Source organism: Amphiura filiformis, chromosome 11, assembly GCF_039555335.1.
Source record: "Amphiura filiformis chromosome 11, Afil_fr2py, whole genome shotgun sequence".
Taxonomy (NCBI): domain Eukaryota; kingdom Metazoa; phylum Echinodermata; class Ophiuroidea; order Amphilepidida; family Amphiuridae; genus Amphiura; species Amphiura filiformis.
The window spans coordinates 4,788,897-4,910,792 of record NC_092638.1 but is presented as its reverse complement, the minus strand read 5'-3'; the positions used below and the strand labels follow the sequence as shown (position 1 = coordinate 4,910,792).

Sequence of the window (121,896 nt, the reverse complement as noted above, 5' to 3'; positions counted from 1 at the left end):
GGGAATGCACTCCAGTTGGTACTCTTGCTCCCCCAGTTGCCCCTGTAAAAAAGCTTAACAACTCAAAATTACGAAAATTTCCACCAGTTTTGCAGCAATTTTGCGCAAAATTTGGTGATTTTGCTCCCCTTGAAATTCACTCCCCCACGAAATTAATTCCTGACGCCGCCACTGCCTCCATCGGTTATCATCCTCTTTATCAACAAAATGGGCCTATTATACATAGGCCTATGTAGGTCAACTGCATTCAGAACATCAAATAACATCGAAAATTATTGGAATATGTGATTACATTTATGAAGGAAACTGTTGAAGGGTAATTAGCCATGGCAGGTAGCTTTACCGTGTCCGTGACTACTCGTCCACAATACCAGCTACCTATTCAATGCCCGGGATTCAATGCTCCAATTATTTCATTTGAATTATGGCAATGACATTGTCGGCTGTAAATAGGTACTGTAAAATTCAACCTTATTTTCAACTCGACCGTGTGATGTACAACAACTAAATCGCATGATGACAAATGTTAGCGCGTGGAAGCGCGTGCCGATTCACGACCTTGTCAAATACCATTAGACTGATCAGGATTTGATTCCGAAACTGAATATCTTGGCGTGTGTTTGGAATCTTCCCAGGAATCTTAAAAAACCGGGAGAACATTAATAGTGATTATTAAGGCAGACTGGAGGACAGGTGAGGAATATTTAATTTTCAGTAGTTTGAATAACTTTTTATGCATTTTGCAGGCCCCCAGCAAACACAAAACGTTTTCGACATCATTCGCAAAAGGTTATAAAAGGTTGTCAGAGAACGTTTAAATGTACTGAAAAATGTCATAAAAATACAGGGTATATTAAGAGTATAAAACGTTTTCATAACCTTAAAAAACATTTTTTGATAATCTACTGCTCAGCAAACAAAAATGTTTTACAGAAAACGTTTAAATGTCGGGTTTATATAAAGTATAAAAACGTTTTAATAACATTCCAAAAACATTCTTGAAAACTTGATACAAAACATTCTAAACAGAATGTTATTTTGGGGAGTTGAAAAAATATTTTGCGAAAAATGTTTGCCCAAAATATTTTCAATAACGTTTTAAAAACGTTTTCATGACCTTTATATAACCCGACATTTAAATGTTATTAAAAGGTTTTGAAAAAAAAGCATTTTAAGAACATTCCTGCGCTTGCTGGGTTCAAATATTTTAAAATAATGTTATTTAAGTATTGACACAATATTTGGCAAAATGTTTGCAAAAATAGTTTACAATAACATTTTTGAAAACATTTAAAAATATTGTTGTAGTGTGTTTTCATACAAAACGTTTTAAAACGTTATCATAACCTTTATATAACCCGACATTTTAATGTTATTAAAACGTTTTTACCTAAACCAAAAGCCACAATATAACTTATTTAAAACGTTTTTAAAACGTTTTTGTGTTTGCTGGGCCGGTATTAGATGTTTGTTTTTCAAATAACGGTGCGACTTCGTTGTAGTGACGACGGGTCTCACCTGGGTCTCAGTGTCATGATTTTGAGATCGTTTCACAATATAAAGCATTACGAAAAGCCTTATAGTATAAGATATCTTCAATAGTTCATATGTTAAAGGGGCATTTCGTGATCCACAGGCTCATCCCCCCACTTTTCCCAAAAAAAGTTGAGATTTTTACACTATACCTCTGGCTACATAATGTTTATGTACCAAATATTTCTTGCAGATTAATTCGTTTAGCAAAAATATCGTTAAATTTGAATTTCGTTCTGGTGCACCAGAACGAAATTCAACGCATTGTCTATATGGAGCAGTGTAATACACATAATCATGCATAACTCGCAAACGCAAAATCGGAATCAACTGAAATTTTGGGAATAGGCTTTTTCGTGGATATACTGAAAAATGTCGGAGTAACTACAGAATACCCCTCTCGGGGGTATAGTTGTATAAAGTTGTAACATGTTTGTATGTATTGGAATAGGCAGTGTTGTAGTCGAGTCCTCGTCATCCGAGTCCGAGTCCGAATCCGAGTCCTTGGTGTCCGAGTCCAAGTCCGAGTCCGAGTCCCTGCCAATTTCTGATGTCCGAGTCCGAGTCCGAGTCCGAGTCCTCAATGTTCGAGTCCGAGTCCGAGTCCTTATGTATCAAATTCAAGCCCCGGGGGTTTCACCAATACTATATCTACGTAAGCCTATACTTAACCAGAATTTTAGTTCTATATTATTTTCTTGTAAATACATAATTTGCTAGTCCCACCTAGCATGCCTAGTATTGTTTTGGGGCTGTGCAAAATTATGCTGAGCCCGGAGTGGGGTGAAATTGTCAAAAATAGAGAGCTTGCGAAATGACGTTACTTTAACTTTAACGTCTAGAGGATTATAGAGGATTTTGTATTCAAAAGCACCTTGGTTTTTAATACATAATCCTCTATAATCCTCTAGACGTTAAAGTTAAAGTAACTTCATTTCGCAAGCTCTCTAATGCTTATCCCTTCTCGGCCTGCCAAAATCGCCCCCCCTCCCGACCTGCCAAAAATCTTTGCACCCCTTTGCACATGCCATTTTTGGAGAATCCCAATTTACTAACCTTAAAAGGTTTAGATAATTATGTTTCGAGCGCAGCGAGCAGGGAAATCTGTATTATGTAAGCGTTTCCGTACTGTTTTCTAAGCCTTTTTAGAGCATTTTACCCTTAGGTAGCATACCTTGGAAACAGAGTATAATCACAGACTCACAGTAACTTATTAGGCTTGTGTTTTAGAGAGGCAAAAGATGCAGTCATTGTCCTTTTTCAGGCTCCCGGCAGTCATTTGCATCATGCTCCAGTTCATTGAGCCTAACACTCTGAAAAGTGTAGGTCTTGAGCTCAAATTTGGAAATATTTTGAATTTGTTAGCTCCAAAGCCTATAATTTGGCCCAACTTTAGTTCACAGACCTCCACAAAAATGTTGAAATTTCCGTTCATCAAGCCCCTATTTTGCCCCCAAATCAGTTCTTATAGTTCCCAAAGTTCGGCGCCCCACACCCCTACCAAAATTTAACTTGAGTGCCCCAGAGTATTATTATTATTCATACATTCTAGACTTGCGTCTAACAAAGCAGTCATGTCAAAACAAACGAATATGATTAAAACCCATTTAACCAATTAAAGATATAACTGAAAGCAATCTTGCTTTTTGATTGTCTACTTTTATTTACTGAATTTATCTACTGAATTTATTTGCATATAAAGCTACTTAAATTAATCATGTGATGTGATCATTGATCAAGCATAAGAAGTTTACAATGAACAAAAATAAAAGACCTAAAAAGACCCTATTTTGCCGGACTCGAGGAGGACTCGAAGCCGAGTCCCCGAGTCCTTGGGGTCCGAGTCCGAGTCCGAGTCCAAGTCCTTAGCTTCCGAGTCCAAGTCCGAGTCCGAGTCCTTGAAAAAAGGACTCGAGTCCGGACTCGAGTCCGAGTCCGAGTCCCGAGTCCTCCAACACTGGGAATAGGGTGTTTTGTGCTTGAGTGGGGTATTCTGTTTTAATGATTTGTGTATGGTAATGTTGTGAGTGTGTTATTCTGGAGACTAAGTATAGGTCTTGGTTTTTTTGTGGGCGCAGTTGGCGCAGACGTAGTCGAAAAACCGACAGAGTTGGCGTTTGACGTGGACGCAGTTTAAATTGGCGGGTTGATCAATGCAGCGTAGATGCATTATTTAAGTTGCAGTTGAAACAAAGGAAGTATGTTTGCTGGTACTACTCGGGAGTAGGCCTATAGGCCCTATAGGTGTCGGTTTTTAACAAGGCGCAGACGTAGTTGAAAATTGACAGGTTTTTATATATGGGGCGTGGACGTAGTATTGCGGGGGATTTGTCCCGTTATACCGTTGAAGGAGTTCAAGATGTGGTATTTTTGTGTGTGATTGTATTTGAATTAGTTGTTGGTACATGTATAGGCCTACTAGGACAAATTCTATGTCTAGTTTTTATGTCGGCGCAGACGTAGCTGAAAATTAACAGGTTTGGGCTTTGGGCTTGGACGTGGATAAAATTGGTGATTTTATGAATGGGACATAGTGTTTGGGGGATTTGTGCCCATGATGTTGAATTAGTATAATATGTTAAATTGTGTGTGAATGTGGTGGCAGTACATGAACAGTATGTTGGACATAGGTCTTGGTTTTTAAGTAGGCGCAGTCGGCGCAGCCGTAGTTGAAAATGGCAGATTTTGCGTTTGGGCGTGGACGTAGTTAAAAGTGGTGATTTTAAAAATGGAGCGTGGACGCAGTATTGCGGGGGATTTGTCCCCAATGGCGTTGAAGGAGTAGGCCTACAAGATGTTGTTTTGTGTTTGATAGTGTTTGAATTTGTTGTTGGTACATGTAAATTGGACAAAGTATAGGTCCTGGTTTAATGTCGGCGCAGACGTAGTCGAAATTTAGCATGTTTGGGCTTTGGGTGTGGTCGTAATTAAAATGGGTGATTTTATAAATGGGACATGGACGCAGTGTTGGAGGGGGATTTGTCCCCGTTGAAGTTGAATTGGGATGGTATGTTGTTTTTTGTTTGATACCAGAAGTGTTTGAGTGTTTTGCTGCTACATGTAGTGTTTGGACCGTAGGTCTTGGTTTTTATGTCGGCGCAGTCGGCGCAGACGTAGGCCTAGTTCAAAAATAGCAGGTTTTGCGTTTAGGCGTGGACGTAGTTAAATTATGTTAACTGTATCAAATAAATACCCTTATCTGGAATGAACTTTTGTTTTGGTTTTTAATACTGGAACATTTACGACAATATTGGAGGCTATTCTTTATTTTTTGCTTCCGGACTAATGTTGCTAAAGTTTTTACAGCCCCCCCCCCCCCTCTAAGTGCACAAAAACTTTTTAACCCCCCTGTTCATACACCCAAAACTTTTGAATCCCCTATATTCAGAACTCCAAAATTTTGTAACCCCCCCTACATATTTTTCAGCCCCTCCCCTAATAATTGAAGATTCAGTATGTTTTGAAAGTGATATTAGTTCTTTAAGGATGACTTTGGCTACAGGGGTGGGCTTTGGCACGATTTTATGGCACATGATTATTTTGTTCATTGCAATTTTTTCGCGCGCATTTGTCCTGGTAATTAATGTTTTTTAGTTGAACGATGCGATGTGGAAATTTTGGCCCCTGGCTCCGGTATCCCCCTTCGCATTTTAGCATGCATTGATAGCAAATTTTCGTGTGCTTTTCACGGGAAAAGAGATTTTTTGGGACAGCTTGGAAAAGTTAGGTTACAGATCTGAAGTGCCAAAGCTGAATCATGTTGCCTTGCACAGGGCACCCCCCCGAGAAAATGGTATTTGGCAGGAGTGATGATGAGTTTACTGACCTTTACAAGTTCAACCATGGTTCAACAAAAGTCAATACGATTACGTAATTGTTCATGTGATGACACACACAGAGGAAAGTCAATATTTACATTTCTTGGTCATAAACCTCACCTCCATGCAGTAGCCCTTTTAATAATATGTTACGCATTATAGCTGATCTGGGTAATCAGAAACAAATCTACCCATCGTGGCTTAGGGTTTTAATAACATGCTTAATTTCCGGGATTGATTGAATTTAAATAATGGATACACATTTTAAGTTTAGCATCAGTTTTTGTTACAACATATAATTAGCTGTATCTTAGCTTCTAAAGCAGATATGATGATGATTTTAGTGTCTTTGAATAGGTTTAAGAGGTCAGAGAATTCAAATTTGTGCAAATCTAACACACTGATGTCTTCAATCACACTGAAATCCAAGATGGCCGCCAAAATGGCCGCCACAACATATAATGAGCTGTATCTTAGCTTCTAAAGCAGATATGATGATTTTAGTGTCTTTGAATATGTTTAAGAGGTCAGAGAATTCAATTTGTACAAATCTAACACACTGTCTTCAATTACACTGAAATCCAAGATGGCCGCCAAAATGGCCACCACCACATATGATTAGATATATCTCCGCTTCTGAAGCAGATATGATGATGATTTTAGTGTCCTTGAATATATTTCAAAGGTCAAAGAATTCAAATCTGTACGTATCTAAAACACTGAAGTCTTCATTCACACTGGAATCCAAGATGGCCGCCAAAATGGCCGCCACCACCATGTGTTATGTTTAGGTATATTTTGGCTTATGAAGCAGATATGATAATGATTTTAGTACAATGTAGCTTTTAGTGTCTTTGAATAGGTTTTAGGAGTCAATTTTGTATTTATCTTCATAAGTATATGTCTTTACTGACACTGCAATCCAACATGGCCCTCAATATTGCTAAAATCAAACATGATTAGCTAAATATCTCAGCTTCTGAAGCCAATATAATGGTGATTTTAATCTTTGAATAGGTTTTTAAGAGAATGTAGGTTTTAAGGGTCAGAGAATTGGTGCAATTACTTAAAACCCGGGCTTATAACACTGAAGTGCAAGTCGCAATAGAATCCCAAATACCTGCCACCACATGTAAATATATATCTCAGCTTCTGAAGCAAAAGTAGCTGTCTTCGTTCTCATCTACAGGTATAATCGCCTCAGCGTTTTGGAAATGTTCTCCTGTGTAATATTCACAAGCTGTGACACATTTAAGTCCATTTTTGCGACATGATCATCCGTTATTTACACAAGAATTCCTGGAGGAAAGTTTAAGCTAGTTTACAATTGTATCGTACAAGCTTAAGCAAGCTATGTGGTGCTGCATCTAAATTCGTAAGGACCAGTGCTAGAACGATGTCAGAGTGTTTTCAGCCCCAATGCTTTAAATTGGATTCAAGTCATTGTTTGTTAGCTTTCTCCAAAGTATGACCTGTAAAAGAACCCGCAGACTGAAAATATGCTGCTCTTTCAGTAGGTGAAAGCTTTTGTAGATAGCTGTGGATCAAATGATGCATTCGGCCAAAACATTCGCAAAAAGTGTTGTAAAACCAAAGGCTTTTATCGCAATCATGGTATATGGTAGACCTAATAGGCCTACTAATGGAAATGTAGTTAAAATGGGTTATGAAAAAAGCACGAATTTGCGTTTTCGATTATATTTCTCGTTTGAAATTATTATTTAGCATTAAAACATTCATGAAAATGCTTTCATAAACGCGTGCTCGCTATGCCGATTTCAAATATCGACATTTTTGACTTAGAGTTGTAGGCCTATGCCTATAGATGGTCGATATGATGTATTGAATTGTCAACGGTCAATCGGGAGTAGAGAACGTTTGAAAACGAATCTTAAATCCGTGTTTTAATAACACTTTGAAACATTATTCAGGGCCTTAGGTATCTAATATTATTTTTTTTAATTATAGGCCTACCGGTAGAGTAACTGCTTGCCTATTTTTTATGGACTTCAAAATGAAGACGAGACTGAACGACCGCAGAGGCTCCCGAACCAAGGCTGGGACTGCATTAAATATAAGCTAATATAATAGGCCTATATTCTTGTCCAACTACACCAACTAATTGGTAAATCAAATAATAACAATGAAATGAATGAATGAATGGTCGAATGAATGAATGAATGAATGGTCGAATGAATGAATGAATGAATGAATGAATGAATGAAATAACAAAACAAATTTTTAAACATAAAATAATAAGCCTAATGATGTACTATACGGGCTAAGTCTAGCCTACTAGCAAAATATTTAGGGCCTACGTTTTCTATCGTATCTAGGCCTACCAGATTGGGTAATCATTACAGGGCTTCTTACGGGTAACTACTTCTTACAGATAAATTTCATCTTTTCACTTTTCAAAACAAAAACAAACAAAAAATTCACTATTATGTTCATATAAAAAAAAACCCTAAAATTTATACCACTATATCAGCACTTTTTTGGCGAAATTTATCGAGTAGGCCTACTGATTCTGGGACGGGGACGGTGGTGGTCTGTCGGCCCGCAGTTTCACAATGCAATGGTGCAAGCTTTACCTACCTTGGAAGAGATCAATACGATAAAATACGGTAGTGATCGCGATTGGCGACTCCAGCGCCTCAATCAGTAATCACCTCGCCCATCCAGTTTACCATGTGTGCGTGTCTTTGCTAGCTGTACGCCGCAGTACGCGTTACGAGAACGCGATCTATTGCGGGAAAACAATGATTTATTTGCTTTTACATTTTGACGAATTTTTAATGAAAAAGGGTCTTTAAAATAGCTTTTCTTATGGTTCAAATTTTAAGATTTCTTTAAAATCTATTAATGACAAGATAAAATACGGTTTGAAGATGACATTAGTGATGAAAACTCAATTTTGGCCATGTAACACTTCAGTGATCCTGTGTGCATCCTTAAGCGAACCGTAGACCGTTTAAAGAATCTTCTTCTCTGCCACCATATAAGACAACAAATAATATGATGCCAGCTGTACCAATCTGTTCTAATGTCGCCTCATGATCGCTCATCTAGGATGATATCTGCTGCAATTCTTTTATCTTCTTCAACAAACTTGTCTTTCCATGTCCAAATTTTTGCACATATAACTCTTTTAACATGTATTGATTATTGACAGCTCTCCATTTTCTAGAACTGATATATATATATAATTTATAGAAGGGGGAACAATATTATATTGTGACTCTTATCTTTGAAGATCTTGTGCATATTTGAAGATCTCTGAAAGCCTTTCTCTCGATTACCTATGGCATCTGTGATAAACACATTTGGAACTTACAGGCTGGTTAATTTAAAATAACATTCTGAAAATTTGTACCATTTTGCTTGTACTCCTGATCTATTGAGACTTTCTGCTTATCCAATATTTGTCTATATTGCCATAACGTAATTTATATAACATAACGATAATGTCCTCACTACTTTACTTGCAGCTATTTCTGTAAAGGATTCCCTCTTCGCATGTGCTGATTTAAGCCCCGGTTTAAGCCCTTAAATCACCTACGGACAATTATAAATAACCATGCTAATGCAACATAATTGACCTATCATAATACATTTCCTTTGTTTTTGTTTGTTATTGAGTTGTTAACTTCTCTCTATTCCCTTTACTTAATGAGTGAATTATCACTCTTAATAACATTGCATGTGTTCACTAATATATATTTTTCATTGCCCATGATACCCTTATTGGGAGTGGTGGGTGGGGAAATTTCTTCCCGATGTTAACTTGATGGAACGACATTCATAAATGACCAACAAACGCAATCACACATTACATGTAGATGTTTACAAAATCGATGTCACCTATTGATCCCCATGCCAACATCACAACACGCACAGCAGGGAGCTAGCATGACCGTACCCGGACCGACAAACAATTGGGATCGTCCATTTCTCGCCATGGGTAAATTGGTTTTCCTTTCGCTTTGCCCGTAAAACATTAGTTTCACGTCTTCTTTGTTTCCTTTGTTGAGGTTTCTTCAATTAAATTTGTATTTTGTGAAAGTCAGTTATTTTAACAAAACAAATATTCTTCCTATAGCCTTGCTAATAAACTAGAAACACTTTAGGAATGTTTTGAGATAAATAAGGGGTCCTATATGTCAGTATAACAAATAAAAAGATTTCTCCTCTTTTGTGCAGACATAGTGTATGCTAGAATAACTATAATTATGGGTATTCACGATTCTGCTCTAAAAAATAAAATGCCCTTTCCTCCACCTTGTTTTGAATAAGTCGGATGTAAAACAGGTTGTTTATTATTGAACTTGGCCTTCACTATATTATTATAATACATTAAAACATATTAGAAACACTTTGACCAAGTTTCAGGGCAAATTTATGCAAAATAAAAGTACCCCGAACAATTATGCATGGATTTTTAGCAAAATATTGGCAAAAATTATATGTTAATGAGCTTCTCCAGTCATTTTAGCTTATTGACTTGATTGATTATTGATAAAGACAATACGGTACAAAGAAAATATAAATTGATGTATTTTGAAAACCGTAGGCCTATGTCCGATTGATTCCAAAGAAAAGGCATATTGATCAGTGTACTTTGGTCTACTCAATTAATCTGTTTAGAGCACTTTTATAATGCCTGCATAATCACCTTAAACAGCTCAAGACACAAAATGTTAGGCAGCAGTCCAGTTTAAATATTATTTTCTTCATGTATTAATTTGTAAGTATTTAGTGGTGGAGGGTTTTATGTAATGTTATTCTTCTATTTTGTACAGAGCGCAGTAAACATACGAACACATTGTTCACCCAATTGTAATTAGGTAATGTAAAACAAAGCTTTAACATAGAACTTATTATGTGTTACAATCAACAATATCATTCGGAATCCGGCAATCGTACTTTCAACATTGAATTCTTTCATTTCGGATGTAATTTTATCCAGTTTTTTTTTAAACTTCAAAGAAATTCACTTTGTTTGGCAATTATGATTTTGAATTTCCAAATCGTACACATACGCACAAACATCTCCAGTACATTTTACTAGTAATGTTTAAACGCCCAAAACGCATTGCGCATATACGCACACTATTCAAAATGCGATACGTGTGCGAACACAGTACGCGTATATGACAAACAAGTGTGCTTACGCACAAACATGCGTAGTACATAATTAGCCTCTCGTTATAAAAGGTCAGCAGACCTTGCTCGTCCTTCAACATGTTTGAGGGGAGTATGCCGATTTAATTTGGTTACGTAAGGTATCCTTTCAAAGCAAACACTATGGACCACAAGAGCCTCGTCCAATGGCACAGTCCAATAACCTCAATTACATAATCATAGTGTAAAATTTGACCTCAAGTTGCAGAGTATGAGTTTTTGTACCCAAATCTTCAAAGGTCATTCAATGAATGTACATATGTTTAGGGGTATAAGAACTTCCCCTGATAGATGAGAATGTTGTGGATCTTAATGAAATGAACTGGGAATTGTTTCATTGTAAAAGTTCTAATGTTGTCCTCGAGAGAGACAGTTATATATGCTTCGCTATGCATCTGTGTGTTAAAACAGGCTACCATTGCAAAATATTATGAAGCGAGAAAAACGTGCGTCTGGTTGTACATAACACCCGGGCAAGACAGGCAAAACAATAATGTAACATTAATTTTTCACATTCCTTCCCCCTCCATATCAATGTTTAAGCAAACACTTGACTAAACGTCATTTAATTTGAAGGTTACTACTTGTTTATAAAGAATGCAAATGAAGTGCTCAAACCTAAACATTTTCCTAACACCCCATCCCTCCCCCTCCCCCTTCCCCACCAATCAACGTTGGGTTCTATTAGGCTCCCGTGACCAAACAAATTAGGATTCAAAATTGCAGAGTCCGAACACGGAGGCTATTCATAAGACCCAAATCAACATTGTTACGGGGGAGGAGGGGGTCGAATATGGTGCGTGGTCCTCAAGTGTCCCAAGACTAGTTTCCGTACTTTGCGTTTTGTTTACAATTTCCTTTCCGATGGTAATGACATTTTAAAAATAAATAAAAAAATTGACAGTGATTCGTCGTCATCATTAACATTATCACCATCATCATCATCATTATCATCACCATCATCACCATAATCATCATCATCACTACCATTGTCAAAGGAATACATTTCTTAAATCACGTTTTTAAACTTCGAGCCTAGTTTGCCACCAAAAAATATCAACTACCAGATAAGGATAAAAAAATAAATAAAGTGAACTATTTACAGTCCATTTAAAAACAAATTTGTTTTAGATCATGATTTGGAAATTCAAAATCATATTTCCAACACAAAGTGAATTTCTTTGAAGTTTTAAAAAAAAAGTGGATTTAATTACATCCGAAATGAAAGAATTCGGTGTTTTTCGTTTAATATAAGAACATCAAGAATGTAGCAATGGAAACAGGCCTTCCTGTTGAAGTCAAATGTTTATTGCTTCGGAATGACAATGGGCTGAGATTGAACGTACCAGCCCAGAGGATGATTTAAGGAAGGCCCATCATGCACTGTAAAAGTGTTATCACTAGAGTTTCAACTGCCACTATATTTTTCAAATCCCATTGAACTCTGTGCAAAAGATGTTGTTTAAGAATTGTCCGTGTGTCATTATTACTTGGTCGATTTCAGATGTAAAGTGATGTATGCATGAAGGATAAATCACACCTTCTGTAGATAAGATAACATAAAATGTGAAATCGACCAACTTTTTTGAAGGTGTTTTTATTGTAAATATATCTGTCCAAATTCAAATTGAACCATGCACGTGTACGTGTGTATGCAGTGGGCGGGCAGTGGTGTCATGTTCACCCCCACAGCTATGCTAACCGCAAGACTTGCTGGGAAGTGCTTAATTCATCCTCTGGTACCAGCCGTGGGACGTGCAATACATCCTCCCCGTTTTGGGCCCGTGCTCCATAGCCAAAATTATCAAAAAGTATCATTATCACCTTCAAAACATGCGGAATCTTCAATTACATGCTTATGAAGCTTGCATATTTTCAAAAGAAAACACAGTTAACATGAATGACACATAGCCATGATTACCATTATCAACTCTATTGTACACCTTTCTGTATTTCTTAACAAGGCAAACAAACGTACATTCTAATCTTGATATAACTGTATGACTACAATCATCTCACTTATATTTGCATCCAATTTTGTAAGTATATTTTGTTATTACTATCAATAAACCATCAAGAATTAAACAATAATTGTGTATATCTCTGTCTTTGAGTCACATTTGTATACCATATCCAACTTGGACCTCGGGGACAGGGGGGCACTCAACTTTGGAAGTGACGGGTATGTGCCTACCGGAGTCGCGAAGTAGGGGCCTATCGGGTACAAAGCGTTATTTTTAAAACTAAGGGGTCATTGGGTACAAACAAAATAAAAAAGGGGTCATCGAGTATAAGATTGAAAGAAAGGGTCATCGGGTAGAAAATTGTGAAAAAATGTAGCAAAATTTTGAAACTTTCGGCATAATTTGGAAAAAATGAAGCAAAATTGGACAGTTTCGGTATTTTTTAGTTGCATTTTGATGATGCTATTATAGAAAAAAGGGGGTTATGGGTAGCCGCAACCAAAGAAAGGGGTTCATTGGGTAGCCGCAACTAAAAAAAAAAAAAGGGGGGTCATCGGTATGGATTGTAAAGTCCATTTTTCACGTTAAAATTGGGACAATTCTCCCGCGAATTTATGGCTTTGGAATAAACTGAATTCTAAAAAATAATAGAATCCAAATTATATGACTTTGGTCTTGTTGCGATGCATTGCACTATTACACATGTTCTTATACCAACAAACAGCAAAATAGATAAAAATTAATGAGACTGATTGAGACTCTTTTTATGGTTCTTACAACTCAAGTAAAAATTTGATACGATTGATTCTAAATATATTACAAAAAATAAGGTCTCTCGTCCCAACGCGCAGTCGGGCTTTCTTGTTAGAACGAGGCATTCCCTCATACATTATGTTTAGTCGTGCATTGTGTTTAAGTAAGGAACACTGCGAGTTCTCAACTATGAGGTCTATACCTACACGCAAGTGTGTCCATTAATTACGGAACACTGCGAATTCTCAACTATGTCCACGCCGACTGCGGCGAGGTCAAAATCTACACGCAAGTGTGTCTATGTCCTGTTAAGAAGCATGCTGTTTTCAAAGCCCCATATCGAATTCAGAACTACGTCTACGCCGACTGCGCCAACATAAAACCAAGACCTATAAGCCCTCTATCGAATTCAGAACTACGTCTGCGCCGACTGTGCCAACATAAAACCAAGAATTGCGTGCATATCCTATTTGGACATGGACGCACTTGGTTAATGGCCCATGGTGCGGAACCTTGGACGTACTCAAATAATGAGTTTTCAACTGCGTCTACGCCGAATAATACCTTATGGCTTAATCGCCCTCTCTGTGTACAAGTGTGTTCGGTTATTTGTCCAATTACCAGAATCCAAGACATTAAGACGTGACTGTAGGGGGATTATTTGTCCAACTACTAGATAGATGGCGCTTCGTTGAAGACACTGCGTCTACGCCCAGATGATGGTGGATGCGATATCGCGATTTTGACGTCGCCATTGGATTAACACATAATCATGAAATCTTCACAAACAATTCTAAATTTGTTATGTGGTGTCAAAGCAAAATTATCTTACTCTAAAACCGTTGGGGTTCTGCAAAGTACCCCACTGCAAGTATGTTAATTGTCCATTTATAATCGCTAACCGTGTATTGTGAATGGGGCTGTCAGCCCTGTATCTTCGCCAGCCTCGTACGTCCGTGTTGCGTGTCCTATGCCGCCTGTCTACGCCGACCAAGTCGGACCAACACCGTCGGGCTGTTTTCAATCAACACGCCCTCTCTGTCTGAAATTATTTGTCCAAATACCAGAATCCAAAAAGCCATGTCGTGACTGTAGTGGGATTATTTGTCCAACTACTAGATAGATGGCGCTTCGTTGAAGACATTTGTCCAAGAACCAAAATGTAAAAGAAATTATGATGTGACTATAGGGGATTATTTGTCAAAATACAAGAAAATATCAAATTGAGGGGCTATTCCTTCGAAGCAGCTCGGGGCTGTGCCCATGGTGTGGTGGGTATTGTGTAGTTATGCCAAAATGTCATAAAAAGAGGATGCTAGGATCACGAAATCCTCCTTTAATTTCGTATTGGTGCAGAGCTACTACGGTATGGGTTCCTCGTACTAAACTTCATTGTAGTGACGACGGGTCTCACCTGGGTCTCAGTGTCATGATTTTGAGATCGTTTCAAAATATAAAGCATTACGAAAAGCCTTATGGTATAATATCTTCAATAGTTCATAGTCAAAAGAAGAACAAAAACTAGTTTTGGCAGTTTTTGTCGTACTGAACCATGCAGCAGTTCATGGGTCAAAAGTAGAACAAAAACTACTTTTGACACTTTGTGTCGGAATGAACCGTGCAGGTGTTCTGCAGTTCATGTGTCAAAAAAACAACAACTATGATGAGCTTTGGCAGTTTTGTCGTACTAAACCATGTTCAGCAGTTTTTGCGTTAAAAGAAGAACCAAAACTAGTTTAGGCAGTTTTTTGGGCTGAACCATGGTAACTGAAGACCTGCAGAACTGCGACGACTACTTGAATGTTTCTCGTATAATTGTAGGGCGAATTGGGGGGGAAATCGGACCCCAATTGTAAGATCATAAGGCTATCCATCATGTCTACTCACAAATGAATAGAATCTATTCATATTTGACAACTACTAAGTATGACTGGTATGACTATTCCGAGGGAGATATAACTTTTCAAAATGGCAAGGCTATCTATTCAAATATTCAAAATGAATCGGACAACATGGAAAAAAAAAGTGATCCCGCCAGGGAATCGAACCCATCACCATGTTCATGTTTATTAGATCTGTGCCGGAACCACTCAGTAATGGGAGCTTCATAATTAGGCTGGCTGAAATTCGAACCCATAAGCGGTCACTTAAATTTATCGGCCAACCTGGTGAAAAATTCTGTTTAATATATCCGAGGGGCACTCACTTCTTCTTTCGTATGCTACTACTGAACGAGGGAGATTCAGATCTCAAGTTGGCTGTTGAGCAACCAGTCTCGTGTGGAACATCAACTTCAGAGAGTCCCTTGGCTCCATTGGGGGTCGATGAAGGTGACAAGCTTTGATGGTGTGGTCTGCCCCCGGGGGTCTGCCGTCTGCTCTAAAATGGGTGACAGGGATGTGCGTCTACATTGACCTCCATTTTGCAACTCCTTCTCACCCAATGACCCCCTTTTTTGTTTGACTGAACTTCCTCTCACCGAATGATCCTCTTCTTGTTTTTCTGTCACCAAAAGACCCCTCTACTAAGAATTTTAGACAAATTTCTCACTGAATGACTCCGTTTTTTCATTATTTTTCTTCAAATTTTCAGTTCAAAAACTTTCCAATTTTGAAAAATATTGGAAAATTTTGTATCAACTTTTATATTTTGACCCAAAAATGTTCCCAGTCTCACGGAAAGACCTCCTTTTTGGTACGACCTTCCCCATCTCACCAAAAGACCCCCCATTTTTGGGGACCCTCTCACCGAAAGACCCAGGCAAGCGGGGCGCCCCACTTTTTTGCAAAGAAAAGAAGAGAAGAGAAGGGAAGAGAAAAAGAAAGGGAAAAGGGAAAAGGGAGGAAAAAAAGAGAAGAGCAAAGGGAGAAAAGGAGGAGAGAAAAAAGATAAATTGCATGCACGTATAGTCATGATAGTAGGCACATGCCTAAAAAACGTGCAGCCAATTCGATCGGAAGTAGGTCTTATAGGCCTGCAATTATTTTAGGCATTGCTTAAAGGCGGGTCCCGGTTCCACACTGCAAAAACAAGTGTTTATATTTAAACACCATATTGTGTTTATTAGAGCAACACTTAATAAACACATAATTCATGTTAATGGTCTAACGCTAATGTTCATAAATTAACACTTGGTGTTATATTACAAACATTAGTGTTTGTAATATAACACCAAGTGTTAATTTATGAACATTAGTGTTAGAACCATTAACATTAGTGTTAGACCATTAACATGAATTATGTGTTTATTAAGTGTTGCTCTAATAAACACAATATGGTGTTTAAATATAAACACTTGTTTTTGCAGTGCAGCACTCCGTGTATATCGCGGGTCATTGATTCATGCTCGTCGGCGAACTTTGAAAACACCCCCTTTTGAATCTCATTTCGCGAACTTTTCAGGATAAAAACACCCCTATTTTTAGCAATTTCGCGAATTTTTTGCCCTTCTACATTGCCACTCTTTTCGCGAATAATAATAATAAAACGCGAATACACTGCAAAAACAAGTGTTTATATTTAAACACCATATTGTGTTTATCAGAGCAACACTTAATAAACACATAATTCATGTTAATGGTCTAACACTAATGTTAATGGTAACAACACTAATGTTCATAATTAACACTTGGTGTTATATTACAAACATTCGTGTTTGTAATATAACACGAAGTGTTAATTTAACATGGTGTTATATTACAAACATTAGTGTTTGTAATATAACACCAAGTGTTAATTTATGAACATTAGTGTTAGACCATTAACATGAATTATGTGTTTATTAAGTGTTGCTCTGATAAACACAATATGGTGTTTAAATATAAACATTTGTTTTTGCAGTGTATTTCTTACCCCTTTTTGATGGAAACACATTAATTAATGTACGGCACCCGCGGTTGTATGCATCGTATAATTTAAGGGTAGACATGGTATTGTTGGTCGAAGCAGCCAAAAAAATCGATTTTTATTGTCTAAATCAATATATTAGTGAAAAATAACACTTTGATGTTTTGCAAACGTTCATTCTACAAATCATATACTTTGAAAACTTGCTTAATTTATTGTTGTTAATGAGTTATGTACATTTTACAAAAGTGTTGTTGTTTTAGCCCTCTTTACAACATAACTCAAGAACCACAGGACCTATAAAAGCATTTCTGTGATATTTGAATTCTTCTACACGCTCGCAAGGAAATAAGCAATGCAATTTTTGCCGAAACTCACTACCATTCGCAAGATGTTGTGAACTACCAAATCGCAACACTTTAAAATTGTGTATTACCTTAAACGGAAGAATGAAACTGAAATTCGTAAATGAATTGAATAATGAAACGACGATGATTTATACATGTGATTGGTAGATAAAAAGCACCTTTTTTTAAATTTCGTGAACAAGTGTATGAAAAATGACCCCTTTTTTTTAATTGTATTTCGCGAATCGTGCTTCTTTATCTGCAACCGGCGCGGATACACGGAGTGCCAGAACTGGGAGGCGAGTCCTCATCATAAAAGCATGTGAAAAGTACTGCCGGCCCGCCGATATGCAGGGCCCGTCACATTTTGTCAAAAAAGTCTAGTATTATAAGACGGACTCCATAGGCGTAGATCCCGGGGGGATGGGGGGGGGATTTATCCCCCCCCCCCCATATTTTGCCAGGGGGGGATGATCCATCCAATCATCCCCCCCAATGTTGACGCCTGTATATGGGTTTCCAATCAAATTAACCCCATATTTGGCCAATATCAACCTAAAAAGTGCTAAATTTTTCACGCTCCGCGCGAATTTATTCAACTTTTGTACAATATTTCACCAGTTTAGCTTTAATATTGCAAAATTTTTCGCGCGCTTCGCGCGCATTTGTACCATAACCTTATTTTGTCACCAAAAGGTGCTGACTTCAAGAAATTTTTTCTAACCCCATCCCCCCCAATGGCGAAAAGAAATCTACGCCACTGACGGACTCCATGCTGACTTGCTTCAACATCGATCCATGCATGCTTTAATTGCGAGTCTCAACTTAAATAGTGTAAAAATGATGCATCAAATTGGCTTCAATTGGCCTTCATTTTGCAAAATTTCCCAAGATCTGAGGCCGGAACATCCCCCCTCAAACATCCCCTGCATAGTGGGTAAACAAGTGCCCATTTTCGCCTCTGCTTTCAACATTTGCCAGTGAGTTTAGGCACTATGTTTAACAGAATTTATAGGCCTACAAATTATAATACTAGAGAAAACTACTTCAAGTACTTGCCCACGAAAGGCTTCACGGACCGTCATTTCACAAATTTTGAAGAATCTGGAAATTTTGCCCCCTGGCTTGGTAACATCCCCTTTGAATTTTAGCTGTGAAATGTAAAATTTGACAGCGTGCACTTTTTTCGTGTGCTTTTACCGGTAAAGAAATTCCGAGGACAGCTTGGAAGGAAAAAAAAAAACTTGGGTTACAGTTCTGGTCCAGCGATGGCGCCTGATGACACTGTTTTTCACTGTTATATTTCCTCTTCAGGGAGGATGGCAATTTATTTCTCGTGTTTACTGCCCTAGCTACTATGAGCTATTTGCGGGGACGAGATAAGGTTCGAATTTCAGCCAGCTTAATCATGAAGCTTCACGTGGTCTTGTAAACCTGAGGTGGGTTCGATTCCCGGGCGGAGCACTTTTCCTACTTGCCTGAAAAAATTATCTCTATTTTATGAATCTGTTATTCTCATCTAAATGACAAGAAACTCATCAAATTTGATAAGACTGCCTTTTGATTAAATTAAAAAATGAATAGATTATCAAAAATGATCCAAAAAAAAATCAAATTTGAACTTGATAGTTTGTCATGTCCGAGGGGGATATAACAGAATCTTCTCAAAATGAATTCAGTAATCTGGTCAAATAATGAGTTTGAGATTTCATCAATTTGAATAGGCACTTCGAAAAATAAAACGGAAATTATAAGGTTGCCGGTTCAAAGTGATAATATTCCTAATCAAAATGAACAGTATCTCATCTGAACGAATATTTGCGGGATCAAAAAAATGAGCAGGGGTTCTATTAAAAAATAATGAAAAATAATAGTACGAAAATACAGTGTATCCTCGAGGTGAAAACTCTTTCCATTTCCTGGGAAATAGTAATCTGTGGCTAAAGGCCCGTTCATTTGCTCATCCGCAGGGCCGGATTTACCATAGGGCCAGATCAGTGGGGCCCCCAAAATTGCCCTGTGTAGTGTGCATCTTCCATTTTAGCCAAAAAACACCATGTTTTGGGCCAAAATAGCCTACAAAAATTGCAAATTTTGCGCGCTTCGAGCGCACTGGCCTATATTATATAGCAAAATCAGCTTCAATTCGGGCTTAAATAGTCTAAAATTGAAATTTTTTCGCGTGCTTCGCGCGCAAATGTCCTAGTCAAATCTAAAAACTGGGCCACTTGAGTGCACATGCCTTCCTCACGGTGCGTTTGGGGCCTCCAAATTTTGGCCTGGCCCAGGGCCCCCAAAACGGTAAATCCGGCCCTGCTCATCCGGACGATCGTAAAAAAAGTATCAAAATGGATTTTGGTACCTTTGTCATTGTCATACATGTCATATGACATAGCCTGTGGTTCAGCCGAAAGCCGTGTATAAGACAACATATAAATTAGCTAGTATATGAATGGGGCGTATATTGAAGAGGGCTTTGAGGTCGTGAGCCCCCGGGTAAAAGCAGGGGCGGCAAAATGGAAAGGGCGGCAGAAGAAGAAGGGGCGGCCAAAAAAGAATTATAAAAGAAAAATCTTCAGCTCTGTATAAACTGTTAAACATTCCATCTTGACAGTATAATTTTCTAAATTTTGCAATCGATCGACGGGGCACGTACCCCTCGTGCCCCTATGACGCCATGCCACTGGTAAGTGCCCAAATGCGGCACCACTGCATAGGCAAACTTGATACATGAACAAACTTGATTTGGCGTGACAGACGACTCATTTTGTTTCATTGTTTCACGCGTCCATTTGATAATGGTTTAGTCACATAAAGTGAACCATTTTAACATTTCTATGCTAATTTTGTTATCATAGTTTAGGGAAGGGGTATGAACGTTTGGACAGTATTTATTGTGGGTCACAGACATATCGCATTGCATTCTGAATACGAAGAATGTCCTTCTGATATCAAATAATTTTGATTTTTTGAAATTCGCAATGTAATACACATTTTATGGCAAATCATTAAAAATTGATATTTTTGATATTTAACAGTACTCGAAGTAAACTTTATAAATCTGATGATTTATACTTAACGTGTATGTAGGTGGGATGAAAAGCTGATGATCAATTGAAAATGTTGACCTTTCTTATTGAAGATATGGATTTTTTTTCCCAAAACACCAAAAAAAATTAGGTCTTTTTGGAAAAAAAAAGTCCCAATTTTTTCACGGTCGTTTGAAAAAGTGAAGAGCAAAAAAAAAAAGGAAAAAAAAAATTCTAGCACCCTAAAAGCAGCACATTTTGATGTATAGTACCATTAAAAAAAAAAAATATGCTTTATCAAATTTTGCCGCCCCCTTCATTTTTGCCGCCCCTGTTTTTGCCGCCCCTTCTTCTTCCGCCACCCCTTCATTTTAGCCGCCCCTGCTTTTACCCCGGGGGCTGGCAAAGCCTCCCCAAAAAAAAAAAATACGCGCATGTGTGCCTACCGGAGTCGCGAAGTAGGGCCCTATCGGGTACAAAACGTTATTCAAAAAAGGGGGGTAATTGGGTACAAACAAAATAAAAAGGGGGTCATTGGGTATTATATTTTGAAAAAAGGGGGTCATTGGGTATAAGATTTCAAAAAGGGGTCATTGGATAGAAAATTTAGAAAAAATGGAGCAAAATTCTATTTTCTTGTTTCAATTCCAGTACAAATTTGTTGAAATAAGAGAATTTGAAAGTTTCGGCATTATTTTGTGCCATTTTGATGATGCTATTCTAGAAAAAAGGGGTCATTGGTTTAGCCGCAAGCAAAAAACGGGGTCATTAGGGTAGCCGCAACTAAAAAAGGGGGGTCATCAGGTATGACTTTTAAAAAAAGGGGGTCATCGGGTATATCGACTTCAAAAGAGGGGGCCTATTAACAGGCACATACCGTCACTTCCAAAGTTGAGTGCCCCCCCTCCCCCGGATTTGAAGCTAAATAAATTATAACTCAAGGACGGTATGATGCAGATAGGTCAAACTATACTTTCCTGAATTTTGAAGAATTTCGAAATTTAACCCCTATGTTTGATTGATCCCTATACGTGCTTAGGACCACGTCCTGGGGTATATGCAAAGACGGCGGTGAAGCTCCCAGGCTAAACTGCTTATGTTCTCCTCTGTGGCACCAGCGAAGCAATCAAGGCACATTTAGCCCCCGGCATAAGCCTCATCAGGAATCTAGAGGAAGGGATAAGCATCCTAGTCTGCTGCCCTCATTCGAAATATGTATCCTAGGTCTAGACAATAGGCGGATTAGCGGCCATTTTGTCTTCGACATGATTCACGTGTCCTTATACTTTAGTACACAAATATATAAGTTAACAGGTTTACAATATTAAAATTATATTTTGAATATGCAATATATTCTGTAGTAAATCGATCAAATGACGGTGATTGTTCAGGTATTAGGCCCTATATGCTTGATAAAATTAAACTGTCTGACCAGCTAGTATTCTCCTCCGCCGTCAGTGTGATTCCAGACACTCCACGTACCGTGTTGCGAAGGTGGAGGAGACTAAAGCTGTATTGACGAACACGCATGCGTTAAAAAATATGTAGCCTAGGTCGAACAATAGCGTGACGTAGTTTCCGGCATTGTTCCTATGCACTTTCACCTTCCTGGCCTCATTTTCTGGCCACACCACTCCACGCCATACATAAATTCTCCCAGTCACATTTCCCCAATATGAAATTTAAAAAAGTAAAATTTAAATTCTGCTTCTTTTAAAATTTGGCAGAGGCGGGGTTCGAACTCACGGCGCCGCTTATAATACTCTATGAGCCTAGCGCCTTAGACCACTCGACCACTTGTCTTCATGGAATTCATGTGAAACTTATTTGAAGATATAATCGCAACTTCAATATAGGCATACCACGTGACAAGCAAAAGCAGAAAACGTACCATATTTTGGAATTTTATTTGCCTAAATACATTAATGTGTATTAATAGCGCTCAATTGTTGTTAATCCGACCATAAACATGATAAATGCGCGTCTATATGGACAATACATGATATCGATTTTGACACGTGCTCTCACGGTGTCAGTACATTTCCATGGTCAGTAAAATACTATAGAGGAACCTACCATTTTTCTTGTATACACGTTCGATGTTTTTATCAATTACATACAAATTCCATTTTAGACCCCAAATGTTTTTTCAGGAAATAAAAGATTAGATTACCATAAAAACGAAACAGTAATCTTATGCCGGGTCTAATGTAATATTCACATAGGATTTTCAACGTTTTTTCTATCCTTATTCTTGCTCAATTAAAAAAAAAATTGGCGTATATAAAATTGAAATAAAATTCTCTGCCTCTTAAACGGCATCAAATGCGCCATAATTGGGTATCACGAATCGTTATATATGATGTGCAGTTAATATTCATATTTTCTTTTATACAGAGGATGCTTCAGTTTTGACAGGAAAAATATTTTCTTGAAAACCCTCTCACTCGGTTATTTTAAAAAGGTAACCACGCTTCCCTAGAATGTGCAATAAATTAGCATTAAAATTTTTCTTATTCTAACAGCAAGCGTTTCTAGAATGTATTTTGGCGAAATGTGGTGTGTTTTCTGGCTATATTGACAAGCTGCTATATACATTATTAGCTTAAGGGTAGACGAGGTATTGTTGGTCGAAGCAACCTAAAATCGATTTTCATTATCTAGATCAATATATTATTGAAAATAATACCTTGATGTTGTGCAAAAGTTCATTCTGCAAATCATATACTTTGCAAACTTGCTTAATTTATTGTTGTTAATGAGTTATGTACGTTTTACAAAAGTGTTGTTGTTTCAGCCCTCTTTACAACGTAACTCAAGAACCGCAGCACCTATAAAAGTATATCTGTGATATTTTAATTCTTCTACACACTCGCTATGAATTGAGCAATACAGTTTTAGCCAAAGCTCACTACCATTCGTAAGATGCTGTGAACTACCAAATCACAACAGTTTAAAATAATTAATAACCTTAAATGAAAAGCTTTTATGACAATTAAAATCAATAAATCATTTTTAATACAGCTAGGCTCTTTTCATTTTTTTTTTTATATACAAGCTAGCATATGGCATTCTAAAGTACAGAGTATCACTTTGTGACCCACAATTTTTTTTATAAATAAAAACACCGAACATACCGGCAAACCTAATTATTTTTGAGGTACAAATTAGATTTTTTTAGAGTCATTAGATATTTCAAAATATCTGAAGAACCCTTGACAAATTATACTGTTGAAAAAATGCCATATTGCTAGCAGTTTGGTTGCTAGCAATATGGCAGGCTTTTGACAAAATGACAATGTTGCTGTTATTTTTACACCGTCTTTTCTGTCTTTTTTACAGTATTTTGCAGTGTATGCGTTGAAATTGAATTGAATTGAAATTAATTTTTGGCGATTTTCATTTCAATGTCTTGACTTACTAATTTATCTGCTCAGGCCGGTGTGGCCCTTTGCACTCTGCCGAGTAAGCCTCCTCCACTCAGTTATGTCTGTTGCTTGTGTCTTTGCTTCATGTGGGGTCATTCCCAAGTCCCTCTGAATTTGGTCCTTCCATCTGGTTGGTGGACGACCTGGTGGTTCAATGTATTTGAATTAAATTGGGATCAAAATGTGACGTGTCATGTCAAAAGGAGACACTTTTGGGCAGGTTATCAATTTTGAGGCTTTTACATATCTTAAATATGAGATATTTTGCTCCACAATGCCGTTTTCCCCAATGAAATTGGACATTCCTAAGCGAAGATATTGAGTTCGTAAGTTATGGTATTATAAAATTGGAAATTGAGATATCGGCCTTTAAAATATTATTGACAATGTTGAGAGCAGGAATTACCTTGAAAACTGTCTCTAAAAATACAAGATGCCAGTTATATTCCGGTCTGAAACTCTCGGACAATATTGTAAATATTAATAACATCACAAATTCGCAACAAACCAAAATTGTGAAAAAAATCACCCGGGCAGATTTTTGGCTATTTCTCCATTTACGATCCTGCCCAAAAGTGTCTCCTTTTGACATGACACGTCACAAATGATCTGACTTGGGCATGAATTGGATTGGGATTAAAATAAGCATGAGCAATGAAGAATTGGATTGGAATTGAAATAATTTTGAGTGTGAAAAATGAAGTGGAATTGAAATGAAATTCAACTTTGATTTCAAGTCTGTGATTCCAGATCATTCCACTTTTACAAAGTGCCTCCCCCCCTTTCTGGTACACTTTCAGGTCTAAGTGTATTCTAATACACACATTTTAGCATCGATAGATGGCACCATGTAAAATTTATGACCATCTGCTCTATGGAACAACATATATTTTCATGGAGCGCAATTCAAATAGAACACAAAGTTCTGATACGTTTGAACTGAACAAACGAACTGTTTCCCCTAAATAAAAAAGACAGTGCTCACGATTTATAAACTGGTCCTAAAAAGTGTTACAAAGCAAGAGATAGGCCTACACCTCTTTTATTCAACAGTGTAGCTCAGTGTGGAGTGGATCGATCCCATAGACCTTTGTAGGCCTGCACAAAGAATTTCACCCATAGGCCTATTGCTAATTTCATATTGCAACCTAAGTATATAGTTCCGAAAAGCTTTCATTACAAATATTTCACAGCATAAAATTTTGAAGAAAACTAAAACATTTCTCAAACATGCAGGTATAGTAAAACCTTTTGAGAGTATTTAGGTGTTCTTCTTATAACTTTAGAAGAATATCTATACCTTGGCTTCTCACTTGTTATGTCGAAACTGGAAAGACTATGTTGATCCATTTATAAGAATATCTTCCGGGTGTGTTACCACGCTAATCATTTTCTTTGACGGTTTGGTTTCGCAATTTCTTCAAAGTACAAAGAATTTAGGTGTAAAATTTTAGGAGGAGCATGAGAAAAGTAGGGGTTATCTATTAGTACCAAATATCTAAATCTATTAGTACCAAAATCTTGATTCTCGACATCTTCGAGGTAAGTGTCGAGGTCCCATTATCCATCTTAACACAAGTTTAGAAAATATGCTTGGTTGACAAGATGTTAAGAAAAATATTAGTAAATCACAAAAAGGTCCAATGTTTCATAAACTAGGACCCATAGGTCAAGGATCATTTGCATTGCTTGAATATGAAAAGTTCCTAGAAAAGTTAGCAAATATAACAATAACATCTCTTCTGTTGAAATGCTTTAGTGATCAGTATTATACAGGGTGTCCCAAAAAAAAAAGAGGCCCCTCACTGCGCCCCCTTTTTCTCCTATTTCTGAAAAGTTTATTAAATATATTTTGGTATGTAAAAAAAACCTTAAATCGTTAGCTTTAATAAACCAAAACAATTATTTCAATCGGCTCACAACTTTTGAAGATATGCCCTTTTGAATAAAAGTACCCGTTTTGCACTCTGTCCACGGATAGCAAACAGAGAAGTTGGGATGGCTCATGCTGTGGAGTGGCCTGCACGATCACCAGACCTCACACTACTTGATATTTTTTCCTTTGTGGCAAAATCCAAGATCTTCGCAACATATCCCAGCAAACACAAAAACGTTTTAAAAACGTTTTAAATAAGTTATATTTTGGCTTTTGGTTTAGGTAAAAACGTTTTAATAACGTTAAAATGTCGGGTTATTTAAAGGTCATGATAACGTTTTAAAACGTTTTGTATGAAAACACACTACAACAATATTTTTAAATGTTTTCAAAAAATGTTATCATAAACTATTTTTACAAACATTTTGCCAAATATTGTGTCAATACTTAAATAACATTATGTTAAAATGTTTGAACCCAGCAAACACAGAAATGTTCTTAAAATGTTTTTTTCAAAACCTTTTAATAACATTTAAATGTCGGGTTATATAAAGGTCATGAAAATGTTTTTAAAACGTTGTTGAAAATATTTTGGGCAAACGTTTTTCTCAAAATATTTTTTCAACCCCAAAATAACATTCTGTTTAGAATGTTTTGAATCAAGTTTTCAAGAATGTTTTTGGAATGTTATTTAAACGTTTTTATACCCTTTATATAACCCGACATTTAAACGTTTTCTGTAAAACATTTTTGTTTGCTGAGCAGTAGATTATCAAAAATGTTTTTTAAGGTTATGAAAACGTTTTATACTCTTAGTATACCCTTTATATAACCCGACATTTAAACGTTTTCTGACAACCTTTTATAACCTTTTGCGAATGATGTCGAAAACGTTTTGTGTTTGCTGGGATATTACTGAATGCATTCGCAAGTATCCGGCGCACAAGGATGGTACGCAATGCAATTGATTATGAGGACCAGGGCTGAAACCTGTATTCGCCAAGGAGGCAGAGCAGCACATTAAACTCACTTCAGAAGAACCAAAGACAAACCAAACAGCCTTTTAGGGCTACCTTTTATCCTAAAAAGAGAAATGACTTATGTTGTAAATAAAAAAAAGAAAGCAAGAAACAACAAAGTAAGAAAGTAAGAAACATAATAAAACAAAAAGGCCAAGAAAAAATAAGTAATTGTAAGTAAAGCAAAAGAAGTCACATTCGGCATACATTTTACCCACAAATTAATGACACTATTAACAAAATCCATTGCCCATAAATCCACCGATAAAGCCCATTCCATAGATAAAGTTATTTTTATAAAGTTATCATTGAGGCATGTTTGATGCATGGTATGTGTACTCCTTTTCAATCTTTCTCCGTGGACAGAGTGAAAAACGGATACATTTCTTTAAAAGAGCATATCTTCAAAAGTTTTGGGCCGATTGATATAATTGTTTTGGTTTATTAACGCTAACGACTCAAGGTTTCTTTACATACCAAAATAAATTTAATCAACTGTTCAGAAATAGGAGAAAAAGAGGGTGCAATGAGGGGCCTTTTTTTTTTTTGGGACACCCTGTAGTATACCTGATTTTGAATTTGTGCTGCTGACTCATGTGTTACAAAATTGGTACATTTAGTAAAATTTAAAATTGGAATTGGAATTGAATTGGAATTGAAATGAATACTCAGAATTCAATTAAAATTGATTAGTTGTTAATTTCACTGCATTGAATTGAAATGAAATGGTTTTGAAATTGTAAAATTTATTGAATTGGAATTGGATAGGAAGGCCGATCAAGGCTCCAGGTGTAAAATGAATTCAACTGATTTGAATAGAATTGAAATCAATTTTCTGAAGTGAATAACAGAACTTAGGGTCTAACCGTTTTTTTATTTACAGAACAATTTCTTGTTTTAAAAAACAGGTTTTTGGTTTCTTTTTAGCATCCATAAAAAATGAAAAATTTCTGGCAAGTATGCTGCCATCAATATTTTTCACAGACATCTTCCTAGCATTAATTACTAAACATGTTAAAAACTACAAATTTATGCATCTTTGGTAAATTACAGTCAATACCAAGAGACATAATTATTTTAAAACAGGAAATTCCTTTAAAAATATCCATAACTGCTGTTAAGTAAAATAAAATAAAAAACATCGTAAGCTGCAAATATCCGCATTTTTACTGCAATACTTTCAAAAGTATAAATAATACAAAAACAAATTGGCTTCATTTTACAACTTATTTCCTTATCGTCATGTCTTTAAAAATCTAAAGTCTTATTGAAGTTCCAGGATATGGCGTACAAGGAAATAAAATGCAAGGAACGACAATACTTAACACAAAATCTTAGTTCAAAAATATTTAAAGTTTCAGCACACAACGTTAAAAATATACATACATGTTTGAACAGAAGGGATTTTAAATCAGTTTGTGAGGAATCGAGGTGTGGTGTAAGGTTTAGCTTACTGAATGTAGTCCGGGGCATAATGTTTGAGTGAAAGAACTGCTCAGTTTTAATCACATTGGACCATTTTAAGTAGAATTAATTGTCAAAAACTAAAATGACTTTTTCTTAGTATTTTGTGGCAAGGCAATGAGTCTCAAAAATAAATCCCCTCGGGCAAAATAACTTTAATTGTGGCATGGCTCACTACACATTCACTTAATTTGATAAACACATTAATATTTGTCATTTCTATTGTTATTTACAACAGAGCGTCAACATGAACACACGCCTGAAATTTGCAATGGATCTCCACCTGTTATGTATCATATGTGTTGTACTTCTGTTCTGCAAAGTTGTCAGTGGTGTCAATGTCAATGGTAAGTGTTGTAAAATGGATCCATATACCAACATAGCAAATTGCATGATAAAATGGATCCATTTATGAACCAACAAAGAAACCTTATAAGATGATGCGAAAGAACAGACTTTTGTCTCAGAAACATTTTGTGCAATGCAGTTTTTAGTTTGTTTGTTTTTAATTTGGGAAAAAACTATAGCTACTCAAGATTTTTTTTATTGCATTTCGGCCCATTTGTTGCCAATTCATGGGCAAATTGTTGATTTTTTAGGAAGCCTGACCATTGACTAGCCACGGCCCACGCTTCAAAAAATCTGACCTCTCAGTCACTGTGGTCTTCTTATGGCAGTGTCTATGGTAACCTGACTAAGTTTATCAAATTAAATACATGATTCAATTCATGCCACTAACTGAAGGTTCTTAGCTTATTTGTCCAAATATGAAACACATAATGATTTCTTAATTTTTAAAATATAGACAATGTTAAGGGGGTACTACACCCCTGCCCAATTTTGTGCCTATTTTTGCATTTTTCTCAAAAATTATAGCGCATTGGTGACAAGTAAGATATATATAGGCCTATTATAGGGGCAAGGACTACAACTACTGAACTGGAAATTTTATTTCAGTACAGACAACAGTTGTGGAGTTACAGTCAAAAATGAGGGAAACCAATATTTGATCAATAAATCAATAACTACTTGCCTTGAGTTGCTGAATTTTCGTTGCAGTATTTGTAGTCCTTGCCCCTATAATATACATATCTTACTTGTCACCTATGCGCTATATTTTTGAGAAAAATGCAAAAATAGGCAAAAATTGGCCAGGGGTGTAGTACCTATTAAATTCTTGAGGTTCCTTATTTTCATTTGCTTGTTGCTGAAAAAAATGAGATAAAAAAGAACATTTGAACACTTCTTGTTTTATATTTCAAACTAAACTTTAATCAAAAATTATGATTTTGAACGATCACTGCACAATTAATAATCATCAAAGACTGATTGAAATATGTATAACAATTTCATTAATTTCAGTGTCGGCATCTCCACTATTTCACACCACCCTAATTGGAGAGCGAGTAATCTTTAACTGCACTGCTGACCACTCAATAGGCAATGATGACATCAGGTGGTTCAACGGCTCCATTCCCTTTCCTGAGGACCATCACCGTGGTTACCAAGTCCTGGAAGATGGCACATCTCAGCTTGTTTTGTCTGATGTCCAAGCTAGCGATAGTGGACGGTATTCATGCTGTGTCATTCAGGCTGAGGAGCAGTGTGGTGATTCAAGCAGAGTAGATGTACGACTAGATGTTGGATGTAAGTGAATAAATGCCTTTTATTTTGACTGTAGCAATCCCAAAGAACTGTTAAACCCGTGACAACTGCTAAACCTAGTGACCACTCCCCCCCAACACAAAACCTTTTTGCTTGGGTGGAGCGATCACTGGGTTTGAGCAGTTCTCAGAGTAGGCCTATAGCATGTTTCAAAAGGCCCTATGGTAGAGTCAGTGGTCTGGTGACGTAGCAAGGATTCTTTCACACAGGTGGAGGCATCTTTCAGTGGAGCAAAATTGGACAAAAATGGCCTAAAATATCTAAAATATCATGATGGCCAGCATCCCACAGAAATCTACGGAGAAGGTAGGAAGCAATATGTGATGGGGGAAGCTTCCCCCTCCGGTCCCCACTGGCAGTGGTCTGGGGCCTGGTCAGGGGACTCCCCGAAACTGATATCTCCTTAGTTTGATCAATAAAACATTTAAAATGCCTAAGTGCAATTTTTCTTTGCTCCCCATGAGCCGACACCGATGATAAGAATAAAATCAATCTTTTTGCCTTAATTTTACTCTTTCTCCGATGTTCTCTCTGTCTGTATAGTACCACCTGGCAATGTACTGGGCCTCACATGCTATAGTCGAAGTGTACTCAATGGGTATTGTATCTGGAATAATTCAAAGATAGACAGCCATCTAGCTTCTATTCATACCTTGCAACGATGCGTCGATACTTCTTATGGACTTAGTCAAGAATGGCAAGTTTTGTTCCTTTTGTATCCTACAAAATGCATGCTACTTCATCAGCCATCTACTGCTGATAGCAATCAGCTATCTACTGCTGATTGCAACCAGCTATCTACTGCTGTTAGCAACCAGCTATCTACTGCTGATAGCACACTACTGTATCAATTTCCAACTAATAGTACACTACTTCATCAGCCATCTACTGCTGATAGCAAACAGCTATCTACTGCTGATAGCAAACAGCCATCTACTGCTGATAGCAATGAGCTATCTACTGCTGATAGCACACTTCTTTATCAATTTCCTACTAATAGTATACTATTTCATCAGCTATCTACTGCTGATAGCAAACAGCCATCTACTGCTGATAGCAACAAGCTATCTACTGCTGATAGCACACTTCTTTATCAATTTCCTACTAATAGTATACTATTTCATCAGCTATCTACTGCTGATAGCAAACAGCCATCTACTGCTGATAGCAACAAGCTATCTACTGCTGATAGCACACTTCTTTATCAATTTCCTACTAATAGTATACTACCTCATCAGCTATCTACTGCTGATAGCAATCAGCTACCCGGCAAACACAAAACGTTTTCGACATCATTAGCAAAAGGCTATAAAAGGTTATCAGAAAACGTTTAAATGTCGGGTTATATAAAGGGTATATTAAGAGTATAAAACGTTTTCATAACATTAAAAAACATTTTTGATAATCTACTGCCCAGCAAACAAAATGTTTTACAGAAAACGTTTAAATGCCGGGTTATATAAAGGGTATAAAAATGTATTAATAACATTCCAAAAATATTTTTGAAAACTTGATACAAAACATTCTAAACAGAATGTTATTTTGGGGCTGAAAAAATATTTTGCGAAAAATGTTTGTCCAAAATATTTGCAATAACGTTTTAAAAACGTTTTCATTACCTTTATATAACCCGACATTTAAATGCTATTAAATCGTTTTGAAAACAACATTTTAAGAACGTTTCTGTGTTTGCTGGGTGCAAATGTTTTAACATAATGTTATTTAAGTGTTGACAAAATATTTGGCAAAAATATTTGCAAAAATAGTTTACAGTTAGCATTTTGAAAACATTTTGAAAATATTGTTGTAGTATGTTTTCATACAAAACATTTTAAAACGTTTTCATGACCTTTATATAACCCGACATTTTAATGTTATTAAAACGTTTTTACCTCAACCAAAAGCCAAAATATAACGTGGTTAAAACGTTTTTGTGTTTGCTGGGTATCTACTGCTGATAGCACACTACTTTATCATTTTCCTACTAATAGTATACTACCTCATCAGCTATCTACTGCTGATAGCAACCAGCTATCTACTGCTGATAGCAAACAGGAATCTACAGCTGATAGCAACGAGCTATCTACTGCTGATAGCACACTTCTTTATCAACTTCCTACTAATAGTATACTACTTCATCAGCTATCTACTGCTGATAGCAAACAGCTATCTACTGCTGATAGCAAACAGGAATCTACAGCTGATAGCAACGAGCTATCTACTGCTGATAGCACACTTCTTTATCAACTTCCTACTAATAGTATACTTCCTCATCAGCTATCTAGTGATAGCAACAAGCTATCTACTGCTGATAGCAAAAAGGAATCTACAGCTGATAGCAACAAGCTATCTACTGCTGATAGCACACCTCTTTATCAACTTCTTACTAATAGTATACTACTTCGTCAGCTATTTACTGCTGATAGCAAACAGCTATCTACTGCTGATAGCAACAAGCTATCTACTGCTGATAGCAAACAGGAATCTACAGCTGATAGCAACGAGCTATCTACTGCTGATAGCACACTTCTTTATCAACTTCTTACTAATAGTATACTACTTCGTCAGCTATTTACTGCTGATAGCAAACAGCTATCTACTGCTGATAGCAACAAGCTATCTACTGCTGATAGCAAAAAGGAATCTACAGCTGATAGCAACGAGCTATCTACTGCTGATAGCACACTTCTTTATCAACTTCCTACTAATAGTATACTACTTCGTCAGCTATTTACTGCTGATAGCAAACAGCTATCTACTGCTGATAGCAAACAGCTATCTACTGCTGATAGCAAAAAGCTATCTACTGCTGATCAAACAGCTACTACTGCTGATAGCAAACAGCTATCTACTGCTGATAGCAAACAGCTATCTACTGCTGATAGCAACAAGCTATCTACTGCTGATAGCAAACAGCTATCTACTGCTGATAGCAAACAGCTATCTACTGCTGATAGCAACAAGCTATCTACTGCTGATAGCAACCAGCTATCTACTGCTGATAGCAAACAGGAATCTGCAGCTGATAGCAACAAGCTATCTACTGCTGATAGCAAACAGCTATCTACTGCTGATAGCAAACAGCTATCTACTGCTGATAGCAAAAAGCTATCTACTGCTGATAGCAAACAGCTATCTACTGCTGATAGCAAACAGCTATCTACTGCCGATAGCAACAAGCTATCTACTGCTGATAGCAAACAGCTATCTACTGCTGATAGCAAACAGCTATCTACTGCTGATAGCAACGAGCTATCTACTGCTGATAGCACACTTCTTTATCAACTTCCTACTAATAGTATACTACTTCGTCAGCTATTTACTGCTGATAGCAAACAGCTATCTACTGCTGATAGCAAACAGCTATCTACTGCTGATAGCAACGAGCTATCTACTGCTGATAGCAAACAGCTTTCTACTGCTGATAGCACACTTCTTTATCAACTTCCTACTAATAGTATACTACTTCGTCAGCTATTTACTGCTGATAGCAAACAGCTATCTACTGCTGATAGCAAACAGCTATCTACTGCTGATAGCAAACAGCTATCTACTGCTGATAGCAAACAGCTATCTACTGCTGATAGCAAACAGCTATCTACTGCTGATAGCAAACAGCTATCTACTGCTGATAGCAAACAGCTATCTACTGCTGATAGCAAACAGCTATCTACTGCTGATAGCAAACAGCTATCTACTGCTGATAGCAAACAGCTATCTACTGCTGATAGCACACTACTTTATAACTGGCTTTTTTTAACACAACTCCTCACAAAAATTGTTTGTGCAATTTTAGTATTTTTCTTGTGTACTTTGTCAATTGACTCATTTTCTCACAAACATTACTTGTATTTACCTATAGTACTTTTTCTAAATTCCTTTCTTTACAGTCATAAAACTTGGGATAATGCACTTTGCAAAGAAGATCCTGAAAGAATATCAATAAATGCTGAAAATGTGTGCTATCTGGAACTTCGGAATGAGGCGCATTACCTCTACCGAGTGGAATCTGTCAACAAACTTGGCACAGTGTATACTCAAATGATTCATCCGAGGAGATTCAGTATTTTTAAGGATGGTAAGTGTTAGATGTGTGGATGGGTGGCAGGGGCATAGGCAGGGGGATGGGGTGGCGGTTACCCCAATCACCAAAGGCCAGAAAGGTAAAAAACAGACTTTTTGGTTTAAAAAAACAGGTCAAAATTTGTCCACCATTTTCAAGTGGTTGAAAAGGGGTGCTTGAAAACTTTTCTGTAAGGGTGCTTATTAGGGGAGAGGTGCTAATTAGGACAATGGATTTTCAGTGTTGACCAATTAACTGACCCAGTTTCTAAATGTTTTGTTCTGTTTGAATTCCAGCTGTCCCATTACCACCTGTAAACATCTCATTGGAGGCGGAGACAACGGCTATCAATGTCAGATGGAAAACGCCCCCAGGGTTTGATATTCAAATTGGTAAATTCTTACAAATCTGCAGAATCGTGGGATACAGGATTCGATATAAGTACAGCACAGATGTAGAAATGTGGAAAAAATCAATAGAATTGAATGAGCTCACCAAAGATGTAAGATTATTCTTTTAAGAATTCATGACAACATTTACATAAAAAAAATAGGCAGAAATGTTAGGCTTTTACTACTATGCCAAAAAGTAGACCCATGTTAAGAGTGCTATAAGTTGACCTGTCTGGTCTGTATTTTGCGTGTTAAAGAAAATACACAAAGTATAAGAATTGAATTAATAATTCGTCACAAGAACATTCTAATATAAAATATTTTGATATTAATCCGCGATGTTATAAGGCCTGTCGATTACGAGCTGATCAAAGTATAGTTTTCAATGTCAGATATGACCCCCTTTTAATTTTGAGTAAAAACAAAAGAAAATTACTATTTAATACAATATGGAGGTAGACATGAAAGTTCAGTATGAACATCACATACTCGTTTGTATTATACTATGGATTTCAAAAAATCAAAATTATTTGATCTCAGAAGGACATTCCTCATATTCAAAATGCAATTTGATATGTCTGAAGTGCTCTCATGTCCCACAAAAATACTGTGCAAATGTTGATACCAGAGCCCTTAATCACTGAAATTGCAAATTTGTGCATGCTTCATGGTAAAGTCATTTGAGGAACTTGAAGCAAAAATACTTTAACTTAGTTTAAAGTGCAGGGGAGGGGGAGGGGTGGAGGGGGTAACACTGATCCAAAGAGCCAAGGGGACCAATCATGTTGCTGAGTCCAGGGGCCAGCAAAAGGTAAATCTGGCTCTGTTTTTTGACCCTCTTCTTATAGTAATATCTATTATTTTGTCCACTTTCAGTTTAACCGTTGCAGTCCATCATACCGCATTGATAAGCTTCATCCCCCTGATTCTGAAGTTTGTCTTCAAATATCGAGTGAAAGTCGTGTGCAAAATAGTGGCAAATCAGATGAGGAGAAGATATGGAGTGTAGTAAATAATGGATTACCAGACGACAAGAAGATATGGAGCGAGTGGTCACAGGTGCTGTGTACCAGACTCTTGAAAGAAGGTAATTATATTCATGTTGGTTTAAAGCCATATTCTAACATTTCCATACAAAATAAACTGAGCTCAAAAAGAAACTTATAATTTTTTACAACTTGTGAATCACAAGGTCATATCTTAAAACACTGTCAATCAAAATGAACCAAAATTACACACAGGATTACCTTAATACTCTACTCAAAACACATGTCAGTAACCAAGCAGTTGTCTAACTGACACAACAGCAAAATGCACTGTCATGGGACAGCTTCCTGGACTTCCTCTACTTTCACAGCCCAACATTTGGCACCCAGCACAAAAAATCTGTGAGAATGCACACAAGATCCTTGCACAGATGATAAAACGGTGCTGCTTTCTGCTTTTCATACACTTTTTTCATGAAACAGGGCTGGGCTGTGAATGTGTTCCAGGAAGCTGTTCCATGTCAGTGCATTTTGCTGTTGTGTCAGTTGGATAACTGCGTGGTTACTGACATGTGTTAAGAGTAGAGTATTGAAGTAAACCTGTGTGTAATTTTGGTAGAATTTGATAGACAGGATTTCAAGATATGACCTTGTAAAAAATTCAGTAAAGTTTCTTTTTTGAGCTCACCCAGGTCGAAATTCCAGTTGAAACCAGTTGAAATAGGCAACTGGTTTCAACTGGACTTAACTAGGTTGAACTATGTGCAACTGGGTGAACTAGGTTGTCAACTAGGTCTAACTAGGTTGACAACTAGGTCCAACTGCTTTCTCACAGCGAAAGGCCAATCCCAATTCCCAATTGAAAACACAGTTAATGTCGGTTTCATTTTAACTGTGTTATCAACTGGGCTTATATCCCAGTTACATCCAGTTGATAACACAGTTAAAATAGAACACACATTAACTGGGAATTGAAAACACAGTTAATGTCTGTTCTATTTTAACTGTGTTATCAACTGGGCTTGTATCCCAGTTACATCCAGTTGATAACACAGTTAAAATAAAACATACATTAACTGGGAATTGAAAACACAGTTAATGCATGTTCTATTTTAACTGTGTTATCAACTGGGCTTGTATCCCAGTTACATCCAGTTGATAACACAGTTAAAATAGAACATACATTAACTGGGAATTGAAAGCACAGTTAATGTCTGTTCTATTTTAACTGTGTTATCAACTGGGCTTGTATCCCAGTAACATCCAATTGGACTTTCTAAACCTAGTTGAAAAAGCATGTCTAGACCAGTTATATACTATTTACAACCCCAGTTAAACACAATTGAACTTTCAAATGCATTTGTTTTCCACTTGAGACTTTTAAACCTAGTTTGAAGGTCAAAATTCCAGTTGAAAGTTCCAACTGGGATGTACTAGGTTCACCTTGGTGAACTGGGATGCCATTTATGTTTAACTGTGTTTCATATATTCCCAGTTACGATTTAAATTGGACAGGGGGAGGGGTTGATCCTTTACAATTTCAACTACTGCAATATTATATATAAATAAAGAGAAATAATACATACTCTACATACTTGTAAATCAAATACATTAATTTCAAACATTTAGAAAACATCACAGAAATATTATATCAGATTTATCAAATGTGACACCATAGAATTTATATAGTCGAAAAAAGAAGCATATATATATATGACTGCTAAGCTCTGAATAATGTGGAAGCTAAGTTGTCCAGTTGAACCATCCATGAATAAATCCAGTTCCAAACAGTATGAAAACCCATTAAAAAAGCTCAGTTAAATTCCAGCTGGCTAACTAAATATGACTTTAAAAAAACCTAGTAAGGAATTCCAATTGATCCCAGTTGAACTGGTTCCATCTCAAATCCCAGTTGAACTGGTATGTACACAATTAATCCCAGTTGAGTCAAATGAAACCAGTTCAACTGGTATGAAATGAAACCAGTTCAACTGGGATGTTCTCAAAACGGTTGAACCAAGTTACCAGTTTACCCCAGTTCAACTAGAGCATTTCATTTTCCAACTGGTTCAACTGGGATCAGCTGGTGTTCTCAAAACAGTTGAACCCAGTTACAAGTTGAACTGGAGTCAACTGGAACGCTCCAATTTCCGTGGCGGAATTTCATCGCCCAGTTGTAAACACAGTTGAACTGGTATCAAATGAAACCAGTTGATACCAGTTCAACTGGGATCAACTGGAATTTTGACCTGGGTAGATTAGTATTTCTTTGCCATAAAATGTTAGCTTTCATTATCAGATATTTCCACTTTTAATTTTGATCCGAACAACTGAGGTAAAGCAAATAAAATTGGAATTTACTACCACCACCGATGCACCAATGCGTGTCACTCCACCGGTTGTGCTATGGTACGATCCATTGATGTGTGTATGATCGTCCCACACGCCATGAACGTATTGTGTTATGAACTATGCGTACACATACGACTACTATTTTCATCATAATAATTAAACAACGATTCCTGCATTTTATTCAAAATCTCAGATTTTGACAAAACTACAGCTCCTAGAGTATTGATTTTTGCTGCGTATGTTAGTTAAAGTACAATATAATCATGTAAAAAACAGAATTTTGAAACATATTGAGGTCGTCCTCCTCAGCAAATGTTACAGTATTGATTTAACTAAGATATTAATGCATTTGAATGCTATATTCATTTTAGTTTCAACCACTGTATTTGAGCATAACATTGACACAGCAGCTTTCACCAGTGCTAGTAACCATGGTAACCACCCACCAGAAGGTTTAACATCAATTCAAATAATATATCCAGAGAAAGGTAAGTGAAAGAATACACTGTTAAATACAAGACCAAATTGAACAAAAGGTGCATCTCTTTTGGCCCAGTTTACATTAAAATTGCACATTAATGCAATCATTTTAGTAGCAGGTCTGCTGGTACATGTTGACCCCATTTGTTGGTGGCCCTGGTACTGATGAGGTCACAGTTAGACCACTCTAAATGAACCGTAGGACTTATTTGAACCAATGGAACAAAAATCTGCCCCTTGGCCCCCCAGCTGGACAGACAAACATCCCACTGAATATGAAACTCTATTCTCCAGTGGTGTAGCGGGGTAGGTGGGGCACATGCCCTGGTGCCACAATTATTTTAAAAATCTGGGGGCGTCATTATGTATCCTTAGCCCTGGGCGCCACAAACCCTAGCTACGCCATTGCTATTCTCCGATCAGCAGCACCCCCTTTCCTCATAAAAACAGAGATTTTGTCATTGTTCGCTTTTGCTTCTCGTATCAAAACTGCTGGAGCAATATACTGTAAAACACTTAAATTTCGCAGGTACTTTATTTTGTGAATTGAGAAAAAGCAGGATTTTTTGAGGGTTTTAAATTCGCGAATCCAGAAGGATCCAGGGATTTAATTTTGCGAATTTCAGGTCCTCGCGAAATTAAATACCTCGCGAAATTTAAGTGTTTTACAGTAACTCAAAATTTTGAAACAGATTGGTATGCCTCAATGTAAGATAGAAAAGACAATATGAACAAATCTGACCAACCACTTTTTAGATTGAATATCTATGGGCCCTAATTGTCAACTTTAAAAAGCATACCTTTTCAAGGGTCAATCGAACCCCTTATGTAAGAAATTGTGCGGCCCTCGATCATCAATTGTTATGCCCATTTGCCCAGAGGACAAATATTATTTCTAACAATGAATAATTTATTTCATTTAACTTCTATATCTTCAGATAATAGTTTGAATGCTGTCACTGTATTAGCTGTTGTACTACCAGTTGCTGTAGCTGTAATATGCTTTGTCAGCTGCTGTTGCTGGAAGAAGGTATCTGAACAGCCAGAGTATGAAGTGAAATTGCCTAGCATTGTATATGTAAGTATGAAAGTTAAGAAATTCTGAAGTTTAGATTAGTGATCCAAGTTAATTGGGGGTGGGGTTGGGGTATACAAGTTTGATTTGGGTAGGGGTGTACTGCTGAAAATTTGAAAGTGGACTACCAATATACAAATTTTGTCAGAAATTTGGTCCAAACGATATACGGTACCAAATGTCACAATTTTCGACCAAATTTACACAAATTGTTTTTACAACTTTTTCTCCAAATTATGGGGCAATTTCAATAATTTTGGCTAAAGTGAAGTAAAATTGGGCTATTTTCCCTGTATGGTCATTTGTGCTGAATATAAAGCTTTGAAGAAAAAACAAGTTGTTTCCTGTAGGCCACACACATTTTGTTTTTGAAGTGATTGTACCGCATTTTGTTTGGTTTTTAATGCGAAATATCCAGTAAATCGTTATTTTCATGAAGGAAAAAAAAGCATGAGGAAAAACATTTTAAAACTACAAAATCAATACATCCCTGAATGTTAATACTTATACTTTTGGCATTAAAGCCACAATGTACGATTTTCGGCAAATTTTGATTTTGTTACTTTTTACCCAAAAGATTAATCAAAAATTAGTAATAACTATCAGGTCGGGTTTCTGTTCATTTCAAGCCAAAATAACAAGGTAAAGTGAAAAAAACCCACACTGGTTATTTTGGCTGTTTAAGGTTGGTCTGAACCCTGGAATTATGGAAACTTTCGGGCCTCATAACTTCTAAATTGTTTGTCTAAAGTATATAAAAGTATACATATTTAGAATGGCAAAGACTGGATAAGTTCATCTGTGAGGTCAAATTTGGGCCAAAATGGCACTTTTGGCCCAAAATCCCCAAAATAACGGTTTTGGCCCACTTCTTTTTTGTGCACCATAACAAAAAAATTCTTGGGCCAAAATTTAATTTTATTAATTAATTTTAAAAACTAGATCAAAATATCTAGGACCCGTTTTTTCATTTTTTTGTTTTTTTACCATTTTCACCAAAAATATTTGAAATTTGTGCCAAAATCGGGCTTTTTTATGATTTTTTTGAAAATTGTGCATTTTTTTGACCATTTTTGGGGAAAATTTCTCAAAGTTAGTCGAAATTCAAAAAAATGAAAAACGGGTCCTAGATATTTTGATCTAGTTTTTAAAATTAATAAAAAAATTTTGGCCCAAGAATTTTTTGTTATGGTGCACAAAAAGAAGTGGGCCAAAACCGTTATTTTTGAGATTTTGGGCCAAAAGTGCCATTTTGGCCCAAATTTGACCTCTCAGCTGAACTTATCAAGTCTTTGCCATTCTAAATATGTATACTTTTATATACTTTAGACCAACAATTTAGAAGTTATGAGGCCCGAAGTTTCCATAATTCCAGGGTTCAGACCAACCTTAACATAACAACGTTGGCCAATTCTACTTTGCTGTAAGTTGGGACATTTATAAATATTGCAAATATAGCAAACAATATTGCAAATATGTTAAAAAACAATTAACCAATTTCATATTATAGATCTTACATTATGGCTTTAAAATTACTTTATACTTAACTTGACCATCAATAATTATGTGTAATTTTGAGGCATATTTGTGTACATCTATATCAAAATAATGCACTTGTCGCTACATGTGTCTCATTTCATATAATAGTAAGGAATAAATACCAGACTCAACTCAAGTGGAGGTCACTTCAAATCATCCCTAAGTCATATGGTTACGGAATGTTCTCTGTATTCCTAAACCGACTTGGGGATGATATGAAGTGACCTCCATGCACTTGAGATGAGTCTGGTATTTATTCCTAGCTATTATGTAAAAGAGAAACATGTATCAGCCGACAAGTACATCATTTTGATATGGATGTAGGCCTACATATTTTATGACAGTTAGACAGTTGTCACTTGTCTGTAGGGGCGTTTATTGGGCTATTCCAGTTGAAATCCATACACCCCCTATGGAAGACATGACCTTAATCTTCTACACAGGAAGTGTGAATTGCAAATGGGCCTGGTTACCTGAATGGGAACTCCATTTCAAATCTACACCCCCTGTGTGGAAGATTAAGGTTATGTCTTCCATAGGGGTGTATGGATTTCAAATGGAATAGCTTATGGGGGTGTTAATTAGGTCAAATATGGTATTTCTCTATTCTATTTCAAATCAAAGTCTAAATCAAGAATTTTTTATTTTTCTTAATTTTCCTTTACAGAGAAGTAATTTCAACATAAACACAGTCCATGGAAGGTTCAGAGTTCAAGAACCAGAAGATTTTGATGAGCTTTGTACGCAAAGACCTGACAATTGTGCTGATACTAGCATCAATAGCAGACATCCCCAAGATGAGCTTTGTACACAAAGACCTGACAATTATGCTCATACAAGCATCAATAGCATTCATCCCCAGAACACTGATGTCACTGTGACTTTATTTCAAAACTTCTCTTACAATCAAAATACAGAAGCTGCTGATTTTGACCCCCTACTTGAAACATGTGTATCTGTTATTTCACCTACTGACAATGAAATTGGTTGCTATGGTGATGACATGGGTAGCGATGATGTCAGGGTGTACTATGATGGTGCTGATGATGATGGTGATGATGCTACAGCAGCTGTTGCTGATGATGATAGAGATGAGATACTCTATTACACAATGACATCACAGGGTTCCCTCGTTAGGTGTGATAAAACAAATCAGGACAGAAATGAAAATGTAAGTGAACAATTAGTACACCCTTTGAACAACAAACATATCAAGGATAATGAGTCATCATCAATTCAAGATGTTCAATTTCATCATAATGGTTACCATGGTTACCAAAGTCATTGCAATTCTTCAAACAATCTAGCATTGCCTAATGAGGCAGATACAAGCATTCATGCAGAAAAAAGTGAAGACACTTATCAAAAAACATCAGAAGAAATTGAAGAAGTTGATGCATATGTCCAACATGCATCAGAAAAGATAAAATGGACTAATGAAGAAACATCAGTAGAAGTTGATGCATATGTCCAACACAGTCAAATATTCCCATTTTGCATTCAGATGCCACACTCACCACAAGAGGGTGCAATACAGTGTTATTCAAATAATATTTTAGAGAATATGGGCAGTACAAGCAATAGCGATGAGACAATTATTGATTTTATGTCAGATGGAAGCAACAACGTAATTTCATCAAATCAAGATCAAACTTATTGCAAAGCATCCATTGCATGCATTGGATTTCAAATCAAAGAATTAGGTGAGGGGATATGCAGTCATGAAAACAAAAATGGTGAGTTTGATAACATGAGTTTACGAAAAGGCCATATAATTTATGGCGATAATAAAAACACAGAAACTATAGAGCCAGTATTACCAGAAACTGAAAATGACTGCAATAAAACAGATGACAGTTGCACTGAAAATATGAGATTTAGCTGCCAGGATAACTTAGATGTTTTTGACTATAGCAGAAGCGATGTCATAAATGGATACCTTCAACATCCAAAATTATGGAGTTCTTCAGATGATGGATATTCATCTAATGGTAATGGTTCACTCCCAGATTCACCAAATGATGTGCTGCAATTGAAGTCAAATGAGATATTGAAAACCGTTTGAGTGGGGTGGGGGATTGGAGGGGTGGAGGAGGGTGTATTCATGATGGATACTCATCCAATGGAAATGGCTCACTCCCAGATTCACCAAATGATGTGCTGCAAAGTAAAATGAGTTATTGAAAACCACTTGGGATGGGGTGGGGATTGGAGGGTAGGGGAGGGGGAATTAAAGATGGATACTTATCCACTGGAAATGGTCACTCCCAAATTCACCAAATAATGTGCTGCAATAAAGTAAAATGAGATATTGAAAAGTGAGTCCCTGCCCCCCCCCCTGGTTTTTGAGTGGGGTGGGGGATTGGAGGGGTAGAGGAGGGAGTATTCATGATGGATACTCATCATAGAAATGATAGGAGGGGTGGGGCAGTTATGATGGATAATCATTGAATGGTAATGATTCATTCCCAGATTCACAAAATGATATCTTGCAAAGTAAAATAAGTTATCAAAAACCATTAGAGTAGGGTGGGGTATGGAGTATGGGGTATTCATGGTGTGCTGCAAAGTAAAATATGTAAAATCACAGACCTTGTAATTGATGACTGAATTAAAGAGACTATAGTTTGTGTCTGACGTCAGAGCAAAGATGTGACTTGATTGGTTACTGACCTGCGCAGTATGGCATTTTTGATCTGGTTGACAGGACGTCATATGTAAAATAGTCTTTTAAATTTCATTTTAAATTGTCGTAAAATTGAGACACAGGCAAAGGGAGCAAACATCAACATAAAGAACCAAATATCCAGGCAAACACAAATGTTTTATAAATGTGTTTTAAATGTATATTTCTTTCAGTGGCGGTGCTAGGGGGGCATTCTCCCATGCCCTTCCAGTATTCTCTTGCCCCCCCCCCCACTTTCATGGCAAAAAAACCCTAAAATTACACAAATTCCCCCTTTTTGTGGCAAATTTGTTGATTTTGCCGCCCCTGATATTCACTTTGCCCACCAATCCCCGAAAAAATTCCTGGTGCCGCCACTGTTTGCTTTTATTTAGTCACAACATTTTGATGGCAGGTTATACAATGGTCATGAAAAATTTAGAATTATTTTGTCAACCCTTAAATAAACAACATTATGGTGTGAATGTTTTGCAATGTTTTTGAATGTTATTAACATATTTTGTACCCGTGACATTTAAGCATTTTCTGTATAAAAAACGTTTTGCATAGGCATGATAGGGATGTGAGAATTTTAGTAGTTTTTAGTATGCTTGGTTTATGGACAAGTTGTTAAAAATAAACTACCCAGCAACACAAAAATATTGGTAATAAGTGTGTTTTGGTTTGGTCAAAATGTTTTAATAACATTTAAATGTCAGGTTATATAAAGGGCATAAAACAGTTTTATAACGTTTTTATATGAAAAAACATTAAAACAACATTGCAAAATAGTTTTGAAAAACATTTTTGCAAAATACTTTGTCATCACTTTGATCTTGAATGTTTTGCATCCAATTTTCAAAAATATTTTATGTTATTAAAATGATTTTGGTCAAATTTTGATTTTGTTGTTCTTTGCCAATACTGTATTACATAATATTAGTAACAACTGTCAAGGAGGTTTTCTACTCATTTTAACCCAAAATAATGAGGTAACATTAATAAACCTCACAGCTGCTTCAAAAGTAAAAATTCAAGATAATTTGAGGGTGTCACTGTGGAGCAAATCATGCATAATGTGAATCAGTATTGTCGCCATTGTCTCTCTTGTTTAAATATCGTGTAACAAACTAGTGCAATTTTAGTTATTTTTATAAACATTTTATACCACCTAGGCTACTGTGGCATTTGATAATAACATAGTTTCTATTTTTGTACAGTCTTTAAAAATGTCTAATTATGCAATATTTAATGTTGTCAAAGTGTTAGGCTTAACAAAATTTGTTTGATTGGCGTAACCCGACCAACCATAAAATTAGGCCCGACCCAAGAGTGTTTTTTTTGCAAAATATAAAAAATAAATAAATAAATAAAAAATTGAATTTCAAGGCCTTATCAAATGCAATTTACAGCTTTAAAAGTAAAAAAAAAAATCCCAACCTACCTACCCTAATTTTGTGTGGGGGTGTGTGTGTGTGTGTTACGCCCTTAGATTATTAATACACAGATTGGAATTTTCCATGCCTGTGCCCTCTAAGCGTACACTATTATTCAGCTGACGCCGGTACAGCGTACAGACCTGGCGACATCGCTTATCTTACGCGAGAAGTTTCTTGTGTACGCCGCTACGCCGTTTATGCTTATTTTGAGTTTGCTCACGCGGTACCTGACTTAGCGTCGATCCCCTGAGGCAACATGCCATGTTTCCGCTGTATGGTTACGCCAATCAACCAATTTTTAGGCCTTATTGCAAAATATTTTTGGCAAATATTTTTGTAAATTATTTTGTCAATACTTGATGTTGAATGTTTTGCATACATTTTCAAAAACGTTTTTTGAATTTTGTAAAATGTTTTACTGGGAATAGCTCAGTGTTCAAAATTGATTGCCTGCATAGCATGGCTCAGTATTGTTACATACTGAGTGAATTTCCACTCTTTCAAGGAGTTGAACGAAGGACAACCCGTTTTTGAGTGGAAAACACTCTAAAATGAAAGAAAGTACATTTTCTTTAGGCAATATTTACTCTTTTGAGAGTATACAGGCTACATTTTACAATTCTTTAATAGTGAAATTTTTCCACTCAAAAAGGGGTTGTGTTCCATTTCACTCTCTCTCTTGTTTTTCACTCATTCCACTTGGTGTACATTTAAAGAGTACCGTCTTTCTAATTTGTGTATATTGTGTAAAAAACTAGTGCAATTTTTAGTTAATTTTATAAAATTTTATACCACCATATCAACATTTCTCAATAATAATGAAGCACAATTTGTAGTTTATTTTTCTAAGTGTGATATTTGATGATGGTTTCTATTTTTGTACAGTCTACTGATTGGAAATGTAATAAATTGAAGTCCTAATAGGGCTAGTACAATGTGAAGACTGATGTTATATAGTCTAATTATTTAAACCTATATGATCTCAACACAATAGTAGTAAAGGCATAGCCTATTAGTTCTTATGGTATAATACCTCAAGTATTTGGTCACAACTTTGACCTTTCTGATAGCATATATTGCCGTCTACTGCTGATAGCATTTTGTTATCTACTGCTGAAAGCATTTATTACTGTCTATTGCTGATAGCATTTATTGCTATCTACTGCTGTAAGCATTTGTTACTATCTACTGCTGATAGCATTCATTGGCATCCAATGCTGATAGTGTTTATTGCTGTCTATTCCTAATATTATTCTCTATTATCTACTGCTGATAGCATTTATTGCCATCTACTGCTGATAGCATTTATTGTTGTCTATTCCTGATAGCATTTATTGATGTCTATTGCTGCTAGCATTTTGTTATCTACTGCTGATAGCATTTATTGCTTTCTATTCCTGATATCATTCATTGCTATCTACTGCTGATAGCATTTATTGCTGTCTACTGCTGATAGCATTTATTGCTGTTTACTACTGATAGAATTTATTGTTATCTCCTGCTGATAACATTCACTGCTATCTACTGCTGATAACATTTATTGCTGTCTATTCCTGATATCATTCATTGCTATTTACTGCTGATAGCATCTATTGCTGTCTACTGCTGAACGCATTTATTGCTGTCTACTGCTGATAGCATTTATTGTTATCTTCTGCTGATAGCATTTATTGCTATCTACTGCTTATAGCATTTATTACTATCTACTGCTAAAAGCGTATATTGCTATCTACTGCTGATAGCATTCATTGCTATCTACTGCATTTATTGTTATCTTCTGCTGATAGCATTTATTGCTATCTACTGCTGATAGTATACAAATATTAACTGTCTATGAGTGTGATGGTCGAAATATAATCACTCGGTGAAAGATGGATTGTTCCATTCAACAAGCCGGAATGCTGTCTATTGCTGATAGCATTTATTGCTATCTACTGCTTTAAGCATTTATTGCTATCTACTGCTGATAGAATTCATTGTTATCTAATGCTGATAGCATTTATTGCTGTCTATTCCTAATATTATTCTCTATTACCTACTGCTGATAGCATTTATTCCTGATAGCGTTTATTGATGTCTACTGCTGCTAGCATTTTGTTATCTACTGCTAATATAATAGCATTTATTGATGTCTATTCCTGATATCATTGCTATCTACTGCTGATAGCATTTATTGCCATCTTCTACTGATATCATTCATTGCTATCTACTGCTGATAGCATCTATTACTGTCTACTGCTGATAGCATTTATTGCTGTCTATACTGCTGATAGCATTTATTACTGTCTACTGCTGATAGCATTTATTGCTGTATACTGCTGATCGCATTTATTGTTATCTTCTGCTGATAGCATTTATTGTTATCTTCTGCAGATAACATTCATTGCTATCTACTAATGTAAGCATTTATTGCTATCTACTGCTGTAAGCATTTATTGCTATCTACTGATTTAAGCATTCATTGCTATCTAATGCTGATAGCATTTATTGCTGTCTATTCCTGATAGCATTTATTGATGTCTACTGCTACTAGCATTTTGTTATTTACTGCTAATATAATAACATTTATTGCTGTCTATTCCTGATATCATTGCTATCTACTGCTGATATCATCTATTGCTGTCTAGTGCTGATAGCATTTATTGCTGTCTACTGCTGATAGCATTTATTGCTGTCTACTGCTGAACACATTTATTGCTGTCTACTGCTGATAGCATTTATTGTTATCTTATCTACTGCACTGCTGATAACATTTATTGTTATCTTCTGCTGATAGCATTTATTGCTATCTACTGTTGATATCATTTATTGCTGTCTACTGATGATAGCATTGCTATCTTCTACTGATATCATTCATTGCTATGTACTGCTGATAGCATCTATTGCAGTTTACTGCTGATAATATTTATTGCTGTCTACTGCTGCTTGCATTTATTTCTATCTACTGCTAAAAGCATTTATTGTTATCTGCTGCTGATAGAATTCAATGCTATCTACTGCTGATAGCATTTATTATTATATCACTCATACATAAATTCTAGACAGTTCATTGGTTGATTACCATTTTTACCATCACCCTCTTCGTGTGATAGTCTTTACCATCATAGTGCTCTGCCGTAGTGCGCCTGCCCCAAGCCGTGCGCTGACTCTTGGACTCGCCGATTTAGTTATGGAGTGGACCCCAAAATGTGAAGTATATCACGGCAAAACATGGTGTTATGTTGATGAAAAAATGTATTTCCTACCTTTTATTGCATTTATTGCTGTCTACTGTTGATAGCATTTATTGCTATCTCCAGCTGATTGCATTTATTGCTATCTATACTGCTAAAAGCATTAATTGCTACCTACTGCAGATAGCATTCATTGCTATCTACAGTACTGTTGACTGCTTTTATTTCTATATAGGCCTACTGCTAAAAAACATTTATTGCTAATATCTATACTGCTGATTGCTATCTGCTTATTGCATTTATTGCTATCTAGGCCCCTCTGCTAAAAGCATTTATTGCTAGGCCTATATCTACTGCTGATATTAGCATTCATTGCTATCTAGGCCTACTCCTGATGCATGTTATTCTCTATTATGCCTATGGCCTGTCATAAATCAACCCCTATATTTTATGCTCATTCTTTATCAAATTTATATTTATTAGGGCAAGCGAGGGCATGTGCCCTGAGTTGGGTGTCTTAGGGGACTTTAAATTAGTGTTATTTTGATTGAGGTTTTTGATTTCAATTCAATTCATTTGCCATTAAACTTATTTAGATTCAATTCCAATTTGATTCTCCAATTCATAATTTGTTTTATTCGATTCTATCTTGTTTCAAATCATTTTGATTCAATTCCAATTCAATGCGTCAAAATTAAATTTTAATCTGTTTTGATTCGATTCACCCAGCATTTCATGTCAATTCAATTCAATTCCAATTGTTATTCTTAATTGACAGTGGCGGCAGAAGCATCATAAATCAAGGGGCATTCACACAGTCAGTGAATAAAATAATAACATTAACATCTCAACTTCAATATTCTTTCTTAGCATGAACAAAAGTTTGTTGTATCAGTAAAATGTCAAAAAGAATCTTGCTGTATGTTATAGGCCTACAGGGACATTTATTAAAATTCTAAACAGATTCTAAAGAGAAAATTATGAACAAGTTTAGGCCCTATACTTGTGTACAAAATTAAATATTGCTCATTTCAATCATGGTGAATTTTAATGAGTTACCTTGAAAATATGTGATAGGCCTAAGTTTCTTTTGGAGCTTGACAGTTAGGCCTAATGAATTTTTTTAGCTGCAGCCTATAATAGGGCCTACTGAATTGAATTGGAATCGAAATAGGCCTACACTAAAAATATTGATTCCAATTCAATTCTTTTCCTTGTAGCCTAAATTTAATTTTGATTCAATTCCAATTTGATTTTCTGTTTCTCAAAATCATATTATTCTGCAGCAGGGATTGCAAGTCAAATTTTGGATAAAAATAAATGACAAACAAATATTAAAATTTTTTCAGGCCTTAAGTTTGTGACAAACTACCGAAGATTAACTACGATGACGACATCCAATCAAAACATCGTTTTAAAATCGTACAGCCAATAGCAGCGACCATCTGCAGATTTGGATCATCGAAAATCTGCAGCATTATTTTCCTCGATGTGAATAAATCCGAGCTTGGTGTTTTCAGCACTCCAAGAAGCTTACAAAGTTCTCAAGAACAGGAACAGAAGTTCAAAATAACTGATTTATTAGAAGATTCCATTCCCGTTCTTACAATCGCAGTCACGTATCCGGCACGTATCACACACAATATATTGCAAAGTTCAGCTTTCTGCAGTCAACTTGAGTTGAGTTGCTGGATCATCAGTAGGGCTGTGTCAACGTCAATCAATGCTGAAAAGCTACATCAGGTTTTGTTTAAAAAGGTGAGACTCTCGTACGTGTTTTTACAAAGTTCTACAAGAAAGGTGCAAGCTGAGTCCGATTTTGACTGTTAAAATTATTATTATTGACCCATTATCAAAACCTAGCTGGGCCTAGCCCTAGACTAGTCTACACACCTGCACAGGTCATGCAGGTAAATTACCCGTAGGCGTAGGTAATTCTTCATTCTTGGCCAAGCTCGAACACTTGGTATTGGATTGGAACGCTGGATCACACTCAGGCTATTCGAAAAGAGCAGGGGATCATCCCGGTACTGTTGACTGTACTTCAAAAATGCACTCATCTACTCTACTATAGCCAAAATAATAAATTCTCGATCATGAGAGGATGTACCTTCTGCGTCAGCGTATTTTTCATAGAATAACACGATCGCACGACCTGCATGAGTGACCTAACCTTGACCTTGCCTAGCAACGACCGTGTGATTGGTCAATTCTCAAAAGCTGTGTTTGCGCCGTAAGCGCTGGTCTTTGCATAGTACGCTCGGCGCAAATAACTGTGCGTTCCCAAGTTGGCTCTCATGATCGAGAATTTATTATTTTGGCTATAGGTTCCAGAGTAAAAAATAAGTACAGCTTGTCTGTACGCAGACGTGCGATAATACTCATAGTACACAGGCATGACAGGGACATGCCAATGTGCATGTAATTTGCGTGCAAAAAAGTTCCGCACAAATCTGCGCAATTAGCTTTTTTTTCCTATGGGCATGATGGGCAGGAATACTTGATCAGGGTTTGATTTACTTTGAAAAAGTTGTATAGCAATTTTCAGCGAAAACATTATTTCGGTGATGTTCGTATTATAATATTAGCATATGTTTACATTGTAAAAAATTGCTATCACAAGCTGAAATTTGTGTAACAGATTGTCCAAAATGGGGAGTATTTTGCTCCACAACACAAGTTAAATTGAACCCTGCAATTGGCTATTTTTTCACGCGCAAATCACTTGTCCCTGCATACATATTGGCACTTATAACTTAGGAAGAAGAAGAGAGTGCGAGTATGTATCGCGTTGTATTGTAGGCCTACTTGTAGTGCAAAATCCCGGTTTCCACACTCCCTATTTTGTTCTCATACAACAGAGCGGCACCGCTCCGAGTTGATTTGAATTCAACTCCCAGTGATGCTGCTGCCGTGGCAAAGCAAAGCGGTGGACATGGTGGAGTGATCGATATATCGGCTTGCCGCTGGTCACAGAGCATTTCTGGTGCGACTGCGCAGTGAAGTAAAATCATCTTCAAAGCAGCAAGCAGCAGGAAAGTATAAGCGCACTGAGCCTAAGGCCAAAGAGAACAGGGTTGGCAATTTTTTTGATTTTTTTTTTAAAATAAAAAATTGATTTATTTGATTTAAATCGGATTTTTTGATTTAAATCAATTTTTTAATTCCAAGCAGGGGTAGCGCTAGAACTAAACACTTCAGTGTCCGCAATTAAAAAGTAGGGGGTCCGGAGTAGTGTTTGGTGAGTCTGAGTTGCACAAATGCAGCATAAATAGTATGTCTGCAATAGCGCTAGATTGAAAAAACTGGGGGTCTTCAGGGACCCCTGAATTTGCAGAAAATATAAAAACAGGGGGTCTGAAACTCTGAACTCTATTTTGGTGGGTCCGGGACCCCAAAAAGCAACCTAGCGCTACCGTACCCCTGATTCCAAGAACTGCTATACCCCATGATAAAGTCAAAAGAGACCAGTGGAATGCTAGACATAGGCTTATGAAATGAAATGATTAGTTTCCCGTCACATTATTTTCAGTGAAATATGAGGTCATGATTTCATTATTCATTATTTTGGAAAATTTCATTATTGTCAAAACTTTCATTTACATGGCTATTACCTATAACTTAAGTATAATTATTGTTGATGAAAGACCATCTCAAAACGGGTATTAGTGCTTTGATCATCCTTACAGACATTTTGCAACAGATTATGAAAAGATTTGAATTTGTTTGTTTTTTAAATGAAAAGAAATGATGATGAGGTTAAGGGATCTAAAATGAGCGTTTATTGCGTTTCGACAGCATTTTTTGTGGGACATGAGAGCACCTCAGACCTATCGAATTGGATTCTGAATACTGAAGCATGTCTTTCTGATATCAAATAATTTTCATTTTTGAAAATCACAATATAATACAAATTTTATGACAAATTATAAAATTTGATATTTTTCAAATTTTGATATATAACAGTCCTCGGTAAATTATATAAACCTAATGATATATTCTTAAAGTGTATGTAGTAGGGAGGAAAAGTCGACGGTCAATTGAAAATTTTGACCTTTCATATTGAAGATATGGATTTTTTCCCAAAAAGACCTAATTTTTTTTTGGTGTTTTGGGGAAAAAATCCATATCTTCAATACTGAAAGGTCAAAATTTTCAATTGATCGTCGGCTTTTCATCCCGCCTACATACACTTTAAGTATAAATCATCAGATTTATAAAGTTTACTTCAAGTACTGTTAAATATCAAAAATATCAATTTTAATGATTTGCCATAAAATGTGTATTAAATTGCGAATTTCAAAAATCAAAATTATTTGATATCAGAAGGACATTCTTCGATTCAGAATGCAATCGATATGTCTGATGTGCTCTAATGTCCCAAAATAAATACTGTCCAAACGCTCATACCCCTTCCCTTAATACCACATCCTCTACCCCTATAACCAGGGACAGGCGATTTATGCGGAAAAAATAGCAAATTACGCGGAAATGCGCGAAAAAAATCAGCTAATTGCGTGGAGATTGCGCTGAACTTTTATACATAAAACATACATATAAAACACAGGAAGAAAAAAAAACATATCAAAATATGAAATTATATACCGTGCCATGCAGAGTATTATGTATGTTTAACATTATGATATCTAAATCACAAAATTTGTGGCAATTTTTGACCAATTTAGGCATTTTATGGCCATTTTGAAAAGCGCCTCTATCTGGAGTTTTTCACACCATTTGACCATTTCATATGTTTTACATGCTTTCAAAGTAAAAAAAAAAAAAAAAAAAAAAAAAGAAAAAAAACACTCTCAAATCATATTTCCCGTGATTTGGTCACGGATCATTATTTTCACCCCTACTAATATACGTACATCCCACAGAATTAGAGAAGTACCCCCATACGCGAAAGTAAGCAACACTGGTACGAGACAAATTAGTAAATGGTTACATTCATGTTTTTGTTAATCTATCGTTACATGACGCGTACTCATCAAACAAGGCTGATATTTCAATACAGACAAACAAAACACCATTTTTGTTTACAATTCATAGTGAATTGCACGGAAAAACATGAATTTCATGGAGAAAATGAAATTGCGCGAGAAAGGAAAATTATGGCGCGCGATTTCGCGCCGAAAATCGCCTGTCCCTGCCTATAACTAAGAAAAACTGCTAATTATGATTAGCAGGGGATGTCAGACATTTTGAGAGTTTCAATTTTGATTATTTCCATCTCAATTTTCAGATACTTGACATTTTATGAAAATAATGAAAGTTTTGGTCTAATTGAAAAGGTGATGCGGGCGGGTGACAGGAAACTAATAATTTCATTACATATGCCTTATGCACAATCACATGTTTTCAGATGTAAAAATTTCAAAGAAAAAAATTGGTAAAATCATGGGAAAAAAGTCCTGTTGAATTCTGCACCTTAAAATGATTTTTTAGCAATAATAGATAAAATGACATAGAGGTATTTAATTGTATCCAAAAGGTGTAGGAGCATTACAAATGAAGTGTCAATTCAAGAAAAAAATTTAAAACTTAAATTTATCAAAAATGGTAAAAACTGAAAAAGTTGATTTAAATCAGTGATTTTTTTTAAATCGTGATTTAAATCAATCTCGCCAACCCTGGAAAAAAATAATCGTTTTGTCTCATGTTCCTACCAGGGTTGTACTACAATATTTTTAGTGCCGGGTCAGTTTTGGCATTTGATGAAAATATTGCATTCTTGGCAATCTGTCGTCAAAAGTGACAAAATTCTTGATCTTGACTAACGCAGTAAATTTGTGCAATTTTGGTTCTGAGTGGTGGGCTCCAATGGTGCTAAAATTGCAGCTGAGTGGTGGGCTCCAAACTTGAGTGGTGGGCTCTGCCGACCACCACCGCCCACTGCAGACACGGATTTGATTTATGCTGCTATCTTGGGTGTCGTTATTTGAAAATCTTAAACAAAATATAATATAGTAAGAAAAGATGTGTTTACTATTTCTTTTTCAGAAAACAAAGAGTAGAAAACCAAGCCAACCATGTCGGAGAGAAAAGCGGTCATCAAGAATGCAGACATGTCCGAGGACATGCAGCAGGATGCTGTCGACTGTGCCACTCAAGCCCTGGAGAAATTCAACATTGAGAAGGACATCGCCGCCTACATTAAGAAGGAGTTTGACAAGAAATACAACCCAACTTGGCATTGCATCGTGGGGAGGAATTTTGGCAGCTATGTAACACATGAAACCAAGCATTTTATCTACTTCTACTTGGGTCAAGTTGCTGTTCTTCTCTTCAAGTCTGGATGAAGGATTTTTGCAATAGAAATACTAGTTACTAAAAGATTTTTCCATCACAAAACAATGACACTTTTGAATGACACTAAATATTTTGAGCCTTTCAATACAAAATTTAAAAAGTTTGATTATTTTTGTGCACAAATGTTTGTTTCTTCAAGTTAGATGTTGTAGTATGCTACTTTGGTATTGTAAGGAGTCTGTGCTTTGCTTCACCTTGAGTTTAGTAGTGATGTCAGCACTTTTACATGGTGTACAAAACAGTGTACGCATGTTTACACGTCCTGCACTTCTACTGTGACAAGCGGAATACACAGCTACATCACTACCAAACTTGAGGTGAAACAAAGTACAGAGCAGGGGTTCCCAACCTGTTTTTGGACCACAACCAAAAGTCGGACCACTTTCAACCTAATTTGTAGTTCTATCTAATTGGCAGTTCTGTTCTGAATTTCCCATCTTCTCCATGGAAAGTTTTGTCCCAAATTTGGAATTCGCAGCACCATTTTGGGTTGCTAATTACAGGTTGGGAATCTCTAGTCTAGGGCATATTTTTGCCTGTAATCGCAATGGAAAGGTTGTTATGTTTTCCACAAAGTGATTGTAAAACAGTTGGAGAGTTGAGCATCATTTGTTTCTGCTTTTTCTTAGATGGAAATCACCCACAATGGTAAGATCACCCATCAGTGTTGACAACAAGACAATGAAAAAAAAAACCCTGTTCTACGGGTGGACAGATTTTTCAATTAGGGTCAGGTGTTTTTTTTAGCAAATGACTCTAAACATCACAAAATTTCTTAAATAGATTGCAATTTTGTTGTCACTAGCTTCGCTCGCATTTTTTAAAAATCAAAATAAATCTACTCTTTGGCAATTGCCCAATATTGCTGATTTACACACATACAGCATAAAAATAAAAAAATCCTAAAATGGAAAATCTGGGTTTTGGTTAGGCCTGTAGAACAGTGTTTTTGCACACATTGATTGTAACACAGTCCTGGTCCATAGGTCTGACAATCAACGGACTCACACAACCAGTTTGAGCTTGCATTTTGCATAGACTTCCATTGTAGTTGTATTGTATTACATTTCTCCCAACTACAGTTATTATCCACAAGTCAAGCCTACATATTGGAAACACTTACAATGTTTTTTATTATGGAGACTGGTCAAAACTCTGTGGACACAGATGATTTAATTATGTATCGGGTGAGTGTCAGTTTCAACTCCTCTATATATTTGCAAACATCTCGAGAGGATCAAAACAGGTTTAAAAAATACAGTAGTCTATAGACCACTTGACATGTGACATCATTGCCCGGCAGTATGCGTGCGAATTATGGCAATTTCCATTGTTCTTTGCCCTGCAGTGTTTGTTCACTCAGGTCACATGGATTTTAAATAGCCCACCACATTTCATATAGTACAAGAAAGTCACTGAACAGTGTAGTGGTTCGTTCAAGCATATCAATAGACCAGTCCCTCGCCTTTGTTGGTAAACAATAATGTCAAGTGGTCTATATATATGGTAGTCCATTTGGCTTCCTCAAAACAGTATAAGCGTCTGTGTGTGACACATGCGCGATCAAAGGCGGTATGTAGAGCACAGTCACATCGCGCGCTACAGAATAGCAGATGCGTCCACTTTGATGGCGTGTGCATCTCAAACATCACACGGACGCTACTGTCTCGAAAAAGCCAAATGGAAATCCATGTAGTTTACATCCTGTGCGAGCAGCAGTTACAGCGCACATCTGTTGATTACGAAGCATGCAATCCTGGAACCTTTTTTCCAGCTGGCGGTGTTCGTACAGGCCCTTTTCAATTGTTATGGGGCCAAACTTAATATTTAATTTGACACAAAATTCCTGGGCCCCAAAGGTTAGAAACAATGTACAGGCCTTCACCTCATCAACTTGAACAAGCTTTTGACCCGAGGGCCCATCTTCTAAAAACAACAATAAGTACAAACTGGGGGAGGGGTCCTGCACACCTCATAACTATAATTGGTTCACCTCAAGTTCGGTAGTGACGTATGTGCGTATTTCGCTGGCCGCAGTAGTGAATCGTGCACGCAAAGTTCATCACGCAGAGCGTACATTTACGCGTACAAGAGCGCTTTGTCAACACGCTTGTGGTGTAACAGCGAAAAATTTTGAATTCACAACACCATTTTGGGTTGCTAATATACAGGTTGGGAATCCCTAGTCTAGGCCATATATTTGCCTGTAATCGCAATGGAAAGGTTGTTATGTTTTCCACTAAGTGATTGTAAAACAGTTGGAGAGTTGAGCATCATTTGTTTCTGCTTTTTCTTAGATGGAAATCACCCACAATGGTAAGATCACCCATCAGTGTTGACAACAAGAAAATAAAAAAAAAAACACCTGACCCTAATTGAAAAATCTGTCCACCCTGTTCTACGGGTGGACAGATTTTTCAATTAGGGTCAGGTGTTTTTTTAGCAAATGACTCTAAACATCACAAAATTTCTTAAATAGATTGCAATTTTGTTGTCACTAGCTTCGCTCGCATTTTTTAAAAATCAAAATAAATCTACTATTTGGCAATTGCCCAATATTGCTGATTTACACACATACAGCATAAAAATAAAAAAATCCTAAAATGGAAAATCTGGGTTTTGGTTAGGCCTGTAGAACAGTGTTTTTGCACACATTGATTGTAACACAGTCCTGGTCCATAGGTCTGACAATCAACGGACCCACACAACCAGTTTGAGCTTGCATTTTGCATAGACTTCCATTGTAGTTGTATTGTATTACATTTCTCCCAACTACAGTTATTATCCACAAGTCAAGCCTACATATTGGAAACACTTACAATGTTTTTTATTATGGAGACTGGTCAAAACTCTGTGGACACAGATGATTTAATTATGTATCGGGTGAGTGTCAGTTTCAACTCTATATATTTGCAAACATCTCGAGAGGATCAAAACAGGTTTAAAAAATACAGTAGTCTATTATAATAGACCACTTGACATGTTACATCATTGCCCGGCAGTATGCGTGCGAATTATGGCAATTTCCATTGTTCTTTGCCCTGCAGTGTGCGTACGCATCGTAGTTTGCTCAGGTCACATGGATTTTAAATAGCCCACCACATTTCATATAGTACAAGAAAGTCACTGAACAGTGTAGTGGTTCGTTCAAGCATATCAATAGACCAGTCCCTCGCCTTTGTTGGTAAACAATAATGTCAAGTGGTCTATATATATGGTAGTCCATTTGGCTTCCTCAAAACAGTATAAGCGTCTGTGTGTGACACATGCGCGATCAAAGGCGGTATGTAGAGCACAGTCACATCGCGCGCTACAGAATAGCAGATGCGTCCACTTTGATGGCGTGTGCATCTCAAACATCACACGGACGCTACTGTCTCGAAAAAGCCAAATGGAAATCCATGTAGTTTACATCCTGTGCGAGCAGCAGTTACAGTGCACATCTGTTGATTACGAAGCATGCAATCCTGGAACCTTTTTTCCAGCTGGCGGTGTTCGTACAGGCCCTTTTCAATTGTTATGGGGCCAAACTTAATATTTAATTGGACACAAAATTCCTGGGCCCCAAAGGTTAGAAACAATGTACAGGCCTTCACCTCATCAACTTGAACAAGCTTTTGACCCGAGGGCCCATCTTCTAATAACAACAATAAGTACAAACTCGGGGAGGGGTCCTGCACACCTCATAACTATAATTTGGTTTACCTCAAGTTCGGTAGTGACGTATGTGCGTATTTCGCTGGCCGCAGTAGTGAATCGTGCACGCAAAGTTCATCACGCAGAGCGTACATTTACGCGTACAAGAGCGCTTTGTCAACACGCTTGTGGTGTAACAGCGAAAAAGCATTGACGTCACTACCAAACTTAGGACGAACCAAATTATACCCTGCCAATATCAAAGTGACTCCTGGCATGAGACGCCTTCCAGGATTAACTTTTTAGTATACACAATCAAAATTAACACTTTATTTAAATGACAAGTTTTAACACTAGTTATTGTAAGGCAGCAATAGGATGTTTTTCTCCAAAACTAAACACTGAAAGGGACTAACAATTCTAAAAATCAGCTCATCAAGCATAGGCCTATTTGAAAATAGGGAACTACTGAAAACACCTCTCTAGTATTGAATATTTAGTTGTGTTCTGTCAAAAGCCTTGTGCCATATTGTTAAGTAAGCAAAAACACCAGGACAAAATGCTAATTTAACTAAAACATTGTAAGATAAATTTCATGTTTAATAATAGTTTCCTTTTTTCCAAACATGCCCAACAAGATATTTTATAAGCTTGCTTGAATAAAATGTCAAATTGGTTCATAATTTGTGACTGTAAATTCATTAAATTTACCAGGTGTATTGTATGGTTTGATGTAGTCACAATGTAATTTGATAGCAGGTACTACACCCCCTGATAAATTTTGTGACTAATTTGGCATTTTTCTTAAAAAGCAAGTTATGTATATTATAGGGGCAAGGAATCCAATTACTTCACCGAAATTTCAGCGATTCAAGACCAGTGATTCATTATATGTCAAGAAATGAGGTACATTCTAGCAGTACCTCTTTTCATATCATAAATATGAGTCACTGAAATTCCAGTGGAGTAACTGGATTCCTTGCTCCTATAATATACATAACTTTTGTTACCAGTGTGTATTTAGCTTTTGAGAAAAATGCAAAAATAGTCACAAATTTATCAAGGGGTGAAGTACCACCTTAATATCAATGATATTGTTTCTCCATGAAACAAAATGAGTTGTTTGTCATTTGAATGAAGATCATGTAAGTTTTAAGTGATCATTTCTCACCAAAGAATGGTGATGGTTAAACTCACCATCAACTTTCAAGGCCCCAACCTGTTTTTGTGATAGTTAACCTGCCTTGTCCAACAAAGGGAGTCAGGGACAACACACAGAGCTTTGGGCAAGTCTGCATGATAAACCTGACTGCTGTGTACTCAAATATTACAAAAACAAAATGCCAGGGCAAAATGGTAACTAATAGTCCAATAAAAGATAAAAATTTGCAAATGTTTCACTTAATCATTTTCCTTTTATGCTTGCTGAAGAAAATGTCAAATTGGTTCACATTTTGTGACTAAATAGACAAGGTGTATTATTTGATGCAGTCACAATATCATTGAGTACTTTGGTAGTAGTAAAAATGCACCTTTCTCAGATTTTGTTAAAACTCACGCCAAAGTATTTTTCTGATCATGACAATTCAGAAAAGTAGTTTGACTTAATCTGCAATGTATGGTTCTCCTGTTATAAGGAAAAAGGTCAAAGGTTGCATTTTGGGATTCACGTGTTAAAAAGTTAAAAAATGCTTTGATTTCATAAAAATGGTGACTATTGTATGGTTTTTGATACCAATTCAAATACAGACTAGTCTGCACAATCTAAGATGCACATAGGTAATAGCATGAAACGGGTATAATTTTTGACCTCAAGAACCACATTATGTAGAAAGGCCAAACTACTTTTTCTGTATCCTGATTCCTTATGACTAGAGGAATATCTTTGTGTGGCTTGGAATAAAAAATGGCCATTGAACCATATTGACGAAGACAGTGACATATTTTGCGATATTAGGCCTACTTATGTAATAATGCATCTTATAAACGCCCCCGAGGGTGTTACATTTTCCAAACGGGGGCATTTATTAGGTCATTTTTAGAATGATAATTCCCGTTAAAAATCATTAGGTAAGCTTAAAACTCACACTGAAATTACGAACTAGAAACACTGACTTCTGGTTCACTTCTGGGTTTCCAACCAGATTTTCGCCGCTTATGTGCAACTTGGTAAGTTTACTACATAGCATGGAAATATCAGCATTTTTGAAACATCCTGGTTGATAAAAGTGGTGGGGGTATTTATTTGAGGGGGGGGGGGAATATTTGAGGGAAAACGGTATTGAATTGTGTTTGCAAGACAAACAATTGAGACAATTTTGGATGAATTCTGAGCAATATTTAGGTTTTGACCCTAAAACAGGCTATTCCAGTTGAAATTCCTGTATAGTACACAGTACACATCCTATTGAAGAAATATCCTTAATCCCCCACACAGGGAGTGTGAGTTTCAAATGGGGTTACCCAATGGGTTACTCCATTTGAAATCTATACCCCCTGTGTGGAAGATTAAGGTCATGTCTTCTATAGGTGTATGGATTTCAACTGGAATAACCCAATACAACCTTTGACCTCTTTGCAGTAATACTATACGGTTTGTTAAGCAGTTTTTTGAATAAAATGTCATATTGGTTCACAATATGTGACTAACATTATATAATAAATTTATTGAGCTTTTTACCCAGCAACACAAAACATGTTTTTACACATTTTGGAAACATTTTTCCAAATGAATTTTATTTAAATGGAGATGTCACATTTCCGGATTTATCCGGATTTCCGGATTTTGGGGATTAAAAAAAAAATTCCGATTTTCAAAAAAAAAAAAAAAAAAAAAAAAAAAAAAAAAAAAAAATTTTTTTAATTTTTTTAATTTTTAATTTTATTTTTTTTCGCTTTTGGAGTGGCCCTATTGACTTATCTTTCTGCTTCACATATATCCACATCAGCCATATTGTCCATGTAATAAAGCCAAAAAACTTTTTTTAAGAGTGACTCTTGTACATAAAAGCATAGGAAACTGAAAACTTTAAAGCATGTTTTCTGGAAGAAGGAAGCACTTTTTATTAAAAGTGTATCACAAGCCAGGAGCTTTGAACTGTTCTTCTTACCCTCTGAAATGGCCTTTACTGTGGTGCTAAATGTGCAGAAACCATCTGGCTTGGGGGGCTTGCCGACCCCTCACCGCCTGGACCCCACCGGGGCCCTTGCTGGCCCCGGACCCCCGGCCGTGTTATGCTGAGCTTTCGCTCGCTACGCCCAAGTTCAGGATTTTTTGGGTCAGCCTGTGACATCTCTGGTTGTTAAAAGATTAGGTTAAAAAAAATGATGCTATGTCTAAAATGATGCTAGATCGTAGGCCTACTGCAAAATTATGCATTGCAGTATCGCATTCAAGTTAAATACATATTAACTTGGAAATTTGACGAGTTGCGTTGAGTTGCGGCAAAAAGTAATCGATATATGGGCAACGCAACGCAAAACAATTGCAGCAAGTCTGCATAGTTTGAGTATGCCATGGCAATACTTTGACATAAGTAGTGCCCATCCTCTAATCATGGAGGTAGATCTCCGTGCTCTAATAAATGCCCTCTACAAAAAATTTTTGAGTGACATCGGTCCAAGTCCCCTCCTTTTTCAATATACCTGCAAAAATAAATTGCATCAAATATTTGAATAAAATAGCCACGGCTAAGTTTAGGATTATGCCGCGTTTGCTTGTCATGGAAATGGAATAGAACGTGTGGGTTACAAATTTGACAACATAGCAGAAAAGATTTTCCAAACTACGATTTCATTGATTCATCCATTTGTCCAATGACGCAATGGGCTGGCCTCTATATGCTGTTAGGAGTTTGCAGAGTTTGACTTCAGATACACACCATATTTTGAATGCTTATGCTGCAAATTCCCATTTGTAAATTTCATTTCATAAATTATTAAGCACCCCCTGAAAATGACGCAAGGGCACTAATTAAGTTAATTAAGCACCCAGGGCACTAATTAAGTTGAATAATATGGTAATCATTGCAATGGACTGACACTTATTAATAACACAAACGCTTATCTTGCCATGCATGGCCTTTTGGCTTATTTGGTTCCCTTTCAAAATATTTTGTTTGAACACCAATGAACAAAGTTCATTATCAATCTAAGGTTCATCAATTGGTGTGTGCAGTATTGCCAAAATATTTGAAATTTGTGATTGTCACGGGCCAACAATAATAAGCCATGCAACTGTCAAAACGCCCCTTAATTATTGATATTTTGTAAGGGATAGAAATTTTCCAGGATGAAAAGGTGCTTAATTACACATGTTACCATTAGGTCTTAAGTATTGACTTACTAAACAATTTTATACCGGGGGGGGGGGACAGAATTTGTGAGTCAAAATAGCCCAATTTGGTGCTTAAATTTGGCAGTGGCAACACACTTGCTGGTAGCTAGACTTATGACATCAAAGGAAAACACCCATCATCCACATTGAACTATTATAACAGTACGGATTGTGCTTTCTGCTACAATTAATGCTTTTAACATCAAATCAAGGTAAGTTATTTGACATTGTTATCATTATTTTAACTTTTAAGCAAAGCCTGAGCCCAGCAAACACACAGAAGGCGTTGACCGGGGCGTTGACATGTCAGGTCATAAAATAGTATAAAAGCAAGCATGAGAATTTTCAGGCTTTACCTGACTGAATTCAGGCAGTTTTGTTGTCCAAATTTACACATTTAATTTTTTCAGCATGTTTTGGGCCTTGGCCAAATTCACACGGTTTTTCAGGCCATTCTCATGCCTGATTTAAAGGATATAAAAAGTTGTATTATCAAACATTTTTGAAAACTTGCTTCAAAAGCTAACAAGCCAGTAGGCCTACATGTTGGCAAAATATTTTGCAGAAGTGTTTGCCAAAAAATATTTTGCAATAACATTTTGGCAACATTTTAAAAATGTTTTTGTAGCCTTTTTATAAAATGCACCCCCACCAAATTTGAAAAGTATACAAAAAGTCCCAAAATTATAAGGTATTTTACGCTTTTTTGGTCCAAATTTTCCAAATCGCCCCAAAAAGGTCCAATCGTCCCAACCCCTTGGAAAAAAAAAGTCCACCTTTTCAAAATCAGCACCCTCCAAATGAAATCCTGCTGGGAGCAATATTCAAAGTCTATGATCTACTCAAAGTTTTCATATTTATGTAGATATTCCACTGGTTAATTTTGGGTTTCTTCAGTCTTAATGCCCCATAAACAAATATGTTTATTCGAAACGTTTTAATATAAACATTGGTTATGAAAATGAAAAAAAGGTTTGTCTCAAAGCTCACAAGTGGTTTGAAAACAAATAAGAAATGTGATTTTTAAAATTTTTTTATTCCCGACTTTTTTTATGGTATTTTGAGAAAAAAAGTCTGATTTTTGCCCAATTTTTCAGGAAAAAAGTACAAAAATTTTTTTTTTTTGAAATAAAAAAAATTTCTGCATTTCTTTTTGTCAAATCGCGCAATTTTACAAATGCACGCGCGAGCTTTGAGACAAACCCTTTTTTTTTTGGCCTTATTGAAAAATATTTTGGGCCAACATGATTGCAACATATTTTGTCAACATTTGAATATTTAACATTTTGTTTAGAATATTTTTGCATCAAGTTCTCACAAATGTTTTTTGAAAAAACGTACCCCCACTCTCACTCCTATGAAATACATGACCTTAATTTTCCACACAGGAGATGTACATGTCAAATGGAGTCAATCATTCAGGTAACCCATTTGAAATTCACACTCCCTTTGTGTGGAAGATTACCATATCTCCTATAGGAATTAAACTGCAATTGCCAAATTCATGAGTGTTTCCACTGTTTACATTTCAGGAATTTGAAACAACTTTTGAGCATCTAATACCAGCTTAATCAATCAACACCATGGGAACTGAATGGAAACCCGCAATTTTGAACTCTGATATGAATGAGCAAATGCAATCAGACGCAATCAAAGTTGCGACAAAAGCCATCAAAAGCTGTGAAGAGGAACGCGATATCGCTTCCTATATCAAGAAAGAATTTGACAAGAAATATGAAGCACCTTGGCACTGCGTAGTTGGACGCCATTTTGGAAGCTTTGTATCACATGAGAAGGGACACTGTGTTTACTTTCAAGTTGGACGCTATGCATTTCTACTCTTTCGATCCGGATGAACAGTATTTGACTTGTGACAGAATTACGTAAATTGTGATTTCACTCTCATGAATAATTCCTGGACAAATTTTAATCCTCTGCTCTGGTGTTCAACCTCGCCTATCTGGACATGATGAGACATGAACCAAATAAGTAAAAACAATCTGATTCAGTGAATTATGTGCCATTTTTAGTGCATTGTGCTGAAATTGGGACAACATCATTCTGTATAATGCGTATGGAGTAACAACAATGGAAAGAGGCTATTGTAGTATAATACCCTTTTGTACCCCCAGGGGTCCATTTCAGTCACTCAACTTTACGAAGCTTCGCAAGTCTTGAAATTGTTTGTATCTTACTTAGGAACTGTATCCGCACCCTTCATAAGTAATAGGGATTTACTACAGGAACCCTTCAGTAAAGTTACATCTAGTACTGGGTATACGTAACTTTATGAACAATTACTTGAGTTACGAAGGGCAAAAGTTGAGTGAAATGGACCCCAGGTTATATTAAAGGAGAATGGTCCTTTCAAACATTCCAATTTTGTCTGAGATTTTGATATCAGTGGAAAACCAATATTTTTCTTTTGATTTTGTCAGTAAAAATAAAATTATGTCAAAAGTGGATAAACCCATTGATAATTCATTCACATCACACAGTATAATGGGGCCTCTAAGTGCCCAGATTGCCCTAATATCAGAAGAGATTGGAATACTGGCTCTAACATTTTTTTTTTAAATTCCCTGTGCTTGGAACTGGTGGAGGGAGAAAAAACATACACAAAGCTCGAACTTCATAGTCATGCAGTGAGGTGGAGTCAAGATCATTCAACCATGGGGGAAATGGCACATGTGAAATTGGAATATCCTTATTTAAAGCCATATTAATGTATGATCTTTTTGATTAATTTTGAAGAAAAAAAAAAAAGTGATATTGGGCGATGAAAAAACAACCCTGTTCTGTGGGTGGAAAGACTTTTTTTTCTTTTTTGACTAATGGCCTCCAAAATCACACAATTTTGCAATATGGGGAAATACCAAAAAAAATCGTTATGAAATTATCAAAATTTCGGTTGGCATTGTACAGGTAAAATCTGTTTCCCAATTTTTTTTAAACTGGATCTTCAGTTCTGTAGAACAGGGTTTTTCTTTTTTTGTCACCTTATAGGCAAAAATATCAATTCTCGATCATGAGAAGACATGCCTTTTGCGTACTGTTGCACAAGCATATATTTGTGGCGTAAAACAATTGTGTGACCTACATGACCAAACTTCTACCTTGCCTAGCGATGACTTAATTCAAAGACTCTAATTGGTCAATTCTTAAAAGCTATTCTTGCTCCATAAGTGTATTTTTTTCATAGTACGCTTGACTCAAATATCAGTGCATACTCAAGTTGGCTTTCATGATCAAGAATTTGATATTTTGCCAATAGTAACAACTGTCAAGGTGTATTTCTGGTGTATTTTAAGCCGAAATAATGAGGAAACATGATGAAAACCACTTAGCCACTAACTGAGGTGATCTATGGGGAAACAGGTTTTGTTATAAAATTTTACTGTAATTAAGCACTTCAGGCTTAGTCTTTCACATGGTATTTTAGTACACCATTGAGTATTTCAATAATGCAAAAAGTAGAAATTCAAGAAAAATGGATGGTGTCACTGTAGAGCAAATCACACATAATTATGGCTTTAATTAATGGCGCATATGAGCTCCCATGACATAACTGGAATTTTATGCGCAAACCAAAGGTGCTTTCCTGTATCTTTCTAACGCTTGATCTGTTTGGTTCTCGCTATCTAAGAGTGTATGAAAGAGGAATAACGTTATTATCATCTATCACAATTTGTTAAAAGATTATGAAACTGTAGTCTACATTATTTGTACGCAATAAAGTTTTATTATTAATGACCTGTTGTCTTACATCACAGCAAAGTTGTTTTTGGTCAATTTTTATTTTTGAATGTTAAAAAATCATGAAAATAAATGATACATGTTTTAAAGTATTCATCAAAAATCAATACTTTGTGGTGTTCATTAGCATAATAATCTTTGGTTGGAAAAAGAAGTATGTCTCAAAGCTTGTGAAGATTTCAAAATGGAACAGTGGCATGCAACCGAATAGGATAAAGCTGCTACTTCTTTGTTCATAAAATCTACAATCAACGAAATTAATAGTTGGCACACTTTGACAATATGTTGAAACTCTCCATTGCCGCTCTGATAATTCAGTGAAATTTGTATAACTATGTTTGATGAGAAGTACAAACCTCCTTTCCCCTTCCCTCCCCCATTCCCCCTCAATCAATGTTGGGGAGACTGGAGAGCCCAATGGAAAAAGTGCTTTCATCAACATTGACCTGGGGGAGAGGGGTGGCGATTTACATTTAGTGTGCCAGAGTAAGCCAAAATTAATTTTGTTGATTGTAGGTGCCAAACGCTTGATGTTGTAATGCTTCCGTCAATTGCAAGCCCGGCTACCAGGGACCCGGGCACAGCGGGGACGTAGCGGGGGAGATTACCAAAGGCAATTGTAATAATCCCGCTATGCCCCGGGTATTGTCCCGGGTACCGGGCACAAATTGTGGGTGAAACCCCCGGTACTGTCCCTGCCCATGTCAGCCGGGCTGATTAAACTCTCGTGTCTTCAAGGCTGTTATGCTTCCGTCAATTGCAAGCCCGCACCAGGGACCCGGCACAGCGGGATGTAGCGGGGAGATTACCAAAGGCAATTGTAATAATCCCGCTATGCCCTGGGTACAGTCCCGGTACCGGGACATACTTTCTGGTAATTTCAGGGTGACAGTCCCGTATTGTGTCTACAGTGCCCGGGTCCCTGGTAGCCGGGCTTGCAATTGACGGAAGCATAAACGGGGTGATACAGCTGTCACTTGGGTCACTCACCGTTAATCAATAAAATCGTAAATGTTTAGAACCTACAGAGCAACACTCAACATGAAAATGGGTAACTTTGCGTGTACTTTAATATTTCAGAGCCCCCTTTGCAATGATTTTTCATCAAATTGACCCCTTTTTATGCAAAAATCAAGGACCAAATATTTATAACATGATTAACTTGGATTATACAGGCTGTATCAAAATGATTGGCACACGTCAGCTTTCACTGATTACAGACAAGACTGTCACTTCAAAATGTAACATAGGAGCTACCTTACTTATAAATTTAAATTTATAAATATGTTACATTCATAAAACTATATGTCCTGGCCATTTCAAGAGGATCCAATGTTGCATATTGAAGCAGCAGGCTTGTCAATAAGCCCTAAAAACTGATGGGTACCAAACATTTTGATACAGCTTGTGTAGATCCATATAAGAATATACTGAGTTGGCAAGTTAAATGTGATAAAAACAGCAACAAAAAAGATAGACATAGTATTCATAAGGTGATGCATAACCCAACATTTTGTAAGATTTCAGGATCTTAATCAAAATCCACATTGACACTGACAGTGATAAACTGTTCTGAAAGACCTCTTTAAGAAATTCAAATAATGCACTTTTAGTTCAACAAACTTTGCTATTCTTAAAATGTGACACAAAATATGTGGAAAATATTTTCACCATAAAGCATACAAGACTGAACAGCAAGTGCAATATTTCCAATTCCATGAGAGGTTCCCTAAACAATGCACAAAACTGAACTGAACCATTTATTATATTTAAAAATATATAAATAAAGAAATGGAGCACATACAAACTGGCATTATAATGAAGGAGAGAAAAAAATCTGATCCGTTTGGGTTCGAACCAACGCGCACCCACGATTACATGATGTTGAGTTCACCACCACACGCCACAACAGCTCATGGCGGATCTGCCGGCGAATTGAACATGTAGGCCTAATGATTTTATTCTCTCAAAAATGTCTCACGGCCAATGTAAATTAATTATAAATAGAGAGGGCGGCCTATCTGCTGTGTCCTAGCAGGACATCATTAAAAATATATATTTAGAATAGATTGTGCACCACAAATGGGCTGTAATGGTCAGCTAGAGATATCGGCCAGGCAACTTTTCCACAAAATATGCTTCATCATATCCCTGTTGCTTGTTTGCAAAGTAGTAAAAAAAAAGTTGGGAAATCCTTTGTTTTTTGAGAGTTTAAAAGGCCCATATCTCAAAATGTTCTGCTGACATTACAGCTCATTCATTGTGAATAAGGTATATTGCTGATAGCGAACATGATGCATGCTGGGAATGAAAAGGGCTCAAATCCGACGTCGTGGGTGCCAAATTCTATAGCTTTTGAGCCCTTTACTTTCCCAGCATGCATCACGTTTGCCTATAGAAGGCTATCAGCAATATACCTTATGGCCACATACCGTAAACGTTCGTCTAATGGCGCTATGGGCTCCATGACATAACTGGAAATTTAGACACAAACTAAAGGTGTTCTCCCATAAAAATCCCACCAGCAAATAAGGGTACATACCCTTAATTCTTGTTGGGATTTTTAGGAGGGAGTGCTTTATTTGTACATGACATTTACCACAAGGCAAAGGAGCCCAGGTGCGCTGTGCGCAATTAGGTGAACGTTTACGGTATGTCAAGATGCTGACAAAAGGCTGCTAGGTTGAGCATCACCTTAAGCAAAAATAATTGATTCTAAGATACAAATGAATTTAAAATATACATGATATATGAAGCAAATTAAGGAGGCACTTTAAAAGGTATAATGGTTTCTGGGTTTACTAAATGTGCTGCATATCCTTTGTTTCACCTCAAAGTTTGGTAGTGATGTAGGTAGGTGTGTGTTTCGCTGATCACAGTATGAATGCTAACCTAATCTTACAGAATGAATACACATGCATACAAAGGTGGATTATTGACATGTTTGCGATAGGGATAGCATCAAGGCTAAAAGCAACAGGCTTCTTCATAACAGAAAATTTGGCAGTAAGTCTGTCACAAGTGCATTTGGTAACTTTGTCATTACAAAAATGTTGGGGTATTTATGAGAGGCAGCGCAGGTATTACAGACAATAGAGTATATTATATACTTCATATATAGATTCCTCTCATCTGATTGGTTAAAAGTGGAGTCATCAAAATAGCTGTGCCCCCTTTTATCTATCAAGATGATGTCATAAGCAACTGTGCCCGGGCATAGAATCAACTGTGCCCGATAAATAATTTAATAGTCGCAACCCCGAATACACAGATCGCTCGTATACATTACGCACCCACCATACGGTCAGCGTTGATTACAGTGTTGTAAAAGAGACTATAGCGGTCACAGTTCACGATGAATATGACCTCTCCTTGCAGACAACGACCTTTCACCGCCGTAGTGAGTGCAGTGATTTGTTTACAATTTGTTACATGTCAAGGATTTATACCTGCCAAAGGCCTATACAGTTAAAAGCTTGTAGGACTTATCAGCTCAGGAAATCTTTTAACTGATCAAATGAGAAGAATCTATATTATTCGGTATATAAAACAAATATTGACTGCTTTTAAGCAGTCAATATTTGTTTTATATTTGGGGCACAGTTTAATATTATAGGCCCTCGGTGATGTCAAAACCATGACTATGCCCTCAGCTTCGCTTCGGGTATAGTCATGGTTTTGATATCACCTCGGCCTATAATTTTAACTGTGCCCCTCATAGCAGTGAATATTTGTATATTAGTATGCATGCAAAGCATGAGGTGTTAGCATGATCTATACGCTCATGATGATTGTCATGCCATGCAGTAAATTCAAAACTGATGGAATTGAAATTGCAATATTGGTTTGAATATCTAGTGATCAATGGCATAGGAAAATGGATATAGGTTACAAATTCATGAGGTATATATGTTTTGGTAGCATCAACAAATATGGCAGTGTACAAGGATTCATCCATAGAAAATGCAATATACACTGCACCATAGTTATTCAGTTGTATATAGTTCTGCCCTGCCCTCCCTTCCTTCTAGCCATGTTGTATATATTGCATGCTCTATTTGTGTACATCCTAAAAGGATGCACTTGTCGGCTGCTAGTCATACATAATAGCTAAGAATAAATACCAGACTCATCTCAAGTGTAGGTCACTGCAAATCAACCCCAAGTCGCATGGTTTAGAAATACTGAGAACATTCCTAAACCATGTGACTTGGGGATAATTTAACGTTGCCTCCACTTGAAATGAGTCTAGTATTTATTCCTATCTATTATGTAAAAAAAGACACATATAGTAGCAGACTTGTGCATCCTTTTGTTATGGATGTATACCACAAAATTAGAGAAGGAGAACCGGGGTTCAACCGCCATCTTGATACAGGCATGGAACAAAAATTGGGGGTATTCAGTTTCCCTCAGAATGCACTCGCGGCATGTAAGCGCGACATCGCATGATGATCGCATCTCAGAAACGCACTTGATGTGACCTGCACGCAATACCAAGACCCTAAAGATGAGACTCGGAATTGTTTTTGTTTGTATCCGTGCATCTTCCGCAAGACCGAATACCCACAATTTTCTCCCCACAGCTGACATAACACTTGTACTTGGCAGTATAGGAAATCCTGGTTCTCCTTCTCTAAGTCTGTGATGTACGCATATACACCACTCTTATTCTACTCTCTTGCAATCATCCACTTCCCATCCACAGTGAATCCATCTTGAAGCCTGAGTGAATAGCAGCAATACCTAGTGATAGATTCTCATACGTAACCATAGAGAAACCAGCATTCCTCATCATCGTGGCAAATCGCTCCTGGTTGAGACAAAATACAAACAATAACATTGACAATATTAGACACTGAAAGTCAGTGGGGTCTTGCTTTGCATGCGAGTTCTAACCGATCAGTGATCAAAGAGTTACATGTGTGGTATGTGCGAGTGCATTGGTTTTCCCATACATCCTAAACTTGAAACCATACTGGTTTCAGAGGACCTACACCTCTTAGAATTTTAAACTGTCCACTTGTCCTCCGGGCATGTCCACATAGAAATCCACTTGCCCAAATAATATTTTACTTGCCCTGCTCTTTTCCAAGTTTGTACACATACCTTACAAGTGTTGATATGATAGTTGCCAGACAAGGTGTAGCATGCAGACTATACAAAGTATTTCTATTTGAAGACACCTGTTGCTGAGAGTTGGCGATAACAACTAATGCAGGCGATGCAACAGTACTTTCACATGGTTTGTTTTACTGAATGAAATTCTGTGATGGTAAAATGTGGACATTTTTCTTTTTTCTGGAAGTTCTCGATTTGCAAGTTTGTTTTATTGGAAATTGTTAATGTGCAAAATTCATATCTGTCATTTTAAATCCAGTTGCCCACCGGCATCAGTCTGTGTTTGTGTGTGTAGTTGGCATTTTCGTGTTTGTCTAATGGTCTCCACATCATATTAATATGACTTCAAATCTCCAATGTGTGTGTGTGTGTGTGTGTGCTGGGGTATATGCTTGTACGCCACTCACCTGATCAGGGAATTGTTTTTCCACAAGGTATTGATATGATTGCAAATCTCCAGCAATAACTGGGGTGTGTGGGGTGTGTATGTGAGATTTTGTGGGTGTTTGCCAGCAAACAAGGACACACACTCGCACTTCTTATTTACACTGTGGATCACTCTGCAATGGGGACCGTACTCGGTTCAAGGAGGTCTGCACACAACCGCAATTGCATGTCTCATGTATTTGCAAAATATGTCCTCTTAACATCCGCAGTTGCTAGGTTAAATTCCATACAAAATTCCATACAAAAGGCGTAAAATGTCCTTGGTATGTTGATTGAGTACGGATTCAAAAGACCATGTTTGCATAGTCCTAAATGACATCCAAATTTGGAAGCAATTACACATGTGCGGTTGCATGTGGGTGTGTGCTTTAGTGTGTCACTCACCTGATCAGGGAAATGTCTTATACTCTCCACAAGGTATTAATATGATTGCAAATCTTCAGCAATTAGTTGTGTTTGGGGGTAGGGGTGTATGTGGGTGTGTGCTTTAGTGTGCTACTAACCTGATCAGGGAATTGCCTTATACTCTCCACAAGGTATTGATATGATTGCAAACCTTCAGTAATTATTTGTGTGTGGGGGTGTGTATGTGGGGTGTGCACTTTTGTATGCTACTAACCTGATCAGGGAATTGTCTTATACTCTGCACAAGGTAATCTTCAGCAATAAGTTGTATGTGTATATGGGGGTGGGTGTGTGCTTTAGTGTGTCACTCACCGGATCAGGGAATTGCTTTATACTCTCTACAAGGTATTGATATGATTGCAAATCTTCAGCAATTAGTTGTGTTTGGGGGTAGGGGTGTATGTGCTTTAGTGTGCTACTAACCTGATCAGGGAATTGCCTCATACCCTCCACGAGGTATTGATATGATTGCAAATCTTCAGCAGTAAATTGTGTGTGCATGTGATTGTGGGTGTGCTTTAGTGTGTGCTTTACTGTGGTACTAACCTGATCAGGGAATTGTCTTATAATCTCCACCTGGTATTGATATGCAAATCTTCAGCAATTAGTTGTGTGTGGGGGTAGGTGTGTGCTTTAGTGTATCACTCACCTGATCAGGGAACTGCCTTATACTCTCTACAAGGTATTGATATGATTTATAATCTCCTGCGATTACTTGTCCAATTACAGGGATCACTTGGAAGGAGTAGTTGTCATACAAACTGTTGGGTTAAAAGGAAAACAAGAAGTTACAAACACAAATTATGTCATGGGGAAAACCTTTAGTGATTTATTTGTGCAATGCCAAACAGTCAAGACCTCTGCACACTTTACAGACTGTCGCTGATCACCAGGGACAATCTCTGTGCAATTGGCTATTTTTTTCCTATGGGCAGGGATACATGATTTGCACTGAAAAAAAGTTATGTGCAATCTCCGCGCAATTTGCTATTTTCTCCCGCGCAATTCGCCTGTCCCTGCTGATCACTGTGGCCCCAGATCACTTAATACTTGCCCAGAGTACACAACACAATAAACCTTCAAATTCAGCCAAGATCAAAACTAGAAACCATGACTAGTTGTGCTCCATGATTTCCATGTTAAAAGTTTATGTACAGCAAGAAAACAATTAACCTTACCATCTTAGCTTAAGGGTTCACGAGGGTATTATTGGTCGAAGCAGCCAAAAAAAAAAAATCAATTTTCATTATCTGAATCAATATATTATTGAAAAATAACACTTTAGTGTTTTGCAAAAGGTCATTCTACAAATCATACTTTGAAAACTTGCTGAATTTATTGTTGTTAATGAGTTATGTACATTTTACAAAAGTATTGTTGTTTCAGCCCTCTTTACAACATAACTCAAGAACCACAGGACCTACAAAAGTATATCTGTGATATTTGAATTCTTCTACACGCTCGCTATGAATTGAGCAATGCAATTTTTGCTAAAGCTCACTACCATTCGCAAGATGCTGTGAACTACAATTTTTTGTTGCTGCTTCGACCAACAATACCCCATATACCCTAAAGGGTATGATAGCAAAGGGAAATCAATGCCAATTTCTCTTGTATACCCTTATTTTTAACAAACCCACTCATTACAATACTAACCTTTTGAGCATCGGATTTTGAACATGACTAAATTCTAAACACAGGAATCTGCCTCCAGGAACCAATACTCTATAGGCTTCTTCTAGTACCTGTGTCAATATTAAACAAAAAGATGCAAATCACATGTTTTGTATGGATTGTGGAATAATGCTCTTATGTCTGTCATTGTATAATATGTATGGGGATTATAAAACTGTACTATTTGTGTATTTGTGTACATTGTTGTATAGCACTGATTCACCCAACTTCTGCAAAAAAGTTTTTGCACAAGTTGGGTGAATCAGTAATCAACTTTAAAGTTGTGTGGTATTTGTTGTCTGATAAGAACAATTGGAGACCTTTTTGTTTGAGGTAAGCAAGCAATTGCTTTCATTCATATGCATCTCTTTACAGATCACTCACTGTGTGTTTAAGTGGACCCAGTAATTTACATTCCTGTTATATCATTTGTTACCACACATGCAGTAAGTAGTTCTAGCTCTCATCTATCATAAGCCATATGGGTTGTAACACATTGTGGCAACATGTCGAGAAAAAAATTTGATGTGTTGAGAAAGATGGTAATGCATTATGGCCCTTCAAGGTATGACAAAGATCCCCATGTGGCTTACGATAGTCATCTGATTCCTGGCTAACTTAACAGCGTGTTTCTACTGATGACTACGCGGTAACGTTCGTAGTAGAAACAGTTTGGGTGACGATTTTGCGGGCGACACCGGAAGTTTGCCTACTACAATACAGTGGTAGCATTCAAAATCTGACCTTGAAGGTCACAAAAACTATTTTCTAGACTTCCACCCTTCCCACTAAATATGTGGGTAGTGAATTGTTACCCTGCATTTACAGTGCAGTAGAAATGACCCGATGAAGGTGAGAGGATTAAAATGTGAAGGCGAAAGCGTGGTATAAATGCAAGGTGCTCAATATAAACATGCTGTTCTTCAAATGAGGATTCTTGCAGAATGCAGATCATAAACTGCATCTGAACTTTATGTGCAGAATATGATACAAGAGGATTAAAAAATCAATCAAAGAGATGTTTTAGAACATTCATTCTTAGTTAGTGGGAGTGGGCTATTAAGTAGACACATAATCTGATTGGACAATCGCATGATTTTGGGTGTCGTCTATCAGGCCGTAGACGACCCCACGTCATCATGAGCGTAACACGCTCATAGAGGTCCGCGTATGTATCGCGTTGTATGCGTAGACGCAGTGTGAAGTGTGAAGTTGTAAACAAGTTTCGTTCATTTTAGAAAAAGGTGAGTTTTTATGACGGTAACTAAATTTTTGCTTTAAAAAACAGTTTACAGTTATTAAAATAATATTTAACTGACTAAGAATGAGAATAAACGATAGGCATTTTTATTTTGCCTATCCTCTACCTATGATAGAGCGACAGGCAGGTCCAATATTTTTATCGTAGTGGATACCGCTGCGCGCATCCACTACTCAAAATATTGGACCTGCCTGTCGCCTATCACACGGTAGAGGATAGGCAAAATAAAAATTCCTATCGTTATTCTCTAATTAAAAGTACCCTACCTTTTCTATGTGTGTGACATTCCTAATACCAAATGCTATAGTGTATGCATCAACAGATTCTGTATTAATAGGTAGCTCCTCCGCATTACCTTCCATCCATGCCAGACCTGAGTTGAAGAAAAAATGACAAAATCAAGTAATCCAAAAAAATATGTAGACATTCATACATCCAGAAAAAATACATAATATATTGTAAGGGTCTGACTAGATACAGTCAATAATACTATAAATCTACATGCACCATCAAAGTCTTAAATTTATTTATGTACAATTATAAGACATTTTTTTGACTGAAGGGCCTTGTTCATATGTTCACTACTTGACCTGGCTGAAAATCTGGATTGATCCTCTTTGTAAGTACTGGAAGTCAAAAACTCAATTGTACAAGCCTATGTGCTGATATCACAGCAAATACTAGACACAACATTGGGCAATTGATGTACTGTGAATCAAGGCTCAAAATACACAGGTGCTATTTATTAAACAGCAATTTTCATGTGAACAATATTTTTTCACTGGCAAAAAGTACATGTGAGGGCTACTTTTCATAGTTCAATCTGTTCAAAATAGCCCCTTGTCATCTAAAAGTATTCAACCACTGAGGTAAATCCAGTCAAAGATGTACATGTAATTATATCAACAAATTAGATATAAAAGACCAACACAATCTAAAATGAAAAACAAAACAAAAAACTGGACAAACCAAAAAGTAGTATATTGGAAAAGGAGAAAAAAAAATATAACAAATAGTACAACAATTTAAGTACAATAACACCGAAATAACGAGAAACAAAAAAGTGTGAAAATATCTGCTATGAAAGAAATACACAAAAGTTAAACGATCAAAGTATGATATATCAATGCAATACCAAGAAATAAGAGTAAAAGCAAAATATAAAACACTTCAAAGAGAGTACGACTACCACGTATAACACGCAACATGCAATTACATGAAGATAGTTACCGGTACCGGTACCTGAGTGGATTCCCCTCGCCTTAGCTCTCTCTTCACCAACCTTCAGCATAGATGGATTGATATCACACACGGTCACATGTGATGGTTCAGGGAGATCCGAGTTCTTAGCTTCTCTGCTGGTGTAGTCTAGGAACCTGAAGGCAATATCACCTGGAAAAAAGGTAAGCAAATAAAACTCATTTACTGTTACTAAAAACAATTCAATCAACTTCATTTAATTTTGTCACTCATTTAGAGACTGATTTCACAAAAGTAATGTTAGCACTGTCATCAACAAGTTTGGGGCTAGTGTAAAGCATTAAACCTACAAAGAGTAAGCTAAATACACCCAGTTATGGAATGTCACAGGATTGGCAGATTTATATAACTCAATTTATAAACTTGAATATAAGACACAGGCGGCAGGCCAGAGCAGATATATATTCAATTTACATGTGCAAATTTCTTTTTATAAAATCATCCACCACTCAGATGTATACATACACTGGTGCCTGGAGGTGGAGCTAATACCTGCATAAATCTGTCCTTCCATAAGCGATGTATGGCTAGGCTCATGGCATCATCCATTAGGTCTTACCTGTACCACCTGCTACATCTAGCAACCTGGTGCCTGGAGGTGGAGCTAATACCTGCATAAATCTGTCCTTCCATAAGCGATGTATGGCTAGGCTCATGGCATCATTCAGGTCTTACCTGTACCACCTGCTACATCTAGCAACCTGGTGCCTGGAGGTGGAGCTAATACCTGCATAAATCTGTCCTTCCATAAGCGATGTATGGCTAGGCTCATGGCATCATTCATTAGGTCTTACCTGTACCACCTGCTACATCTAGCAACCTGGTGCCTGGAGGTGGAGCTAATACCTGCATAAATCTGTCCTTCCATAAGCGATGTATGGCTAGGCTCATGGCATCATTCATTAGGTCTTACCTGTACCACCTGCTACATCTAGCAACCTGGTGCCTGGAGGTGGAGCTAATACCTGCATAAATCTGTCCTTCCATAAGCGATGTATGGCTAGGCTCATGGCATCATTCATTAGGTCTTACCTGTACCACCTGCTACATCTAGTAACCTGGTGCCTGGAGGTGGAGCTAATACCTGCATAAATCTGTCCTTCCATAAGCGATGTATGGACAGGCTCATGGCATCATTCATTAGGCCTTACCTGTACCACCTGCTACATCTAGTAACCTGGTGCCTGGAGGTGGAGCTAATACCTGCATAAATCTGTCCTTCCATAAGCGATGTATGGCTAGGCTCATGGCATCATTCATTAGGTCTTACCTGTACCACCTGCTACATCTAGTAACCTGGTGCCTGGAGGTGGAGCTAATACCTGCATAAATCTGTCCTTCCATAAGCGATGTATGGACAGGCTCATGGCATCATTCATTAGGTCTTACCTGTACCACCTGCTACATCTAGTAACCTGGTGCCTGGAGGTGGAGCTAATACCTGCATAAATCTGTCCTTCCATAAGCGATGTATGGCTAGGCTCATGGCATCATTCATTAGGCCTTACCTGTACCACCTGCTACATCTAGCAACCTGGTGCCTGGAGGTGGAGCTAATACCTGCATAAATCTGTCCTTCCATAAGCGATGTATGGCTAGGCTCATGGCATCATTCATTAGGCCTTACCTGTACCACCTGCTACATCTAGCAACCTGGTGCCTGGAGGTGGAGCTAATACCTGCATAAATCTGTCCTTCCATAAGTGATGTATGGCTAGGCTCATGGCATCATCCATTAGGCCTTACCTGTACCACCTGCTACATCTAGCAACCTGGTGCCTGGAGGTGGAGCTAATACCTGCATAAATCTGTCCTTCCATAAGCGATGTATGGCTAGGCTCATGGCATCATTCATTAGGCCTTACCTGTACCACCTGCTAGATCTAGCAACCTGGTGCCTGGAGGTGGAGCTAATACCTGCATAAATCTGTCCTTCCATAAGCGATGTATGGCTAGGCTCATAGCATCATTCATTAGGCCTTACCTGTACCACCTGCTACATCTAGCAACCTGGTGCCTGGAGGTGGAGCTAATACCTGCATAAATCTGTCCTTCCATAAGCGATGTATGGCTAGGCTCATGGCTTCATTCATTAGGTCTTACCTGTACCACCTGCTACATCTAGTAACCTGGTGCCTGGAGGTGGAGCTAATACCTGCATAAATCTGTCCTTCCATAAGCGATGTATGGCTAGGCTCATAGCATCATTCATTAGGCCTTACCTGTACCACCTGCTACATCTAGTAACCTGGTGCCTGGAGGTGGAGCTAATACCTGCATAAATCTGTCCTTCCATAATCGATGTATGGCTAGGCTCATGGCATCATTCATTAGGCCTTACCTGTACCACCTGCTACATCTAGCAACCTGGTGCCTGGAGGTGGAGCTAATACCTGCATAAATCTGTCCTTCCATAAGCGATGTATGGCTAGGCTCATAGCATCATTCATTAGGCCTTACCTGTACCACCTGCTACATCTAGTAACCTGGTGCCTGGAGGTGGAGCTAATACCTGCATAAATCTGTCCTTCCATAATCGATGTATGGCTAGGCTCATGGCATCATTCATTAGGCCTTACCTGTACCCCCTGCTACATCTAGCAACCTGGTGCCTGGAGGTGGAGCTAATACCTGCATAAATCTGTCCTTCCATAAGCGATGTATGGCTAGGCTCATGGCATCATTCATTAGGCCTTACCTGTACCACCTGCTACATCTAGTAACCTGGTGCCTGGAGGTGGAGCTAATACCTGCATAAATCTGTCCTTCCATAAGCGATGTATGGCTAGGCTCATGGCATCATTCATTAGGTCTTACCTGTACCACCTGCTACATCTAGTAACCTGGTGCCTGGAGGTGGAGCTAATACCTGCATAAATCTGTCCTTCCATAAGCGATGTATGGCTAGGCTCATGGCATCATCCATTAGGGCTTACCTGTACCACCTGCTACATCTAGTAACCTGGTGCCTGGAGGTGGAGCTAATACCTGCATAAATCTGTCCTTCCATAAGCGATGTATGGCTAGGCTCATGGCATCATTCATTAGGCCTTACCTGTACCCCCTGCTACATCTAGCAACCTGGTGCCTGGAGGTGGAGCTAATACCTGCATAAATCTGTCCTTCCATAAGCGATGTATGGACAGGCTCATGGCATCATCCATTAGGCCTTACCTGTACCCCCTGCTACATCTAGCAACCTGGTGCCTGGAGGTGGAGCTAATACCTGCATAAATCTGTCCTTCCATAAGCGATGTATGGCTAGGCTCATAGCATCATTCATTAGGCCTTACCTGTACCCCCTGCTACATCTAGCAACCTGGTGCCTGGAGGTGGAGCTAATACCTGCATAAATCTGTCCTTCCATAAGCGATGTATGGCTAGGCTCATGGCTTCATTCATTAGGTCTTACCTGTACCACCTGCTACATCTAGTAACCTGGTGCCTGGAGGTGGAGCTAATACCTGCATAAATCTGTCCTTCCATAAGCGATGTATGGCTAGGCTCATAGCATCATTCATTAGGCCTTACCTGTACCACCTGCTACATCTAGTAACCTGGTGCCTGGAGGTGGAGCTAATACCTGCATAAATCTGTCCTTCCATAATCGATGTATGGCTAGGCTCATGGCATCATTCATTAGGCCTTACCTGTACCACCTGCTACATCTAGCAACCTGGTGCCTGGAGGTGGAGCTAATACCTGCATAAATCTGTCCTTCCATAAGCGATGTATGGCTAGGCTCATAGCATCATTCATTAGGCCTTACCTGTACCACCTGCTACATCTAGTAACCTGGTGCCTGGAGGTGGAGCTAATACCTGCATAAATCTGTCCTTCCATAATCGATGTATGGCTAGGCTCATGGCATCATTCATTAGGCCTTACCTGTACCACCTGCTACATCTAGCAACCTGGTGCCTGGAGGTGGAGCTAATACCTGCATAAATCTGTCCTTCCATAAGCGATGTATGGCTAGGCTCATGGCATCATTCATTAGGCCTTACCTGTACCACCTGCTACATCTAGTAACCTGGTGCCTGGAGGTGGAGCTAATACCTGCATAAATCTGTCCTTCCATAAGCGATGTATGGCTAGGCTCATGGCATCATTCATTAGGTCTTACCTGTACCACCTGCTACATCTAGTAACCTGGTGCCTGGAGGTGGAGCTAATACCTGCATAAATCTGTCCTTCCATAAGCGATGTATGGCTAGGCTCATGGCATCATCCATTAGGGCTTACCTGTACCACCTGCTACATCTAGTAACCTGGTGCCTGGAGGTGGAGCTAATACCTGCATAAATCTGTCCTTCCATAAGCGATGTATGGCTAGGCTCATGGCATCATTCATTAGGCCTTACCTGTACCACCTGCTACATCTAGCAACCTGGTGCCTGGAGGTGGAGCTAATACCTGCATAAATCTGTCCTTCCATAAGCGATGTATGGCTAGGCTCATGGCATCATTCATTACATCATATTTGTCTGCTACATTCTTGAAGACGTCAAAAACTGCAAATGGGAAATTAATCAGGAAATTATTGAATTTTATAAATGTCTACAGGGCATTTTCATTGTTTTACTCTGACATTCCAGGGGGGGGGGGGCACTTGTGTTTCAAGTTGAATATCAAACGCATTCAAAAGGAAGTTTAAGGGGTACTACACCCTGGCCAATTTTGCCAATTTTGCATTTTTCTCAAAAATTATAGCGCATTGGTGACAAGTAAGATATGTATATTATAGGGCAAGGACTACAACTACTGCACTGAAAATTCAGCAACCCAAGACAAGTAGTTATTGATTTATTGATCAAATATTGGTTTTCCCTCATTTTTGTGTGTAACTCCACAACTGTTGTCTGTGCTGAAATAAAATTTCCAGTGCAGTCCTTGCCCCAAGGTGCAGCAATACTCAATTTTGAGGGATGCACTGTATCGAATGAAGATGAAGATAATGTACATATCTTACTTGTCACCAATGCGCTATAATTTTTGAGAAAAATGCAAAAATAGGCACAAAATTAGGCAGGGGTGTAGTACCCCCTTAAGGTATCAAAAACAGCAACAAAAAAAAAACAGCAAAAAAGGCACAGATGTTACTCAAAAAGTGTAGCTATGATTTTTTTTTCAAAGTAAATCAAACCCTGCCAATCACAGATCTATAATAAACTTTTGTCAACATAATTAGGGAGCACGGTGGCCGAGCGGAACGGGCTAGGACTCATAGTCGGAAGGTTGCGGGTTCGAGCCCCGGCGACGCCATCGTGTTGTGCCCTTGAGTAAGGCACTTTATCTCGATTACTCCTCTCCACCCAGGTGTGAAATGGGGAGCTGTTATGAATACTGTCCATTGAGCGCCGCCCAAAGGTATGAGCATGCCTTGGGCATTGTATGGCAGCTGACATATTCTAATGACAGCGGAATAAATGTAAAGCGCTTTGGTACATGTTCACATGTGAAAGGCGCTGTATAAATACCAACATTTATTTTAATTACAACTTTTTGAAAACGAATATAAATCATGGCATCTCACTAGTCATGACTAAAGTATGCGTAACAATGACCGCATTGTGTGACGTGCTATGGATTCATGCGTTCAAAGAATTTCTGCTGTATTGGATATCACATGATTGCACGCTAGTGTGATTGGTCGCTAGCGCTATTTCCTTAATCGGTTATGGTAACGGTATTCAATTTTTTACAGGGAAAATGAAAGATAAATTCAAAATTGCATTTTGTTTTCAAATTTAAAAGAAAAAGTGACACAAGTGGATATTACTTTTGATCTTAGCCAAGAATAGATGATAGCACTGAAAATGGAATGGGGTGTGATCAAGCAAAATCAGTCTGAAGTCGGATGTATATTTTATTTTCAGTTTCTTAGGATTGTAAACAGCATTTGCAAATTAAATTACATTTTGCAGAAAACCCCATTGAATTTGGACAACCAGTTCAAAAGATGTGAGCAGTTAAACTATTTTCCAAAACAACCTGAAACAAAAAGAAATACTTCCAAGTTCCATTGTTTGGCTATATCTCAAAATCAATATTTCCAACTTCCGACTGATTTTGCTTGATAACATCACATATAAATGAATCATTTGATGCATTTGACAATTAAATTATTTGTTTGTACATTATAAATAATGTTATTGTAATAATTTTTTTCTGAAACAAAATGCATATTGATGAATGAAATTCCTTATCACTGTTTATCATTCTGTATGATCACTTGACTTTGTACTATGTACGTATCAGGTGCAAGGTACAGGCAGAGAATCAAAGTATGAAACCCAACAGCATGATAAACTACAACTAGACATGACTGGTTTGCATTAAATTAATGCATTTAATATTGCTACTCACAAGGCACAATATGTACAGTGGTGGAAATCATCAAATCAATCAACAAAACATGTACGACGCGCAAAGCACACATACTATTCTTCAGAGAGGCACCTTGTTAACATCGCAAAAGTACGCTCTCGTCAAATTTTTTATTTACTAAAATTTCAATGCACATCATATGTACATGTATTACTAAAGTTGTAAGACAGTATTAAAGGCTTAATGTACGATTTCCTTCAAATTTTAAATTTGTCATTATATACTCAAAATGTCAAAGTGCTGAAATAAAACTAGTAATAATGATCGGGAATGGTTTCTGTCCATTTTGAGCTGAAATAACGAGGTAACGTGAAAGAAACACTGCTTGTTATTTTGGCCGTTTAACACGCAGTTCTATGGGCGGACATAAAGTCATAATTTCTTGAATTATGACTTTATGTCGAACTTTACTCTGTTTACCTAGGCTACAAACACAACAAATTTGGCTGATTCCATTTAGGTGCAAGTTGTGACATGTGTAAACATTACAAATATGCAAAAAAATCAGGTTTGAAAAAAATTAACCAAATTCATATTATAAGATCGTACATTATGACTTTAATAATTAAAGCATGGTAATTGTAAAAGCTTACCTTTCTCTGCTTTTTCTTCTTCAGACACTTGTTCAAACCCAAAATGTGTCTCTTTCGCATCTGATTTCTCATCATCTTCTACTCTTTGACCTTCCTCATGGTTTCCTCTTGCTGTCAAAGAAGAAATACTGAGATTCCTCCGTGTCAAAAGTGACAAATTCTTTGTAAACAATAACAAACGACATGTGTGTAAAATCCTGCTCATGGGCGCAGCCATCTTTAAATCCTCGTACAAAATGCTGATTAAAAATCATTTAAATGCATCAATAACGTACACTATTGTTTAAAATAATTTGACTAATATTTTTTGGATATTTTACTTTTTTCTGTGAAGTTTTACATGCAAATTATTAGGATAAAGTAAGGGAATAAAAAAGATAATAAAGTGCAAAGAGTTCGAGGTTTATTTATTTTGTTCAAAAATGGCGACGTACAGTGATCTGAGATTCGTGGACGAAGAACGTCAAAAATTTCGCCGCTGTTCCTCAAGGTTGCTTTCTTTGGTGCCAGAAACTGGAGGCGAGCATCGACAAGAGCTAAACAGTGTGTTAGATGAGTTGAATTCGCTTGACTACTCTATTTCAGACCTGGTAGATCAGGTAATTGAATGTTGTTTAGTCATGTTTGTTTGTTTTTCTACTTGGTGCAAAATTTGGTAGCTTGTCTTGTCAAATGTGTATATGTTGAATCAGGCGGTAGACAGCTCATTACAAAAGTAATACAAGTATGGAAGCCGCCATTACCCTGCCATCGCGTAGGCCTGGAACACTACCGCGATTTCTACCGGCTAAATCGCGTCCGTGCTCCGCGTCCAAGTCATGAAAATTACCCGTAAAATCGCGGCTTGCTGCATCCACGGTTAGACTTTTTCAAGCCTGCTACAGTGCATTTTTTTTTCAAATGTTGAACAGCTTTTTTAATACTTTTAATTATATTTTTTAGCGCATCCATGAACTTAATTTATCAAATGCATTAAATCAACCAACAATCCCGCTATCCGGGTCAAGATTTATACAAGAAAAATTCTGTTTCAACCACGAAAATTAACCTAAATTTCGCGCATACCCGTAAGACTTGGCGATAGCCTATTCAGATATCGTTATAAAAATAAATAAATAAATTTCGGATTTATATAGCGCCTTTTTCCAGCTAGATCTTGAAGGATTCAAAGCGCTGTAATTTCGCTGCCATGGTGAATCATCACAATCAGATCGCATCATCTAGGCCAGTTGCAGCCGAACCTCAGGCGCAGACCTATCCGCACTTAGATTGTAACATCCACCAATTATCTGTGCAGCTTCCCAAATTCCATTGGGTGAAGGAAGTTTTGATAACCAAACAACTAATCACCGATTTTTGAAAGCAGGAGGAAACCGGAGATCCCGGAGAAAACCTGCGAGAGCGAGCATGGAATCGGGATAAACCAAGTGCACATGAGGCCTTGGGCCGCGCCGGGGCTTGAACCCGGGACCTCAGTGGTACAAAGCGAGGGAACTACCGCTGCGCTAACTCGCCCTCCCATCGTTGTCAAGCTCGAGGTGATTGACCTCCAATGATTGACAGTATGCCCAGCGAGGTCACGTCACACTCGGTGTGACGTGCCCTGAACTCCCAATAACTTTCGTAAGCGACAGACAAATTGCAGGAAAGCGTGCCAATTTAAGCTTCCTGCAATATCTATTGCACATAACGTACGAAGTCACAAACTTACAAACTTCAATATGCACTTCAAATACTTCAGACCAGATGGAATCGGGATAAACCAAGTGCACGTGAGTCCTTGGGCCGCGCCGGCGCTTGAACCCGGGACCTCAGTGGTGCAAAGCGAGGGAACTACCGCTGCGCTAACTCGCCCTCCCATCGTTGTCAAGCTCGAGGTGATTGACCTCCAATGATTGACAGTATGCTTAGCGAGGTCACGTCACACTCGGTGTGGCGTGCCCTGAACTCCCAATAACTTTCGTAAGCGACAGACAAATTGCAGGAAAGCGTGCCAATTTAAGCTTCCTGCAATATCTATTGCACATAACTTACGAAGTCACAAACTTACAAACTTCATTATGCACTTCAAATACTTCAGACCAGCTGTTAATTATTACCGATCCTGTAGAATAACTTACATAATCTTAAATTTCATGGAATCCCGTTGCTCAGAATTGCAAATGTCATTTTTACCTGTCAAATCCGCTGTGTATGTGCTCAGATATTTTATGATATGCTCCATAAATCACAGGTGTGAAACTGACTTTATACCACTCGCTCGCGAAGCCTCCGGCTACCTCGTGGCATGACGTCATCATGGACGTGTACAGAATTTCCGATGGGCGCCTTATTTATTTGTAACCCGTTTTGTGATTGGTTGCAAACACCATTCATTGCAATCGTGAGCCAATCAATGAAGGCGACGGCCTTTTACGGTATGAATTAATGTGACCCGCCAGTAAAGTACGTCTAACCTGATTGGTTTACAAAACTACTTGGATAATTGCTAAGCCAGTCAGCGTGCTTTCGATGCTTAACAACCTGGTCGTGAGGTTTTTTTTTTTTAATAGGCGAATTCACATGGTGATCCAGCGATCGAGTATAAATTCAGCATGACTTCAGCTTTAACAGGTGCAATAACAATACGTGGACACAATCAGTGACATTTACACAATACAATAATGAATTATTTATGACATGCATGGGCTGGATTTTGATCGAGGTAAGGTTTTCGGCCTGTGCCCTGCGTGAATATCGTTACTTTTCAGCATCAAAGATACTTGCGATGACCAGTTTTTTGCGGACACTTTGATAACAGGTAACTTTTATAGGTCATAGGGTAGAAACTTTATAGTTGTACAAATTGTACGAAATATACATTTTGTTTTAGGCCTAAAATGTTTACAAAAATATATTGTTCCGTACGTTGTGCATGTATTCAGTTGTTCGACGTATAGATTGACAGTTGGGAACGCGTACTGTACGCGATGCTGAACGCGTAGTCAAGGTAGCCGGGTTCTAAAGTGGGTGCTAAAACCTCAAATGGCGACTTCCATGCGTGTACCGGGGGTGCTAAAGTGGAACCAAAACAACAGCGGGAATCGTGTGTTAAATCGACATAGAAAAGTACAGGAGGGATCAGCGAAATTTACTGTCAGCCCTCTGGTTGAATGTTCATCATTCGTGTCTGACAGACATGACAGAGGTCACAGCTATTTTTAAGAAAGGTAGTGCAGCTTGCAGCTGATGCTAGCTCGAAATACCCTAGCTAAAATACAAACCGTTCAATCTTAAGTGAACGCCCATTATTATTGGTCATGCGCCATGAATTATGAATTAGGATATAGGAAAAGGTGGCGGTGTTACATTTTTTTATTTTTCCTCAAACATTTTGTCACAGATCTCAAGAATGGATAGGGGTACTGAACTGGTTTTGGTCTTATTTTCTTGCTAATTTATCTGGCTAAAATTGTGGAAGGTAAAACTTTCATACTATTTGTACTTTGTGAGATATTGCTAATCAAAGGATGTAAGTCAGGGGTGGCGGAGCCTACGGATGAGGAGCCTACGGATGAGGAGCCTACGGATGAGGCATGTGTTAAAGTATAGTGAATATTGTTTTTTGGTGACTCTCAAATATATTTTTTACTGTAACTTCATAACCCAGCAAGGTATTGAGAATTATGTACCATTGTTTTGGTTAGTCCGAATAATCAGACCCAGAACAAAATATTAATTTCTGACATGATCGTGTACTGGGTCTGAACTGTTTCCATATGAAATCTTGATGGCAAATTGGACAATAGAAGCACATGGTTCTACGTGACAGCTTTTTAATCCCTATTCAGGTTACGTGAATCACGCTATTGTGGACCATCCTTCTGATACTTGAGTGTTTGGAGACAAGCGGAACGGTTTTTTGTCTACCTCTCTGTTTGTAAACAAACCAGGAGGTCGAAAACATCCTCCTCGCCGAATACGAAAGTCAGCGTAATAGTACGGCACTGTGTTTTGGTATTTCTGTCTAGTTTGGAGTGTGACTAGTTTTACTCCAAGTAAAGTTAATTTGTTGCAAATGTGCTGCATTCTGTGTCATGGTTTCTAGACTTTTCCTATAATATGTTACTGTACTAGGTATTTATTTATGCTCCGAAATGTTCTGACTATCATATTTCTTGAAGGAGTTACCCTACTGCTATGAAAGTTAGCATTTTCTTGATGGAAATTTGATGAGGAATTCAAATATGCCACTGGTTTTTGTGTAGGGCCTGGAGGAAAAAAGTTTTGATTGATAATGTTATAAAAATCATAAAAATTATGTACGACTTTTGAACACCCTGTATCTCAGTAAGGCAACATAACTCATCGTTACATGTTTGCTTTTTTTGAAAGCCTACAAATGTACAGGTCGCATGTCATGAGGTGGTCCATTTTGTGTTACATGGTCAAAATGGTCAAAAAAATAATTTTTTAATATGTTATAGATATTGTAAAACTGCAACATCTTATACCATTTTTACCTCAAAAATGTTTATCGTTTTGGCGTAATTGCCTAATTAATAACTAATTAGCCCATAGGCCGCAATGTAAATCAAAATTTTCAAATGCGTTTTTCTCAAATTAGACCTTATTCACATAAAATACCCCACAACAAATGTCTGAAGTTGGATTTTGTCCAATGTGCTAGGATATGTTCACAACATAGTGATGCATCAGTCTCACCCTTCAAAAAAAAATTATGTAATCACATTCACGATATACAGGGTGCGCCAAAAAAAGTTAATATTTTTAAATTAAAATTTAATTAATCATTCATATTTTCCCAACACTACTTCCTACCATTTTTATAATGCAAAAATTAGTTTCCTTGTGCAATTTCCTTTCAGAAAATACATACATTTATCATGATACAGTGAATATTAAAGGAGATATGGACCTTTGCAATTTTTGCACGTGATTGCATTGACTTCTGTGCATTTAGAGGCAACCCGTGGTACAAAATGTAATGAGAAACTAATATGGAATATGAAATTGATCAATTTTGAAGTCAATCTTGTTTCTTTGAGTAATTGGCTCTAAAATGAGACATTAAAAAGCTCAATATGACAAAGAGTTACGAAGATCTATACAATAATGTATTCAAACCAACACTATGGAAATCTTACATTTTCCTAGATGCTAATACATTACTCCTCACCCACCTGCTCCTCACCCACCTGCTCCTCCACCCCGTCAATTTTCAATTCCAGCTGATGTCATTTATTCAGTTTGACTCACTTTTCAGTACTAGTTTACACAGTTTTAGCCCTGTTCTTTAGCTTTAAAATGAGACCAAAAGTAGCTCAATAGGACAAGGGGTTGGTTCACTATGACATTTTTCATTCGCTTACATGTACATTCGAAAGTGAAAGAGAATTGAATAGATGCGTGTTCGTCACAATAGAAATTAACACAATAGAAATTAGCATCTCATGAATGTGCTACAAATATTTAGAAATAAGAAACCCCACTTTTAGATGGAATGTGTCTGGCTGATGCCAGTTCCAATAATTGAAACTCCCGTCTCCGACCGGGAGTTCCAACAGGTGCTGTGTACATGTGTTTGTATGTGTTTAATGTGCATTCACATACACACTTAGCCGTCGGTACGAAGAAATCGTTACTTGATTGCAAATTACACATTTGTAGTAGTTTTTCACCACAAAATATGATATGAAAACACTGGTGGGCGCATTGCTCAATTTTGGAAATGCGCTATATTAAGCGTCGTTTGTATGTATGAATATATGGAGAGGTGAAACAGGTTGTTAATTATTGTCAATATTAATATTTTGCGACATTTATAATGAAAATAATTAACACTGAAGACACCCTATGGCACCTTCTACAACTTGAGAACAAATCCTCAAACGTTCGAAATTTGTAGTTACAACAACTGGGCTGATGCAGGGAATTATAGACCAGTCAGTATAACCTCAATTGTGTGCAAGATAATGGAATCAATGATAAGAAACCAGCTCATGGCATTCATGAAGGAACATAATGTCATCAAAGATGAGCAACATGGGTTTAGGCAAGGCCGTTCATGTGTAACACAACTTCTAGAGATTATGGAGATTTGGACAAAACTACTTGAAGAAGGTGCTAACATTGATGTAGTGTATTTAGGGCTCATATTGAAATACCCTACCACGTTTTCACACAGAAAGAAGGCAGGATTCCCCTCACTAAGCGCGCGCCTCAGGAAAGCTCTGTCATAAAACGGATGGATTATATGCATCAGTGATACACCCTGCCCAGGATTTTAACAAAAGAAGGCTAGCACAGGAAAGCTGCAGGATGGCGCACACCTTCCTGTGTAAGGGAATTTCAATATGAGTCCTTAGATTTCCGCAAGGCTTTTGATTCGGTTCCTCATCAGCGCTTTTTGAAGAAAGCTTATTGTCATTATTACTCACAAAATGTTGACTCTTAACTTGTTTGTTTGTTAGGATCCTAATCGACTGTTGAGTCAGGCCTGTGTCCTGGTACCATTACAAGATGAACTCCTAGTGACCAAAGTGTGTCAGCTTATTGTCATTATTACTCACCATTGACTGTTATCTTGTTTGTTTGTTAGGATCCTAATCGACTGTTGAGTCAGGCCTGTGTGCTGGTACCATTACAAGATGAACTTCTAGTGACCAAAGTGTGTCAGCTTATTGTCATTATTACTCACCATTGACTGTTATCTTGTTTGTTTCTTAGGATCCTAATCGACTGTTGAGTCAGGCCTGTGTGCTGGTACCATTACAAGATGAACTCCTAGTGACCAAAGTGTGTCAGCTTATTGTCATTATTACTCACCATTGACTGTTATCTTGTTTGTTTGTTAGGATCCTAATCGACTGTTGAGTCAGGCCTGTGTGCTGGTACCATTACAAGATGAACTTCTAGTGACCAAAGTGTGTCAGCTTATTGTCATTATTACTCACCATTGACTGTTATCTTGTTTGTTTCTTAGGATCCTAATCGACTGTTGAGTCAGGCCTGTGTGCTGGTACCATTACAAGATGAACTCCTAGTGACCAAAGTGTGTCAGCTTATAGTCATTATTACTCACCATTGACTGTTAACTTGTTTGTTTGTTAGGATCCTAATCGACTGTTGAGTCAGGCCTGTGTGCTGGTACCATTACAAGATGAACTGCTAGTGACCAAAGTGTGTCAGCTTATTGTCATTATTACTCACCATTGACTGTTATCTTGTTTGTTTGTTAGGATCCTAATCGACTGTTGAGTCAGGCCTGTGTGCTGGTACCATTACAAGATGAACTTCTAGTGACCAAAGTGTGTCAGCTTATTGTCATTATTACTCACCATTGACTGTTATCTTGTTTGTTTGTTAGGATCCTAATCGACTGTTGAGTCAGGCCTGTGTGCTGGTACCATTTACAAGATGAACTCCTAGTGACCAAAGTGTGTCAGCTTATTGTCATTATTACTCACCATTGACTGTTATCTTGTTTGTTTGTTAGGATCCTAATCGACTGTTGAGTCAGGCCTGTGTGCTGGTACCATTACAAGATGAACTCCTAGTGACCAAAGTGTGTCAGCCTATTGTCATTATTACTCACCATTGACTGTTATCTTGTTTGTTTGTTAGGATCCTAATCGACTGTTGAGTCAGGCCTGTGTGCTGGTACCATTTACAAGATGAACTCCTAGTGACCAAAGTGTGTCAGCTTATTGTCATTATTACTCACCATTGACTGTTATCTTGTTTGTTTGTTAGGATCCTAATCGACTGTTGAGTCAGGCCTGTGTGCTGGTACCATTACAAGATGAACTCCTAGTGACCAAAGTGTGTCAGCCTATTGTCATTATTACTCACCATTGACTGTTATCTTGTTTGTTTGTTAGGATCCTAATCGACTGTTGAGTCAGGCCTGTGTGCTGGTACCATTACAAGATGAACTCCTGGTGACCAAAGTGTGTCAGCTTATTGTCATTATTACTCACCATTGACTGTTATCTTGTTTGTTTGTTAGGATCCTAATCGACTGTTGAGTCAGGCCTGTGTCCTGGTACCATTACAAGATGAACTTCTAGTGACCAAAGTGTGTCAGCTTATTGTCATTATTACTCACCATTGACTGTTATCTTGTTTGTTTGTTAGGATCCTAATCGACTGTTGAGTCAGGCCTGTGTGCTGGTACCATTTACAAGATGAACTCCTAGTGACCAAAGTGTGTCAGCTTATTGTCATTATTACTCACCATTGACTGTTATCTTGTTTGTTTGTTAGGATCCTAATCGACTGTTGAGTCAGGCCTGTGTGCTGGTACCATTACAAGATGAACTCCTAGTGACCAAAGTGTGTCAGCCTATTGTCATTATTACTCACCATTGACTGTTATCTTGTTTGTTTGTTAGGATCCTAATCGACTGTTGAGTCAGGCCTGTGTGCTGGTACCATTTACAAGATGAACTCCTAGTGACCAAAGTGTGTCAGCTTATTGTCATTATTACTCACCATTGACTGTTATCTTGTTTGTTTGTTAGGATCCTAATCGACTGTTGAGTCAGGCCTGTGTGCTGGTACCATTACAAGATGAACTCCTAGTGACCAAAGTGTGTCAGCCTATTGTCATTATTACTCACCATTGACTGTTATCTTGTTTGTTTGTTAGGATCCTAATCGACTGTTGAGTCAGGCCTGTGTGCTGGTACCATTACAAGATGAACTCCTGGTGACCAAAGTGTGTCAGCTTATTGTCATTATTACTCACCATTGACTGTTATCTTGTTTGTTTGTTAGGATCCTAATCGACTGTTGAGTCAGGCCTGTGTCCTGGTACCATTACAAGATGAACTCCTGGTGACCAAAGTGTGTCAGCTTATTGTCATTATTACTCACCATTGACTGTTATCTTGTTTGTTTGTTAGGATCCTAATCGACTGTTGAGTCAGGCCTGTGTCCTGGTACCATTTACAAGATGAACTCCTGGTGACCAAAGTGTGTCAGCTTATAGTCATTATTACTCACCATTGACTGTTATCTTGTTTGTTTCTTAGGATCCTAATCGACTGTTGAGTCAGGCCTGTGTGCTGGTACCATTACAAGATGAACTCCTAGTGACCAAAGTGTGTCAGCTTATTGTCATTATTACTCACCATTGACTGTTATCTTGTTTGTTTGTTAGGATCCTAATCGACTGTTGAGTCAGGCCTGTGTGCTGGTACCATTTACAAGATGAACTCCTAGTGACCAAAGTGTGTCAGCTTATTGTCATTATTACTCACCATTGACTGTTATCTTGTTTGTTTGTTAGGATCCTAATCGACTGTTGAGTCAGGCCTGTGTGCTGGTACCATTTACAAGATGAACTCCTAGTGACCAAAGTGTGTCAGCTTATTGTCATTATTACTCACCATTGACTGTTATCTTGTTTGTTTCTTAGGATCCTAATCGACTGTTGAGTCAGGCTTGTGTGCTGGTACCATTTACAAGATGAACTCCTAGTGACCAAAGTGTGTCAGCTTATTGTCATTATTACTCACCATTGACTGTTATCTTGTTTGTTTGTTAGGATCCTAATCGACTGTTGAGTCAGGCCTGTGTGCTGGTACCATTACAAGATGAACTCCTGGTGACCAAAGTGTGTCAGCTTATTGTCATTATTACTCACCATTGACTGTTATCTTGTTTGTTTGTTAGGATCCTGGTCGACTGTTGAGTAAGGCCTGTGTGCTGGTACCATTTACAAGATGAACTCCTAGTGACCAAAGTGTGTCAGCTTATAGTCATTATTACTCACCATTGACTGTTATCTTGTTTGTTTCTTAGGATCCTAATCGACTGTTGAGTCAGGCCTGTGTCCTGGTACCATTTACAAGATGAACTCCTAGTGACCAAAGTGTGTCAGCTTATTGTCATTATTACTCACCATTGATTGCTGTCTTGTTTGTTTCTTAGGATCCTAATCGACTGTTGAGTCAGGCCTGTGTGCTGGTACCATTTAGGGATTCAATCATGTTTCACCGTTGTTCATCACCGTTTAACAGCGATGCGGTCACGCGTCGTCTGCGTGGTTTATTTCAGCGAGGGCAGCTTTAGCTGCCCGAGCCAAGCATACCACGCAGACGCGCCGGACGCGAGTTGTTAAACGGTGATGAACAACGGTGAAACATGATTGAATCCTTTCAACAACGAAAAGAAGCTAAATATCGTATAATTCACGATTATTTTACGAGGAATGTCAGTTAATCATTGCCACTCAGCCTTACAAAAACTTCGATGATTTCTCTTTTGATATCAGCAACAAAACTACAGAATAAAACGGCAATGTTTAGCCGCTAGGCCTACCTGAAAAATACTGAATCCAACTTGTAAGCTGGCATACGCACAAAGGTTCCAGGCATGACGAATTTTACGCTCTCGCGTACGCGTAGTCTCGCTTCGCGTTGGCGTATACGCTTCAGTAAAAGTGTGGGTTCATCACGGTTTAACAACGGTTGGCTCCTGTACAAAGGTATAGGAAGAGTTGTTGAATACAAGATGAACTCCTAGTGACCAAAGTGTGTCAGCTTATTGTCATTATTACTCACCAAATGTTGACTGTTGTCTTGTTTGTTTGTTAGGATCCTAATCGACTGTTGAGTCAGGCCTGTGTCCTGGTACCATTACAAGATGAACTCCTAGTGACCAAAGTGTGTCAGCTTATTGTCATTATTACTCACCAAATGTTGACTGTTATCTTGTTTGTTTGTTAGGATCCTAATCGACTGTTGAGTCAGGCTTGTGTCCTGGTACCATTACAAGATGAACTCCTGGTGACCAAAGTGTGTCAGCTTATAGTCATTATTACTCACCATTGACTGTTATCTTGTTTGTTTGTTAGGATCCTAATCGACTGTTGAGTCAGGCCTATGTGCTGGTACCATTTACAAGATGAACTCCTAGTGACCAAAGTGTGTCAGCTTATAGTCATTATTACTCACCATTGACTGTTATCTTGTTTGTTTCTTAGGATCCTAATCGACTGTTGAGTCAGGCCTGTGTGCTGGTACCATTTACAAGATGAACTCCTAGTGACCAAAGTGTGTCAGCTTATTGTCATTATTACTCACCATTGACTGTTATCTTGTTTGTTTCTTAGGATCCTAATCGACTGTTGAGTCAGGCCTGTGTGCTGGTACCATTTACAAGATGAACTCCTAGTGACCAAAGTGTGTCAGCTTATTGTCATTATTACTCACCATTGACTGTTATCTTGTTTGTTTGTTAGGATCCTAATCGACTGTTGAGTAAGGCTTGTGTGCTGGTACCATTACAAGATGAACTCCTAGTGACCAAAGTGTGTCAGCTTATTGTCATTATTACTCACCAGAAGGTAAGAAATTATTCATTGGAACTTTCCACAACTTTTCAGGGGTGAAAAGAGGGATAGTGATTGTGATTGAAAAGATTCATCAGGATTGGTAAGAAAATCAGTTAACAAGTTCATATATTCTGATACTGTGTGTATGTTTTTGCAACACCTGTTTGTCTTTTTACAAGTGTTGCAAAAGGCAACTGTTGCAAAAGGCAACTGTTGTTGCAGAAACATACACATAGTAAATGCATTCTTTGGATCAGAAAATAGTGATCAACTCATGGGGTCCAGAAATATTTAAGAAAAATGCAATTTTGCAGATTTTGTTTGTGCCAAGACCGAACTCACTAATTAGTAGAACCTGTTTAAAATCCCAAGATGTTTTTTTTTAATCCTAGACACCATCAATCTGAAAAATGAATTGGCAAAGAAATCTTGCCACAATCCTATATCTCATATTGAAAATATTTTAGGGGCTAGGGAATAAAGCAGTATACAGACTTTTTATTATACGTACAATATTGTATGTACAATATGTACGTTATTTAATCTATTGCCATTCTATTTCCAGTAATGTTTAAGTTCTAACGAATGTTTGATGACGTAAAATCGATAATATATTTCTGCTAGATATTGTATGTAACATTATCGATTTTTCGTCATCAAACATTCGTTAGAACTTAAACATTACTGAAATAGAATGGCAATAGATTAAATAACGCATATATTGTACATACAATATTGTACGCTCAATACTCGTCTGAAGCGCTAAAGAATGCTTGACCCAAGTTATAATGTCATTGGATTTAGGACCAAAGGTTATGAAGGGTCGTTAAAGGTCATTTTGTCAAATTGTATAAAATGCTGAGCACTTCATTAAGTCACATGCTGACAATCTTCAAACCTGATTGAAACATATCTCTAACCTGTCCATACAGTATCTTTTGAAGCTTCAATATCATTTTTTTTCCTGTTGTTGTCATTTTTAGGTTACATTGAGCAAGTCTACAGTGGAAACACTATTGGAATATATAATAGCTGCCACAAAGCATAGTCAACCGTGGGCTTTGCCTGAAACACTCAGGGCTTTAGGGGCTGTTGTCTATGAGAATGGGACCAAGTGTAACAAGGTAAATAAATAAACATAATAGCTGCCATATAGCAAATTAAGCATGGTCTTTGCTTGAAACACTCAGGAGAAACCAAAATGTTATGGGTAAAGAAACCGTACAGAATGGATGCCTCAGATCAGCCAGTGATGTAATATGGCTTGTCATCCCCTTATTCATCTTAGGTGTTTTTGGTGAAAAAAAGGTGGCAAATTGTTGCTGCTAGAGAATGGAACTCACATCCTTCTGATATTGCCAGATTTAAAACAATTCAAGACTATTCTTGAGGTTTAGATTGTTAACTTTACGGTTGTAAGCGCTGGTGAATGGCGCATTGATATGAGTATTAGTATTGTTATTAAATGCCAAATCTAGCAAAGTTTTTAATATGCCTTTGTACTGAAATAGGTTGCCAGAATCAGATACACTTGACATAGGACACATACATACAGATTTACAGTGCATGTGGTGCATGAATAGTTTGTGAATTCTTAGAAAGCATATCTTAAAGAAATTGTTGAAAAGTTTTAAGCTTAGTGTGTAGAATGTTCATTAGATTGCATGATTTACTTTATAAAAGGGCATTTCGTGATCTACAGCATCATCCCACCACTTTTCTCAAAAATTATTAGATTTTTATACCACTGGCTACATAATGCTTTTGTACAAAAAAATTCTTGCAGATTATTTCATTTAGCAAAAATATTGTGAAATTTGAATTTTGAAATTACAAAACATTGTCTATGGAGCAGTGAAATACACATAATCATGCATAACTCGCAAACGCAAAATCAGAATAAACTGACATTTTGTGAATAAGCTTTTTTCGTGGATATCTACTGAAAAATGTCATAAAAAGAGGATGCTAGGATCACAAAATACTCCTTTAAGATACTATACTAAACATTTTCATTTATATATATTTCATCACTAATGCTTCTTCTTTCTCACTATATCAATACTAAGTTCTTGGATCGTCTGTTGTCAAGGCGACCAGAGGGCCTGCTACTTTACCTCAGCGGATCATCAGATACCAATATCAAGAGAGCTGCACTGCAATGTATAGGAAATCTATGTATGAGGTAAGTACATAGAAATGACGAGGAGCAGAATCCTTGAATAAATTCATCAGGACTGATATACATGTACTTCATACTAATTGGCAAATTATGTTTTACAAGTATTTACTCACAATTTAAACATTTGATCTTTCTTGAGGAATATTTCATCAGAAAATGTGCTTATTCTGCCAATGCACGCTGGTAATCCTCCTACTCTCATCCCGAGAGAGTTCATTGCCGAGTGAGAATTTTGTTTCACAGTGCGAGAATCAATCTTGATTCTTGCAGAATAAATTTCCGGGAATCATTTGATTCTTGCAAATCAACTTCTGTGTAAACTACAAACGTTTGCGGGAATCAACTTTGATTCACGCAAATCTGTTTACGAGAATCGATTCTCTGATTCACGCCGAAATTCTGGCCCTGGCATTGTTTTGTAGTTGCTGACCGTGTATGTGACGTAGTAAATAAGTTCCTTCATCATGGTTGATGATATTGCCCCCCTCCCTTTCTGATCCACATTCCAATATGTAATCCATCAAAGAATCAGCTGGATCAACAGATTACTGATGAAATCTTCCTTATGGAAGATGAAATATCAAAATCATTGGGGAGTAATACCAGTTGTGAGGGCACGCTGGCTCAGTGGTTACGGCCTTGGACTCATAATCTGAGAGTTTGCTCGACGGGTGGGTTCTATTCCCTGTCCCACTACCGTGTTGCGCCCTTGGGCAAGGCGCTTTGCCTCCCTTGCCTCACCCCACCCAGGTGCAATGGGAAGCTGTTAGGAGTAGTCACAATTGTTGTACTGATGGACCCTGCGCCATTTGTAGGCTGAAATTGTGGTTCCGACATATTCTAATGACGGCGGAATAAATGTAAAGCGCTTTGAGGCTGTTTACGGCATACAGCGCTATATAAATATCTACCTTTATTATTTTTTTAAACATAATTTGCCATTTTAGTTACAATACTTCCTGATAGATTCATCCAACTTGCATACAGTAAGCCAAAGAATTAAGGTACCAGTTGTGTTCACCCCAGTATATCCTAAATAAAGACGAATGTCAAAATTAAAACAAGCAGCCAATACCTGTACTCTTTCGCTCTGATTTCAGACCTTATTTGTTGAAATTGGTTGAGAACGAAAGAAAGGGTGATCTAAAACCTAATGAATAAGCGAAATCAAAAATTGCACTTTTGTTTTCTAATCAATGAAAGCACAACGCAGTTTTAACATGCTAATCAATGAAAGCAGGGCGCTAATTTTCTTGTTTGCGAACGCTTTGTTCACAAATCAATAGGGCATGCAATGGAGCAAACTGCAACTTTTAAATTGGCATATTCCTTGGGTTTTTGGATTGTTGTGTCTTTATTTCTTGAACCTTTCAACGAATGAGGTCTAAAATTTGAGCTAAAAGATGCAGCTATTGGCTGCTGGTTCCAATTATGACATGTCTGTCTTTGTTTAGGATACAGGGGGTGAACATAACTGGTTCCTTAATTCTTTGGCTTACTTTATTTGTAAAATCTAATCTTTGGTAAAAGAAAATCTGGAATAAAACCAGTGACAAACGAAGCCCTGATGTACTTTTTATGTTTCAATATACTTTTTGTAAGAGAGTAGAGAATTAGGCTTGTGCAAAGTCTACATTGATGGATTCTGCAGGGTTATTCCCCAGCTATAGAATCCAGAAATACCACTTTTCCATTTTCAATTAGAATTCTGATTAGGCAAAGTTATAATTGTGTTCACTTCATACTGTATACGAATGGTAACACTTGGTTTTGTAAGAAATATTAGCAGCAATTGTGCAAAATAAAACTACCAGTAATTCGATCATGGCCAAAATTGGCTTGTGGTCGAGTTGTTGGGTTCAGCTGATAGCGACTTCATGCTAGGCATGCTTGTGACTTCTGATCGATACATTACCAAATTTGCTTTTCTGATGGAGTGAGGGGAAACGTGTGATATAACCATTGTCAAATATGTAGTAAATTTTGCTTTGATTGTTAATTGTTGCAGGTGTAATGATGGGAGTGTGATTGACACAGACTATCTCAAGGTCAGCCTTAGTGTGATGTTATCAGTGTTGCAGAAACCTAAACCAACGGGTTGTGAGGATTATGAACACTACAGGGTATGTATGGGGAAATTTACTTTCAAATAGTTTTAACAACTGGCACAGAGTTTGCTGTGCTAGTTTTCAAGGAGAGGACAATTTTGGCCATCTACAGGTGCATTTTAATATAGACTTTTGTGTTAGGCTTTTGGTTAATATTTGGTTTAATTTTGAACAGTTCAAATGCAATTGCCAGCATTATTATGTTTTGATTAATCCAAGTGTGTGAAATTATTGGATCCAAAACATAATAATGATAAAATTGGATTCTTTATGCCCAGTATTTATTGGTCTCGCTATGAATTTTAAAATATTGCACTTGACTACGTCTTGCTCCACCAATAAATATGGGCCCAAATCCATCCAATTTTGTATCAAACTTGGGTTATAGCTGCACTATGGGAACTTTCATGTAGTGGTGATGTTCAAGGTCTAATGAGGTCAACTTGTAAAAATAGGCTAAAAATGAAAATAACGACCAGCTACAGGGTGTGGGTGTTGCCAAGTTCGAAATGACTCGTGTGAGATCGGCAGGTTGTCTCAAAAATAATATTGTTATACATGTAAGTATGGATATATTGTATTAGAATAACATGATTTTTCATTTCAATGCCAAGATTTTTAATAGAAGCATATGGTGAAATAACAGATTTCTGTCTACACTTTATACAAACATATATCAACAGTCAGTGCAGGTTATAGTTTCTATACTTTCTACTATATTTGCTTGGATTACAGTACCTAGAATTAAGATTTACTACTTTACAATGTTATACACACTAAATTAAAAAAATATAAAATTAGGCTAATTTTGTTGAATCCTTAAATAATCAAGATTTGGACTGGTAACTTCTCAGAGTTACCATCCCGACCTGTCTGGCAAATTTTGGAAGCTTACGGAATAAGAAAATGTGCCTTTTCTAAATGGGACCAAGTTTCAAAATGGAAGCAGAGGTGTGTGCTTTGTGAAACCTGCTGAGCACTTTCTTTCCTTTTGCAACATTTTTGGTGGATATAGCAAACAAACTAGATATTTTTTGTAGCAACAACATTGCAAACTGGTAGCCACAACTACAAATGTGGGAAATTGGCAAAAATGCTTAAAAAATCGTGATATTTTGCAAGGGTAACAGGCTCTCGATTTTACAATCAAAACATGGAAAGAATAAGTCAAAATTCTTGTAATTTTCAGATATTCTATGGATAAAATTTATGTTTGCACTAAATTGCCTGCTTTTGTTACATCTTATGGACAACCAAAAAATCTGGTGGACAACCAGAAATTACAACTTGGTTGTCCATGGGACAACCCCTTTTATTTTCTTAATTCGGGACACTGGTTATTGGGTTACATGGTCCCTATGGTCCCTTACCCTGTCTACTGACTTTGCTTACCACTATTTCTATTTTATTTTATTTATTTATTTGAGCATACCCTTTTGGAACAGCAGCACATGTGTAAATTGGCTATGCGTTCATACGAGGGGGTATCCAAAAGTTTTTGACATCACCCAGAAGGAAAAGAGCTATATTGATGAAATTTTGTCAGTGTAATCACTGGTCCTTATGTACATTATGGTCCAAAAATGGTTTCATTAGTATGTTTACTTTCTTCACAAGTGGCGCTAGATGGGCAATAGGCGCATAACCTTTTCACGATAAGATCCTCCACTTTCTTGAGTTTTTTCACTGTGGCCACATCATCCGTAAGGGATGGACGTCCACTTCTTGGCTTATCTGTGAGGGACATGTGGCCAGTTTGGAAATTCCTTTTTCAAAAAGCAACAGTGCCATATGATGGGCAATCATCACCGTAGATAGCTTTCATTTCATCATAGATTTTCTGAGCATTGTAGGCCTAACCCTTCAAATGCAGGAACTGAATCATGCTGCATGCCTCAATTTTCACCATCTTGTAGGTTATGCGCCTACTGCCCATCTAGCGCCACCTGTAAAGAAAGTAAACATACTAATGAAACCATTTTTGGACCATAATGTACATAAGGACCAGTGATTACACTGACAAAATTTCATCAATATAGCTCTTTTTCTTCTAGGTGATGTCAAAAACTTTTGGATACCCCTCGTATATATAATAATCATACATATTATAATAGTAATAATAATTATAGAAATACATATGTGACCCGTTCTGACAAAACCAGGAACAAGTCACATTTTGATATGTCATGATTTGAATAAAAATGTAAGACAAAAAGCTTTAAAATAATACCAAAATTATATAAATAGCACCAATACTTTTCAAGATATGGATAATTTTGTAAATGATACCTTGATATTTTTTCAAATTGCTATTCTGAGTTATGGGCCAATTAGTTTCCTGCCTTACACATGATTGAATAGAGATTATCATAGTTCAACTGTTATTTATTGATTAATTAAACCTCTTTTCAATAAATACTATCAAGGATTTGAAAGTCCACTTAGTCCCACAGGCCACAGTCAAATACCATGAAATTAAGAATTCCAAAATTTGATTTTTTTTAATGGGAATGTCATCTTTAAATGCCTATAACTCAAAAACAATATCTGGTGACTTGTTCCGGGTTTTGTTGGAGCTGGTCACATATGAAGAACAATAAGAGGAAATAATAAAATATAAAATATGTACTATGTTTAACATAAACCTCATACTCCCACTCACCCCACATATATTCCTGCATATAATGTTCCTTAAAATTAACCAACATACCACCCAAACAACCCAACACCCCCTACCCCTACACCTACATACCCACCCCCACACACCACATACCACACATACCTCCAATACACAATATCAAACGTATGCACATGCAGACCTATACAACAGTATACATAAATTTCATATTGCAATGACAACAAAATATATACACAAACAATTTATTATAAAAAAAGACTGGCATTTACTTATTAAATTATATTGTGATACATAATTAAACACAAAAGAGAGATACACTTGAATTTAACATTTCCTTAAGAGTCAAGGATACACTGTGGATATGTACACTGTAGGTCAGGAATATTTTAGAAAGGATTTACAAAATAAATATCAAAACTATTACCACCTTCTTCCCAACTTATGGGGATACCTAGCATTATGAATTACAAACCCACACTGGTGGTGTGGCAATATTATGTTAATAACTGCATATCACTTGTTGGGAGTGAAATTGTACAAAGTAAAGCACACTTACTGTGGGGCTTGTGCATTAGACACATCATCATCTCAGTACAACTACAAGTGCACAAGTGCAGGGATATAAATCTTCAGGAAATTTCCTGATTTCAGGAAATTTTGCTTTGATTTCCCTGTGCAAAGTATAGAGAAATACACATTTTCAGGAAATTATGTTAGTGCTTGTTTTCATCCCTGCAAGTGTATTTATTTTAAACTTATTTCATATACGAGACAAAATTCCATGATTTTTGCTATTTATTTTGAGGGAGCATCTAAATTGACATGGGTATTATGTAGAACTATGAATTGCATAGATATTGAACACACCCTACTCCTCATCCTCCCGCTCCTAATCTATTGATTTGATGAATAGGTCTTATCATCATGGTTGATGTCTTTAATGATTGATTATGTTTCCAAGTGCTCCAAGTCATACCTGACCAATGTCTTTCTGTCAGGCCAAAGTATCTTCCATTCAGGTCAGAATAATCACAGCTACCATACCACCAGGCACCTTCCCAGGCTTGAGTACAACTCCGATGAAAATGAACTTTATCATGGGTTGTGAACTGACTGTTATTATGTCTGGCCATTGAGTCCCCAGCTGTCCCATTGTATGACCCTATAGTAAGTCTATAATTAGATGCTTCATCACCAATATTGAAGGACTGATAATTAGCATAAGCTGTTTCACCATTGAAATCTTCTAATAGGATCATAAGTTCCCAAGATCCAGAGCTTGTCAGTAGATGTAACAATTGTAGCCCCGCCCAGAACTCTCCCTCTAAGCTTCCAAAGCCCGCAACATATTCATCCCATCCACGATAGAAGTCGAGGGAGCCATTGAAGCGTCGCTGGAATACAGTCCAACCACCCCCATCAGTTCCAGTGTCACAATATACATCAACCAACAAGCCAGTGCGTGGGGTTACTGTGTAGATTCCAGAATACCCTTGTGTTAGGTTGAGATCTGAGCATCCATGTAAAATGTTAGTTACATGTAGCAAAATTCTGTTTTGTCCAAGAAATTCTCTGGTGAGAATGTCAGTCAAGTATTCAATTTGTCGATTTTGCATCTCTAAAAGTTTGACTGCTTGCTCATCTGCTAAGAGGTCCGTACTGCTAACAACAGCTGTTGAATTTTGATTTAACAGCTCAATCTGAGTGGCTTGCTGGTCTAGTACAAGTGGTAACGATTGGGAGATGTTCTCAAGAGTTTCTTGCTGCTTCTCTAGTACAGACACTACAGTATTCATGGTGGATGACATGTTCTGCAACTGTTGAGTTTGCATCTGCATAAGGGCTGCTACTTGGTTGAAAGTATTTGCCATCTGTGATTGGGTGTTGCTCATCTGTGATTGGGTGTTGCTCATCTGTGATTGGGTGTTGCTTATCTGAGCCAAAGTAGCAAGAATCTGAGTTTGGCTTTGACTCATCTCAGTCAGAGTATCACGAGTCTGACTTTGAGTGTCAGCCATCTGAGTAACAGTGTTCAAAGTCTGACTTTGAGTGTCAGCCATCTGAGTAACAGTGTTCAAAGTCTGATTTTGAGTATCGGCCATCTGAGTAACAGCGTTCAAAGTCTGATTTTGCGTGTCAGCCATCCGAGTAACAGTGTCACTCATCTGTGTCAAGGTGTGACGTTGATTCTCATGAGTTACAAGCTGACTTCGAAGTAGACTAGTGGTTTCTTGCAGGACAGAAGTCATGTTAGTAGACGTATCATTGACATTCTGCAATAGAGAGATAGTCTGTTGAAATCCAGGGCCTATGGCTATTATTTGACCATGGACTACACCAAGTGTTGCCATACATGTAGTGATGAAAGCGGTGACTGCAAACTTGATCACAAACACCGCCATGATCAACTTTTCAATGATGATATTTTTAATTTAATTTTTGTTGGAACCAATATAATTTTTGCACTGTTAATACACTGAAGGTAAACTCTATGCACAAACTGGTTCAATCTAGTTTTGCAGTTGGGTATTTAGCAATATATTTGTGTGTATAACAATGACATGTATATTTCCTGGTTCATGCAAGTTCAATTGTCGCATTGAAAAGCAAGTGTCTTTATTTTCTTTATTTTTATGCTTCTGTGCGTTTGACGTCAACAAAAAGTGCAACACTGAATAGAGGGTGTGCCTGGAAATCAATAATTTTATATATTTTACTATGGTAATGAAGGCGGAAACAACAATGTTGTATGATTGTTACAGTTTACAATGTAGTGTGCAGACTTTTTTTCAATCTGTACAGTTAAATTAGTATTACACAAAGGGAAAGAAACATTCTTCTTGTGTAAAACCAACTTTATTCAGATTCATCAAACTTAAAGTACACAAATAAATGGCCATTACTGGACCCCCCCCTTCAAAGAACCATTTTCCAAATCCAATGGGCTTGCACACATCAGGTCATTTGGAGACAAAATATCAACAAATACAAATTGAATGAATGTATTTTGTTGACCTTGATCAAAATCATTTGTTTTCAATGAATGCTTAATTGATCATGCCGGAGAAAGCCAGGCAGTGGCAGGAACATCAAGGTTGTCCGAATTTGCCCATATTTGGTGTAGTAGGGGTGCTTGATGAAACATTCTCACTGAAACTTTTTCAGGATTCTGACCCCCCTTGTTAAGGGTTTATAGCCCTTATTTGTTTTGGTACAATCTACACCCTTAAAAATGGATGAATTTTTCCTGAATTTAAGCCAATTTTGTAGTCTCATTTTTTCACAAGTGGTTGAAGTTATTTAAATAAATTAAGTATTTGTAGGAAACATCTACCCTGGGCATTACAGGGAACAATTGACATTCAACCAACCCCTATCATTTGGTTCTAGGGGGTGTCTAAACATACCCCCCTCAAAATGTCTTAAAAAATTGAATTTTTAGTTGATGAATTCAAATGCAAATATAAAAAATATACATCAAAATTTTGAATTTTTGTTGGTGTCATTAGAGTGACCCAACATGTGGCTGTGAGAAACAAATTAGAATATCTTGGGGCGGTGTTGCTTTTTTTTAGAAAATACAGTGTTTCTATGTGATATTTTTAACAATATTACAAACTGAAAATATTGTAATATTAATGAAATATGTGATTATTTCAACTACATACTTTATTTAGAGCTGGTTATTAAGTTGTGTACGGTTTTAAACTTTAATATCATGGATAACAAAAGCAAAATGTTACTAAAATTTAAGTGTTTCTAGAATTTATTTGATCTAAAATGAGAAAAACCTAAAATACTTGGTCAAACACTCAGGAATTTTCAAGAACAGTTTGATTGAACAAACCGTTTATGAACATATTCAAACAAAAGTAAGAAATAAACAATTATTTGGTAAGCAGCACTCCCTTAGGATTTAAATCATGATCATACAACATTACTTAGCATCAACATATAAATATGAGTTATTATAGACCTAGCAATTCAGTTTTTTATTAGTGCATAATCATGATGACACTTTGCATGTTACCGTTCTTTTCGACGCCTAATTGTACTACATGTAGCTGAGGACAGGCAAGTGTCAAAATGATATTCTAGCTTACACATAAGAAGTTGTATGGAATTGAATGTGCAATGTTTTACATTGCTTTGAGGAATCGCTACATTAAGATCCATGTATTGTTGTTTTCACGCTGCTTTTGGAAATGTTGATAACGATCGGAGCCTTCTCAAATTGTCACAACGTAGACCATGCCTTATTTGCTTTGTTTTTAACGATTGTAATATACAATATAATTGTAATACAAAAATTATTACCTCATTATACCTCATTCATTCTAGTGAACATTATAGTTAACAAATAATAATTCAAGCAACCCTTATCATTTGGCCTCCCTCAGAACTTCTTTAAAATTTTCATTTTTATTACATGAATTCACAAGCATTCTATATACAGAATATACATCCAAATTTTGTTTTGTTTTGATCTTCCTCTAAATGAACCAACCTTGGGCTGTAGGCCTAGTCTGTGGGAAACAAATCGGATTATCTTTGGATGGTGTTGCTTGGTTTAATAGAAAATTCAGTGTTTCTATATGGTATTTTAGCAAGATCACAAACTGAAAATCTCCGTTAAGGAAGCACATGTCTTTTAAGGTATTTCTTCATTATAAAGTTGACTAAAGTTATCAAGCTGATAATAAATGGAAAAATAAACATTACCAAACCTTTAAAATGTAGATGTTTCTATATCTCATTTGATTAAACAATCATAAAGCTGAAAGATATCGTATGTCTTTCATGCATTAAGCCATGTTGCACGATACTAAAATCGAATGAACATGATGTATGCCAGAATCTTATGCAAGAATAGTATCATAAGAATAAATATTCTTATGTAGATCTTGAGGTTCATTTGCTTCAGCAACAAGTGTCAACATTATTTTTGAGTTGACTTGACATCTAAAGATCTTGTTTGGAGCTGAAAGTGCAAATTTACATTCCTCTAAGCCATCTACAAATTGTCACAACGTAGATTGGCTGTGCACTTATTTGCTTTGTTTACAAATATCACAATCAGCCTATAAATAATATAATGTAAGAAAACAAAATGTTACCTCATACTGATGTTTGAAATACAATTATCATGGCATTGTTGAAAATGTCTATTAACAAGTTACAAAGTAACCACTAAAGAAAAAAAAACAAAGCAGGATACTCGCAATATTAATTTTGGGTATCTCAAATGGAAATCTGTTACTTTTTGTTGGACATTGCAAAAAAGACAAGATTCTTGGATTTTACTCTCAATCGTCCATTGATATTTCTGATCCTGATAATCATGATAATATAGAACAACTCATCCCAACTTACCCAATATTTTATTGAAAAGTATACAATTTTATACATCAAATATTTCAAGCACAATCTAAGTATTCCAGCCAGAATAGATACTTTGATTTTTACATGTTTTACTTCTCAAGTATTTATGATGTCTTGCAGTTATATTATTTCCAGTTCAAAGATGCATGCAGAAGCATTCATAGGTCATTTTGTGACTGTGCAAGTTAGCTAGGTTATTTTATTCTCAGGAACAAATAACATAACATGTCTGATATCACAATGTTCCAAGAAGTTTGCTTTTTAATAAACAAAATATGGATTGGTACCAATCGTTTTAATACAACCTGTATATCTCGCATGTAAATGTAGGCCTATGAATTACATTCCAGACAGATGGCCAAAAATACATTTCTAAAATTTGACCTCTGCATGACCTTTGACCTGACCCCTGCAAAATGTTCCTCTGGTCATGAGGTTTGTTGTCACTGAGTTTGAGCCCCATACCCCTTACCAATGTCCAGAAAAAGGATAAGATTTGACCCCAGATAACCTTTGACATGACCCCTGCAAAGTGTTCCAAAATATTCCCCTAGTCATTAAGTTTGTTGTCACAGAGTTTGAGTCCCGTACCCCTTACAGATGTACAGAAAATGCATTTCTAAAATTTGACCTCTGCATGACCTTTGCCCTGACCCCTGTAAAATGTTCCCCTGGTCATGAGATTTGTTGTCACCGAGTTTGAGCCCCATACCCCTTACGGATGTTGAGATAATGCAATTATAAGATTTTACCCCCTTAATGACCTTTGACTTCAATTCTTTGTTCAACTTTTAGACATTAGCTAAAGCCGATGCAGGTATTCACGTGACGGCATTGTGTTATGTAATATGTGGAAGAAGAAGCATTTTGAGTGAAAATCACATTTTGGCCATAATGACCTTTGGATGACCTTTGACCCCAGGTTGGTCATGTAACATGTGTGACCCCACCCATTGGTCCTTGTGACCAAATAATGGTTACATTGGCCTATAGCATATGGCTACGATGGCTCATTACGAGTTTGACAGAAGAAAGAAAGAAAAACTGTCCAAAAACAGTACAATCGTCAAATTGGTCAAATTGGAAATTTGCGATTGTAATTGAATAAAATCCTGGTTTGATTTAGTGAATACTTCAGTATTTATAAGGCAGTTGCAGTTCAAGCAGTATATCTAAATTGAAGATCATAAAAGACCATATCTGCCCCAGCTACTAGCCAGGCCTACTAGAACTACGTCCTATGGCTAAAATTCTTGGGCACTTGCAGTATAGTGTTTCTAGAATAATTATGAATAATTATTTGTGAATGTATCAAGCTATTATCACAGTAGCCAACTAATATCATAGTTTCTTACTCACAACATTGAGGGCTTTTAGGCATACTTTTTATTAATATAAAAACAATATAATGATATAATTAAAAATGCATACACAATAGGCCTACATAATGGACCTACATTTATATTGCAATTTTGTTCATCATGGTTTATCACAAGGTAGTCTTGTATTCAGTATTTCTGTTTTGTATTTTACTCAGAGAGCTAAATATGAATTGTTTTGTATTTAGAAACACTTCTGCAGACTTGACATGATTCTGTTTAGAAAAATCTAAAACAATGTCACCATATCAAAACATTTTAAGCATTTTAAGACTAAAAATAGAATTGTCACATTCAGTTTCCTCCAGTTGTTATACTCACAATATCATTTTCAAGCAATTTATTAGGCGAAAATACTGTCTAGAAACACCAATTTTATGCAAATTTGTTACACCGCCCGAATCTACCATTTATTGTTTGGAGTAGACCAATATAGCCTCAAAATGTTGACATTAAAAAAAATCAATATTTAAGATGTATATTTTCATAAAAGGGCTTTAAAAATTACCCTTTTTTTTACATTTTTTAAAAATGCTAAAGAGGGGTAACATTGATGACCCCCTCCTGAAAACCCAAGACCCCAATCATTGCAATTTTAAGTTCTATATTTCAAATAAACTATGCTCTTGACAAATATTTCAAAATAAAATCCAATCAAAAGGTTGCTGATAGAAAAATAACTTCATAAACTTTGCCCTTTTTCAAATGTTTTCACAGCAATTTACCTGAGTCAAAAGCCCCAAATTAGGGGTACCCATATCTCCCTACCCAGGGGGGTCAGGTGGGTCTAGTCTGGCATGTGAAAATATGTCATCCAGTACATCAATCTTACAAAGTATGAACCGATTTGGCCAACCTTCATGTTCCCAGATTTTGTCATATTGCCTGGATCTCTCTGGCATGGACAATTAAGGGTAGACAACAATCCCCGAAATATGTCTTGAAACATTAAAGCGTCTTTAGGGAAAATAAGTCCCCCACTCCCCGTGCAATGTTGAAAGCGTGCAAATGTGTTCAGCGTGTCTCCAAAGTGTCGCAACATTGAATGATGGGGGGTGAGGAAGGGAAAAGTGTTAATTGATGGCCCAGCTTTCTTTTAAATCCAAATATTGAACATTTTTATCCACAAAAAAAATACACTTTTGATTTCATTCAAGATGCCTAAAGCGTTTCAAGGACATATTTCGGGGATTGTAGGTATTGTTGGTCGAAGCAACCAAAAATAAAATCAATTTTCATTATCTATATCAATATATTAAGTCGTATACAGACTCCGAGTATTGTACGTAAAATATTGTATGTAACATATCTACGTTATTTAATCTATTGACATTCTATTTCCAGTAATGTTTAAGTTGTAACGAATGTTTCATGACGAAAAATCGATAATATGTTACATATAATATCTAGCAGAAATATATTATTGATTTTATGTCATCAAACATTCGTTAGAACAAAAACATTACTGGAAATAGAATGGCAATAGATTAAATAACGTAGATATGTTACATACAATATTTTACATACAATAAAAAGTCTGAATACTGCTTTATTGAAAAATAACACTTTGATGTTTTGTCAATATTGTGTGTTGTATTTTCTCAGATTTTGTTAAGTGCTCTCAGGGGATTACAGAATGTGCTAGCAGCATCTAAAGAAGTGCATCATGATCAACTGGGTGCATTACTTGCTGCCATGAAGGTAAGTTCAAATGTGTTAGCAGCATCTAAAGAAGTGCATCATGACCAGCTGGGTGCATTACTTGCTGCCATGAAGGTATGTTCAAATGTGTTAGCAGCATCTAAAGAAGTGCATCATGACCAACTGGGTGCATAACTCGCTGCCATGAAGGTAAGTTCAAATGTGCTAGCAGCATCTAAAGAAGTGCATCATGACCAACTGGGTGCATTACTCGCTGCCATGAAGGTATGTTCAAATGTGTTAGCAGCCTCTAAAGAAGTGCATCATGACCAACTGGGTGCATTACTTGCTGCCATGAAGGTAAGTTCAAATGTGTTAGCAGCATCTAAAGAAGTGCATCATGACCAACTGGGTGCATTACTTGCTGCCATGAAGGTAAGTTCAAATGTGCTAGCAGCATCTAAAGAAGTGCATGATGACCAACTGGGTGCATTACTTGCTGCCATGAAGGTAAGTTCAAATGTGTTAGCAGCATCTAAAGAAGTGCATGATGACCAACTGGGTGCATTACTTGCTGCCATGAAGGTAAGTTCAAATGTGTTAGCAGCATCTAAAGAAGTGCATGATGACCAACTGGGTGCATTACTTGCTGCCATGAAGGTAAGTTCAAATGTGTTAGCAGCATCTAAAGAAGTGCATCATGATCAACTGGGTGCATTACTTGCTGCCATGAAGGTAAGTTCAAATGTGTTAGCAGCATCTAAAGAAGTGCATGATGACCAACTGGGTGCATTACTTGCTGCCATGAAGGTAAGTTCAAATGTGTTAGCAGCATCTAAAGAAGTGCATCATGATCAACTGGGTGCATTACTTGCTGCCATGAAGGTAAGAAAGAAGTGCATCATGACCAACTGGGTGCATTACTTGCTGCCATGAAGGTAAGAAAGAAGTGCATCATGACCAACTGGGTGCATTACTCGCTGCCATGAAGGTATGTTGTGTTCAATTCTTTTTTAAAGTTCTCTATTTTTACTTTACTTTAGCTATATACTCTCATGAAAGAGATAATATTGTTGATTTGCCAAGCCAGAACACCCTAAAATTCATCAATATGCATTTATTGCACTTCCGAATCAACATGCAGGGTGTCCCTGAAAGAATTGTATCATCAGAAACTTTTAATTTTTTTGGTATTTTAATACCCAAACCAAATATTACTAAGCAGTGTGGTTGAGGAATAAAACTTCTATCACATACTTTTTGAATTTTGAAAATTAACCACTTCGTTCTTATAATGTAAGAATTTCACGATGATACTTCATTTGCAACCCATTCAATGGATTCAAATAGCAATCAATGGTCTGTATCTGGAGCACCAATCACTGCGCTTGAGTCATCTTTTGTCATTGATTGATATTTGAATCTTTAGAACGGATTGAAAATTTGTTATTTTCGAAAAATTCTTATATTTCAAGAGCTGAGCAGGCAAAATTCAAAAAGTATGTGATAGCTACTATTTAGTTCTGATTGGTTTGGGCATTAAAATACTTCAAAATTAAAGTTTCCGACGATACATTTTTTCAATGACACCCTGTAGATGTGCTAATGAAGCAAACAAAAGCAACCATGAAAACAATCTGATAAAAACAAAATTTGATATCATAATTAAAAGTTAGGATAAAAGTCCAATTGAGTGAGGTCGTTGACCTCAGAAACCATGGTTAACCTACATAGCAGAATCAACAGGTTTTTCCCCATGATTTTACCAAATTGTTTCTTTGAAATTTTCACATGTAAAAACACAATTTTTTTGAATAAAAAAAAAAGTAAATTGATTCAAATCAAAAATTCTGATTTAATGAAATAAATCTATTTATTTATTTATTTTTTAATCAAAAAAATTGCCAACTCTGACCTGTAATATAAGATGTGTTTGAAAAATACTTATTAATCTGTGCATAATTTTTTTTCCAGGGTTACATGCTGTACGGCTTACCAGGCATAGGCACAGCAATCCATGTTCCTTCTACTTTATACCCTTCCTCTTTCTTTCAATATGATATCGGTGCATCACCGCCTGCCAAGTCTACTGCAGCAGCCATGGATCAAGGAGTCAGTCTCAGACCAGGGGGAGGAGGTTCCAAACCTGGAAGTACCCCAAAGGCATCATCCAAGAAGAGTAAGAAAAAGAAGAGCAAAAGCAGGCAAGGAGACAGGGAGGAACAGGGAGCAGCCCAAGATGGAGACTCCTATGGGGGTGACAAGACAGCTGGTACTCCTTCCACCACTACTCCCTCTGCTACAGGTGCACAAGAGGGGGAGCATAGTGCAAGCTTGGAAGTGCCTTCCCTTTGGCCTGCATGGGGGAGAGTTAGTAGCTCTGAGTCTGAGTATTCTGATACAGAAGGAGGGCAGGCAGCAAAAATGAGATCGGCAACTTCAAAGATACGACAAGCTGCTTTAGCTTGTCTCCATGCTACAGTGAAGGTAATATAATTTGCATGCAATATTCTGTAGATGATCTGTTACATGAAAATACCTTGTTCCAAAGGTCAAATGCAAATCTACCAAGTAGAAAGTGGGCCCTATCAGTTCAATTTTGGTCAAATTATTTTTTGTGTGTCAAATGAAAGGAAAATGCCCCAACACGCCTTCTGATACTTCCCTTATGTACAATGCTTTAATGTTTGTAAAATTTTCAAAAAGCAACACCATTTTCTTTGTAGATTCTGTTAATTTTGAAACTGTTTTTTGTACCTCATGCAAAATGACAAAAGGTTTTGACTTTCGAGGTCATATTTTCATATGAGGTTTTTTGCTGCCCAGTGACGTATGTTGACATGTACCATTTCAAATATTTGAGTGCAGATAATGTTGTAGACAATTTGTTTGAACTGGATCTATGACTGAAATGATATTTTGTGACATTTTGGTCAAAAAGCTTGAAACTTTAGTCAAAAGCCTGATATTTTGATAGTAAGCTACAAAAAAAATGAGAAAATATTACAAGCTCCAAGCTTAATGCCTTACTGTTGACAACCCTGTGTTGAAGAAGCATTGTGACAGATTGATTGGACCAACTTCTCCGTCCAAGCCATGGGGATATATGTTACTTACATCGATCACATCTTTGTTGTTAAGGGTTTTTTTTTCCTTCTTTTTCTCATTTTTTTCTCCAGAACACAGAGAAGAGAGTAGTATTTGGATACTGGTCAGCCTTTATACCTGATGCGCCACCAGGGAAGGGCCATCCACATGCACAGACTTTGTTTACTAGCATGCTGAAGGATCCTGCACCTAAGGTAAAATTAAACTATTTATGCTAAGTTATAAATACACAATTAGCTACAAGGTGGAACAGGAAATATCACAACAAAACTCCCATAATTCACCTGTATGAGTTGGGAAGGTCCTTACTTTTACATATAACAACATTTTGATTGGTCAATAGCAAGGGCATTTTTGCAGCAGATGTACATGGTAATGGTAATGGAGAGTTGACTTAAGCCCAGGATATAGTCCAAGAACCAACAGTCGCCAGGGCTGTAGCTGTGCCGGTCGGCACCGGTCGGGGCCAACCGGCACTAAAAAGAAATTACAATTTTTTCCACAAATGATTTTTTCACCATAAAAAGAGTAAAAAAATATTTTAGGGGGGTATACTCCCTAGCCCATTCCCAGATCCTTCATGTTTGCTAAAAAGAATGTGCCCGAGCCAGCGCTCTAATTGGATAGTAAAATTAGCCGGCACTCAACTGGGCTAGCTATAACCCTGACAGTCACTGTGAAGAACTGAAAATGCAATATCTGCCAGAATGGGAATATGCCTGTAAAGATGTCTGACTATACCAGGTCTTTTAAGCAATAAATCAATTTGTCTAAAAAGTAAGTTAGGCAACATCTTACTCCCCACTGATAAATTATTTGAACTGCATAATATTTTGCACATCAAGTTTTTTTGGCGGAAATTGTATTAATTAGTAATTGTCTGATACAATTGTGATAATGTAGTATGTATTCCTTTTGCAGGTGCGAGTTGGCAGTGTAGTTGTATTGGGCAGTTTCCTGGATGGCTCCAAGCAATTTCTTGCTGCTGCTGATGATAGGTATGTTGATAATGAAACATATTGTAATTTATAGGAAGCAATTTTGATCCCCTCAAATTCATGTACATTCAATGCATAGCAAAATGATGATTTGTGTATAATATTTGGCAATCACAAGCTGAATGAATCCCTTGCCAAAGAAAATCAATTTTGATTGAACATGTAGGTTTTTTTTTTCAATTTAAATCCTTTTTGTGACCCAATCAATCTATTGAGGAAAACGTGTCCAACTTTGTTATGAGATGAATTACCATTCCTGTTCTTTATTGTTTAAGATCAAATGCGACACAATCAAGGGAAATGAGTCGGATGTCGCTAATATCGATTTTGAGATATTGGCAAAGAAAGCATTAAAATTCTTTTGTTTTATATTGTTTTCAATGGTTGATAAATTGATATAACTCTGTAAAGAAAAGTTGTATCAACATACGTTTTCAGTTTCTGAAAGCTCTAAATGTCCTTTATAGAAAAATATGTAAAACCCATTTTCGACATGTGACTCATTCCCCTTGATCATGTCACAAATTTTTGATTTACATTTTGATGAGCATTTACATAAAATGAAAGGGGATTAAAAGTTATAAATAAAATTGAATATTACTTCACTATAGACCAGAATAAAAGAATTTTTAAACTTCAACACTACTAAATTTGATCGCTTACCGTGGACGCTTTTACAGTATCAACTGGGGCCTCAGCCGGATGTTATGGTTTTGATAATTTATGGCTTAACAACATTGGATGACGTCACATTTTTAGATGACATCAACAGTGTTTCCCCCCCTCATACCCCTGGAGGTCTTGGGAATGAGATGGTTGTGCCAAACTGGATCTAAGTCCAATCGAGTGTCTCTGTTCAAGTTTGGTCCTTTTTCCTGATGTGAATAGCTGCTAGGACCCTTCTGGAAAATTCTTTGGGTTCTTTTTCCAGCACTTTTATGTTTTCCCAGTCTATTTGATGGGAGTAATTACTCCTTGAGATATGCTCATGTACAGCAGATTTTGGACCAGCAGCCTTTGATTTGTGCCCTGATAATAGTTCTCTATCATAAATGGAAACATTTGATAATTGGCTTTGCGCAACATTGCCAATATTTTGAATGATTGTGTCACATTTACAATAGAGTTACACTGCAAGTGTTACACTTTATGCTGTATTCATTATTAAATCATAGAAAATCTGCCAGTCACATAAAATGCACTTGACATATAAACTAGTAGTTTTTCAGTAACATATCAGATTATCATTTCTCCCACAGGATTCAAAACCGACCAGCTTTCACTCCATTCTCCTCAATCCTAGCATCAACTATCAAGGAGATACATCGCTGTCTGTTACTAGCTCTGGTTGCAGAAACATTCTCAACAACAATCACTCAACTCATTAAGGTAGTTTGCAATTGGTAGCTGAGTGACATTTTTTGTGTTAATATTTCTATTTCTGAGTCTCGTTCATGTTTATACATTGCTGTGTAAAGTAAGTTTTGAAAATGTAAGTTTATGACTATTTCCTTAAATTTCCCCCTTAGGCTCAAATTTACTTAGTAGTATTTACTAGTATTTCCCATCTTGTATTTACTGCCATGGTTTTACCGCCAACCCTGCCTTTATGTCAAAGAGTTAATACCATACCATAAAGATTAGCCTAATGGCGCATATGAGCTCGCTTGACATAACTGGAATTTTAGGCACAAACTAAAAGTGCCCTCCCATAAAAATCCCACCAACAAATAAGGGCATGGACCCTAAATTAATTCTTATTTGGATTTTTAGAGGGAAGAGCACGATATTTGTATGTGAAATTTACCCAAGGCAAAGCAGCTAATGTGCGCAATTAAGCGAATCTTTACAGTATATTCATAAAGATGAGCTTCTAGCATTTTATTGTAGTTTGTCATGATAGCAATATGCAAGTTTATCCCTCTGAGATGAAGTTAGTTCAAGTCATAGAACACTTTTGTCATTTTTTTGTAACTAACATTTTTTACAGTTTCTTATTGTTTTCAGTATTTCCTTTTTTGTTTGCAGTGTTTATCTATACTTGTTCAGAATGTGCCATACCATAAGCTGAGTGAAGGTCTACTAACCAGGATTATCAAGGCTATTAAACCTTTCTTCACACACAAAGGTATGTTTGTAAAGGATTGGCAACATCAACACCATATTTCACATAATTAGGCACCAGAAACAAATATGTTCGATCTTTGGATCAACCGTCGATATTTATATTGGTCAATATCCCTACGGCACAACTTACTATTTTATCACATTTGACAATAGTAAATTAATTGATTTCATAAATAATAAGGATCAACCAAGCATCGATGGTCGATCGAAAGATTGAACTAATTTGTTTCTATTGCCTTAGCAAGCCAATGGACTTAACCTTCATAAGTGCACCCAATTCAGTGGATCTGGTTAAAAATCTGATAAAAATGGTTTGGGATGATGGTTTCCATGGTAATAACACCTGTATATTAGGTAGAGGACTCGAGGCAGAGTGCCCCTAGTTGGCTTTGACCGAGCTGGCTAGATCAGACAGAAATTGGGCCAATATTGCAATGCGCATCTTTGTTTTGGCCTATTTTAAACCAAACTTCAACTTGATTATATAGGCCAAAAATAGTGTGAAATGTTTCCTAATATGTCATTTTACATATAGAGGCCGTCAGCGTGGCGTCATATGCCGCCATCTTGTGGGTACACGCTGCGATGGTCATTCGATCTGCATGCGTGAACAACAAAATCGCTGCATCAACACGTGATAACAGCTGCGTGGCAAGCTGCGCCCTACGCGTAGCGTCCGATGCATGAACACGCAGATCATTTGTACCCACAAGATGGCGAAAGGCTGACGGCCTCTATTGTGCCAAAATGGTGCAATCATTGATTATAAGCACATAAACATTATTATCGGTATTTTATAATGATGAACTTTTTTTATTATAAACTTGATAGTCTTGCTTTGGATAGATAACCTGTATTTGCCACCATATAGTAAATATACAACTGTTCCATAATTCTGGACATGTGAATCCAGCATTGTCCTCTGTCACATAGGAATCAACTTTCATGATTATTCCCAGACATCTGGAAACTACTTCTCTGTTTGATGTTTTGTTGAATGACAGGTATAAATGGGTTATTCAGCTGAGATCCATACACCCCTGTAGAAAACATTACATTAATCTCTCACACAGGGAGTGTAGATTTCAAGTGGAATCAGCCATTCAGGTAACCCCGTTTGAATTTCACACTCCCTGTGTGGGAGATTAAGGTCATGTCTTCCATAGCGGGAGTGTGGATTTCAAGTGGAATTGCCCAATAAAGCAAACAGGTGTAGTTGAGGAGGTACTGTATAAGTGGTAATTTTCACGAGAGTTTTATTTTTGCGAATTTCGCGATTAGAGCTCCAACCGCGAAAATAACACCTCACGAATATATGCAATAATGTATTACAAGTATAGGGAAGGACTGGGCAATCGTGAAAATAACATTCGTGAAAATGTGTCTCTCACTCCAAATCGCGAAAATAACTGCACACGAAAATTACCACTTATACAGTACTTGATTAGAGCCTCTGTGCTCATGGATTTGTTATATTGGAAACAGATGCAAACTTATGAATAAATGGGCTGTAAGTATAGTGATGATTAGGTTAGATAAAAGAAAATCAATAATTATTGCATTTTATTCCATCAGATAACAATGTAAGGACAGCCTGCCTGACCTGCATGGGTGCAATATTGGCCAACAATCCTCCCCTTCCTGAAATCACCAGCATCCTCCAGACCGCAGACCTACCAATGACATCCGCATCACAGCAAGGAGGAGGAAGCTCATGGAGACCAAGGAGTGAGGCGGACCAAGTGTTGGATTGGCGCAAAGGAACCAGGAGTGAAGCTGATGATGTGAAGAACCAAGTGAAAGATGAAGGAACCGATAGGAATGTAGAACCTAGCTTGAATGCATTAAACATCCAAGATTCTTCACCAAGGCAAGGAACGTCAGCTGATGTATCTGGAGGTCTAGGTGCTGGGAAAGTGCATGACTCAGGCGCAGAAATGGATGTTGAGGAGAAGGCAGCTGGTGGTGCTGATGATGGGGTTATACCATGGGTTGTGAAGTGGTGTGGGAATGTGGTACTAGATGATGAGGAGGCAGCCACTGATGGTAGTCACACTGACAGGTGAGAAAGGTTAAAGGGATTCAGGATTTAGTTTATTTGTAAACAATAGTATTGTAAGTTTCTTTTTACAGAAGCTGCATTTTTGTATTTTACTCATTCCTGAATATTACCATCAGTAAATATTTGATACAGAATGAAAATTATTGAGGTATTTTGGTCAGGTCACTGCAAACTGTGTGAACTAACCCGGACTCCACTGTCGGTAAAATCAAGCCAGTATTTACCCTTCTACTCTATGGGAGGTTTCCATTGTCACTGTGCTGGCCATACGACACATGCATTTCCATTTGACAGGTTTACGCCCCAAATATCTACTTATGTTTATCCACAGGGGTGTGAAATAAACAAGCACAAACAAACAAAAAGACTGAAAAGTTGAAATTTCACTAACAATCTCTTTATGATCTTTGATCGTTTGTTAAATTTACAGGTCTCAATCAAGTAGTTCACATGAAGCACTGCCAGTCAAGTTAGAAGCCCTGCAAGTGCTAACACAGCTTGTTAAAGGTTACTTTCCAACCATAAGACACATCCTAAATCATCTATGTGGAATCATCATCAGCTGCTTACAGGACAAAGATGGCTCCATCAAATTACATGGTTTGAAGGTAGGATTCTGTCATTCTTGATCACAATTGGAGATTCCAGTTGAAATCCATACACCTCCTGTGGAAGACATGACCTTGATATCCCACATAGGGAGTGTGAATTTCAAATGAGGTTACCTGAACAGGTGGCTCCATTTGAAAACTACACCTCTTGTGTGGGAGATTTAAGTCATGTTTTCCATAGGGGTGTATCGATTTCAATTGGAATAGCCCAATTATTGATGATCTTAGATCTAAAAGGGGTTTGAGTCAAAAAATCATAAAATGGAGCTACAGTTTGTCCACTTTGAAGTATGAAGTAATGTGCACACATTTTGCGTAAGCGTAAAGTGCGTCGCGTATTAAGACACTTTGCGGTGCGGTGTCGCACTGCATCATACTGCATTGCGGTATTACAATAAAGTTAAATACATTTTGACTTGGAAATGCGACGAGTTGCAGTGAGTTGCGGCAAAAAGTAATTGATATATTGGCAACACACAGCACCACAAAGCAATTGGGGCATAGCATGAACGGACCTTAAGACACTTTACCTCGATTGTCCCACTCCACCCAGGTGTAACATGGTGGTAGTCGTACTGGTATCATTATTGTTGGCTGCCAAATGATGTGATAATATCCAATAGTGGCAGCGGAATATGTGTAAAGCACCGTGACAACTGTTCTAACAGTGATATATAAATGCCTACAGGTTTTTAGGTAACCTTAGTTGTTTTGTTATACCGTAGAATTACATCTACAAGCATATATTTTTTTTGGACACATGGATTATTGTAAGACAAATCTATTGTAATGTTTTTTGGAGGGTGTCTGCCTTAATGTCTCTTTCATTTTGAGTCATATATGCTTATAGATGGAATTCTACTGTATTTTTCTCATGTAATTTGCTGAATAAAATCTTGTATGATTTCTACCTACCCAGCAGTATGCCATTTATTTTGCAGGTTTTAGAGGAATTTGGAAAAGGCATGTTGCATTATGGGAAATCAGACCAGCCTTCTCCTGACGCACCTCCAGATGTACTTCTTGAATCAGAAGAGGTAGGTCTCACATAGAGAAGATATCTTACACTTCCCACAATGCATTTCACCCATTTCAATTTCCTGTGCTTATTTGTTATCTAGTGCAACATGGGGTGATAGTGACGAAATGTACTTTAATGAACAAAGCATATCTAGATCTTGAAAAGTATGTTTATTTCTTGACTATCGACCCTTGTTTTATAACCAGTCTATTCTCAAAATGAAAACAAAGGGAACCTGTACAAAGTAATGGGAGTATCATTTGATAAAATAAAATGATATATCATGTTGCAAAGGATTCTGGGAAGGGTAAGATATCCTCTCTGAGTCTCACTGAAGGTATTGTGTGTTTTGTTTTTGTCTTTGCAAGGGTAGCATTAATAATGTGTTTAAAATAACGGTGCTACTGTAGATGATACAGGATTATCCAGGGGAGTAGGCTATTCCAGTTGAAATTCACACACCCCCTATGGAAGACATGCCCTTAATCTCACACACAGGGGGTGTAGATGTCGAATGGAGGCACCCATTCAGATAACCCCATTTGCAATTCACACTCCCTGTGTGGATGATTATGGTCATGTCTTCTATAGGGGATGTATTGATTTCAACTGGAATAGCTGTTTATGATACTTCCAAGTAGGTTCTTGGACAAGAATGGCAATCTGCACTTTGTTTCACCTTTGGTTATTAATTATAGGTTTATAAATGTGTATCACTTGTTGAGAGAGGAATTGGACTCAATAATGCATGCATACTGAGATGTTGATGTATCCAATGCACGAGCCCTGCATGGAAGAGTACATTGGATGCATCAGTTGTGTCAAATATCTCGAGCAACAAGGAATCAGCATTTATTACCTATTTCATACACAACAGATAATTTCTGCAATTTCTGTTATTTTATATAAACTACTAAAAATATCGGAAAATTTGACCAATATCAACGCACACGCCTTCAAGAAGGGAACACACAGAGCGCAGTATGCAAAACTGTGAGTAAGCGCAATTATACAATATTTATGCACTCCATGTATTTTTCTAAGGGCTTTTACGTTTGTGTGTGAATCACACAAAAAAAAATTGCAGTGATTTATAGTGCACTACGCACAGGCACAATGCTTAGACGTTGATCTACAAGCCCCAGCATACTTTACAGGTTGTCACTGACCACTATGGCCCCACATCATTCCATAAACCATTATTATAAACCACAAACAAAAGTTAAAACTATTCTACATTGTAAAAAGACCAAAGACAACTAAAAGGGTTATTATGTCCATTCAAAATAACTTTATGTATATTATAACAATATTTATAAATCAACAGCTTTTCCAACAAATTGTGTATCATGTACAATCCATCTAATTTTATATGATTATTATCATGATTTTTTTCAGGATATTATATCCTATATGTGGCCCATTCTAACAAAACCAGGAACAAGTCGCATTTTTGACATTTCATGATTTGAATAAAAATGTAATCACTAGGCAATAAGCTTTAAAATGATACCAAAATTACTAAAATAGCATCAATACTTTTCAAGATATGGATAATTTTGTAAATGATACCTTGATATTTTTGCCAAATTGCTATTCTGTGTAATAGCCCAATTAGTATCTTGCCTTACACAGGTTTGAGTAGGGATTATCATAGTTCAACTGTTATTCATTGATGAATTAAACTTCTTTTTAATAAGTACTTTCAAGGATTTGAAAGTCCACCTAGTGCCACAGTCAAATACCATATCAATCAATCAATCTTTATTTTTCATCAATCTCATACAAACATTATATCAATATTATATACAATTATTGTGAATTAACAAGATTTGATGAAGGTAGGTACATCACAAAGCCGAGGCCTGATAACGATGTACTACCTTTTTTTACAAATAATTATAATTTAATCAAAACAACGAATATACACATAAACATAAAAATAAAAAAAAACGATTTACATAGAACCCATCTTAATTTACCATAATACAATTTTAAGCAAACAAATATT

At 37.2% G+C, this 121,896-nt stretch overlaps 4 protein-coding genes across 6 annotated transcripts in view; 2 read left to right on the top strand and 2 right to left on the bottom strand.

Annotated features, from left to right (window-relative positions):
* The first annotated feature begins 470 nt into the window (after nucleotides 1-470).
* On the top strand, nucleotides 471-42,893 carry LOC140164598 (uncharacterized). Its single transcript, XM_072187916.1, has 10 exons — nucleotides 471-693; nucleotides 28,500-28,608; nucleotides 29,624-29,908; nucleotides 30,470-30,623; nucleotides 33,817-34,004; nucleotides 34,286-34,491; nucleotides 35,258-35,468; nucleotides 38,091-38,207; nucleotides 39,138-39,277; nucleotides 41,481-42,893. Exons 2-10 carry the CDS (start codon nucleotides 28,509-28,511, stop codon nucleotides 42,876-42,878), a joined length of 2,799 nt encoding a protein of 932 aa, XP_072044017.1. The 5' UTR covers nucleotides 471-693; nucleotides 28,500-28,508; the 3' UTR covers nucleotides 42,879-42,893.
* Nucleotides 42,894-70,258: 27,365 nt separating this feature from the next.
* On the bottom strand, nucleotides 70,259-83,502 carry LOC140164246 (ubiquinone/menaquinone biosynthesis C-methyltransferase UbiE-like). The gene is made up of 7 exons (XM_072187513.1): nucleotides 83,285-83,502; nucleotides 80,666-80,815; nucleotides 76,284-76,433; nucleotides 75,308-75,414; nucleotides 73,763-73,851; nucleotides 72,756-72,867; nucleotides 70,259-70,946 (listed from the first exon to the last, which is right to left on the bottom strand). Exons 1-7 carry the CDS (start codon nucleotides 83,499-83,501, stop codon nucleotides 70,821-70,823), a joined length of 951 nt encoding a protein of 316 aa, XP_072043614.1. The 5' UTR covers nucleotide 83,502; the 3' UTR covers nucleotides 70,259-70,820.
* Nucleotides 83,503-83,706: 204 nt separating this feature from the next.
* Nucleotides 83,707-121,896, top strand: part of LOC140164243 (HEAT repeat-containing protein 6-like) — a 386,072-nt gene continuing 347,882 nt past the window's right edge. For 2 of the 3 annotated variants that reach the window (XM_072187509.1, XM_072187510.1), the window contains exons 1-12: nucleotides 95,740-95,752; nucleotides 96,698-96,813; nucleotides 98,819-98,933; nucleotides 109,923-110,018; nucleotides 111,933-112,445; nucleotides 113,138-113,260; nucleotides 113,988-114,064; nucleotides 115,324-115,453; nucleotides 116,093-116,192; nucleotides 117,767-118,253; nucleotides 118,684-118,861; nucleotides 119,806-119,901. In XM_072187509.1, the coding sequence (XP_072043610.1) occupies nucleotides 96,809-96,813; nucleotides 98,819-98,933; nucleotides 109,923-110,018; nucleotides 111,933-112,445; nucleotides 113,138-113,260; nucleotides 113,988-114,064; nucleotides 115,324-115,453; nucleotides 116,093-116,192; nucleotides 117,767-118,253; nucleotides 118,684-118,861; nucleotides 119,806-119,901 (1,920 nt within the window). In that variant the 5' untranslated portion in view covers nucleotides 95,740-95,752; nucleotides 96,698-96,808. Of the gene's footprint in view, nucleotides 83,884-94,535; nucleotides 94,641-95,611; nucleotides 95,753-96,697; nucleotides 96,814-98,818; nucleotides 98,934-109,922; nucleotides 110,019-111,932; nucleotides 112,446-113,137; nucleotides 113,261-113,987; nucleotides 114,065-115,323; nucleotides 115,454-116,092; nucleotides 116,193-117,766; nucleotides 118,254-118,683; nucleotides 118,862-119,805; nucleotides 119,902-121,896 lie in introns of those variants that run through there. The other variant, XM_072187511.1, reaches the window with a different exon arrangement.
* LOC140164245 (uncharacterized) lies at nucleotides 101,692-104,022 on the bottom strand. The gene has a single exon (XM_072187512.1). It carries the CDS (start codon nucleotides 103,956-103,958, stop codon nucleotides 102,432-102,434), a length of 1,527 nt encoding a protein of 508 aa, XP_072043613.1. The 5' UTR covers nucleotides 103,959-104,022; the 3' UTR covers nucleotides 101,692-102,431.

Excerpts from the sequence above, each read along its gene's own strand:
- LOC140164245 (XM_072187512.1), bottom strand. The coding sequence starts at position 103,958 with ATGGCGGTGTTTGTGATCAAGTTTGCAGTCACCGCTTTCATCACTACA.
- LOC140164598 (XM_072187916.1), top strand. The coding sequence starts at position 28,509 with ATGAACACACGCCTGAAATTTGCAATGGATCTCCACCTGTTATGTATC. Across the intron at positions 35,469-38,090 it reads TACCAGACTCTTGAAAGAAG|TTTCAACCACTGTATTTGAG; the intron begins GTAATTATATTC and ends TATTCATTTTAG. Across the intron at positions 39,278-41,480 it reads AATTGCCTAGCATTGTATAT|AGAAGTAATTTCAACATAAA; the intron begins GTAAGTATGAAA and ends TTTCCTTTACAG.
- LOC140164246 (XM_072187513.1), bottom strand. The coding sequence starts at position 83,501 with ATGGCTGCGCCCATGAGCAGGATTTTACACACATGTCGTTTGTTATTG. Across the intron at positions 80,816-83,284 it reads AGAAGAAAAAGCAGAGAAAG|TTTTTGACGTCTTCAAGAAT; the intron begins GTAAGCTTTTAC and ends TCCCATTTGCAG. Across the intron at positions 76,434-80,665 it reads AGATGTAGCAGGTGGTACAG|GTGATATTGCCTTCAGGTTC; the intron begins GTAAGGCCTAAT and ends CCTTTTTTCCAG.